Source organism: Protopterus annectens, chromosome 9.part0 (genome assembly GCF_019279795.1).
Source record: "Protopterus annectens isolate FY-2018-M chromosome 9.part0, PAN1.0, whole genome shotgun sequence".
Lineage (NCBI taxonomy): Eukaryota > Metazoa > Chordata > Ceratodontiformes > Protopteridae > Protopterus > Protopterus annectens.
In genome coordinates this window covers 976,411,227-976,555,405 of record NC_056743.1, presented here as the reverse complement: position 1 = coordinate 976,555,405, position 144,179 = coordinate 976,411,227, and the positions used below count along the sequence as shown (strand labels likewise).

The following is a 144,179-nucleotide window of genomic DNA, read 5'->3' as shown; positions in this document are numbered from 1 at the left end:
AATGTATTTTTTTTCGTGGAGAAAGGTTAAAAAAAAATATTTAAGAAACTGAAATGGTCCCAGAATAAATTATCCAGTCGTGACATATGCACTAGTGCCTAAGACTGGAAAAAGGCAATACAGAATTCTCTGAATATGTAAATATTCCTGCCACAGAGCTAGGCCATACTGAAGTATCCTCCCTGTGGTGGAAGAGAGATGTAGTTAAAAAAAAAGACAGGATATTCAAAAGGCATATAGGCAATATACTGGTGAAGATGAGAAAGTGGTTATGCAACAAACACAGAATTTGTGCCCAAAGTAAACACCTTGACCATTAGACCAACCCCCAGCCCCACAGATGATATGTAGGAAGAGGAAGAAACAAATATTTGTACAAAAAACTGTTAAAGATCTTAAATTATCTGTAGTTTTTAATGCAACAGATCAGAGAATTTCATTACCTAGATGAAGAAACACTAGAACACCCGATAGAGGAAGTGACAGAGGAATAAAAATTATAAAAGGATCTATAAAATTTAGATAATCAGAAATGTTGAAGTCATTGATCTGATGTTGTTGATCTTCATTCATTCCTTACTGATGGGTGTCAGTTCTGTCCCCGGAACTGAGTCAACAGTTATAATAAGCTCGTGCCAGCCAAACACCTCTCGAGCTAAGTCTTACCCATAGTGCCCCTCTCTATATTACCTCAGGCGTTGTTTGCCTCGTACGAATCAAGCTATCTCTCAGCTAAGTCCTTGAAAGATTTTTTGAAAATTGTCACTTGTTAAACCTTCCTTTTGTTTATTTTTATATACGTTGTTAGCCTATTGTTAATCACATATTTTCGCTTATTTGTGTGTGTGTGTCCCTTTTCTTTCTTCCTTTTACCAAGTTTGGTACTCTTTGTACCATTGCTGGTACAGACCCTCCCTTACATCTAAGATATTTCCCATTACCATTGTATTCCCAAAAAAAAAAAAAACTCCTTTCTTCTACCTTGTTGAGAGTGAGTTTTCTTTCTGCTTTTGATCGTTTTAGCTTTTGTGGTTGAAATGTATACTTTTTTGTGCCAATATATCTGAGAAAAAGAGTACAAATGGTTTTAAGTGCTGTGATCAGTGTGACAGGAAGATGCCTTATATGGCCCGCCATACATCTCATGTCTACTTTCTCGGGGTGCCACACCTATCTGTAAAACCCCCTTGTGAGATTTTTTCAAGCTTTTAGCTCCCGCACGCTGACGGAACATAAAAATAAATTTGTTAAGTCTCCTTAAATCTTCTTTCATGGAGGCAATCTTTGAGGCGGTGGGTTCATCCCCTCCAAAGAAAGAGCATAAAAAAGAAAAGTGAGTCCTTACTCTCCTCTCCTCACATGAGTGAATCCAAATCGTTGGAGCCAAAAGCAAAAATCTGTAAATTGGCACCATCATCCTCAGCACCGGGGCCTCAAACCCCTCCATGGTGTCATCTTCAGTTCCAGCACCTCAGCAGATGACTATGGTGCCGCCCTTGGCACCTATTCCTCAGACTTCAACACTGATTCAGACAGCAATACCGACTTCCCTTTCGGCACCTGAAATCATCCCAACACCGGTCACTACCCCTCTACCTGTACGTCATGCTGGTCCTTCAGCCTTGGTGCCGAAAGGTGAAATAACCCCTCAGACCTATACTCCCCTTCGGTGGATTCGTTTCTTGGTAAACAATGTAGCCCCTTCTTAGAGCGTCCTGATTCCCCATCGGGGATATCCACCCACTCTTCCCGGAGCCTTTTGCAACTGGACATAGTGAGGCTTGTGGATCAGTTCCTGGCAGCCAGAGGTTTTCCAACACCCTCCAAATCTTCCCTCCCACCTGGAGTCAAGGATTTTTCTCCACGGGCTCCTACATACTTTCCTCCTCTGATCTCTCTGTAGGTATCGGAGCCTTCGACACCAACGCCAACCCTGGTTCCAGCTTCTTCAGCACCATTGGTAGACCTTATCATGGCTCCAGATTCTACCTTTTGGCCTTCAACTCACTGTGATCATTAGTGTGGCACCTATTTTTTCCTTGGTGCGGTCTACTACAGTTCCGGTTGTGGAATCTGGTCCTCCTGTGGCTTTTTCCCCTGGGAGTGGATTCATCGAAGCAGCATGTGACCCCAGTCCCAAGGTTGTCTTTCTCTGTTTCGGGCAGACCTGCTTTCCAGGTGATGGAGAGGGCGCTTGCCTCGGCAGGCTCCCAACTGGTACCTTAGGTGCCAGAGACCCATATTATACCTTTCCTCTGAGCCACAGTTGACAGCCCACTACTCAAGGACACCAGGCATAGGAACCTCAAGACATCCTTCCATAAGGTACCCACTCTGCAGAGTCCTCCTCAAATGCCCCCTGTCGAGGAGGTGCCTCGCAAAAGATCATGCAGGCGGAAGCAGGTGGATTCCCCTGAAGAATCCCTCACTGAAGATGCAGACTACGATGAAGGGGAAGGGTCCCCACAGTTGTCCCCTGAGGGATGTCTCTTTTGGAGACATACTGGAGATCCTAAAGCAGCAGGGGGACTGGACGTCCACCACCCATTCCTCTGAGGAGTCTGTATTCTTGCAGGCTTTCCGAGCCCGGCCCTCTACTTCCTGGGTTGACCCCGCCTGCAGATGACCTGGTTCAGCTCATAGTGCAGCGCGTCTGGAAGAATCCGGATACCATTTAACCTATTCCCCGGAGACCAGACAAAATTCTTTGTCCCCCAGAGGACAGTCCACTCTGGTACAAAGGCCTGCCATTAGATGCTATGTTTGTGGTGGTGGCCACTAAGAAAGAGCTAGTCGAGGAGAGTTCTACTTGTCCATCCCCCTAGCAGGGAGTCTCTGACAATAGACTTGGGAAGCGGGTGTAGTCTTCAGTGACCTTCACCATCTGGCACACTTCACCTGGCTTTAGAGAGATCTAATCTCAGAACTCTCAGAAACCCTTGCAGGAGCAGTTGCTGAAGGGGTACATGACAAAGTTGCCTCACAGCTTGCCACCCTGGAATCTATTTCTAACTCCTCCATGAGGGCGATTTCTCATTCTACCGAAGGTGCAGCTAGAGCAGCAGGTGCAGGCGTCGTCATGAGACATCACACCTGGATGCGCTTATGTGATTTTGAGGATCCCTTTAAATTTTCCTTCTTGAATGCCCCATTAAAGGCCTCTTCTGTTTTTGGCCCTAAGGTAAAATACACTTAAACCAGGTGTGAAAAGGATGGTAAGACTGTGTCTACAGTAAGCGTATGTTTTTCCACCCTTCCCAATGATCCTATTCTAGGAATCAGAGGAGTGGAAAATGTGGTATAAGAAATCCCAGGGTCCTTTCCGTGACACACGTGGTGAGTCGTCCCCCCCCCCCAGAGCAGAGGGGGCAACTCAATTGGAAGATGCCCCTTCAGAGGCAGGGGGGGTCCGTGTAATCAGGGATCCAGAGATTCCTTCTTTGGACAACCCTATCAGCACTCCTGAAGAGCGGCTGTATTGCTTACCTCTAGAAGCAGTCATCAGATGATTTTCTCTGCACCACCTTGCCTGGCAAACAATAACCACAGATATTTGGGTGCAGACAATAATTGCCAGAAGTTACCACATCGCTTTCGACTTTTACCCAAGTCAGCCAATGCATATTCCTGATGTTACATCCAGTCAAAGGGAAGTAGCAGCTCAAGAAATCCGAAAGCTGCTTCAGAAAAGGGCCATCCAAAGAGTTCCACAAGACCAGATAGGATCCAGATTCTACTAGAGGTTCTTTTTAGTGCCAAAAAAGCCAGGGGGACTGTAGGCCAATTCTGGACCTCAACATCGTAAACAAATTTATCAAACAAATGAAATTCCAGATGGTCACGGTTCAGTCTATACTTCCTTTTCTGGAGAAAGATGATTGGATGTGATCAATAGATCTACAGGACATGTAATACTACATAAAAATGGACAAATGCTCCAGAATATTCCTCCGCTTCCAGTTGGGAGCCAATCACTACCAATTCTGAGCGCTACCCCTTGGTCTCTCTACTGCCCCCAGAGTGTGCACCAAATGCATGACAGCGGTAACAGCTCACTTGAGGCTGCAAGGATTCCGGGTGTTTCCATATTTAGATGATTGGCTCCTCACTGCCCCAACCAAGCATCTACTGGTTTCAGCCACTCACTACACTCTACAACTAGTGGAACACTTAGGGATAGCAGTAAACAAGGACAAGTGCAACTTGATTTCTTCTCGAAGATTGGAGTTCATAGGAGCAAATTTTGACATTCAGTCTTGCCTAGTCTCCCTCCCACTCTTGAGACTGGAAAGACTCAGATCTCAACTCCGGGTGATAATCTGTCAGGACAAATCTCTGGCGAGGGCAGTCCTCCCAACTATTAGGGTTAATGGCAGCATCAATAACAATAGTTCCACTATCAAGACTACACATGAGACTACTACAGTGACTTTTACTAACGCAGTACTCCACTTAGACTCACCCTATGTCCTTTCAAATCAGGATAACAAATCAGTGTAAACAAAATTTAATTTGGTGGATGAAGCCAGAGGACCACCTATGGAGTCAGTTTCTCTCCCTCCTCAGTCCAGAGCCATAGTGACCATGGATGCCTCCCTGATGGGGTGGGTGGGTGCATTTCCAGAGAAGGACAGTCCAAGGCACCTGCTCACCCCTGGAGGCCAATCTTCAAATCAGTATCCTGGAACTGAGAGCAGTGCTTCTAGCATTGCAAGCATTTCAACCTGTTCTCCCTTCAAGAATGATTGATATCCAATCCGACAACATTTGAGTAGTCTGGTACATCAACAAACAAAGGGGAGCCAAGCCCTACCCATTGTGTCAAGAGGCCATGAGATTTGGCAATGGGTGATGGCTAACACCTGCTTTCTAATAGCAACGCACATTCCTGGGGATTCCAACGTAATTGCAGACAAATTGAGCATGTGCATACTCCTGGCGCACGAGTGGTCCCCTCAATCCTGTCATAGCGGCGGAAATCTTCAGTCGCTGGGGCTAGCCTTGCTGCAGTCTATTTGCGTCCCCCGCAACTCACAAATGCAGCAGCTACTTTGCCCTAATTACCCCACAGGGGAAGTCCCTGAGGAATGCTCTGCTGCACGATTGGCCCACGGGACTTCTTTATGCATACCCTCCCCTTCCTCTGATCCCACAATTTTTGAAGAAGGCTCTTTGGTTAAAAAGCAGAGTAATTCTCAGTGCACCCTACTGGCCCCAACAAATTTGGTTTCTCTTTCTTTGGCCTCACCTAGTACATCAACCATGGATTCTGGATCCAACTCCAGAATTGCTGTTGCACCCACATGGGTTGATGCATTCAAAAATATTGAGCTTCAAGCTGACAGCGTGGCTCCTCCACTTCTAGTAATTGCCAGGCAAAACAACCTGCCCTTGCCTGTCTGCCACATTCTTCTGGCTTCCCATAAACCATCCACCAAGAAACTTTAAGCAAATGGAAAAGATTCATAATTTTGTCTCGTAAAAATGGAGTAAATCCCTTTTCGGCCCCGCTTTCTACGGTGCTAGATTACCTAGCTAACCTTTTTCATTCAGGAGCTGCAGCTTCAACTAATCGAGTTCACTTGGCGGCAATCTCCAATTTTCATAATGATTTCAAGGACGCTTCCTTGATTTCACACCACCTCTGTAAAACATTTTTGAAAGGAGTTACATACAGGCCTCCCTTCAAACAACCGATTGAGCCCTGGTATTTAACTTTAGTTTTAGAAACCTTGGCTTGCCCTCCCTTTGAATCTGCTGCCAATTGCGATCTGCAATTCTTATCCCAGAAGACTTTATTCTTGGTGGCCATTACCTCAGCAAGGCAGATTTCTGAGCTGCAAGCTTTATGCATAAAACATCCTTGCATACTGTTCTGTAAGGACAGAGTATGACTCTGGACTAACCCCTCTTTTTTTACCCAAAGTTATTTTAGACTTGACTGTTAATCAAACGATTGATCTACCAGTCTTCTTTCCAAATTTTTCTAAAATAGAGGAGTGTTCACTACATTTGCTTGATGTGCATAGACAATTGCGTTTTTATCTTGACAAGAAAAAATCGTTATGAAAACCTGACCAATTATTTGTATCATTCTCAGGACCAAAACTGGGAAGATCTGTTTCCAAAGTTACTTTATCTAAATGGTTGAGAGATTGCATTTGCTTTATTTATCAATAGAACAAAGCTTCTCTACCATCTAAGGTCAAAGCACATTCACCCAGATATGTTGCCTTCCATGCAGTAGTTTCCATGGATGACATTTGTGCTGCAGCAACATGGGCCACTCCTCCTACCTTTGATATGGTCTCCATGGGGAGAGCTTCCTTTGGTTCAAAGGTAGTCAAGAATATTCTTCCATAGGGTCTCCCAGGAAACAAAGTAGCTAGGGACTCTGCCCCATTAGTAAGAAATGAATGAAAATAACATCAGATAAAGAAGTTCTAACCGTAGTGATCCATTCCATCTGTGTTGTTGATCTTTATTCATTCATTACAACCCACCCACCATCCCCCTCCGAAAGACTCCTGGAGGATCAGAAATGGCCATAGCCTATGATAGGAAAGCTGCTTAGATAAAGCCTCCACTTTCTTCCTTGCGGGCAAACTCGATCTGAGGTAATATATAGAGGGGCACTATGGGTAAGACTTAGCTCGAGAGTTTTTTTGTCTGGTGCGAGCTTGTTAGAACGGCCAACTCTGTTCTGAGGACTGAACCAACACCCATCAGTAATGAATGAATGAAGATCAACAACACAGATAGAACGTTCTGGTAAGAAAACGTCTTTTTGTGTTACATCAGACCCAAACTACAGTGTGGAATATTAATATGGAAACCTTATAAGAGATTAGCATGGGTAAATTGGAAAGAAGTATATCATGGGCATCCATGGATGTGAACATTTAAGTTATAGTGAAAAATTAAATGTCTGAACTTGTACAGTGTTTCATGTAGATATTTAAGGGGAGACCTTATTCTGGTATATAGGGCATTTAAAGACTGTTACCTTTGGGAATGTTTGGGGTTATTAAACAGTAGTAGAGAATTGTCAATCTGAATAGGAGATTATATAGGAATGAGAGATGTACTAATTGCCTCTTTGAAGAGAGTAGGTGATTCATGGACTAGACTATCAAATTATATTAAAGCAAGCACAAGTTTAAACATTTTTAAGAATGCCTTGGATACTTTATTATGGGAATGATAGTATATTGGCAGGCTAGAAGAGCATTATTATACATGCCTGAAATGTTTGCTTGCATCAGTGTAACCATTTCTGCCCTTTGGAAGGGTCCAAGTCTTGAATTTTACTCTTGTTACAGATGCAACAGATGGTCGACATTCAGATCCTCCTGTGCATTTTTGGCTTTTATGGCTGCTACAGTTTATATGGTGCTATTTGTATGCTTAATGATGAGGATATTGCAATGAACTTTGAGATGACAGTATTACATGTCTGCTATACCTTACTTTAAAAGGAATAAAGGAGCTAAAAAAGGATGGTAGTTGAATGTTTTTTTTCCTCAAATCAATTGAAGTGAAAACTTTCAAAGGGCAACCTATCCAGGTGGCTAATGGTCTATATTCCCTTTTGTTTTACAAAATACAAGAATTTACCCAGTAAATTTAAAGTGCATTTTGTCAGAGTTGTTGCTATTTCACAAAACATTTTAAAGAACTGTTCAGCTGATGATCACACTATGGCTGTGACAAGGGCTTTACTGCATACATTTGCAAAACACTATAAGCTAGGTGTGATCTTATCTGGGTCTCCCTTTGACTCTTCCCCAGTGGCATTCTGTCTGATACCACCAGGATGATGATGTAGCTAGGGGCTTTATTCTGAGGTTGAAATGGACATCATGCATATGATATTAAGTTTATGTACCTTCCATAATGTTAGACCTTCATTATCTGTATGCATACATTTCAACAACCCCACCCACCATACCCATTCTGGTGCTTCTTCCTTATGCACAGAGACCTGGAGGAATGGACCTGAGGCCTTTATTTACTTAAAGGGTCCTTTGCATATTTAAGGCAATCTTTGTCTTGATAAAATGGGAAGTGTATATGTATCATGGGAGCTAGTGGAAGTGTTTTACAGCCTGGGAGAGTCTTACATATTCCACGAGAATGTTGCTTGTAGTTATCCATTCCTAAGACTGAAGTGGACAGATATGGATAGTGAAGGTGTAACATGATGGCAAATACATAACTTTAATATAATTTTGTCTATGCCTCTGTGAGGATAGTAGATAGAGCAGTTTCTGTTGGGAAACTTGTCTGGCTAACAGTTGTCTGACCCAGATGATGGTAAGGTTGACCTTTTGGATGCCCATTTTCTCTATCATTTTGCAAACCATCTGATGATACTTTACCTTGAATGGAATGAAGTAAAAGATCAGATGGAAAATGACTCTCACTATGTATTCTACTAACTTTAGCTGTAGTAAAAAATTCATTTTACAGAATCATACCATAAGCCAGCAGTTATATAAAATGAAGAATATTATTGCTTTTGCTTAATGAAAGACCCAAGAGCACTAGAAGGGATCTCAGTGACACTTGCTCAGCCAACCCCTTTTCCTCTTTACTATTTAGGTGGCAAATTTTAACATCACACTATTTTGTGGCAGGGTATTACTACAGTGAGGTGAGGTCTTCATTTGGTTTAAAAGACTAAAAAATGTTCAGTAGATTGTAAAGCTGTTTTATCCACAAGTTTCTCAAATTATGGCTCATTGGTTGACTATAGTTATACATCTCTCAACTTCTTAAAAGTGCAATACATTAGGTAGCATCTGATCAAAAGTACAACCGTTTGTATTCCTTTGTTTTGTGGCTCCAAAAGGACAAGTTACTGAGATTGGTTTATAGATCTGTCACTTCATATTAAGAAAGTAGTGACTGAAAATGGTATTGCTACCAGCACCCCTGTTCCCTTCTGAATGGCAGTATGCAGGATGGTACCATATTGCCAACGGTCTTGTGGTTTCCTAATTACAGTGGATGCATGCCTGAAGTGGCTAGAAGTAATCTGTATGCAGCCATCAGTGGCTGAAAAGATCGTATCAGTGCCTTAAAGAAATGGCTTGCCTGAACAGATTATTAGTGATAACACTCTAATGCTCATGGTAGAAGAATTGTGAATCAGAATGCTATACAGTATTTTGTCTGTATCTAACCACCCAGTCACAAGTAGATTGAAAGATTTGGGAGAACATTCAAGAAAAAATTGGAGAAAAGCCCTGGTGACGTGATTATTTTATTTTATTTTTTCATTTTGCTTATCAGGGTACCATAAACATACAGTGTAATTCTTGCCAGCAGAGTCTTTCTTAAGACAGAAAAAAAAACTGTGCTCCAGGGCAAAAAAAAAAACAAAAACAAACAGATGACCATGTGAACTCCAACCCCAGCATATAAAAGACAGATCATTAAGATATTTCACCATTGGCCAGCAGATATTAACCAGAAGTTACATAAGTAGCTAGTGGCATCTGGACCACACTGTTTCATGGGCTGGACAGTTTCTGTATACTATAAGTGAATGACTTGACAAATGACCCTGTGAGAAGATATCTAAATCATTAAGTGTTAAACAGTCCTATGGTAAATCACTTGATCAGCAGAAGTATATAATGGAAGATTTAGCCCATGTTTTAGTGGTAGACTATTGGTGCCTAACCCCAAGATGTGGATGTGTATGACCAGGCCATTAAATAAAGACTGATGTCCAAGATCTTTTCCAGGGGGAAGATGACAACTGTTTCACATTGTAAGAGGTGTGGCAAGTAGAGGTACTATCCACAGAGGAGGTATGAGAATAGACCCATCGACTCATTCACTCTTCCCTCGATAACGGCTCCCTTCTCAGAGCCATTTTCTAAGGGTCAGAACCCTTTTGGCACATCTCTCTTCAGATTCTATAGCTGTGGAGACTTCAGCTTTGACTTCCCTTAATTCTGTCAGCTACAATGCTGTAGGGTCGAGAGGAGTCCTGGAGCTGAAGTGTGGGGGTTGGTTGGAGCACTGAAGTTCTCGTAGTCATTCCTCCCCCTCAGTGCTTCAGCACTGATCTCCATTGGGGCTGGGAGACTACCCTTGTCGGCTGACTGAGGAAGTATTTCCTTGGTTCCAATGGCAAAGTTTGTTTTTGTCATCATGGAAAGGGCCTTGGCTATTCCAAGATGGCAGGTGCATGCACATAGTTCAGATTTTTCCTAACTCCCAAAGCATCCTGTCTCATTCTTATTGAGTCGACGGGAGCAGACGGAACCTGTAGGCTTCAAGGCTGCTTGACATTTGAGCTCTGTGTCTGATTCCAGCATGTCTCCATCAGAGCCTTAGAGACATCTTCCATGAACATAGACGTGAAAACAGAAGTACACAAACTCCTTGCCTGAGTCTGTCACTGAAGACACTGATTTTGATAAAGGAGGAGAATCCCCCAAGCTCACCCATGGACAGTGTTACTTTTGGGGGCATCCTAGAATTGATGAAGCAGGGAAGATGGTCCACTGAAACTTCTGCTTTGGATGAGTTCCTGTTTCTTGAAGCATTTGGGCCTGGCCCATCTTGTGTCCTGGGTGGTTCCCCCTCCTAATGCATTGATAGACCTTATAGCACTGAGAGCCTGGAAGGACCCTGACATTACAGAGCCTATTCCCAAGCAGCTAGACAGAATCCTCATAACTCTGAAAGGCAGGAAACTCGGGTCTTAGGGCCCTTCAGTAGATGCTGTAGTGGTATCTGTGGCCACAAAGAACGATTTGAGTAAAATTCATCTGTCCATCTTATTAACAGACTGTCCAGGGTGTTGGGACAAAGGAAATGGACTTGCGCTTCAGCGACCTTTGCACAAAGAGTGCTGAATTACCGTGCTGTTTAACTTGTTTCCAAAGGGACTTGATCAAGGAGGTATCCAATTCTTTTTCTGGTAGCTTACAATTTGACAGCCAAAAAAACTGAACGCCCAAATGTCTACCCTGAGATCTAGTTCCACTGCTACCATTTGACTTAAAAGCAGCAGAAGGCACATCCAAGTGCAACTGGTACAGAAGGCACATCCAAGTGCAACTGGTACAGTCATTACCATGCATCTCCATGCCTGGATGCAGCTGTGTAATTTTCTGGGAAGCTTCAAGGCGCCCTTTATTAATGCCCTTTTGATGGCATCATGCTCTTTGGACCAAAGGTAAAAAAAAAATGCTTAACAGGAGCGAACAAGGTGGTAAGACCCTGTTTGTTATTGGAATCTGTTTCTCCACTCCACAAAGATCCTATTCCAGGGATCAAAGGGAGGTAAGAAAATCGTTATGAAAACCTGACCAATTATTTGTATCATTCTCAGGACCAAAACTGGGAAGATCTGTTTCCAAAGTTACTTTATCTAAATGGTTGAGAGATTGCATTTGCTTTATTTATCAATAGAACAAAGCTTCTCTACCATCAAAAGGTCAAAGCACATTCACCCAGATATGTTGCCTTCCATGCAGTAGTTTCCATGGATGACATTTGTGCTGCAGCAACATGGGCCACTCCTCCTACCTTTGATATGGTCTCCATGGGGAGAGCTTCCTTTGGTTCAAAGGTAGTCAAGAATATTCTTCCATAGGGTCTCCCAGGAAACAAAGTAGCTAGGGACTCTGCCCCATTAGTAAGGAATGAATGAAAATAACATCAGATAAAGAAGTTCTAACCGTAGTGATCCATTCCATCTGTGTTGTTGATCTTTATTCATTCATTACAACCCACCCACCATCCCCCTCCGAAAGACTCCTGGAGGATCAGAAATGGCCATAGCCTATGATAGGAAAGCTGCTTAGATAAAGCCTCCACTTTCTTCCTTGCGGGCAAACTCGATCTGAGGTAATATATAGAGGGGCACTATGGGTAAGACTTAGCTCGAGAGTTTTTTTGTCTGGTGCGAGCTTGTTAGAACGGCCAACTCTGTTCTGAGGACTGAACCAACACCCATCAGTAATGAATGAATGAAGATCAACAACACAGATAGAACGTTCTGGTAAGAAAACGTCTTTTGTGTTACATCAGACCCAAACTACAGTGTGGAATATTAATATGGAAATCTTATAAGAGATTAGCATGGGTAAATTGGAAAGAAGTATATCATGGGCATCCATGGATGTGAACATTTAAGTTATAGTGAAAAATTAAATGTCTGAACTTGTACAGTGTTTCATGTAGATATTTAAGGGGAGACCTTATTCTGGTATATAGGGCATTTAAAGACTGTTACCTTTGGGAATGTTTGGGGTTATTAAACAGTAGTAGAGAATTGTCAATCTGAATAGGAGATTATATAGGAATGAGAGATGTACTAATTGCCTCTTTGAAGAGAGTAGGTGATTCATGGACTAGACTATCAAATTATATTAAAGCAAGCACAAGTTTAAACATTTTTAAGAATGCCTTGGATACTTTATTATGGGAATGATAGTATATTGGCAGGCTAGAAGAGCATTATTATACATGCCTGAAATGTTTGCTTGCATCAGTGTAACCATTTCTGCCCTTTGGAAGGGTCCAAGTCTTGAATTTTACTCTTGTTACAGATGCAACAGATGGTCGACATTCAGATCCTCCTGTGCATTTTTGGCTTTTATGGCTGCTACAGTTTATATGGTGCTATTTGTATGCTTAATGATGAGGATATTGCAATGAACTTTGAGATGACAGTATTACATGTCTGCTATACCTTACTTTAAAAGGAATAAAGGAGCTAAAAAAGGATGGTAGTTGAATGTTTTTTTTCCTCAAATCAATTGAAGTGAAAACTTTCAAAGGGCAACCTATCCAGGTGGCTAATGGTCTATATTCCCTTTTGTTTTACAAAATACAAGAATTTACCCAGTAAATTTAAAGTGCATTTTGTCAGAGTTGTTGCTATTTCACAAAACATTTTAAAGAACTGTTCAGCTGATGATCACACTATGGCTGTGACAAGGGCTTTACTGCATACATTTGCAGAACACTATAAGCTAGGTGTGATCTTATCTGGGTCTCCTTTGACTCTTCCCCAGTGGCATTCTGTCTGATACCACCAGGATGATGATGTAGCTAGGGCTTTATTCTGAGGTTGAAATGGACATCATGCATATGATATTAAGTTTATGTACCTTCCATAATGTTAGACCTTCATTATCTGTATGCATACATTTCAACAACCCCACCCACCATACCCATTCTGGTGCTTCTTCCTTATGCACAGAGACCTGGAGGAATGGACCTGAGGCCTTTATTTACTTAAAGGGTCCTTTGCATATTTAAGGCAATCTTTGTCTTGATAAAATGGGAAGTGTATATGTATCATGGGAGCTAGTGGAAGTGTTTTACAGCCTGGGAGAGTCTTACATATTCCACGAGAATGTTGCTTGTAGTTATCCATTCCTAAGACTGAAGTGGACAGATATGGATAGTGAAGGTGTAACATGATGGCAAATACATAACTTTAATATAATTTTGTCTATGCCTCTGTGAGGATAGTAGATAGAGCAGTTTCTGTTGGGAAACTTGTCTGGCTAACAGTTGTCTGACCCAGATGATGGTAAGGTTGACCTTTTGGATGCCCATTTTCTCTATCATTTTTGCAAACCATCTGATGATACTTTACCTTGAATGGAATGAAGTAAAAAGATCAGATGGAAAATGACTCTCACTATGTATTCTACTAACTTTAGCTGTAGTAAAAAATTCATTTTACAGAATCATACCATAAGCCAGCAGTTATATAAAATGAAGAATATTATTGCTTTTGCTTAATGAAAGACCCAAGAGCACTAGAAGGGATCTCAGTGACACTTGCTCAGCCAACCCCTTTTCCTCTTTACTATTTAGGTGGCAAATTTTAACATCACACTATTTTGTGGCAGGGTATTACTACAGTGAGGTGAGGTCTTCATTTGGTTTAAAAAGACTAAAAAAAATGTTCAGTAGATTGTAGAAGCTGTTTTATCCACAAGTTTCTCAAATTATGGCTCATTGGTTGACTATAGTTATACATCTCTCAACTTCTTAAAAGTGCAATACATTAGGTAGCATCTGATCAAAAGTACAACCGTTTGTATTCCTTTGTTTTGTGGCTCCAAAAGGACAAGTTACTGAGATTGGTTTATAGATCTGTCACTTCATATTAAGAAAGTAGTGACTGAAAATGGTATTGCTACCAGCACCCCTGTTCCCTTCTGAATGGCAGTATGCAGGATGGTACCATATTGCCAACGGTCTTGTGGTTTCCTAATTACAGTGGATGCATGCCTGAAGTGGCTAGAAGTAATCTGTATGCAGCCATCAGTGGCTGAAAAGATCGTATCAGTGCCTTAAAGAAATGGCTTGCCTGAACAGATTATTAGTGATAACACTCTAATGCTCATGGTAGAAGAATTGTGAATCAGAATGCTATACAGTATTTTGTCTGTATCTAACCACCCAGTCACAAGTAGATTGAAAGATTTGGGAGAACATTCAAGAAAAAATTGGAGAAAAGCCCTGGTGACGTGATTATTTTATTTTATTTTTTCATTTTTGCTTATCAGGGTACCATAAACATACAGTGTAATTCTTGCCAGCAGAGTCTTTCTTAAGACAGAAAAAAAAACTGTGCTCCAGGGCAAAAAAAAAAACAAAAACAAACAGATGACCATGTGAACTCCAACCCCAGCATATAAAAGACAGATCATTAAGATATTTCACCATTGGCCAGCAGATATTAACCAGAAGTTACATAAGTAGCTAGTGGCATCTGGACCACACTGTTTCATGGGCTGGACAGTTTCTGTATACTATAAGTGAATGACTTGACAAATGACCCTGTGAGAAGATATCTAAATCATTAAGTGTTAAACAGTCCTATGGTAAATCACTTGATCAGCAGAAGTATATAATGGAAGATTTAGCCCATGTTTTAGTGGTAGACTATTGGTGCCTAACCCCAAGATGTGGATGTGTATGACCAGGCCATTAAATAAAGACTGATGTCCAAGATCTTTTCCAGGGGGAAGATGACAACTGTTTCACATTGTAAGAGGTGTGGCAAGTAGAGGTACTATCCCACAGAGGAGGTATGAGAATAGACCCATCGACTCATTCACTCTTCCCTTCGATAACGGCTCCCTTCTCAGAGCCATTTTCTAAGGGTCAGAACCCTTTTGGCACATCTCTCTTCAGATTCTATAGCTGTGGAGACTTCAGCTTTGACTTCCCTTAATTCTGTCAGCTACAATGCTGTAGGGTCGAGAGGAGTCCTGGAGCTGAAGTGTGGGGGTTGGTTGGAGCACTGAAGTTCTCGTAGTCATTCCTCCCCCTCAGTGCTTCAGCACTGATCTCCATTGGGGCTGGGAGACTACCCTTGTCGGCTGACTGAGGAAGTATTTCCTTGGTTCCAATGGCAAAGTTTGTTTTTGTCATCATGGAAAGGGCCTTGGCTATTCCAAGATGGCAGGTGCATGCACATAGTTCAGATTTTTCCTAACTCCCAAAGCATCCTGTCTCATTCTTATTGAGTCGACGGGAGCAGACGGAACCTGTAGGCTTCAAGGCTGCTTGACATTTGAGCTCTGTGTCTGATTCCAGCATGTCTCCATCAGAGCCTTAGAGACATCTTCCATGAACATAGACGTGAAAACAGAAGTACACAAACTCCTTGCCTGAGTCTGTCACTGAAGACACTGATTTTGATAAAGGAGGAGAATCCCCCAAGCTCACCCATGGAGAGTGTTACTTTTGGGGGCATCCTAGAATTGATGAAGCAGGGAAGATGGTCCACTGAAACTTCTGCTTTGGATGAGTTCCTGTTTCTTGAAGCATTTGGGCCTGGCCCATCTTGTGTCCTGGGTGGTTCCCCCTCCTAATGCATTGATAGACCTTATAGCACTGAGAGCCTGGAAGGACCCTGACATTACAGAGCCTATTCCCAAGCAGCTAGACAGAATCCTCATAACTCTGAAAGGCAGGAAACTCTGGTCTTAGGGCCCTTCAGTAGATGCTGTAGTGGTATCTGTGGCCACAAAGAACGATTTGAGTAAAATTCATCTGTCCATCTTATTAACAGACTGTCCAGGGTGTTGGGACAAAGGAAATGGACTTGCGCTTCAGCGACCTTTGCACAAAGAGTGCTGAATTACCGTGCTGTTTAACTTGTTTCCAAAGGGACTTGATCAAGGAGGTATCCAATTCTTTTTCTGGTAGCTTACAATTTGACAGCCAAAAAAACTGAGCATGAAATGTCTACCCTGAGATCTAGTTCCACTGCTACCATTTGACTTAAAAGCAGCAGAAGGCACATCCAAGTGCAACTGGTACAGAAGGCACATCCAAGTGCAACTGGTACAGTCATTACCATGCATCTCCATGCCTGGATGCAGCTGTGTAATTTTCTGGGAAGCTTCAAGGCGCCCTTTATTAATGCCCTTTTGAGGGCATCATGCTCTTTGGACCAAAGGTAAAAAAAAAATGCTTAACAGGAGCGAACAAGGTGGTAAGACCCTGTTTGTTATTGGAATCTGTTTCTCCACTCCACAAAGATCCTATTCCAGGGATCAAAGGGGAGGTAAGAAAACATGGTTCAAAAAATCACAAGGTTTTCATCATGACACTCCTGGAGATAGACCTCCATTAGGCAGAGGTGGAGGCAATTCAAATGGACATCGCTCAAGAGACAGAAACTGACTGTAGAACCAGGGTTTCCAGGACCCTTTTAATGAGAAGCTCTAGCAGCATCCTGTAACAGTTGCCCGGCTGCTGCACTCTGGAAGAAGTTTGGGGGCACTTTAACCTTATGGTTTGCCAGGCCAGAGAGTATAACTTCTGATTCATGGGTATCGAGGATGATCACCAGAGACTGTACCATACCCTTTTTATTTTCCCCAGTGAAAAAGATTGAAGATTTCCAATACTGCAACTGATCATTTGGAATCTGCAGCAACAAAAAAGTTGCTAAACAAGAGTCATCCAGCTGGTTCCCCAGACCAGTTAGAATCTGGAGTATATTCCAGGTTCTCTTTAGTTCCAAAGAGGACAGGGGACCTCAGACCCAATACTGGATCTTCGTTACCTCAGTCAGTTTGTCAAGCAGACAAAATTCCAGATGGTCACAGTACAGTCCATGTTGCCTCTAATGAGGAGGGATGATAGGATGTGCTCTGTAAATCTCCTGGATGCCTACTACCAAATCAAGATTTGAAGGCAATCAAGAAGAGTTCTCCATTTCTGGCTGGGAGCCAATCCCTTGCAATTCAATGCATTGCCATTTGGTTTCATCAGAGCCCTCCCCCCAGGTGTTAACCAAAATTATGGCAGTGGTGGCAGCTCATTCCCATACCTAGACGATTGGCTCCTAATTGCTACCTCCAAGGATCTACTATTACAACACTGAGCATTTCTTCTCAGTCTTTCAGACCAATTAGGGATTGCAATCAATCCTATGAAGAGCAGATTGCCACTCTCACAACACACAGCATTCATTGGATGTCAGATAGTTTGACAAATTTCCATTCACAAGTAATTCAGCATCCGCACCCAGAGGTAAGACCGATTCTCTGTTAGGCTTGATTGCTTGTGCCATTACGTTAGTACCATTAGCAAGATACCACATGAGTGCTGCAGTGGACACTATCCGTCCAATGGTCCCAGAGTGTTCAACCTCTACATGCAAAGATCCGTTTCACTCAAATATACAGGAACCATATAAGATGGTGGATAACTTCTCCATTTGTATTAGAAGGCAGACCTTCCAGTCCACAGTAACCATGGCGAGTCCCTTCTAGGGTGGGGGTGAGGGACCATTTCAAAGGGAAAACTGTTCAAGGGACTTGGTGACCTGGGAAGGCCAATCTTCCTGTCAGCGCCTTGGAGATGAGGGCAGTTCTGCTAGCATTGCAGACATTTCAGGACTCTGTACCCAAGGGTGTGTTTTTATTCACACAGACAATATGTCAGTGGTATGGTACAACAGCAAACAGGGTGGAACATGTTCATATTCTGATTACCAGGAAGCCATATGAGTCTGGCAGTGGGTAATTTCTTCACATTGTTTTCTAGTAGCAAAACACGTTCCTGGGACATTGAATATACTGTTGGACAGACTGAGCAGGGGTATCTTATTACCTCATGAGTAGTCTCTCTAAAACAGATAGTGGCAGCAGACATAGTCAGCTGCTGGTACCAATATTGCTGCAAATGTTTTGCCTCCTACCTAAGCAACACATTCAGTAGGTCTCCTATATGCCTTTCCACCAACTTTGCCCTCATCCCTTCACAGGAACAGTCACACAGAAATGCTCTTGTCTACTTTTGCCCCCCCATATCATATATGCCTTTCCATCAATTTCTGTTCGGACAAAATGCATACAGAAAGCCATGAGTTGCAAGACTAAGGTGAGCTTCATCTTTTAGCCCCAGCAGGCATTGTTCCTCTACCTTGGGTGCTGGATCCTATTCCAGGTTTACTGAGTCACCTGTGCAGACTGCCTCTACTAGATCTTCAGACCCTGAAATTAACTGCATGGTTTCTCCAGAGATGGCGGACTGTCTTCTCCTGTAGTTCATATAATATCTCCTTAGAAAGGATCGACAGTAAAGACTTGCAAAAGCAAGTGGAAAAGATTTACTTTTGGACATCTTCAAAAAGATTAGATCCTTTTTCAACCCCCTTTCTGTCAATACTGGAATTTATTTTAGAACTTTTTCAACAGGGTTCCAGTTACTCTACTATAAAGATTCAGATGGCTGCCATTTCTAATTTTCACACAGGGTTTAATATTTCATCTATTGCATCTCTTAGGATATGTAAAGCCTTCCTTAAAGAAACCTTTTTGCTGACTAGTCATCTTTTGTTTTTTTGTTGTTTGTCCTTGTTGGAATTCTTACCTAGTTTTAAGATCATTTTTCTGCTTGCCATTACCTCAGCTGAGTGGGTTTCAGAGATGCAAGCACACTTACGTAAGACGCACTCATTTTCCAGAACACTAGGCTGTCAGTGAACAAACCCTTCTTTTCTCACATAGGTGTCATCTGAAACAAATCTGAATCAATAGATTGCCTTATCTGTGTTTTTTTTTCCAAATTACCCAACCAAAGGTAAGCACGTGCTTAATATTTTATATGTCCACCGACAGCTCCAATTTTACCTTTGTCGTACTAAAGATATCAGAAAGTCAGATCAGCTATTTGTCTCTTTTTCCAAGACAAAAATAAAACATCATCTATTGAGAGTTATACTTACTAAGTGGCTTGCAGACTGCGTTTCCTTTATTTATAAAACTTGAGGATTGCCTTTGCACTCAAAAACTAAAACTCACTGCATTAGAGCAATGGCTACATCTGAAGTATTTGTCTTCATTTGATCTTCAACTTGTGGATTTCAGATCCGTATCGGCCGCATATCCAGCATCTGATCCAAGCTCAAAGCTCCACCCTTCACCCATAACTCCCGTGTCTCTTTCCTCCCTTCAGATCTCATTTGCTGTAAAGTCCGTATAGTGGTCTGAGCTTTCTGCTTCGTTTTTTTGAGTAAATGAGTGGTTTTTTGGATTTATCTGTCTCGCTGTATTTTCTCTCCCTACTTTCTATCCTCTCCCCTCAGTTCAAAAAAAAAAAAAAACTTTTTCCACTTTCCTATCCTTTCTGTTTCTGTAGTGTGTGTGTGAGTGTGCTGGGCCTGACCTGGGATCATTTCCAAAACCCCCAAGCCAGGCTTCAGAAAGTACACAGAGTCTGGCCATAAGCTCTCCCCAGTTCATGGCCGCACTCTGTGCGTGTTGTGTCTGGGGGTGGCCCACCTTCAGACCTCCTGCTGCATCTGTGCTGGGTTCAATCCCAGGCCATTGAAGGACAGGAGGGATAAACTAATTCTAAAGGGCCTCCGTCCTTCTTCGGGGGCTGTAGTCCTGGCACCCCCAGCTTTAGCTTCAGCTGCTTCTTCCACCTCCCTGGCCTCTGGGACTCAAATTCTCACTAAGAGGTCTGGGGAAGGGGAAAAATCTAAAAACAACAAGCTAAGAAAGTGGTCCCCTGACCACACAACTCTGTCTGGCCCTCCACCTAAGACTAGACCAGTTACCAGACCAGACTCATCCGGTCTCCAGTGCAGGCTTCCCCTCACCGTCTCTACAGGCCGGTGTTGGTTGCCTCGTCCTCCTGCCCCAACACTGGCCTTTGGCCATCCCTCCTTTACTGGACATTGATGATGATGCCTTCTCTGAATCTAGCCTGGCCCCTGACTCTTTACCTTCTGCTCCCAGAAAACCTGTTAGGTATTACAGGGTTCCTGACTCTCACAAGTTCCTCTTTAAAAATCCTACTGCGGATCCTGAGACTATTTCATAGGGACCCAAGGGCATTAAGGCTACTACTGCCAAAAATCCTATCCCCTCTGATAGAGATTCCAGGGTGCTGGATAGATGGGGTACGAAGGTATACACTTCTGCAACCTTGGCCATTAGGGCCTTAAACTGCCAGTTTCATATGTTAAAGTATCAGCAGCATATTATTGGATTGCTTAAACAGAAAATGATGTTAATTCCTGACTGTGCTGAAAATAAAGATTTACAGGATTTAATGCATTCTGGTGAACAAGTTGGAAAGCATACTTTGCAAAGTGGTTTTGATTCATTAGAGGCATCTTGCAGAGCTGCTGTCACTTGGTCTGTACTTAGAAGGCATGCTTGGCTTAAGGAGCAATCTTTTCCAGATCATGTTAAAGCTATATTGCTGGATGCTCCCTTAAACCAAGATTGCATGTTTGGCAACAAAGCAGTAGTAGTACTTGTAAAGATGGAGGAAAAAGCTAAATCTATGCAAACTGTTAAAGATTTCCTGCAAGTACAGCCTCCCAGATTTAGTAGGCACTGGCCCTCTAAGAATTGGTACTATCCTGCCTCTTCCAAGCCTTCTCAGTTCAAACCCAGAACCAGCAGAAGACCCATGCTTCAGTTCCAAGGTACTCATAGGACTAAGCAGTGGGGAGCACCCACTTCCAAAGCAGGGGGGAGTAGTAAGACTCACCCCTATGGTAAACTGTCTCAATGACTTAACTTTAAACCTTCCAAGCCCTGCACAAATTGCTATTAGGGGGAAAGATTGCCCTGCAAGCAAAATATGGGGAATTCATTACCCAGGACAAATGGGTTTTAAATATAGTTTCCCAAGGATACAGGTTCCACTTCCACTCCTTACCAACCCCAAACGGTTGGCCAGATCTACCCCCAAATCAGTTGGCAGAGGCTCAAAAGTAAGTTCTCCCTCTTTCAAGCATCAGAGCTATTTAACCTGTCCCAGAAGAAGAATGGGGAACAAGGTTTCTACTCAAGACTTTTTCTGGTACCCAGAAAAGACAGTTCCTGGCGTCCTATCCTGGACCTCTTCATCCTAAAATGTTTGGTGATCCCAAAATTCAAGATGCTAACTCTTCATCAGCTGCTTCCTATGCTAGACAAAGATACCTGGTTGGCAACACTGGATTTAAAGAAAGCCTACCTGCACATCCCAATAAGAGAATATTGCAGAAGATACCTATGCTTCAAAGCAGGCTACATGCATCATCAGTTCTCTACTGCCCTTGTGGCCTATCTACTGCATCCAGGGTATTCACAAAGTGCCTAGCTCCAGTCATTGCATTTTGCAGGCAAAGAAATATTCAAATATACGCATACCTGGACGATTGTCTAATTCAGGCAGGAAGCCAGGGCATACTATTAAATCATCTGGCATTTGTAAGGAAATTGCTAACTTCTCTGGGGTACACCGTAAACAAAAAGAAATCACATCTTGTACCCTGCCAACAAATTGTATTTTTGTGAGCAAGCTTGAATACAACTTCCCAGATGGCCTACCTTGCGCCAAAGAAACAAGTTCATTTGACAGCCTACTTCAAACAACTGGCCACAAAGACCCAGCTATCTGCAAGGAAAATACTGCAAGCCCTGGGGTTCATGGCCTCCTGCATTCTACTAATTCCATATGCAAGACTGCATATGAGGAAACTACAATGGTATCTAAAAAGCCTATGGTGTCAACATTTTCAGGATCTAGAATCTGTGATTCCTGTCATACCTTGTCTACAGATAAGAGTTACTTTGGTGGGCAAAGGCCTGCCACCAAAACAAGGGACTGCCATTCAGTCTTCCCACTGCCGCCCAAACCCTAACAACAGATGCATCAGGCTATGCAGGGGGGCTCACTTGGCAGGGAAGTGCATTCAGGTCAAATGGAACCCAAGTCAAATGCACCTGCATATCAAACAAAAATAAATGTTAACTTGTACAGAATGCTGTGACAGCCTTCAAGGACCACATTCCTCCAGGACAATTATTGGTAAAGACGGACAACACCACTGTTATGTAGTCCATAAACAAGCAGGGAGGAACCCACTCATATCCTCTCTGCAGACTAGCCATGGCTCTGTGGAACACAGCCTTGAGCTACCAAGTGCACCTACAGGCACAATTCCTGCCAGGAAAGATAAATACACTGGTGACCGACCTAAGCAGAAATCTCATGGACCCACGAGTGGAAAGTGGAACCAAAGATGTTCTTCACGTTTCACTGTTGCAGTCATTACATTTGGGTAATCTGCTGGCAGGTTGCCCTCAGTCGGCCTGAATAACAAAGTCTTGGGTCCTGCGTCGGTTGCTGTCCCTTCTTCCATGATGTCAGGTCGTCAGGGGTATAAAACATACAGCAGACGCCATTTTCATCAGTCTTTCTTGCCGCGCGGTGCCCGAAGCAGAAGCAGTTCGCAAGTGCCGGTCGGCCAACTCCTGAAATTTTCGATGTTAAGTTGTCAATCTCGCCTTCATTCCTGCTGGATGGGTTCAGCTCCGACTCGACCACTCTAAAAGCTCGAGAGCTAGTTTCACCGGCTTGAGGCTCCCCTATATCCCACAATGCTAGGTGGTAACTTCCTCAGATCTCGTTTGCCGCTACGCGATCGAGGTGCTTTTTTCAACCGGCACAGGTTAGTTTAAATTTTGACAAGTTTAGTCAGTCAGAAACCCCCTTTTAAGTAGCTCCCTTTTATAACTTTACATAGTTAGATACTTTTATCCCTTTAGTTAATTTTTTCATTAGCCTTCCTATCTTAGATTATTTAACCTTTCCCTTGGGCTTTAGGCCCTCTTCTCCCTCCCTTGGTAGTTGGAGTGTCTGTGTTTTTGTAGGGAAATTTTTTAGTTTAAACTTTCTAGCTATTTTAAAGTTTATTATTTTCAAGTGTAATCGGTGTGTGTGTGTGTGTTTGTGATTACACTTTCTTCTCTTTGGACATGTCCAAAGAATCAAAGGTCTCAGGCTTCAAGAAGTGTGACTCGTGCTGTCAGAAGATGTCTCTGACAGACGGTCACACTTCTTGTGTTTACTGCCTGGGACCTTTGCACCTGCAGGACTCATGTGCTATTTGCCATGGCTTCAGCCCTAGAGTCCTGCAGGAGCGAAAAAATAAATTAATTCTTAGAGGCTTATTAAAGCCTGAGGGTCCCTCCACTCAGTCTTCGGGGAGACCCTCTAAGTCCTCCAGACCTTCGGCTCCAGCATCTGAGCCGACTTCTGGAGGCTCTAGGTCCATTCGAACATTGGCTCCGGTCGGAGCCGATGAATCTCGAATGCAGGTACCTACGCTGTCCTCGGCTCCGGCCGGAGCCGGGGAAGACATAGCTGTGTCGGCTCCGATAAAGTTGTCGGAGCCGACAACTAAGAAGAGGTCCTGTTCACCATCTATTGGCTCCGTTCATTCGGCTCCAGCATCACCTTTGCTGTCTGAACGGAGCCATAGATCCCACTCTTCTAGGTCTTCCAGGTTATCGGACCATGACCTTCAAAGAGTAGTGAGTCGACTTCTTAAGTCCGAGGCATTAGCCCAAATGCTTCAAAGTCCGACTCAACAGTCGAAGACTATCCCCACCACTCAAAATATTCCTCCTCTGACTCTTTTGAGTTCGGAGCCGGGGCAGTTCGGACCCGAGACTGTGGTGGCGTCGGAACCGATACCCTTGTCTTCGGTTCCGTCGTCGGCTCCGATTTCTTCCTTGGAAGAATCTCGGCGCCGGACTTCCCTCGTCGGCTCTGAGGGGGCGAGTGGCATCGGACCCTTGTCCGACCCCGCTCTCCCTCTCGGTGCTTCGGTGCTGGTGAGTTCGGCTCCGTCATCGGCCTCGGAGCCATCACTGTCGGTGCCGGGGGAGGTTTTCTGATTTTCGTAACGGAGACCTCCGGCTCTACCTGACAGGGGTGCCTTTGAGGTCATGAGGAGCGTGTTGGAACCTGGTTCTAATCCACAGTCGGCTCTGTCTGCCCTTCCCTCCATGGTGCCTCAGGTGATTTCTACTTACTCTCTTGTCCCCGACCGTAGAGAGCCAGCTCCTCAAGTTTCCCCTGTGGGGATCTCCTCCTCTTCCGAGGCCTCTCCTGATCCTGTAGGAGAGCCCCCTAGGAAGAGGCAGTGTAAGAGGAAGCACATTGACTCACCTGAGTCTGTCACCTCTGACACTGATTTAGAGGATTCTGAAGGTTCCCCTCATTCCCCCTCTGAAGATGTCTCCTTTGCAGACATTCTTGAAATCTTAAAACAGAGGGGGAATTGGCCAGCCCTCAACCCTTCAGAGGATGAATCAGTGTATCTTGAGGTGTTTGGCTCTCGCCCTTCCACCTCCTGGGTGTCCCCTCCCTTTGACCCCCTTATGCAAGTGGTGGCAAAGAAGGCTTGGGCGGCTCCTGACTCAGTGGAACCCACCCCCAGGAGACCCTCTAAGTTCATCACGGCCCCCAAAGACAAAGAATTTCTGACCAAGGGCGTCTCTGTTGATGCTATGGTGGTGGCTGCAGCTACCAAGAAGGAGCTAGCTGATCCTTCGGTACCTATTCATCCTCCTAACAAGGAGTCTAGGTCGATGGACAGGTACGGGAAGCAGATGTTCTCGTCAGCGACCTTTACAATGAAATCGCTGAATTACCTGTGCCATTTTACTCGACTTCAGAGGGATTTACTCAAGGAAGCGAGTGAAATGCTGAAGGACCCAACAGCTGCGGGTTTTCAGGATAGGATGAACTCTCAGCTGGCTACCCTTAATTCTATCACCAACTCCTCCATGCGCCTCCTGTCATATGCGGCTGATGGAGCAAGTAGAGCAGCAGGTACAGGTGTAGCCTTGCGTAGGCACGCCTGGATGCGGCTTTGTAATTTTGCGGACCCCTTTAAGGCGTCCTTCACTAATTCCCCCTTTGATGGATCATCCCTCTTTGGTCCTCAAGTGAAGGAAACCTTGGCTAGGTGCGAGACTGATGGCAAAACTCTTTCTGCAGTTGGAGTCCGTTTTTCTACTCCTTCTAGACCTTACCCCAAAGGTCAGAAAGGGGGAAAGATGTGGTTCCGGAAACAATCTCAAGGAGACTTGCCTGACGCACAGAGTCGATTCCCCTCTAGAGGCAGAGGGGGGAACAACAATGGTAGACGCCGCCCCAGAGGCTGAGGGGGCCCGCAGAATCAGGGCAGTCGAGAATCCTTTTCTGACAAGCCCTTTCAGCATCCCTGAGATGTTGCCCGACTGTCCACCTTCGGAGGCAGTCGGGGGAAGGTTGTCACTGTACCCAAAAGCCTGGCTATCCCTAACTCAAGACAAGTGGGTACAGTCTATCATTTCCGAAGGCTACAGAATTCCTTTTCTTTTCGTTCCGAAGCTGTCCAACAAATCCCTTCCAGACGTTCCACCCAGTCAAAGGGAACAGGCAGCATTAGAAATTTCAAAGCTGCTCGCAAAAAGAGCCATTCAACCAGTGCCAGCAGACCAGGTAGGATCCGGAACCTACTCCAAATTCTTTTTGGTTCCAAAGAAAACAGGGGACTGGAGACCCATTTTGGATCTCAGCAACTTGAACAAGTTTGTCAAGAAAACAAAGTTCCGGATGGTCACCCTGCAGTCCATTCTTCCCCTTTTAGAACAGGACAGCTGGATGTGCTCTATAGATCTCCAGGATGCGTACTATCACATCAAAATGAATCGACGCTCCAGGAGATTTCTCCGCTTCAGTCTGGGAACCAGTCATTTTCAATTCAGAGCCCTGCCCTTTGGTCTCACTACAGCCCCTTGAGTGTTCACCAAATGCATGGCAGTGGTAGCTTCTCATCTGAGATGTCAAGGATTCCAGGTGTTTCCTTATTTAGACGACTGGCTCCTTACAGCCCCCACCAGGCATCTCCTACTCTTCGCCAGAGACTACACCTTCCGCACATGTCAGACACTAGGCATCTCAGTAAACTACGAAAAGTCTGTCTGGTCGCCTTGTTGTGTTATTACTTTCATAGGCACAAATCTAGACACTGTCAAGATGTCAGCCAGACTCAGAGCAGAGGATAGCAGACATTCACAAACAGGTCGTTCTTCTTTTACAGAACAACAAAGTCAAGGCCAGACAGATCCTGAAAGTCTTAGGAATTATGGCTCCGACCATCCCTCTCCTACCATTAGCCCGCTTCCACATGAGGATTTTACAATGGATGCTCTTCACACAATGGTCTTATCAAAGCCTTCCAATGTCCCATCCTATTCGGATAACTCAATCGTGCAAGAGTAATCTCTCTTGGTGGATCTCATCCCCTCAGCTCCTCCTAGGGAGACCCTTTGTAACTCCCCCTCCGGTTGCTACATTGACAACGGACGCCTCCCTGATCGGGTGGGGGGGTCATTTCCAGGGCAGGACAGTCCAGGGCATGTGGCAACCATTCGAGTGCCACTTGCATATAAATGTTCTAGAGATGAGAGCAGTGCTCCTAGCGTTGCAAGCCCTACAAGACTCTCTTCCCATAGGAACTATTGCAATACAAACAGACAACATGTCTGTAGTGTGGTACATCAACAAACAAGGCGGAACCAGGTCTTATCCCCTATGTCGAGAGGCACTCAGACTATGGCAATGGGCGATCTCTTCTCAGCGATTTCTGTTAGCAACGCACATTCCCGGGAAGTCCAATGTGATTGCGGACAAATTGAGCAGAGCTATTCTCATGCCTCACGAGTGGTCTCTGAACAACTCAGTGTTGGAGAAAGTTTTTCGAAAGTGGGGCAGGTCTTGCTACGACCTTTTTGCTACTCCCCAAAACAGCAAGTGCGACGATTTTTTCACCCTCTTTCCCCAATCAGGCCATCCCAGCAGAGACGCTCTAGTACACGTTTGGCCCCGGTGACTTCTCTATGCCTTTCCCCCCTTCCCACTGATATCCCAACTGATACAGAAAGCCATCGCTCTGGAAGCTTCTATGATCCTCATTGCCCCTTACTGGCCTCGTCAAATTTGGTTCCCCTTTCTTCACCGTTATCTGTTGGAACAACCTTGGCATCTGGACCCAGTTCCAGACCTTTTGACCCATCAGTCGGGTCAGTTGCACCACTCCCTTCCCTCTCTGAACCTCACAGCTTGGTTCCTCCAATTCCGACCTTAGCCAGGCTTCCTTTGATATCTCACTCAGTGAGAGATATCTTGATTGCCTCTCATAAATCTTCCACTCGGAAGATTTATCATAGCAAGTGGAAACGCTTTTCCTTTTGGGTGCAGTCAAAGAACATAGATCCTTTCACTGCTTCTATTCAAACGGTTCTAGACTTTCTAGCCGAACTTTTCCATGCAGGTTCGTCCCCTTCTACCATTAGAGTTCAATTGGCTGCAATTTCGAACTTTCATGTTGGAGTCTCAGAGTCCTCTATCATGTCTCACAAACTCTGCAAGGCCTTCTTAAAGGAGTCTTTCTTCTCAAACCACCCATCAAAGATCCTCCTCCTCATTGGGATCTCAACTTGGTTCTGGCTTCCTTAATTCTTCCCCCCCGGCTTCATGTTCTATAAAATTACTTTCCTGGAAGACACTCTTTTTAGTAGCTATCACCTCAGCTAGAAGAGTCTCTGAACTCCATGCTCTGTGTAGTCGACCCCCTTATCTAGTTTTTCACAAAGACAGGGTTTCCTTGCGTACTAACCCGTCTTTTTTGCCCAAAGTAGCTTCATTGGCAAATTTGAATCAAACCATTGAGCTTCCTGTGTTCTTTCCAAATTATTCTAATAGGTCAGAACAAAAGTTACACAGTTTAGATATTCATCACCAGCTTAGGTACTATCTAGACAGGACCAAACAATTCAGGAAATCTGACCAACTGTTTGTTTCTTATGCAGAAGGTAGAATGGGCCTTCCAGTCTCCAAAGTCTCTCTCTCTAGATGGCTTACTTCATTGATTACCCTAGTGTATGAGATAAGACATCAACGGTTGCCATCCAAACCCAGGGCTCATTCAACTAGAGCTTTAGCCACCTCGGTAGCTTTCCAAGATAGGCTGCCTATTGATTCGATTTGTTCTGCAGCTACTTGGGCTTCTCCCCATACCTTCATTTCTCATTATAAGTTGGATCTGGCCTCTAGAGACCGGGCCAACTTTGGTTCCACTGTACTCAAGAGTCTGTTCCGATAGGCCACCCGGGACAAGGTGCTAGGGACGCGGTCCCATCCAGCAAGAATGAAGGCGAGATTGACAACTTAACATTTAGAAGTTATGTACCTACCATAACGTTCCATGTTAGTTGTCTTCTTCTCGCCTTCTTTCTTGCGTCCCACCCTCCTTCCCCCTAGCCAGGACAGACCTAGAAGAGTTTATTTGTTCCTTATGGAAATTTATTGCTGGTATTAGCTTTCAAACGAGATCTGAGGAAGTTACCGCCTAGCATTGTGGGATATAGGGGAGCCTCGAGCCGGTGAAACTAGCTCTCGAGCTTTTAGAGTGGCCGAGTCGGAGCCGAGGTTCGGCCCCGAACCCATCCAGCAAGAAAGAAGGCGAGAAGAAGACAACTAACATGGAACGTTATGGTAGGTACATAACTTCTAATTTTCGACCTAAAGCTAAGTACCCCCATTGGGGAAACTTTTTCTTGCTCCTTACCGATGTCAGTAAAAGTTAATAATTGTATTACTTGTTGGAAGCAAATACCTCATTAGGATTTTCATTTGTACTGTATTCCTTGCTTACGCCCAGACCACAACGTGCCTTGCTGTCGGTTTTGTGCTAAATTTAATCAATGCACTATTAAGCATCGGTATATTTTTGCATCTAAATATTTTGGCTCAAGATTTAACTATCCAGAAATGTCTGTTAGCAATCCGACTACCGGAATACACAAAAAACGCAAAGAAAAAGAGAGAGACAGCCCGAGGTCCAAAACAGACGACGAAGCTTCTCCTAAGCCAGTCGCCGGTACTCAGTGAGGCACTTTTGCAGCCCCTGATGCCCGCTATGTTTGATTCTCAGGCCTCTTCCGAGACCCATTCGGAGTCCGGTATGCCGCAAGACACTTTAAGTATTGAACCTGCGGATGTCTCTACCTTAGATGGGTCCAGAGCCACTGAGCAGGCACCGGCTTCTGAGGGTGTTTTCAGGCCTAAAGATTTGTATATTAAACCAACGCCATCTTCAAAACCTAGGCCAAAATCAACTTCTATGTCTAAAAAACCGACGCTTGGACCATGTGCACAGGCCCCTATCCCTAAAAAAACAAATGATCAAAATGGCTGAGGATTTAATTACCTTGATCAGGGGTTCCCATCCCCCTCCTGCTAAGAGGCCTAGGCAAGACACTGACTATGAATCTTCAGATCAGGTTTCTATTTCTTCTGATCAGGAATTGTCTATTCCACCTTATGAGGACTCTGATGCAGAAGAATCCATCCCTTCTGCTTCTCCTCCTGAGGATTTTTCTTTTGGAGAAACTTTGCATACCTTAAGGGAACATTTCACTGGGAGAGTCAGGATTTCTCAGAATCTAAAAAGAGGCTTAGGGATTTCCTCCTTCTTCCTCAGCATAGGCCTTTGGCTATACCTCCTGTTCTAGATATTGTTGATGATGATTTCTCAGAATCCAGCATGGCTCCTGATTCCCTGCCTTCGGCTCCTAGTAAGCCAGACAGATATTACAGGGTTCCTGACTCCCCCAAATTCCTTTTTAAAAACCCTACTGCTGACCCTGAAACCATTTCTCAGGGTCCCAAGGGCGTTAAGGCTTCTACTGCTAAAAATCCTACCCTTTCTGATAGAGACTCCAGGGCGCTGGCTAGATGGGGTAAAAAGGTTTACACGTCTGCAACCTTGGCAATCAGGGCTTTAAACTGTCAATTTCGTATGCTTATATATCAGCAGCATGTCATGGGCTTACTTAAACAGAAAATGATGTTGATTTCTGACTGTGTGGAAAATAGTTACAGGATTTATTGCATTCAGCTGAACAAGTTGGAAAGCATACTTTGCAATGTGGTTTTGATTCCTTGGAGGCCTCTTGCAGGGCAGCTGTAACTGGATCTGTGATAAGAAGGCATGCTTGGCCCAAGGACCAAAATCTGCCTGATCATGTTAAAGCAAAATTGTTAGATGCTCCTTTACAACAGGGCAGTCTATTTGGTAATAAGGCAGAAGAAGTTTTGAAAAAGATGGAAGATAAAGCTAAATTTGTGGAAACTGTAAAAGGTTTCTTACAAGTGCAGCCGCCCAGGTTCAGTAGGCACTGGCCTACTAAGAATTGGTCCTTTCCAGTACCCACCAGAGCCACTCAGACACTCCAAAGGCTCCAGGTTTCAGTCACAAGGAACTTACAGAACAAAACAATGGGGTGCCTCCACCTCCAAATCTGGAAGTAACAAGGCACCTCCCTACGGTAAACAGTCTCAATGACTTTCTTCTGCCATCACCAAGCACTTATCTTTTGGCAGCCCCTTGGGGGGGGGGGGGCTGGCACTTCATGCACAAAATTGGCATCTAATTACCCAGGACAAGTGGGTTTAAGTATAGTATCCCAGGGATACAGATTTCATTTCCACACGTTGCCAATCCCAAACGGATGGCCAGATATGCCTCAAATCAGTGGGCAGAGGCCCAGAAACAAGTTATGTCCCTCATGAATATGGGGGCTATTCAACCAGTACCAGAAAAGGAAATAGGACAAGGTTTTTATTCAAGACTTTTCCTGGTACCCAGAAAAGACAAATCATGGCATCCAATTCAGGATTTATCCATTCTAAATACATTCCTAGACATTTCAAAATTCAAGATGCTGACTCTACAACAGTTTACTGCCTATGCTAGGCAAGGATGCCTGGTTGGTAACTCTAAACTTAAAAGAGGCTTACCTGCATATCCCAATCAGGGAATCTTGCAGAAGATACCTCCACTTCAAAGCAGGCTATTTGCATTACCAGTTCTCTGCACTGCCCTTTGGCTTATCTACTGCGCCCAGGGTCTTCACAAAGTGCCTGGCACCAGTAATTGCATTTTGCAGACAAAGAAACATTCACATTTATCTTTATCTGGATGATTGTCTAATTCAGGCAGAAAATGACGACACTCTTCTACAGCATCTGGCGTTTGTAAAAAGGCTTCTAACTTGTCTAGGGTACACCATAAATGAAAAGAAATCACAACTGGTACCCTCTCAAATAATTACATTCCTGGGTGCAAGCTTGAATACAACTGCCCAGATGACTTGCCTCAAGGCAGAAAAACAAATTCAATTGATGACTTACTTCAAACAAGTGGCCACAAAAGCCCAGCTATCTGCAAGACAAATTATGCAGGCCTTGGGGTTCATGGCTTCCTGCATTCTACTAATTCCATATGCAAGACTGCATATGAGGAAACTTCAATGGTACCTAAAAAGCTTATGGAGTCAACATTGTCACAGCCTGGAAACAATGATTCCTATCATTCCTTGCCTGCAGCAGGAGTTCTTATGGTGGGCAGAGGCCTGTCACCAAAACAAGGGACTGTCATTCATTCCACCCTCTGCCACCCAAACCCTGACTACAGATGCATCAGATTATGCTTGTGGGGCCCATCTGGCAGGAAGATGCATTCAGGGCGAATGGAGCCCAAATCAAATGCACCTACATATCAACCAGAAAGAAATGCTAGCTGTACAGAATGCTCTGACAGCCTTCAAGGACTTTCTTCATCCAGGACAACTACTGATAAAGACTGACAACACCACAGTTATGTGGTACATAAATAAGCAGGGGGGGTACCTATTCCTACCCCCTTTGCAGACTAGCCATGGCTTTGTGGAACACAGCCTTGACTTACCAAATACATCTACAAGCTCAATTCGTGCCAGGAAAACAAAATACTCTGGCAGACGAACTAAGCAGAAATCTTGTGGACCCACACGAATGGAAACTGGATCCGCAAATCTTCAGCATGTTGACACGAAAATGGGGGAGCCCAGACATGGATATTTTTGCCTCTCCCCAAAACTATCTGTTGGACAAATTCTGCACAAGAATCCATCACAAGCTTGGAAAGTGGATGCTCTATCCTTCAGCTGGAAAAAACTTTCAGTCTATGCCTTTCCCCCTCTGCCTCTGCTCTCCAAGGTTTTACTAAAAGTCGGACAGGAAAAAACAAAAATTATTCTGATTGCTCCAGACTGGCCTCGCCAACACTGGTACCCACTCCTACGCAAAATGTCACACCTTCCTCCGTGGTACCTGCCTCAGACACCTTATCTACTGTCTCAGCAGAATTATCAAACTCTGCAAACTCTGCTCCAAACTCTGAATCTTGCAGCATGACTAATCAACTAATTTCACCAGTTACATCTCTCAGTAAACCTGTGATGGATGTCATTTTGGAGGCTAGAAGGCCTAGTACTAGAAAATCATATGCTGATAAATGGAAAAGATTTTGTGCCTGGAACCAAGCACAAGGAATAAACACAGCAATGCCCAGTATTCCTCAGATTCTGCAATATTTAACTGAAATGCTTCACAAGGGCTTTTTTCTTCTATAAAAATCCATGCATTTGCCATTTTGGCTCATTACAACACAGAGCCTCCTCTCTTTTCTCATCCTCTGCTAAAGCAGTACCTTGGAGGGGCAAAAAATTTGAGACCTCCCAGTTGAGCACCAACTCCTGCATGGGACCTCAATTTTGTGCTGGAAAAACTATCCCTACCTTCTTTTGAACCAGCTGCTACTGCAGACATAAAATTTCTCTCTTGGAAGACAGCTTTTCGTTTAACAGTCACTTCAGCTAGAAGGATTCAGAACTACATGCTCTCATGGCAGTGGAACCTTTCATTATCTTTTACCCGGACAGGGTGGCTCTCAGGACCAATCCATCCTTTATGCCTAAATTGGTATCTAGTGTGGCTCTTAATCAGACCATTCATCTGCCAACTTTTTTCCCAAATCCACAGAACAAGGGGGAGCGGATTCTGCATTCATTGGATGTACACAGACAACTAAGTTTCTACTTAAACAGGACAAAATCTCTAAGAAAATCTGAGCAATTACTGGTGACATTTACTACAGGGGCAGAGGGAAAGGCTATCTCAAAGCAGACTTTTTCAAAATGGATAAGCCATTGTATTTGTTTCTAATACATACACCATGCTAAACCTGTCCCCAAGGGAATCGGATCCCATTCCACCAGGGCTGCATCTACTTCTGCAGCCTTTCTCAGAGGGGTTCCTACCAGAGACATTCTAGAAGCTGCTACTTGGAGCTCAGTTCATACGTTCACCAAACATTACCATTTACCTCTCTTCTCAAAATCCAAAGTAGGCTTTGCCACTGCTGTCCTGCAGGGCCTTATACCTGCTCCTAATGCTGTATAATTCCATCCTCCCAACCATAGCTTTGGGATTCTACCCAAATGTAATGACCAACAGTGAAACACGAAGAACATAGTACAGTTGTGTACACTTACCATAAATGTAGATGTTAGTGTACTCACTGTTGCAGTCCTGGTTACCCACCTGCCAGCCCCTTATTTCTCTCTTATTATACCTCTTCTTTCTTTTACTATGCTCAAAAGCCTTTGTGGTGTATTTGCTTTTATTTGGAGGTCTGTATTTTTTGCGTTCTAAATTACATGCATATATTGCTCCCCATTTGGGGGGGCACCTGACATCTGGGGCAAGAAAAATTCATTAAAATGGTGTCGGCTGCATGTTTATACCTCTGACGACTTGACGTCATGGAAGAAGGGACAGCAACCGACGCAGGACCCAAGACTTTGTTATTCAGGCCGACTGAGGGTAACCTGCCAGCAGATTACCCAAATGTAATGACTGCAACAGTGAATACACTCGAACATCAACATTTATGGTAAGTGTACACAACTGTACTATATTCAACATGTTGAGAAACAAATTGGGGAGCCCAGAGATGGACCTGTTTGCCTCTCCCCAAAACTACCAATTGGACAAATTCTGCACAAGGACTCCCCACAGACAAGCTTGGAAAGTGGATGCCCTGTCCTTCACCTATCAGTTTATGCCTTTCCCCCTCTGCCTGTCCTCTCCAAGGTGCTACTAAAGATCAAACAGGACAAACCAAGGACAATACTGATTGCAACAGACTGGCCACGCCAACACTGGTACCCCCTCTTGTACAGTGTCACTGCTGGCACCATGGCACCTGCCTCAGATGCCTACCCTGCTGTCCCAGCAGGAGGACCAGATTCTGCACCCACAGCTTCAAACCCAGAACCTGACAACCTGGCTAATTATCTGATCTCTCCATTATCATCCCTCAGTAAGCAAGTGATGGATGTCATTCTGGAGGCAAGGAGGCCTAGTACTAGAAAATCCTATGCTGTAAAATGGAAGATTCTGTTCCTGGAGCCAAACTCAGGGGATAGGCACAGCAGCGCCCAGTTTACCTCAGATTCTTCAATACTTAACTGAGTTGCTTCACAACGGCCTTTCCTTTTCCTCCATCAAAATTCATGCCTCCGCCATTTCAGCTCATTACAATACAGAACCACCCCTCTTCTCTCATCCACTGCTGAAGCAGTTCCTCAGAGGGGCCAAAAACTTAAGGCCACCCAGGAGAGCCCCTATTCCAACCTGGGACCTTAACTTTGTACTGGAAAAGATCACTTTACCTCCCTTTGAGCCAGCTGAAAATGCAGAGTTGAAATTCCTTTTTTGGAGAACAGCCTTCCTTCTAGCCATCACTACAACAAGAAGGGTGTCCGAATTACAGGCTGTCATGGCAGTGGAGCCTTTCATCAACTTTCATGCAGACAAGGGTGTCCCTCAGGACCAATCCCTCCTTCATGCCCAAGGTGGTATCCAGTGTGGCCCTTAATCAGTCCATTCATTTGCCAACCTTCTTTTCTAATCCACAGAACAAAGGGTAACGAATACTGCACTCCTTGGATGTGCACAGACAACTTAGATTTTACTTGGACAGGACTAAACCTCTCAGGAAATCTGAACAGCTGCTGGTTGCATTTGCTGCAGGGGCAGAGGGGAAGGCCATTTCAAAGCAAACCATTTCTAAATGGATATGCCACTGCATTCATTTCTGCTATAAGCACCATGGAAAACCTACCCCACAGGGGATAAGACCACATTCAACCAGGGCTGCATCTACCTCTGCAGCCTTTCTCAGAGGTGTCCCTACCAGGGACATCCTAGAAGCAGCAACCTGGAGTTCTATACATACCTTCACCAAGCATTACCACTTGCCAATTTTTTCCAAATCCAGAGTTGGCTTTGTCACTGCAGTCTTGCAGGGCCTTATAGCTGGTCCTAATGCTATCTAATTACCTCCTCCCATCCTTAGCTTTGGGAATCTACCCAAATGTGATGACTGCAACAGTGAAACACGAAGAGCATAGTACAGTTGTGTACACTTACCATAAATGTAGATATTTGAGTATATTCACTGTTGCAGTCCTGGTTACCCTCCCTCCAGCCCCCTGACTTCTATTGACTGTACCTCTATTCTTGTTTGCTATGCTTAAAGCTTTTTGGTGTATTTGCTTTTTTGTTGGAGGTGTAACCTTGTATAGAATTGCTTCCCATTATGGGGGCACCTGACATCTGGGGCAAGAAAAACTGATGTAATGGCATCGGCTGCATGCTTTATACCCCTGATTACCTGATGTATTGGAAGATGAGACAGCATCCGACGCAAGACCCAAGACTTTGATAATCAGGCCGACTGAGGGCTATTGCAAGCAGATAACCCAAATGTGATGACTGCAACGGTGAATACACTTGAACATCTACATTTATGGTAAGTGTACACAACTGTACTTTTCTCCTCCTGACCAAGAGTCAAGGACACTGGACCAATTCTGGAAGCGGGTGTACGCTTCAGCGACTTTTTCAGTAGGAGCGCTGAATTACATGGCGCATGTGATTCGGCTGCAGCAAGACCTAATGAAGGAGATTGCTGAGTCGACCCCTGAGTCCATGTCAGTGGAGGACAAGAAGTTGTTTTCCACTTGTGTGACCACTCTGAAGTTAGTCGTGAACACCTCTATGCATCTCCTTTCTCATGCTACCCAGGGAGCCGCTAGAGCAGCTGGTACAGGCATTTGCATCAGGCAACACACCTAGCATTGGGTCTGTCAGTTCTTGGAACCTTTTAAGAAGTCATTCACCAACGCATGACGACTCCTCCCTGTTTGGGAAGTCGGCACATGAAACCATGGTCCAGAGTGAGAAGGACAGGGAGACTGTCTGTAGTCTGGATCTGCTTCAACGCCCCTCAAAGATCCTTTTGTAGGACTCTGTGAGGGACTAAGGTGGTGTGGTTCTGAAAGTTTCAGGCATTTTCCCAAGACACTCTGGACTCATCTTCCCCAGGGGCAGAGGGGGATATGATAGAAGTCACCCTAGATGCAGAGGGGGGTCCAAGAAATTACGGGTCTCGAGAAACCTTCTTGGACAGACCTGTGCAACAGCCCTGAAGGGTTGCCCGACTGTCCGTCTCTGGAGGCAGTCGGGCGCCAGTTATTGCTACACCTAATGGAGTGGGAATCCATCACAACAGATCATTGGGAGTTGCAGATCATATCCAGAGGTTATTCATTCCCATTCCTCCAGCCACTTCTCCCTCCAAAACACCTCCCAGACATTCCAACCACGCACAGGAAATAGTCCAACACATCCCCCCCCCAAGACCAGTCCTTAGGCATTTATTCCAGGTTCTTTTTAGTGCCAAAGAAGACTGGGGACCTAAGACCAATTTTGGATCTTTCCACCTTGAACCTGTCCGTGGCGAAGACAAAATGTCGGATGGTCACCCTTCAGTCTAGCCTGCCCTTCCTGCAGGAGAATGATTGGATGAGCTCAGTCGACCTCCAAGATGCGTACTATCATATCAAGGTGGACAGGCTTGATCAGAGGTTTCTCCACTTCCAGCAGGGAGCCAATCTCTAGCAATTCAGAGCACTCCCCTTTGGTGTCACCACAGCCCCCAGGGTGTTCACCAAAATGATGGCAGTAGTAGCGGCTCACCTGAGACTTCAGGTCATTCAGGTTTTCCCCTACCTGGACGATTGGCTCCCCGCTGCCCCTTCCAAGCATCGCCTCTGTCACGTGAGGGATTCCTTCCTTTTACTAGCCCAGAGATTAGGCATCACTATCAATCTCAGCAAGTTGTCTTTGGCTCCAGTTCAGACATTAGACTTCATTGGGGTTCAGTTGGACACTGTCCAGACAAAAGTCTTCCTTACTCCAGACAGGATACACAGTCTGAAGCTGCATGTTCTGTGCATTCTTCAAACTCAGTCTCCGACAGCAGCAGTAGTACTGTGAGCGTTGGGGTCTATGATAGCCGCGATCAAACTTCTACCCTTGACACATCTTCACATGTGGATCCTCCAGTGGACTCTTTCCGTACAATGGACCCTGCTAGAGCTGCTGTTGTCTCATCCTATTTGAATCTCCCGAGTGTGCAGGACCTCTCTTCGGTGTTGGATTCACTCTTCAGGCCTGGTCCGGGGACGTCCTTTTCTCCCTTCTTTTTCCAATGCCATGGTGACCACAGACGCTTCTCAGCTGGGTTTGGGGGGGGGGGCATTGCTCCGGAAGGTAGTCCAAGGCATGTGGTCCCCTTCCAAGACCAGTTTGCATATCAACATCCTGGAGATGAAGGGGGTGGTGCTTCTCATGTTGCAAGCTCTCCATGCCCATCTTCCCTTAGGGGTGCTTGCAATCCAGACGGACATATTGGTCTGGTACATCAACAGATGGGGGTAACCAGAGCCTATCACCTTTGTTGCGAAGCTGTGAGGGTGGTGGAATGGGCGATCTCCACCGGCCAGTTTCTGGTGGGATCGCACATTCAGGGATGGTCCAACATTCTTGCGGGGACAGGCTCAGCAGATCTAGCCTGATTTCTTACGAGTGGTTTCTGAAAACTTCAGTAGCGGAACAGATCTTTCACAAGTGGGGTCAGCCTTGCTGCGATCTTTTTGCATCTCCTTCCAACATGAAATGCCGCAAGTCCTTCTCTCTGAATCCCCCTCAGGGAGAAGTGGCCAGAGACAACCTGAGTCATGCTTGGCCTCCCGGTCTTCTGTATGCTTATCCTCCTCTACCCTTGATACCAAAGTTTCTTCAGAAAGCTCACAGGCTGGGGAGTTTGGTGATCCTCATTGCCCCATTCTGGCCTTGCCAAGTCTGGTTTCATTCTCTGCAGTCCCATCTGGTGGCTCCATCATGGATGCTTGATCCAGTTGTGGATCTCATTTCTCACCCGTCAGGGATTCCCCATCTAGACCTCAACAGTCTAAAGCTCACTGTTTCCTTGCTCCAGTTCCCATGATTATCAGGACTCCTGATTTATCTTCTCTCGTTAAAGGAATTCTGGTGGCAGCTCATAAGTCTTCCACCAGGAAATTGTACTATAGCAAGTGGAAACATTTTTCTACATGGGCTTCACAGCGTGTGTTGGATCCTTTTACTGCTCCTGTTTATGCAGTGTTAGAATTCTTGTTGGGGATTTTTCAACAAGGCGGCAAATCCTCTATAGTCAAAGTTCAGCTGGCTGCAATTTCCAATTTTCCTGTGGGGGAAAATAGGGCTTCCTTAGCATCCTCTAAGCTTTACAAGACCTTCCTTAAAGGTATCTTTCTTCTGAGACCACCGGTGAAGGATCTTGCACCTCCGTGGGATCTTACAGTAGTGCTTCAGGCTTTAGTTTTATCCCTCTTCGAACCTGCAGCTTCAGTAGATTTGCAATTTATGTCCTGGAAGACTGCATTTTTAGTTGCCATCAGTTCTGCCAGGAGAGTGTCGGAAATTCAAGCACTATCGATCAGGGCCCCTTATATGATTTTTCATAAGGACAGAGTGTCTTTGTGTACTAACCCATCCTTTCTTCCCAATGTAGCTTCAGAGGCCAACATTAACCAGATGATCAATCTCCCTGTCTTCTTTCCAAATTTTCAAAACAAGGGAGAATATAAATTGCATTTGTGGATGTACATAGACAGTTATGTTTCTATTTGCAGAGGACCAAACGTTTCATAAATCTGACCAACTTTTGGTTTCTTATTCCAAACCTTTTTTAGGGAAACCAGTATCCAAAGTTACTGTTGCCTATTGGATTTCCCAATGTATTATCTAGGCAAATTCTATCAAGGGAATCTCCCCGCCAGGTCAGGTAAAAGCACATTCTACCAGATCTATGGCCACTAAAATATTTGTTCTGCAGCTACTTGGGCCTCCTCTCATACATTCATCTCGCATTATAAATTGGACATCGTATCCAGGAACAGGGCATCCTTTGGCTCCGCCGTGCTTCAGAATATCCTTCCATGTGGGCCTCCCAGGTATTTAAGAGCTGGGGACTCTGTCCCACAGGTTAAAGATCAAATGAAGACAACTGCTTCAGATAAAGAAGTTATGTACTCACCATAACATTCCATCTGAGTAGTTGTTCTTCATTTGTCTTCAACCATCCCCCCCCTCCTTCCCCCGGCCTTGTCTAAACCATATAAGGCTAGAAGGTGGACACCTTTGAAGTGTCCTCCATCCTTGATTTGTTTATAAAGTTTTGTTCTCTGGCAGTGACAAGGTCCTTTTGGGTCGGCTGTAAGTAATTGTTTGGGCAGTAAACTGGATCTGAAGAGAGGAAGGAGACAGGGGCATTATTGGTGAGGGGAGGAGCTTTGAGCTTGGATCAGATGCTGGATATGCAGCCGAGTCAGATCCTCCGAAACCCACAGGTTGAAGACAAATTAAGAACTACTAAGATGGAATGTTATGGTGAGTACATAACTTCTTTTTCTACAGCATTTGCAAAAAGGTTTCCTGTTGCTAGCATCTGTTCAACAGCGACCTGGTTATCAGCTCACACCTTTTGTATCTTAAGTTGGATGTGCAATCTAGAGGTTGCGCATCCTTTGGCTGTGCCATGCTGTTCGACAGCTTGGAAATCTGTCCCAAATGATGAGTTGGATGAAAATAGACATCTGATACGATAGTTGTGTACATACCATAATGTTAGATCCATGTTGTATCATTTTCATCAAGTTCAGCATGCCTCCCTCCTCCTCTCAAATTGCCATTTGCATTTTATGGGCTTTGGCAGACTTTGACTAAGACCCTGTCCATTTGTTCCACATCACCTTCACTATGTGTGGAAAGTTTTTAGATTTCTGTATTCCATAAAATGTTAGTTTGTATAATTAGAATAGTCAGCAAACTTGATCTGAGGTAAATCAGACAAAAGGAGGGAAATGTGGGTAAGGGAGGAGTCAGAGCTCTCAAATCCAGTAGAAGTTGCATACTGGATCTGACAACGCAAATGTTGAACCAGACAAAAAGGAGATGACATGGATCTAAATGTTATGGTGAGTACTTAGCAATCAGTGTTGTGTAGTCCAATCTCACCTTCATTTTTACATATGGGTTCGGAGCCGATCCTCTGCGCTGACTCGGCCGATTTACAAGTTCGAAGACTTCTGGTTGGCTCGTGGCTAAGCAGGTATCCCATAGTGCACCAGTACAAACCCCAGATCTCGTTTGCTGCATCGACAAGTTCGGTCGTGCTTCTCCTGGCTCTGGCTAAGTGTCAAATTCTTTTCTATTTAAAAATAGTATTGGAGTTAATATTGTGTTAGGGTTGCTATTACCCCTAGGCATTTGCATTGTTTTCCCTTTTGGTACAATCGTAGTTTAAACTTCTTGTTAGTCTGGTATCCTGTGTGCCAATTTAGAGTTCCTTGCAGGCGACGTTGCGCCTTATTTTTTCTATATACAGGTAGAGTGTTAGTTTTTGGCGGTTTTCCGCTGGTAGTTAACAGGGGGCTCCTGTTATTTCTGACCGTTATTGGGTCTCCATTTGGCAGTCAGCTTAGTTTCTTCAGAGATTGTATTTTTGGCGGGGATCCTCTTGTTAATTACTTAGGGTTAGAGTTTGCTTCCCTAGTATGCTAGCTATTATTCTTAAATGTTTACTAAATAGAGTGATTACAGCTTCTGTGTGCATGAGTTTTTCCTTTTTCTAGTCTGTTTAAATTAGAAGACCTAGCTTTCTGTTCCACCAGGCTAGGCCCATTTAAGTTAGAGGACCTAGTCCTCATGGTACTTCCTCCTGTAGGGCTAGGCCCATTTTAGTTAGAGGACCTAGTCCTCTCCCCATCTTCTTCTTTTTCCTTTCCTGGGTGTTGCTTGTGTGTGTAATGTCTAAAGAGAGTAAGGAGCACAAGCATTCGGGTTTTAAAAAGTGCATGAAATGCTCCCAAAAGATGTCTTTAACGGATGGCCACAGTAGCTGTGTCTACTACTTAGTGGCCATCCACTTGCAGGAATCGTGCTTGTTCTGCCATGCTTTCTCTCCTAGGGTGTTACAGGAGAGAAAGAACAAGCTTATACTCAAGGGTCTACTAAAACCATCCTTTGAGGAAGTTCTATCCAGATGTCCTTCAAGGATGCATCTGCAGTCATAACATATGGGTTGTCCTGCCTCAGGCAGCCCTTCGGTCGGCCGGATTCCAAAGTCTGGGTCTGGCCTCGGCTGATGTCGCACTTCACCCGACGTCATAGCTCCTGGGGTATAAAGGCATCAGCCGACGCCATTTTCCTGAGTCTTTCTTGCCGCGCGGTGCCCGAAGCAGAAGCTGTTCGCAAGTGCCGGTCGGTCAGATCCAGAGATTTCAACTACCGAAGACTTCTAAAAAAGCTAAGTACCCCGTTGGGGACTCTTTCTTGCCTCAGCCGATGTCAGACAAAGTAAATAATTGTTTAACTTGTGGGAAACAAATACCTCATAAGGATTTCCACTCTTACTGCCTTCCTTGCTTAGGCCCAGACCACGACGTATCAGCTTGTTTAGCCTGTGCTTCCTTCAACCGACGGACACTTAGACGTCGGTCGGAGTTTGCAGAAGAGTTTTTTTGGCTCCACTTTTGCATATAAAATGCCGTCGAAAACTCCGACTACTCATTTAGCTAAAAAACACAAGGAAAAGGACCGACACTCGCGGCCCACGGTTTCGGCTGAAACCACGGTTAGGCCTACCGCGAGTGTCTCGGTTTCGGCTGAAACCGAGTCCTCGGTTCTCCCTTCGGCCGAAAGCATGCCTCCGATAACCGAGGCCACACAGGCCATGGCTGAGTCGGTTACAGAAATTCCTGCTGAAGAAGCAGGCACACAAGATTTGTCTGACACTATTCCGTTGGACATCTCTATTCCTGCACGTGGGGCAGCTAGACCCCCTGCTTCTATGTCTATCAAGGCTTTTTCCAGGGCTAAAGCAGCCAAACTTTCCAAGGCCTTACCTACAAAAGCTCCCTCTCACAGGCCTACCTCTAGTTCCCAGATTCTCAGCCTTGCTGAGGACCTTATTTCTCTGATCAGGGGATCCCAACCTCACCCAGACAGGGCCTCACAACCCCCTCCTGAAAAGAGGCCTAGGACTGAACCTTTCTCCTCTGACTATTCCTCTGATGGTTCAGATTTATCTGACCATCAGGAAGGCCCATACTCACCTTATGAGGATTCTGATGCAAAAGACTCCATTCCTTCTGCCTCACCTCCAGAAGAATTTTCATTTGGGGAAACCCTACACTCAATGAGGGAACACTTCCAATGGCAGGGTCAGGATTTTTCTGATTCTAGGAAAAGGCTAAGGACTTTTTTACACTTACCACAGCATAGGCCTTTAGCCATACCACCTGTACTATCAGTTGTTGATGATGCATACAATGATGCCAGTACTGCCCCTGATTCTCTTCCCCCGGCCCCTGCCAAACCTGACAGATACTACAGGGTCCCGGATTCTCACTTCCACTTGTATAAGGCTCATGCTGCAGACCCAGAAACCATTTCTCAGGGCCCTAAAGGTGTTGCAGCTGCCTCTACCAAAAACCCACTACCCTCTGAAAGAGAATCTAGAGCATTAGAGAGATTGGGGTAAAAAGGTTTATACATCTGCTACTCTTTCTGCCAGGGCTTTAAACTGTCAATTTCACATGATACAGTACCAGGAATTTTTGTTAGATCAGCTGAATAAAAAGCTGGCCTCTCCTGAACCTTTAGACCATAAGTCCCTTCAGGATTTGGTACACAACTCTCAGCAGGTCAATAATCATTTCTTAAAATGTGGCTATGATGCACTGGAGGCTTCATTTAGATCAGCTATGACTGGAGCAGTGATTCGAAGGCATGCCTGGTTAAAAGAACAATCCTTACCAGACCATGTTAAGTCTAAACTCCTAGATGCCCCTATGGAGAAACAAAGTTTGTTTGGCTCCCCTGCACAGGAGGTTCTAAAGAAAGTGGAAGAAAAAGCAAAATCTGTCCAAACAGTCAAGGATTTTTTGCAGGTCCAACCTCCGAAGTTTAGCAGAAAATGGCCTTCAAAGAATTGGTCCTTTCCAGACTCCTCCAGAGCACAGAGAGGCAGAAATAGACGCCCAAGAGGCAGAGGTCAATCAAGGGGTGCCTACAGGGGTCGTCAGTGGCAACCTACCAACCAGAGAAGTGCCGCCACAGCTGCGACTGCAACCACTTCCACAGGACAGACGCAATGACTTGGCTCTGATTCCGCCTACCAGGGAACAACTGGAAGCACCCTTGGGCGGAAAGCTAGCTTTATTTTCAAAAAACTGGCATTGCATTATAGGAGACAAATGGACTTTACAAACAATAGACAAGGGCTACAGGTTTCACTTCCACACTCTACCAAAAAAAGAGAGGAATGCCAAACCTTCCACCAAGCCAGAAATCAGAGGTTCTAAAACAAATCATCAGCTTACTAAGGATGAGAGCAATAGAAAAGGTACCATCTATGGAACAAGGCCAAGGATTTTACTCCAGACTATTCCTTGTACCAAGAAAAGAAAATCAATGGAGGCCTATTCTCGACTTGTCCGCACTGAACACATATCTCATTGTTCCAAAATTCAAAATGCTGACCCTACAGCAACTTCTTCCCATGTTGGGCAAGGAGTCTTGGCTGGTGACTCTAGATCTCAAGGAGGCATACCTGCACGTCCCTATATGACCAGATTGCAGAAGACACCTCAGATTTCTTGCAGGATCAGAGCATTATCAATTCTCAGCATTGCCCTTTGGCTTATCTACTGCGCCCAGAGTATTCACGAAATGCCTGGCATCAGTAATTGCTCATTGCAGGCTTCAGGAATTCAAATCTACCCATACCTGGACGACTGCCTAATACAAGCGGACAACAAGACAAAATTAATAAAGGATTTGGCCAATGTCATACAACTGCTGCAAGCCTTGGGATACACAGTCAACATACAAAAGTCAAGACTAGTGCCATCCCAAAGGATAACATTTTTGGGTGCAGAACTGGACACAATAACTCAGATGGCTTTTCTCACAGGGGAAAAACAAAAGCAACTACCAGTCTATTTCATGGCATTAACAAGACAAACTCAGCTTACTGCAAGGAAAGTCCTGCAGGCCCTGGGTTACATGGCATCCTGCATAATCTTGATCCCACATGCCAGGCTGCATATGAGAAAGTTACAATGGTACCTAAGGAATGTATGGTCTCAACACAAACACAGTCTAGAAGCCCTGATACCAATCATTCCATGTCTGAAAAAAGAATTCCTTTGGTGGGCTCAGGCATGTCAGATAAACAGAGGATTGCCTTTCCACAAACCACATCCAAGGCAGACCATCACCACGGACGCCTCAGACCTAAGCTGGGGGGCACACATGGAAGACAAGTGTATCCAAGGCCTATGGTCCCAAGACCAGCTGAATCTGCACATAAATCTAAAGGAGATGCTGGCAGTGAAGCATGCAATCGAGGCATTCAGACCATTCCTCCAGCAAGGACACCTGCTGATAAGGACAGACAATACCACAGTCATGTGGTACATCAACAAACAGAGAGGCACACATTCATACTCTCTATGCCGGATGGCAATGGACCTGTGGAACTTGGGCCTGAATCTCAACATCCAACTGCAGGCCAGATTTGTACCAGGGAAAGAGAATTCACTAGCAGACAGCTTAAGCAGAACTACCACGGATGCTCACGAATGGATGCTGCATCCAGATATCTTCAAAGCCATTACAAAGAAATGGGGAATGCCAGAGATAGACCTGTTCGCCTCCCCACTCAACCACCAACTGAAGAAATTCTGCTCAAGAGTATACCACCCACTTGCCTGGAGGGTGGACTCCCTTTGATGTACAAAGTTCTACTGAAGATCAGAGAGGAACAGCCAAAGGTAATTCTGATAGCTCCAGACTGGCCAAGGCAACATTGGTACCCGCTACTGAGAAGCATGTCTCGGATGCACTCATGGCCTCTACCTCTATGTCCTTTACTTCTAACGCAGAACAACTACAAGACCCTGCATCCAAACTTAAAAACGCTGCAGCTAACTGCTTGGAAAATTGCTTAAAACAAAACCAACCTGATTTATCTCAGAGGGTTAAGGACATTATCCTGGAGGCTCGCAGACCCTCCACAAGGAAAACATATTCAGCAAAATGGAAAAGATTCCTCATTTGGAGTGCAGAAAAGGGAGAAAATGTCACACTGGCAAACCTAGCACACATCCTGGAATACTTAGCAGAACTGTTCCACAATGGCCTGTCCTATTCTTCCATTAAGATTCATGCATCAGCAATTTCAGCAGAGTACAACATGGATCCTCCTGTCTTCTCTCATCCTCTCCTCAGACAATTTTTGAGAGGGATCAAAAATGTAAAGCCTCCAAGGAAACCACCTCTGCCTGCATGGGATCTCAATTTTGTGCTAGAAAAATTAACACTCCCCCTTTTGAACCAGCAGCAACAGCAGACTTGCAGTTCTTATCTTGGAAAACTGCCTTCCTGCTAGCAATCACTTCAGCAAGAAGGGTATCTGAGTTACAGGCATTAATGGCAGTGCAGCCTTTCCTTATCTTCCACCAGGATAGAGTGTCTCTGAGAACCAATCCTACTTTTATGCCAAAGGTGGTATCCAGGGTATCCTTGAACCAAGCTATTCATTTACCTACATTCTTCCCCAACCCACAGAACAGGGGGGAAAAACTACTACACACCTTGGATGTACACAGACAACTGCACTACTATCTGGACAGAACTAAGGCCAGCAGAAAAACTGACCAGCTTCTGGTAGCATATGCAACAGGAGTGCAAGGAAAAGCAATTTCAAAACAGACAATCTCAAAATGGATAGGAAATTGCATTTGATTCTGCTACTCATTTCATGGAAAGACAACTCCTGAAAATATCAGGCCTCACTCCACAAGAGCTACAACCACCACTACAGCTTTCCTACGGGGAGTGGCTACCAAAGACATTTTAGAAGCTGCTACTTGGAGCTCCGTGTATACATTTGCCAAGCATTATAATCTTCCTTTATACTCCAGATCCCGAGCAGGTTTTGCAACTGCTATTTTACAAGGGATCTTAACTACACCATCATTATCTTAGTGCCTCCTCCCCCAGTTTGGCTATGGTATTCTACCCATATGTTATGACTGCAGATGCATCCTTGAAGGACATAGTACAGTTTTGTACCTACCATAAATGTAGATGTCCGATAGGTATGCATCTGCAGTCAGGATTACCCACCCTCCTTCCCCTCTGTGGTATTCCTAGGGTACTTGCCCCTCTTTTAGCTAGCTGGGGGAATCTATTATGGTGTATTTGTTTGAATGTATATATGTATATATATTTTGCTTTCTACTGTTTGGAATTTTCTACATTTATCCAAATTTAGCCTTCCTAGAGGGCACCTGGCATCTGGGGCAAGAAACACTGAGGAAAATGGCGTCGGCTGATGCCTTTATACCCCAGGAGCTATGACGTCGGGTGAAGTGCGACATCAGCCGAGGCCAGACCCAGACTTTGGAATCCGGCTGACCGAAGGGCTGCCTGAGGCAGGACAACCCATATGTTATGACTGCAGATGCATACCTATCGGACATCTACATTTATGGTAGGTACAAAACTGTACTTTCTTCGGCTTCCTCCAAGTCTGGCAAATCTAAGTCTTCAAAAAGGCCTTCTCTGGCACCGGCTAGTGTCTCGGAGCCACCATCTAAACAGTCAAAATCTGCCTCCTCGACTCCACAGCCTGCGGAGCTGAAGGAGAGCACCATTATGGTGTCAGTCGGTTCCAAATGTTTCAGAGCCGACCACTGAACCGATTGAATCAGCAGTTGAATCTGCTACTCTGAGCTGGTCTGTCGATTCCCTACCGGTTTCCATGTTACTGAAGTCTCCAGTGCCCCCTAGTTCAACATCCCCTACTATGTCTTCCAGGAGCCATTCGGAAGAAGATGTGGAGAGGGTAGTGTTGAGACTCTTGAAGTCGTCTGCTTTACCAAAATTATTGTTGGCTCTGACCCAGTCGGCTCCGGAGCCACTCTATCCAACTTTGCCCTTGTCTGCTATTCCTCCTCTGAGCCATGTCGGCCCTTCGGAGCTGGAATGCTTGGTGCCACCAGAGGAACTATCGGTTCCAGCTCCCTTTGTCACTGCTTTGGAGCCAGTGCTCTGACAAGCTCGGTGCCATCCATCATGTCCAGGGGCTGAAGCTCTCCTGTCGGCGCCGATGGGGAGGGTTGGAATCGATCTTCGGTTCCGAGCCTTCCTCTTGGTGCTTCGGCCAGGGTGAGCTCGGACCCTGCATCCACCTCGGAGCCGACAGCTCTGGCTCCGACATCAGCCTTTGTCTCTTCGGAATGGGGGAGGTCTTCGGAACCGGAGAGGTCGGCATTTGAGATGATGAGAAGCATGCTGTCTCATTCTCCAGCTCCTACCAGTGGTACCAGCACTCTCCCCTCAAGAGCACCCACTTCAGTCTCAGCCCCTACTCTCCCTGGGGACAGCAGAGACCCTCAGGAGTCATCGGCTGGTGGCCCCACTCTTCCGAGGCCTCCCCGGAATGTCCTTTCACGGAGCCTAACCAGAAGAGGTTATGTAAGAGGAAGCATATTGACTCCCAGGATGAGTCATTGACATTGGACACTGACCTCAAGGAGTTGGAAGGGTCCCCCAAGTCGTCGTCTGATGTCTCCTTCGTGGACATCCTGGAGATCCTTAAGCAGAGGTGCGACTGGCCCACTGTCAACCCTTCTGATGTGGAGTCGGTGTACCTGAAGGCTTTCGGATCTTATCCTTCTGCCCCTTGGGGGTGTCCACCTTTTGATGAACTGATGGATCTAGTTAGTCGAAAGGTGTGGGATACTCTTGATGTCGTGGAGCCAGTCCCCAGGAGACCTAATAAGTTTCTGTCTGCCCCTCCTGGTAAAGAGTTTTTGTCTAAGGGAGTTCCCATAGATGCCATGGTGGTGGCGGCAGCCACAAAGAAGGAGCTGGTGGGGAGACTTCTTCGTCTGTTCATCCGCCAAACAAGAATTCCCGACAGATGGACAGATTTGGGAAGCGTATCTTTAGTTCAACGGCATTTACCCTTCGATCGTTGAACTATCTCACTCACTTCACGAGATTGCAGAGGGATTTCCTCAAGGAGTTAGGAGATTCTATACAAGGTGCATGTACTGAGGGAGTCCCTGACAAGATTTCTGCTCAGATGTTCTTCGTGTTTCACTGTTGCAGTCATTACAATTGGGTTATTCTGCTGGCAGGCTACCCTCAGTCGGCCTGAATTCCAAAGCCTAGGTCTGGCGTCAGTTGCTGTCACTGACGTCAGTGCGCCAGGGGTATAAAATATGCAGCTGACGCCATTTTCTTCTGTCTTTCTTGCCGCGCGGTGCCCGAAGCAAAAGCAGTTTGCAAGTGCCGGTCGGCCGACTCCTGAGATTTTCGTGTTCGAATTTCAGATCCGAAGTCTTCACTAAAAGCTAAGTACCCCGTTGGGGAAACTTTTATCTTGCTCCAGACCGATGTCAGAAAAAGTTAATAATTGTATTTCTTGTGGGAAGCAAATACCTCATAAGGACTTTCATTCTTACTATATTCCTTGCTTAGGCCCTGACCACGACATTGCTAGTTGTCGGTTTCATGCTAGATTTAACCAACGCACTATTAAGTGTCGGTACAATTTTGCATTTCACTATTTTGGCAGAGGATTTAACTGTACAATGTCGTCGATTAGCCATCCGACTACCGGAATTCACAAGAAACGCAAGGAAAAGGACAGGCATCCGAGGTCCAAAACAGACGACGAGGCTTCTTCTAAGCTGGTCACCGGTTCTCAGTGAGGTGCTTTCACATCCCCTGACAACCGCTACTTTAGACTCGCAGGCCTCTACAGACACCCACGTGGAGTCGACCAGGCCACTGGAAGCTCAAGTTATTGGACCTTCGGAAACTATTTCCTCAGATGGGTCCAGAGCCGCTGAGCAGGCATCAGCTTCTGAGGGTGTCTTCAGACCTACTCAATTATATGTTAAAACGACTTCAGCTTCAAAGGCAAAGACTAAAGCACCTTTAAAGACAAAGAAATAAGTACAACAGCCTCATGGACAGGCCTCCACGCCTAAAAAACAGATGCTCAAAATGGCCGAAGACCTAATTACTTTGATCAGGGGTTCCCATCCCCCTCCTGATAAGAGGCCTAGGCAAGAGACAGAATATGAATCTTCAGGTCAGGTTTCCATTTCATCTGATTCCTCTTCTGATCAGGAATACTCTCTTCCTCCCTATGAGGATTCTGATGCTGAAGAATCAATCCCTTCAGCCTCTCCTCCTGAGGATTATTCTTTTGGGGAAACTTTACATACCATGAGGGAGCATTTCCACTAGGAGAGCCAAGATTATTCAGAATCTAAGAAAAGGCTCAGATACTTCCTTTTTCTACCACAACACAGGCCCCTAGCTATTCCACCTGTGTTAGACATTGTAGATGTATTTTCAGAGTCCAGTCTGACCCCTGACTCCTTACCTCCAGCTCCTGTTAAGCCGGACAGGTACTACAGGGTTCCTGACTCTCATAAATTCCTTTTCAAAAACCCTGCTGTTGACCCAGAAACTATCTCTCAGGGTCCCAAAGGGGTCAAGGCTTCCACTGCAAAAAACCCTACTCCCTCTGACAGGGATTCTAGGGCACTGGACAGATGGGGAAAAAAAGATTTACACTTCTGCTACCCTGGCTATAAGGGCTTTAAATTGTCAGTTTCATATGCTCAAATATCAGCAATATATTATGTCACTGCTTAAACGAAAAAATGTTGATAAATTCTGAATGTGCAGAAAACAAAGAAATGCAGGAATTATTGCATGTAGCTGAACAAGTTGGAAAGCATACTTTGCAATGTGGTTTTGATTCTCTGGAGGCCTCCTGCAGGGGCGCAGTTACGGGTTCTGTCATTAGGAGGCATACTTGGTTAAAGGAACAAAATCTACCTGATCATGTTAAAGCAAAATTATTAGATGCTCCATTACAGCATGATGTTTTGTTTGGTGCTAAAGCAGAAGAGGTGTTAAAGAAAATGGATGACAAAGCTAAATCTATTCAAACAGTCAAGGATTTCTTACAGGTACAGCCACCAAGATTTAGCAGACACTGGCCTACAAAGAATTGGTCCTTTCCAGTGTCAGACAGGCCACAAAGGGGCAGATACAGAAGCCCTAGAGGCAGATCCCAGCCCCAAGGTTCATACAGGTCTAAACAATGGGGTGCTTCTACCTCCAAAACTGGAGAAGACAAATTATAGCCATACAGGAAACAGTCCCAATGACTTCCCCCTGCCTGCGCCAAGCACTTATCTTCTGGCAGCACCTTTAGGGGGAAAACTAGCACTTTTTTCTCAAAATTGGCACATAATAACCCAGGACAAATGGGTCTTAAACATAGTGTCACAAGGCTACAAGTTTCACTTCCATACACTGCCAAGGGCAAACGGTTGGCCAGACCTGCCAAAACATCAATGGGCAGAAGCACAAAAACAAGTCTCATCCCTCATGGACATGAGGGCCATTCAACAAGTACCAGAGCAAGAGCAGGGACAAGGATTTTATTCAAGACTGTTCTTGGTACCCAGAAAGGACAAAGCCTGGAGACCAATACTGGACCTATCTATTCTAAACACATATCTGGATATTCCAAAATTCAAAATGTTGACTCTACAGCAGCTTCTGCCCATGTTGGGTAAGAAGGCTTGGCTTGTGACTTTAGATATAAAAGAGGCATACCTGCATGTCCCAATCAGACAAGCATGCAGAAGATACCTCAGATTCAAAGCTGGCTCAATGCACTACCAATTATCTGCACTGCCCTTTGGCTTATCTACTGCGCCCAGGGTCTTCACAAACTGCCTGGCACCAGTAATTGCATTCTGCAGACAAAGAGGAATACAAATATATCCTTACTTGGACGACTGCCTCATTCAAGCAGAGAACGAGGACATTCTACTACAGCATCTGGCATTTGCAAAGAGATTACTACTATGCCTAGGGTACACAGTCAACGAACAGAAATCAAAACTAGTACCCTCTCAAGAGATAATATTCCTGGGTGCAAGCTTAAATACAACTGCCCAGATGGCTTATCTCACGCCAGACAAAGGCAACTGGCTACCTGTTTCAAACTGTTGGCAACAAGGGCCCAGTTATCTGCAAGAAAAATTCTGCAGGCTTTGAGCTTCATGGCATCCTGCATTCTACTAATTCCATATGCAAGACTGCATATGAGGAAACTATGGTACCTAAAAAGTGTTTGGACTCAACATTGCCACAGCCTGGAAACAATTGTTACTCTCATTCCCTGCCTGCAACAGGAGTTTCGATGGTGGGTGAAGGCCTGTCACCAGAACAAGGGACAGTCATTCACTCTACCCCCAGCCACACAGACATTAACAACGGATGCATCGGATTATGCCTGTGGAGCCCACATGGCAGGAAAATGTATTCAAGGCACATGGTCCGCAAACCAAATGCATTTGCATATCAATCAAAAAGAGATGCTAGCTGTTCAAAATGCCCTGACAGCCTTCAAGGACCTACTTCATCCGGGACAACAACTGATAAACACAGACAACACCAAAGTCATGTGGTATATAAACAAGCAGGGAGGCACTCATTCTTTCCCCCTTTGCAGACTAGCCATGACTTTCTGGGACACAGCATTGGCTTACCAAGTACATCTGCAGGCACAATTCCTGCCAGGAAAGACAAATACTCTGGCAGACGAACTAAGTAGAAAACCTCATGGATCCCCACGAGTGGAAATTGGATCCACAACTCTTCAGCATGATAACAAGGAAATGGGGATGCCCGGACATAGATCTATTTGCCTCACCTCACAACAGCCAACTAAAGAGATTCTGCAGAAGGACTTATCACAGACAAGCATGGAAAGTGGATGCCCTATCTTTCAGCTGGAAAAACTTAACAGTATATATGCCTTCCCTCCTCTGCCTCTCCTCCCCAAGGTACTCCTAAAGGTCAAGCAGGAGAAGCCAAAAATGATACTGATTGCCCCAGACTGGCCATGCCGGTACTGGTATCCAATCCTAAGGAACTTGTCTCAATGCCCAGCCTGGACCTTACCTCAAGTGCCTCATCTGCTGTCCCAGCAGAACAATCAAATTCTGCACCGCCAACTCAAGACCTTAAATCTGGAAGCATGGCAGATAATGTAGTCATACAAAAACACACCTCTCACTAAAGCGGTGATGGATGTTTTGGAGGCCAGGAGGCCTAGTACTAGAAAATCCTATGCTGGCAAATGGAAGAGATTCTGTGCTTGGAACCAGGCACAAGGAATTGACACAGCTGTACCAAATATTCCTCAGATTTTACAATACTTGACTGAGATGCTGGACAAAGGCCTATCCTTTTCATCTATAAAAATTCATGCCTCTGCCATTTCAGCTCATTACAATACAGAGCCACCAATCTTTTCTCATCCTTTATTAAGGCAGTACCTCAGAGGGGCCAAAAATGTAAGGCCTCCAAGGAGATCAGCAATACCTGCTTAGGACCCCAATTATGTCTTGGAAAAACTCACCCTGCCTCCTTTTGAGCCAGCCGCTACAACTGATATAAAGTTTTTATCTTGGAAAACAGCTCTGCTCCTAGCAATAATTTCTGCAAGATGAGTCTCAGACCTACAGGCACTCGTGGCTGTGGAACCTTTTATCATTTTTTATCCAGACAGGGTTTCTCTGAGGACAAACCCAACATTTATGCCTAAGGTAGTGTCCAGTGTGGCCCTTAACCAAACTATTCATCTGTCTACCTTTTATCCAAACCCACAGAATAAGGGGAAGAGAATTATGCATTCTTTGGACATACACAAACAGCTACACTTCTATTTGAACAGAACCAAAGCTTTCAGAAAGACAGAGGAATTACTAGTGGAATATGCTGCAGGATCACAAGGAAAGGCTATCTCAAAGCAGACTATTTCAAAGTGGATAGGCCACTGCATTCGTTTCTGCTGTTCACAACATGGCAAGCCAGTACCTAAGGGCATTAGGCCACATTCAACTAGAGCAGCAGCCACTTTAGCAGCCTTCCTCAGGGGAGTACCAACCAGACATTTTAGAGGCGGCTACTTGGAGTTCAGTGCACACCTTCACAAAGCACTATCACTTACCACTCTACTCTAAATCCAGGGCAGGCTTTGCCACTGCAGTTCTGCAGGGCCTAATAGCTGCTCCTAATGCTATTTAGCTCCAGCCTCCCAACCTTAGCTTTGGGATTCAACCCAATTGTAATGACTGCAACAGTGAAACACGAAGAACATAGTACATTTGTGTACACTTACCATAAATGTAGATGTTCAAGTGTATTCACTGTTGCAGTCCAGGTTAGCCACCCACCATCCCCCATTTCTTTTCTGGAACTTATCTGTACTTCTCTATTCTATACAACCTATGCGGTGTATTTGCTTGTAGATGAAGGCAAAATATATACTTTGGTGCATGCATGTTTTATTGACATATTTTTAGCCTACCCTTTTGGGGGCACCTGACATCTGGGGCAAGAAAAACTGAAGAAAATGGTGTTGGCTGCATCTTTTATACCCCTGGCGCACTGACATCAGGGAAGAGGCGACAGCAACCGACGCCAGACCTAGACTTTGGAATTCAGGCCGACTGAGGGTAGCCTGCCAGAAGGATAACCCAATTGTAATGACTGCAACAGTGAATACACTCGAACATCTACATTTATGGTAAGTGTACACAACTGTACTTTGTCCACCTTAAATTCTATAGTTAACTCCTCCATGTGGCTTATCTCCTATGCCACTGATGGAGTGAGTAGAGCAGCGGGTTCAGGAGTTGCCCTGAGGCGTCACTCCTGGATGCGCTTGTGTAATTTTATGGAACCGTTCAAGTCTACTTTCACCAACGCCCCATTTGATGGTTCCTCATTGTTTGGTTCTAAGGTGAAGGATACACTCACTCAGTGTGAGCAAGATGGAAAGACACTTTCTGCCGTGGGAGTACGTTTTACTGTTCCCTCTCGACCATACACCAAAGGTCAAAGGGGCGGTAAAATGTGGTTCAAAAAGTCCCAGAGGGTCTTTCCGGACACACAGGGTGAACCCTCCTTCAGAGGAGGAGGAGGAAATGGGAGACGTCACCCTAGACGCAGGGACGGTCTGCTATACCAGCAAGGCTGTGATTCCTTTCAGGGACGGCCTTATCAGTGCTCCTGATGTGGGGCCTGACTAAGTTTCTCTGGGGCCAGTCGGGGGTCGCATTTCTTTGTATCCAGAAGCTTGGCTAAATATCACTCAAGACAAGTGGGTACAAAGAGTTGTTACCAGAGGCTCTATCATACCATTTTCCCTTCCACCGTTTGTTCCCAAGAAGATCCCAGATGTACCACCCAATCACAGGGATCAGGCAACTGTGGAGATCAACAAGTTGCTCTTAAATAGAGTCATCCAGTCCATCCCAGCAGACAAGATAGGATCCGGAACTTACTCCAGGTTCTTTTTAGTACCAAAACGAACCAGAGATTGGAGGCCAATATTGGACCTCAGCAGATTAAATGAATCTGTGAAGGACAAGTTTTGGATGGTAACACTGCAGTCGATACTCCCGTTGTTAGGGAAAGACTATTGGATGTGCTCTCTAGATCTCCAAGACGCCTACTACCATATAAAAATGGACAAGGCGTCCAGGAGCCATCCACGCTTCCGGCTGGGAGACAGTCACTGTCAGTTTCGTGCTCTGCCCTTTGGTCTCACCACAGCCCCCAGGGTATTCACCAAATGCATGACAGTAGTGACAGCTCACCTGAGACGTTGGGGATTCCAGGTATTTCCGTATTTGGATGACTGGCTCCTGACCACCCCCACCAGGCATCTACTCCTCCAAAACAGGGATGCCACTATTCAACTTTGTGCTCAGTTAGGGATCTCCATAAATTGGGAAAAATCTGCATTATTGCCCTCTCAATCTGTGATTTTTATAGGTGCAGAGGTAGACACAGTGAACATGACAGCTCGTCTCCCCGCCAAAAGGGCACAAAACTTAATCTCTCAAATTCAACGTTTTCTCTCGTTGCGGAAGGTCAAAGCGAAGTGGGTTCTACAGCTCCTCGGGACTATGGCTTCCACCATTCTATTAGTACCATTAGCCAGGTTTCACATGAGAATTCTCCAGTGGCTTTTGTCTTCCCAATGGTCCTTCCAATATCTCCCGCGGAGTCATCCTATCCTGCTGACGGAATCATGCAAGAAGGACCTTCTTTGGTGGATAGCTCCCAACCAGTTGATCACGGGTGCCCCTTTTGTTCCTGCCCAACCCATTGCCACTGTGACCATGGATGCCTCCCAGATCAGATGGGGGGGGGCATTATCTCATCAGGACTGTCCAAGGCACATGGCAAGAACATGAGGCTCACCTACATATCAGTATTCTGGAAATGAGGGCGGTGCTCCTGGCGTTGCAAGCTCTTCAAGACCTTCTTCCTCTAGGGACTGTTGTGATACAATCAGACAGCATGTCGGTAGTTTGGTATATCAACAAACAGGGTGGTACCAGATCTTATCCACTCTGTCGAGAGGCCATGCGAGTTTGGGAATGGGTGATTTCTTCCCAGTGCTTTTTGGTTGCATCGTACATTCCAGGGACGACCAAAGTGATAGCCGACAAGCTTAGCCGGGCGATTGTACTGCCTCACGAGTGGTCTCTGAAATGGGAAACAGCGGAACAGATTTTCCAAAAATGGGGACAGCCTTGCTGCGACCTTTTTGCCAGTCCAGTCAGTGCCAAATACAGCAGCTATTTTTCCCTCATTCCCCCTCCGGGGAAGACATCCAGAGATGCTCTGGCTCACGATTGGCCCATGGGACTTCTGTATGCCTTTCCTCCATTTCCTCTCATTTCCAAAGTGATTCAGAAAGCCATTCGGGTGAGAAGCAAGTTGATCCTCATTGCTCCTTACTGGCCTGGTCAGGTCTGGTTCCCCTTCCTCGAGCCTCTTCTTCTGGATGATCCTTGGATCCTGGACCCAGCTCCAGATCTGCTCACTCACATGTCAGGTTCACTACATCCCTTAATCCACACCCTCAAATTGACAGCGTGGCTGTTCCATTTCCATCCGTAGTCAGGCTTCATGATATATCATCCTCAGTATCACATATTCTTATGTCCTCCCATAAACCTTCAACTAGGAGGCTGTATGGCAGTAAATGGAAAAGATTTTCTATTTGGGCACAGAAAATGAATGTAGATCCCTACACTGCTTCTATCCCTGTGATTTTGGAATTTCCTGAGCTTTTTCAGCAAGAATCTGCTGCTGCCACTATCAGAGTCCAATTGGCGGCAATTTCTCATTTTCACTTAGGGTTTCCGGATACCAGTTTAATGTCTCATGAGCTATGCAAGACCTTTTTGGAAGGAGCCACTCTATTGAGTCCACTGCTGCAAGAACCTGTGGCGGCTTGGGATTTAAATTTTGTGTTGTCCAAACTGACTTCTTCCCCATTTGAATCTTCCCACTCATCTTCATTTAAATTTTTGTCTTGGAAAACTTTGTTTTTGGTAGCTATCACGTTAGCTAGATGGGTATCGGAGTTTGTTTTTGGTAGCTATCACGTTAGCTAGATGGGTATCGGAGTTATAAGCCTTATTTGTTAAGCCACCTTATTTGATCTTTCACAAAGACTGCATACTAATTCCTCCTTTGTCCCCAAAATTTGTTCCTCTGATACCTTAAATCAATCCATAGAACTCCCAGTTTTCTTCCCTAATCACTGTAATGCAGCTGAATACCATTTTCATCTGCTGGACGTTCATAGACAACTACGTTTTTATTTACAGCGGACCAAGGATTTTAGGAAATCAGATCAACTATTCATTTCCTTTTCTGACTCCAGATTGGGCTTACCAGTTTCTAAAGTGACAGTATCTAACTGGATTTCCAGTTGCATAGCCTTTATTTACAGTTTGGGGGGCAGACCTTTACCCTGCAGGATCAAGGCTCATTCTACCAGGTCGCTGTCTACCTCTGCAGCCTTTCAAGCCAGGGTCCCACGTGATAATATTTGTGCAGCAGCTACGTGGGCTACCCCTCACAATTTTATTACACATTACAAATTGGATTTAGCTTCCTTTGGCTCCATGGTGCTTAAGAGTATTTTCCAGTGAGCCACCCAAGAATAAGGCGCTAGGGACGCTGTCCCATATGTAAAAAATGAAGGTGAGATTGGACTACCTGACATAAAGAAGTTATGTACTCACCATAATGTTCTATGTTGGTAGTCCATCTCACCCTTCATTTTTACCAAACCGCCCTCCTGTCCCCATCCTGGAAGATCTGGAGATGATAATAATTTAGTTATCTTTGGTTGGAAACCCTTTAGTATTGGTTTGTCTGTTATGGTTATTTCTTCTAGTGAGCAGCAAATAAGATCCAGGGTTTGTACTGGTGTACTATGGGATACCTGCTTAGTCATGAGCCAACCAGAAGTCTTTGAGCTTGTAAATCGGCCGAGTCGGAGCAGAGGATCAGCTCCAAACCCGTATGTAAAAATGAAGGGTGAGATGGACTACGAACATGGAATGTTATGGTGAGTACATAACTTCTTTTTTTCATCTGCAGAAGGCATTACCTTCAACAAGATGATAAATTTAAATTTTGTAACTAGGAAGACAAAAAGATCTCGTCTCTTTTAAGGAGCCTGTTGAATATATAAAGAGTAACTATCCTCAACCATGAGTTAATCTTAATTTTTCTAAATTGGACCTGATTGCGTAATGCAGGAGACTGGGCATTAACCAAATGCTTCTGTTTTTTTGCAACAGATGTCCACACAAGTTGTACAATATCCCACAGAATTATTCAGATTATATAGTGCATATAAGATACACCCCAAGCTTGTGGGGCTCATCGCATATCCCTCAAAATAAGTCTTGCAAGTGGTTACTGTGCTGTTAGCATGGAATTTAGAATCTCTTAAGATTTGCACATCTATTGTGTACATGAAAGAATTAAATTGTAAGACATATTAACTCATTATAGGGTGCAGGCTTTTGTTAAAATGCAGAAAATTACAGATAAGTCCCAGAATAGGATACCAAGGGTGAGCTGCCAAATCATAAATAAGACTGCTGTGAGAGAATTTGGCAAAATACACCGATTCCATAGACATCTTTCAGATCAACAACTTCTGGGTGGTCTTGAAATTCCTTGCCAGGCTAAATATCTTAAGGCAACCTACTAGAAGCATCTGTAAATCTTAATACCTTGCTTGAGATAACACGGAAGATGTGACAGACTTGAAGAAGGAATATAAAATTAAATTTGACAAGTTTTTTCAAATGGCCATGAAACATTTAAGAAATGTATGCCTTTGATGCTTCTCATCACCTATGCAGAGGAGGAGCATTTCAGATACTCCTAAGATACATCATAACTGCTGAAAAAGATTATCTGGTACCTCCGCTTTCCCCTTAATGGCTGAGAGAAGAAAAGGAACCACTTTTGTGATCAGTATTTTCTTCTGATTTTTTGTTAAGTTTTACTGCTTTGCCGCCTACTTTTTGGCATTTTCCAGCTTGCTAAAGTTTATATCTGTAACAGTAACAGTACTTGGAACACATCTAGAGCCTGTTTACTGCATTTCCTGTGTTGCACTTAATTTAAAATAGTTTTTTTCTCTAAAAACTGCATTTTACCTGATTTTGGCCTAGCACTCGTGTGGGGTCATTTATTGCACTGTTGTGATTATTGTTGCTGTTTGTGTATCTCTGTTACCTTTAAACTACAACAAAAAGAAAAAAAACAAAAAAAATCTTGCTTTTTCCCCACTTTCTGCAAGTTAAGAAAGTTCAGTTACAGATTTGCTGTTCTGAACTGTTTGGAAGTTTCTAGAAGGCCAGTGCTTGCTTGGGCTAAAGGGAAGTCTCTGTGTTCACCCGTGGGAGTGGTTAACACTGAACAGCCTGCCTGTCCCTGGAGGAGTGGTTACTGCCTAGAAGCTGTAGTTTTATTGGCCATTTTGGGTCAATTTTAAACTACTTGATCTCTCTCTTAAAACCCTACAACTCTCTTTTTGCGTGGTTTTGTGCACTGAGCAGCGCCTCCTAAACAGGTTTAAACTATTCCAGGCTCCACAAAGTCTGCTCTTCACTTTTTCCCTTAGAACTGTTCAAACTCTCAAAGTAATCGCTCTATTCTCTTTCTAAAGCCCTGCACTAGCTCAGCTCTTATAAGGAAACACTAACTAACTAAAGCACTATACTCTCCTTGACTTCTCATAAGTATTAGGCTCCCGATTGTTCCTTCCTGATCAAGTGAAAAATCAGTTCCCTCCCCTAATCTGATCAGTAAAAAACAGTTCCCTATACTAATCTGGTATGTCCAAGGGTCAGTTTCAAGGTTACTCTCCAGTCCAGCTGGTGAATCTGGGAATTTTGAGGCAATGTTACAATTGCCTTATGTACCTGAACAACCCTCTCCTCCTTCCAACAAACTCTAATACATGTGAGAGATGCAGTTACACAGCCAAACTGGAGGCAGAGCTCTCTCAACCCAACCCAACCCAAGACTGGCACAGTCAGTCAGGAGGAAAAGGTAACCACCCACACCACAAATACAGTCTCACACAGACCTATTGCATCTGCATACCCAACACATAAACACAGAAAAATATACTCGGAGGCTCTAAATAAAAATCTGCCTAAACAGCAAAGACCTCCTAAGCAGACATCCAAGCAACAGCCACCCCTCAACAATACCCACAAATCACATATCTCACTAAATCAGTGTGCCTAACAGTCGCAGCCCTTAAGGCCAAACAACACACCAAATACACTTGTTATAGGGGACTCTATTGTTCGGCACACTGACGTCCTGCTCACCAGACTGAACAAGGGGAAGGTCACTGTAAGCTGCCTGTCGGGTGCCAGGATCCGCCACATAACGCAAGCTCTCAGGTCACTCCAAAGCAAGTACAAGTATAACTCCGTCATTGTCCATGCTGGTGTGAATGACCTGAGATGTACCTCCCTGGACTACATGAAAAGAGACCTAGAGGAGCTCTCTGACCATGTAGCCCAGGCTGGTATGACCCTGACCTTGAGTAGCATCTTGCCCTCACCAAGAATGATGCCACATGCTCCACCTCAAAAAATCCAAGTCCCTTAGAACTACACGCTCCAGGGACTTAAACCTCAGCACAAAAATAAATAGGACATGCTGGAGGGACAGATTCATTTCCCAGAGGCTCCCCTCACTCTGGAATAGAATCCCAATTCATGTTAGACACAGCCCCTCGTTGACCCTCTTCAAGCGAAATCTGGATGCGTGGATGGGTTCATAGGTTCATACTAGGCTATCTGCCCTAGGGCATTTATAAGCCTAGCCAGAATGTGTTTGGCTTTCACCACCCATTTTAAATTTATTTTGCTATGCCCTTTTTCGAGGTTAGTATACTGTGCCTCTGTCTAACAGTGACACAGAAGTGATACCCGGGGTAAACCTACGATCTCCCATCCACTCATCAAGATTCCTCTTGAAGAGAGTCAATGAGGGACTCTGCCTAACCTGGACTGGGATTTTATTCCAGAGTGAAGGGAGCCTCTGGGTTATGAATCTGTCCCTCCAGCATGTCCTATTTATTTCAGTGCTGAGGTTCAAGTCTCTCGAGCACATAGCTCGATGGGATTTGGATTTTCTGAGGTGCAGCATGTCCATTAATTCCGAGTTGGACATGGCTTTATACGTCAGGCACAGATCGCCTCTGAACAGGTGGTATGCCACTGAGTAGAGCTGGAGTTTCTTTAACCGGGCAGCATATGGCATCTGTTTGAGCCCTTTGATCCTCTTGGTGAGGTACTTTTGGGGTCTTTCCAGTTGCTGCAGGTGTCTGGCAAGGTACATCCCAAAAGGGGCATTGTATTCAATTATGGGCCTAATGAGGGATGAGTAAAGAGGCACGATGACCTCCCCTGATCTAGATGTGAATCCCTTCATGATTAGGTGGGCTATATAAAATGTTTTTCTAACCACTTTGGCCACGTGGTTGTCAAATGAGAGATTGCTATCAACTTGGGTCCCCAGGTCCCTAATTACTTCTTCTGTACTTAATGGATTACCACCTATGTGGTAATTTGTGGGCACTTTGTTTTTGCCAAAGGGGATGACTATACACTTTTTGGCATTTAGCTTGAGGCCATGGCTCTGGCACCAGTTGTCTGTTTCTATGAGGCCCTTTTGGAGGATGCTTGTGTCGGCTGGAATGTCGATTATGGCGCCCAGTTTGCAGTCATCTGTGAACTTGGTCAGCCACAGTCCTTCCGTGTTGGCCTGTACCTCCGAGAAATATATACCGAACAAGAGACATCCCAGGACTGAGCCTTGTGGGACACCACTTGTAACTGGTTTGGAGTATGACATGGCTCCAGCAATTCTAACCATGTGGGTTCTGTCCTTGAGCCAGTTTGCAATCCATCTAGTGCCATAGGGGTTTATATTTAAGCTGGTGAGGTTATCTATAATGCCCGAGTGGGGTATTGTATCGATGGCTTTTGCGAGGTCCAGGTAGGCTGTGTGGACCACCTTCCCCTCGTCAATGGCCTTGGTGACTGTTTCAAAGAAATCAACCAGGTTTAATAGGCAGGATCTGCCCTTAACAAAGCCAAACTGGGTAGGATCCAGTGTTTGTAGGTCCCCAATATCTTTATTTATGAGGTCCATGATGATCCTTTCCATAGCTTTGCACACCAAGCTAGTCAGGCTTATGGGGCGATAGTTTCCAGGATCCGTTGTGGCACCACCTTTATGGAGAGGGACCACTGTTGCTGTACGCCACTCTTTGGGCACATATCCTGTAGTAAGGCTGAGATTGAACAGTAGTTTTATGTTTGGGTTTAGCTCTTCTTGGAGTTCATGTAGGACGCAGCCCGGGACACCATCTGGTCCCATTGATGCTGTTTTTTTTGCTTTGGAGAGGGGGGCTCTTACCTGAGCATCTGAGATGTCAGGGGGGCAGCACTCTGCTGGGATAGATATTTGCCCTTTTGGTGGGGGGGAGTTTGCGCTGAACCTGTCAGCTAGGATGTTGGCAATGTCTGTGGGTTTGGTGTATTTTTTGTCATTTTGGACTAATTCTGAGCATATCTGGGAATTACCACCCAGGTTCCTAACATAACTAAAGAAAACCTTGTGATTATCCTTGGTGTCCTGTGCAATTTTTCTCTCGAAGCTGGCCTTAGACAATTTTGTGTGTGCCCGTAGTTTTTTGCTAATACTGATCAGTGATGCCTTCCCTTTTTGGGATTTTGCTCTAAATTGCAAATTCACCCCTGGGATCTCTTCTGTGTCCCTGCTAGACAGAGGCACAGTAAACTAATCTTAAAAGGGTACCTTCTGTGACCTACTTTACAGAGGCACAGTAGGCTAATCAAATAGGGAGGCGGAAGCCAAATACACTCTGGCTAGGCTTATAAATGCCCTAGGGCAGATAGCCTAGTATGAACCTATAAATATATCATTATAGCCACAATTATATAGCATTTATCCTTCACCCAAGTGCAAGTAATGAATCTGAAATGTGAGTTATTTTTCAGGGAAATGCACTCCAAATTCAAATTAGATGTCTCTGTTTTGCACTTCAGAATCATAAATGTTTTCTATTGCTTGGCCCATTCTGCTTTCTGATGTGTACTTTTTTGAACTAATTTTAATACTTGAATGCAAATATTTATTTCTTTTTGCCTAATTTAGTCTCATAAGGCATGGTCTATTTTGCAAGGAGAACACCATGCTGACTGGAGGGATTTTACAAGAACATAGGGGAAACGTAATCTTTTCCTTTGTTAAGGAAAAAATATAAAGAAATATGGGAAAATGGAGTATACTGAAGAAACTGTAAGCTTAGTGTGATAGTAGCCTTCATTCATTCTTTCCCCATTACCTATTCAGTCCATTTCATAGTCACAGAGGAAGGGAGCAGGAGCTTATTTTGACACACTGTAGACACAAGGCATAGTAATATATTCCAAACAAGTGGACAGCTCATGCCAGGATGCATACATCCTTGTTACACACAGCTATGGGCAATTTGGTGGATCACCATTTCTCCCATACAGCATCTGGGAAATGTGGGAGGAAACCTCACCAAATAAAGATCCATGTGGACACAGGGACAATGTGCATACTCCACACACAAGGCACTCCAGCTAAGAAAGCACAGGAATATTTAAGTAGAAGTTTGGAGATTTAGTGATGAATAAAATTAAAAAGGTCTATTGGAAATCATCAGATAAGTTTTTGTTAAGGGTATAATGAATTATAAGGTATATGAAGAAAGAATTGGAATTAAAAAAATATATAGAAACGGAGGAAGCTTAGCAAGGTTTCTTTTTACAATGGGAACAGTGTTGCTTGATGTGGAAGATGCAGTGGCAGTTAGATGACAAAGTAGAATGAATGAGAACTTGTTACTGATTATATGAAGGTGAGGAAGGGATTTTAAAAAAAATATGCTGAAAATGTTATGTTAAGGTTAAGTGGGAAAAGATGTAGTATGTTTTATGTTTAAAAAAACGGAATCTGTATAAACCTGTCACAGACTTGAAAGGTAGCACCATCTGTTATAAATTTTATGTACTGAGAAGGAATAGAAAGTGAATTATACTTTAACAAAGGATATAGAAAAGAATGTGTAAGTATGTATTCATTTACATTATGAGCAAATTTGACATTTCTTTCTTCAGCAGCAGCTGCAAGTAGTTGCAGAAAATGATTAAGCATATGTAATTGACAAAAGCTCTACTCCTTTTGGTAAGTGTCATGGTATCTTTTATGTCTTCTTGCTGTCATCAACTCATGCAACTAGGATTTTGTTCTTCTGATACCAGTCCCATTGCCCACACCCATCACCAGGTGTACTATTATTGATTTTCATCTGAGTTCAACCTGACACCTAAATGTGTCTGGGAGTTATGTTGCCCATTTTTCAACTGGGGGTTATATCTTATTACCTTTACCCATGTACTCACTGTTTGCCAACCTCTGTCTGGTATTGCAATGGGCAGACTGTTACATGGAGCTGATGTCAGCATGTTATGCCACCTCTTGGCTGAAGCACAATGTGTTTGGCTTCCTGGCCTCTACCAGGTAGCCCCTGTTGCTTTCTGTGCCCATGCACACGGCTGCTCCCACACACCTCAGGATGGTGCATGGCAATCCTCCCTGTCGCTCTGTCAGTCATCCAAGCTGGTAATCAAGCCTGGGTTGACTGGGCTGTATATCCCTTATGCCACCAGAGTGTCAGCTTTGACTTTGTTTTAGTATCCCATGGAAAGGACAGCACCTCTGGAGTATAGTCCCCCAGTGTTACTATTGGAACATAAATCTAGATACCTACAACAGGGAGATAACTCGTACCCTTCTGATCTTCCCAGCTTCAAAAGGTGAATGCTATCTGCTGAGCCACTTACAGTACCATTTGTCATGTCCTTGTTTTCCTGTACAAATGAGCAGCAAAGGCAATACTTATAGTACCTATGTGTTCTTAGATTCTTATTTTAACAGAGCAAGTGGCCTGCCCAATGTATATCATGTTATGTAAACATTTAATATAGTGCACAGTTAGTGTCAGCAACCTGATATGCTTGTTTTATTCATCACTGCACCTACCACACTCATTTTCATAAATAAAGCATTTCCCTGAAGACTACAAAAAAAAATACTTGATTTCCTCTGCAAAAAAAATGCCCCAATGCTATGCACGTGAAGCTGTTAAAGCAGCCATGTTTTCATTATCTTTCATTTATCAGCACTATTACAAAGAAGTTATTCATTGCATTACCTAGCTCCTTTATATTTCCATCCAGTTTCATTTTGACCTACATGTGTATGTCAATGTAACAGTAAACATTCATCATATTGATCACTGCTGCAGTGTACTAGGTTATATGCATTATATCCTGCCAAGAATATAACAGGCAGCCAGCTTCCAAAGATTTATTACCTTCCACACACGCAAACTGTCAAGCAGCTTAAGCAGAGCTTGACTATAAGACAAGTTTGGGCAAGAAACCATTCAGAGCTTTGCTTACGCAAAAGAGTACACTTCTCTGAGGCTTTTGGGTATAAATGGTTGGCTTGCGCTTTCCTTTGCTGGAAAGATAAGTTCCCTTTGGGTGAAAAAAATTCCATTTTCTTAACTTTGTTGATGTTTTATTTTTATGTATTACTTTCCTCTTCAAGAAAGTTATCTTTAAGTTATGAGTGTTTGTTTTAATTGACTATTTTAAGATAGTAACATACTTTTAAACTGAGCACTCTTTTTTTCCTGTCTGTTTAAAAGTAGATAGTGTAAGGTAATGGAAAACATTTTTTTTCCTGTGGAGGAATTGTTTATTTTTCTTCTGTGGGGCTGGTGGTGTGTTTTAGTGCTTTTTACTGTTTTTCTGCCAAAAAAGTAACTTTTGTGGACTGGCAATTACTGATGGTCTTCCCTAGGAAAGAGGCACCATTTTCGTATTGACTATGGAACAGACTACCAGTTCCACAGTCAGTCTGCCTCCTAGCCACAAGAAAGAAAAAATAAGCAAACAGCCTTTACCTACACAGCAGGCTATCAGTTTCAGTCAGCTATACGTGGGTGACTCTGGGCTGGCCATTTGTTGTACCTCAGACAACTTATCTTTTACCCTGGTTACCTCTGATTTAGCACCTACAGCCACTCTGGACTGGGGGTTAGCCATGTCCTATGCAGCTGTTGGGGTCCCCTCAGTGGTCAGAGGGGAGCCACTCTTGTCTGTCCCTGTTGAGTCAAAATGCTGTGTCTATCCCTAGGGAAGTTGCTGCCATTATTAATATGGTTGGCTCCATTTTTCCTGTCAAAAAGAAACAGAAAAACCAAGCATATATCTACTTCTCCTCAAATTTCTTTGGATAGGAGTAGTTTACTGGGTCTGGCTCGGGTTTAATTTAGGCTATTGATCCTTCTTGTAAGTATTTTAATGTAAAATAGAGGGATTCCCCTATTCCTGAATATTCAAGATTCAAAATCTGAACAGGAAGATGCTGGGATGGATACAGGATTTTTCCTCTGGTTTCTGATTCAGACTCAGAAGAGAGCTCAGTTTCTGATTCTCCCTATGGGGGTTTCTCTTTATCTGAGACTATTGCTAGAATGTGCAGTATTTTCAGTTGGAGAGCACTGAGGTTTCTCAGTCCCTCAGAAAATACTTCCAAGTTGTTACAGAAGCATTTTCCATAATCTACACCCATTCCTCCTGCTCCCTGCTTTAGAGGGTGTGTTTGTGTTACTGCCTGCAATTTTCTTGATAGTAACACAGCTGCAATGAAAAGGAGAAAGGATGTATAAAGTTCCTCAGTCTTTTAAAATTTTATACACTATTCCTAAACCTGACCCAGTAGGTATAGCTTTAGTTTATCCCACTGCTGCTAAGCACGTAGTTGATTCCTCCTACTCTTTCTGATAAGGATCGGGAAATTATTGATAGGTATGGGTTAAAAAGTGTATACTTCTGCAAATTTGATTTTCATAATTTTGAATTGGTAAGCTTATATGTTAGTTTGTTCTGACAAATTGTAAAAGTATGAGAAATGTTTCATCTGCCATTTCTTCTTTGAAGGAAAAAGCTGCATTAAATAACTTTCTTCTGTTGCACAGGTCACTACTCCTTGTTTGCAGTGTGTGTATAACTGTGTTGATAATTCTTCAGGGCTATGGTCACTAGTACTGTTTTGAGGAGGTTTGCATTGTTGTATTCTCAGAACCTCGCAGATGATGATAAAAATGAGATTTTAAATTTCTCTTGGATAGAGATTGAGTTTGGCCTTTCTGCTACAGAGGTGATCAAAATGTGTGAAGAAAGGAGCAACTTGATCCAGAAGATTTTTCATCCCTCCTTTTCCAAATTGTCTAGGGATTTTTTTATCCCTATCCAGTTTTGGCAAAAATCGAATAAACAGTCTCAACAAAATTCAGGTAAACAGACATTTAAGAAGAAATGGCAAGGGGTTCTAAAAAGAAGTCTTGAACCTCCCAGAATCAAGAACAGTCCAACAACTTTGAATGACTATTCAATAGACCTTATGAACCCCTCCTACCTTGATCCCTTTTTTCCTTCCAGAAAGTCAGAATCTCCATTTTTCTGTTTGGGAACAGATTGTTTCAGACAAATGGGTTCTACTAATCATTCATCAGGGTTACAGATGGTAGTGGGAGGAAATCTGTCCTTTCCAGGGATCATTCCTCACCCTCCAGATCAGAATCTCATTTCTGTTTTAATGGCATGCTGTTCCAAGGAGTAATAGAACCAGTTCCTCCTTCCCTGGTGTGCAAGGGTTTTTATTCAAGGATATTCCTAGTGCCAAAGAAAGAAAATGCTTTAAGACCAGTTCTGGATCTTTCTTTTTTAAACTTGTTTCTGATAGTGCCTAAATTCAAAATGATGTCACTTCACAACCTGTTTACCTCTTCCTCTTGCAGGTTTCCTGGTGACACTAGACTTAAGGTGCTTATCACATCCCTATTCATTTTGACTTCAGACTTTCTTAAGGTTTTGTGTGTCTGGGTCACATTATTGGTTCTCAGTCATATCCTTTGGGCTATCAAGTGTGTTTATAAAGTGTCTAGCTCCAGCTATAGCTCATTGCAGGCTACATTTTCCATATTTAGATGACTTGCTTATCTTTGCAGAGTCTTTTTCAAAGTAACAGGAATTTCTCTGTTGGGTGTAAGATCTCTTAGACAAGTTGGGATTCCAAGAGATTATTGACTCCCCTCACACAAGATTGTGTTCTGGGGTGTCAGATAGACACCTCAGTTCAAAGAGCTTTTCTTCCTCAGGAAAAAAAACATCTTTATTTAGATCTGTTTCTAAGGTTTTCCACTTAGACTTTGGTCACTGTGAAGGAATACCCCAGGAATTTAGATTGCATGGTGTCTGTGATTCTCATGATACCTCACATGAGGACACAATGGAACCTGAAATCTCTTTGGTCCCAGCATCAACATCCTTCATCTTTTCAAATCCCAGTGCTGGTATTTGTTAGAAGAGAAATATTTTGTTCCATACAGATATCCTTAAATCCAGGTCTTCCCTTCTCCCTTCCTGCTCCAAAGCAGTCAGTCACTACAGATGCTTCATACTTTGCTAGGGGAGCAGTTTCAGGAAGCATAAAAGTGCAGGGGGTGTGGGAAATCCAGGTCAGATGCATGCAGATAAATATGATGGACTTGCTTGCCATGAACAAGGCACTCCATTCTCTGAACTTTCTTTGGTCCCTGGGAGCTCTTCAAGTGGTTATAGATAATAGTCATGTGGTACATCAGCAAGCAAGGAGGAACAAGGTCATACCCCCTTTGCTGACTAGCAGTGTTAGCTTGGATATAGCTTTAAAGCACAGTCTCACTCTACAGGCATCCTGCGTTCCATCAGAGTGAAACTGTGGCAGACAAGTTGAAGTGGACCACAGCAGACCATAATGAATGCAAACTACATTAGCGGTCTTTCAACATTTGATCCATCTATGGGTAGTTCTTCAAGTAGATCTCTTTGCCTGCTCTCTAAACAATCAACTGGCAAGACTATGTTCCAGGACTCTATGCAAGAAGGTCTGGAAGACAGATGCCTTTTTTTCCCTTGGACAGGCATGTTCCTGTATGCTTTTTCACAATTTCCAGGGTACTTAAGATTCAGAAAGAATCTCCCTGAAGACATTGTGGTGACTCCCTTCTGGCCCAGGCAGCTGTGTTCTCCCTTCTTTTGGAAATGGACAGGGACAGCTACCAAAAGCTTCCTCACAGACTGGATCTACTCACACAAGAACAGGAGTGTTTGATACTCCCCGACCTCAGTCATCTACAATTGACTGCCTAGATGATAGGGTCTTAATTCCTTTCAGGCACCAGTTTACAGAGGATGTGACGCAGGTTCTAATGGAAGCAAGAAAACCCGCTACTATAAAATCATACATTAGCAAATGGAAAAGGTTTCTAGTTTGTGCCAGCAACATAACCAGCACCCATTCAAGGCTAGTTGCTGTCTGGTTTTACAGTGTTTATCATACATTAGCAAATGGAAAAGGTTTGTAGCTGGTACTAGCAACATAACCAGCACCCAGGAACTAGTTGTTTTCTGGTTTTACAGAATCTATGTGAGTTACTATCCTATGGCCTTTCTTATTCCTCTATCAAGGTTCATTCAGTGGGCCATTTCAGCATGTCTGCCCATTAATCCCCTGCTTTCAATGTAGTTTCATGTCAAAATGTTCTTGAAAGGGGATTTGCATAAGAGGCCTCCAAGAAAACTGGTGCCCCTTCCTTGATATCTTAATTTTGTGTTACAGAAGCTAACACAGCTAATCTGTCTGACTTGAGGCTCTTAACATTGAAAATAGTTTTACTGATTGCTCTGACCTCTGCAAGAAGGGTGTCTGAATTGCAAGTTCTTATGGTGAGTCGACACTGTCTCACTTTCCATAGGGTCAGGGTTTCTTTGAAAACTAATCCCCCTGTTATGCCTAAGGTGGTATCCGGGTTTATTTTAAGCCAAACTATCCATCTCCACATTTTCTTTCCTGAACCTAAAAGTGAGGGGAAAAGGATACTGCATACCTTGGATGTCCTCAGACAACTCTGGTACTATCTTAACAGAACTAAATCTTTCATATCTTCAGATCAATTGTTCATTTCGTAAGAAGGGACAACCTTTGTCAGAAGAGACTATTTCCAAATGGTTGTCTAAGGCTATTTACCTTTTGTTATACTCAACCATAACAAAACACTTCCAGGCAGGATCAAGGCCCTCTGTACCAGGGCCTTGGCTTCATCTATGGCTTTTTGGAAAGGGTTGGATTCTAGAAGTGTTCTAGAAGCTGCTACTTGTCCCTGTACATATCAAGGTTTGCTATGACCATTCTCCAGGGGCTGCAGGACTCTTCTCCTTCCACCTCACAAATGTAGTTAGCTAAGGCTATAATGAACATACACTACTGTACTAAGTTGAACTTAACATAGCAGTAAATGTTCGAATGATCACTGCTGCAGTAGCCACTCCCTTCCTCCATCTCCCTTGTTTATTTTACTGTTTTTTTATGCCAGGGTCTGGACATTGTTATTAGCATCGCCTTTTCAGGGCTCAGCCTCCCAATTTCTGCTGGCAGGAAAGCTCTGATGGACATTGTGCCCAAACTTAACTTTTAGTCAGCTCAATCTGCTTGACTGTTTGGGCACATGGAAGGTGCCCTGAAGCTTTGGAAGCTGGCCCGGCTGTTCTATCCATGTCAGGATATAAGCTTTGTAGCTAAGGCTAATACAGCAGTGATCATTACTTAATCTACTGCTATAAGAAGGTCATAACAATACTTTGTGGTTAATTTGCATTGTATATTTTTATAATTTTGATAATTTCTGTAAAGCCCAATATTGCTCACCTTATCAGGTATTGTTTGCATATTATCACAGATGGTTTTTGGATGACTAAATTCTAGATGATGGCACAAAACAACAATTCATTAAGATTTAAGTTCTAATTCCAAAGGACTTGCTCTCAGTGTAAGCCTGTCCTGATTCTGAAAATTTTGTTCTTTGTGTAAGTGACTTACTTCAGTGTTATGCCCATCTATAAACAGGCTTACACCAGTGACCAGATATTTGCTGTCAAAGTAAGCAAAACAACTGTTTTGGAATCTGGCCCTTGGACTGGCTGTTAGCATGATGAGAACCTGTAATTGCTGTAACTAATGCACCTCAAGAAAATGTAGAAATTGATAACTGAAACTTGGGAGTGAAGTCCGTCTAAGGGAGGATATAGTGTTAGGTTTATGTTTTTTTATCTATCTGAGTGCATCCTGAATAACTGAAAGGGAAGAATGATGCTTATACAACAGTTTGACTTATGTTAAAATAAATGAAATTCAAAATGAGTTTGGCACCTTTTTTGTAACAGGATTGTCTGCAGTTCTTTCCTAATTTTTTCTGTCCCTTGTTACAGTTTTATACAGCACCACGTGACCCAAGAAAGCCAAAATGCTCAAATGCACAAGACAGTGCTGAGCCAAGTTATGATGCAACAATCTGTCAACTTTATTTAAAAATCCCAGATGCCTCAGCTGGAAACCTTCTAAGGGAAGGGAAGAGAAGTTAAAGGACTGTGACTCTAACTACTTGTGTCTGAATGTCTTTTGCCCAGACAGACCAGCCACTTTTTTACCTCTCTTGTCCATCCAGTGTAGTCAATTAGCTCAAAAGAACAGAAGAGCTCCCCCAGCAACACATTTAACTTGCTTAAATTACACAGAAGCATCAGGAAACATGCACATTTCTTTTTTAGCATTTCTTTGTTTCCTTCCACTTTAATTGAGAAAATGTTTTCTAATGGACAGACAGCTGGAAAGAATAGTGAGTGGGTATCCATGGTAGCTTCTATTGTCATTGAGCATAGTTTTTCTGCAGGTTCATTAGACTAGAAGGGGGTTGTCAGTCTGTATGTTGTGCATCTCTCAGAACTGCAGTAGTGTATGTTAGAAGACTGATGATACTGCCATGAACATACTGAGAAGAAATCTATGTTCTTAATTATAAGACTCCACCATGAAAAACAAGATTATTTTCATCCTTCTTAATAAATTCTTTTCATGTAATCCTGTGCATGTCTTAACAAAGGAGCCTTTAAAAATGAGACTTCAGAGAAAAGCTAATTTCTTTTATTGGAGGAGTCTTGTGTTAACCACATGTTTTGTGGTGGTATTGCGCCATAGTTAACAAGGGTTCAGTACAATGAGAGTTAATCCATATCATTCTGCATCTTTAATTTCTTACTAGAAAAATACTGAAAACAGAGGTCAGATTGTTATGTTCTCCCATTTTAGTGATTTTATCAGGCAGCTCAGATTATTATGACTTTGCTGTTCTGTGGGGGTGAGAGATGCAAGGTTAAATGTCAAAGCCTGTAATGTAACTCTGTTTCTTCCTCAAGTACCAGAGGTTCACACATCTGCAATGCATCATGACCTTCCTGCTGTCATTATTTGCATCTTTACCACTGTAAAGACTCACTCTGTCCTTGCCTTTAATAACCAACAGCACGGTATAATACGGTGAATCCAATCTGCATGTTTTGGGAACATAGGCAGGGCGTGTGTGTGTGTTTCCAGGGATGAAAGTATTCCACAAAGCTTGCATTCTTTTACTATGACTACTGTTGTCAGACCAGGAGCATGTCCTGGCTATTGTTCGTTGTGCCCATATTGGTGCCTCAGTGTTTCCAGCATGGCAATCCTGGTTGCCAAAATCATACAGTTAAGTGAATGATTTGCCTAGTTATTCCACAGTAGGCAGAAGAGTACAAAGATAATGTGGCTATATTGAGCATAGTGGGATCACATCACTGACTTTTGAAGAAGACCATATGTGGACCTTAGGATTGCAGATATAGGAGGGCTGTGGTCAAGCTGATGAGTTTGTTGCTTTGTAAATCAAGGCTTCACAATGTGTGTGACACTGCATTGTAGAATGCCAAATTTGTGGTACCACAGTTTTACAAGTATTTCGATAGCTGAGGAGTTGACTTTGTGAATAAAACAGTAAAGTGTTAACGCAAGTAGCTCTGTTTTTCCTTTACAGTATATCGCTGTCAAATTTAGTTTTAAGCACAAACAACATCCAAACTTTTGACTTGCTTTTCTCCCCCATAACAAAAGCAGTACGCTGTAAATCAACCCTCAATTCTCTGTTTCTAAACCTATTTTCCTGCTGTTTTTGACCAGGAAATACCTTCACATAGCTTAATTGTCATGTTTTGGCAATGTCTTCTTTGCAGATGTTTACTTAACAGCATTTCAAAAATTGAGCAGTTTTCCTGACTAGCATTTAATGCATCTGCTCCTGTTCTATGCTTATAGTAACAAGTCTGAATTACAGAAGATATTTTTTCAAGGTTGGCTACTGCAACAGAAATCTTATCATTTGAGTTTGTCCACCTTATTGCTTTTTTCCCCTGGTCAGAGTTTCCATCATTTGTATCATAGGTATGTAGATATAAGCATATACTAGGCTAAAGACCATTGGCCTTTGTAAGCCTAGCCAAATATCACAAATGTATCCTTCAAGTTTATGTGCCTTAGAGGTTATTTTAAGGGGAGTATGCATGCTAGAGCAAGATTTACAGGCTGCCTATGTCCATTAAAAACAGGTGCTATATGGTTTACAGTCAAAATGTCGACATTCAGTTGCACGACAGCCTCCTCCTCGAACATGGTAGGAGCGACAGTCGGAATGTCGATGTTCATGTGTACGTCCATCAGAAGGACATACACAAGGCAGGGACACAAAACATGGTTGGCAATGGCAGCTGCTAACATTAATATCGACAGAACCTTGTCGTTCTTGTTGCATCGACCTTATGACCTACTTAATATGTATGAGTCGAGGATATGCATCGTGGAAATCCCCGTTCGCGGTTGTGATTTTCATGCATTTGATAGTAAACCGGAGCTATATAGAGTATATTTCCAATTTCCCATTTACTGTTCCAGGTTTCTCTTGAATGGGGTTAGGGAAGAGCTCTGCTTCACATAAGTGGGAAGCCTGTTCCCAAGACGGGGAATTCACTGAGTCCCATACCTGTCCCTTTGAAAGTGTCCTAGTTATGTCACAAGCAATATTTAAATCCCTAGATCTGTTTCAGGCCTACAGATTTCTAAAAACAGAAAATCAAAGCATTAAATAAAATGCAAAAACAAAACGGATACTGCAGAAGGCAGATCTATATGTCTAAAAAAGTAAGTGCAGACACACACAAAAAAATAAAATTACTTCCCTTGCTATTTTTCTGTTTTAAAAACTCCAACAGATAGGCCAAGCCTTGTTGAAAGACCAGGCTTGACTACACTGTTTTATAATAAATATCATTCAAAGAAGCATAATAACCAATGAAAAACAAGTGAAATCTGAAGCCCAGGTGTTAAATGTACCCTGGATCAGGAGTATATCAAGGGGCAAATAGTCATAGGCTGCCCCAAAACAAAGCTTTACAGATTTCTCAAAACAGAAAATCAAAGCCAACATTTCGATAAGGAGGCAAAAACTACACGTGTTCTGTCTTATTTCATCACAGATATGAACATTTCCTTTCTGGTACAGTAAAACCAAGACCACAACTCTAGCTGAAGGTGGCTCTCACCAAAACTTAAAAGAAGTATAATGTAAAAACAATAGTAAGAGACACCAACACGATATATAAGCTTCTCTGTTATAAAAATCCAAACTCGAAGCAGCTTACAAATCGAAATTCACTTTAATGAGAAAAGAATAAGCGCTTTCGCGTAGTGCAAAGCTACGCTTCTTCAGATCTGAAGAAGTGTAGCTTTGCACTACGCGAAAGAGCTTATTCTTTTCTCATTAAAGTGAATTTCGATTTGTAAGCTGCTTCGAGTTTGGATTTTTATAACAGAGAAGCTTATATATCGTGTTGGTGTCTCTTACTATTGTTTTTACATTATACTTTCTGGTACAGTGTGAGATTTGACTAGGAAATAAAGATAATGGGTCCTTTGAAAAATTGAATTTAAAGATTTTTTTGAGGAATGCATGGTGTGTAATAGCTGTGTACTGTTAAGTTTTGTTTTTCTGTCACTTCATATTTTTCCTGTTGGTTTTTAAGTTTAAACATGCAGCCTCCCATATTTTTGCTGTTGATTAATTGAATTTGTCATTTTTTTCTTTTTAAATATTTAGATTTGTTTTACATCAAAGTTGGGTTCCATCAGTCAGATCTCATTGCTTTTATTTTTGTCACATAGACACAGTCACAAAAAGGAAATGATCAAACATCCAGATGTCATTGCTGCTTATCACCCATTATGGAAGCACCGTGATAGTGCTGTAATGAGCACCATGTTAAGTTGTCAATCTCGCCTTCATTCTTGCTTGATGGGTTCGGAGCCGATCCCTCGGCTCCTTTAGCTCGAGAACTCCTTTTACCAGCTCGAGGCAGCCCCATATCCCATGATGCAAGGCAGGAAGTACCCAGATCTCGTTTGCCGCTTCGCTTGGGAGGTCTTCTCTTTACCAGCTCCTGGTAAGTAATTCACATTTGTGACTTTTAAGCCCCTTTTACTTAAAACTTTTGTTTTGATAGTTTAACTTTAAATTTAACTTTTCTGACAGAAATCCCTGTCTCTTTTAATTTTTAGTCAGTTAATTTCCCTGTCCCATCCCCCTGTTAGGGTGTGTGTGTTGGTATTTTTGCTAAATACCTTTTTGGTATTAGTTTAATTTAATTGGACTGGTGTGTGTGTTTTTGTTAGACACCATGTCTAAAGAGAGGGTTTCAGGTTTTAAGAAGTGTGACTCGTGCTGTCAGAAGATGTCTCTGACTACTGTTTAGGCCCTCTTCACCTGCAGGACTCCTGTGCTATTTGTCACTCCTTCAGCCAGAGAGTCCTGCAGGAGAGAATAAGTTGATTCTCAGGGGTCTTCTGGAGGACAAAATCAACTAAATCTGCCAAGACCCAGGCTTCTGTTTCGTATAGAGTCGAGATCGGCCGGCTGGAGCCGATTCTGATCCACTAAGCTTTCGGCTCCGATGGCTATCGGTGCGAATCTGCTGACCACTGTGGGTCGGTTCCAACCGGCTCCGACACCCACGGGCATCGGTGTCGGCTCCGATCGGCTCCGACACCCATGTGGCACAGGCATCGGTGTCGGCTCCGATCGGCTCCGACACCGTTACTTTGGTGGCTGTATCGAGATGTTCTGTCGGCTCTGCCGACAGGATCTATATCGGCTCCGATGGCCCTTTCCAGGAAGAGGTCGAGGTCTCCTTCCTTCCTCGCCTCTTCTATCGGAGCGGAGCCATCGGCCGATCTTCAAGGTCGTCCAGGTTGTCAGATCATGACCTCGAGAGAGTGGTCAGTAGATTGCTCAAGTCACAGGTACTGGCCCAAATGCTACACAGTCCGTCTCAGCAGGCGACTGTTGGTCCACACCCGTTACAGTTCCTCCTTCAACTCTACCCCAGAGCTTGGAGTTGGAGTCTTCGGGTTTGATTACTGCTACGGCTGGAGGACGGATACCCCTTCTGTTCCTTCAGCCCGTACTCTTATCTCCTCTTCCTTAGAGGGATTCGGTGGTCGGGCTTCCATGGTCTCCTCCGAGGGTGAGTGGCATCGGACCCTTGTCCGAGCCGCTCTTCCGGAGCCTGTGAGCTCGGCTCCGACATCTGCCTCGGAGACTTCCCTTCGGTGGCCCTGGAGTTCCTAGCTCTTGGGCGGGCCTCTCGGATCTGCCTGGGAGGGGAGCATTCGAGGTGATGAAGAGTGTACTGGCCACTAGTATCAGTCAGCAGTCTCTTCCGTAGCTCCTCCCTCTATTGTACCTGTTGACATCTCTGCCACTACTCTTGCTACAGGACCCAGAGATCCTCCGCCTCAGGTTTCCCCATTGGGAATTTCCCCTCTTCCGAGGATTCTCCTGATGTTTGGAGATCCTCCTAGGAAGAGGACTTGTAAGAGGAAGCATGTAGACTCCCGAGTCTGTCACTTGGATACTGACTTTGATGAGTCAGAGGGATCCCCTAGATCCCCTCTGAGGATGTCTCCTTCTCAGACATCCTAGAACTTCTGAAACAGAGGGAAACTGGCCCACCAACAATCCCTCTGAGGATGAGTCAGTATACCTAGAGGCGTTTGGATCTCGGCCCTCCACCTCCTGGGTGTCTCCGCCTTCGACCCCTGATGCAGGTTATTGCTCGAAGGCGTGGACAGCTCCTGACTCTGTAGGGCCAGCACCTAGGAGGCCTTCTAAATTTATACCTACACCTAATGACACACGATTCCTTACCAAGGGTGTCCCGCTGATGCCATGGTGGTGGCTGCGGCCACCAAAAGGAACTTGCAGATCCTTCTGTGCCCGTCCATCCTCCTAATAAGGACTCTAGGACCATGGATGGATGTTTTCCTCAGCGACCTTTGCGCTGAATTATCTTTGTCACTTCACCAGACTCCAGAGATATCCTGAAGGAGCTGGGAGAGGTAGTTCAGGATCCTACAGCTGCAGGGGCCCAAGAAAAGATTGCTTCGCAGCTAGGAACCCTCAATTCCATTGCTAACTCCTCCATGCTAATATCTTATGCTGCTGATGGGCACAGGTGTGGCTCTTAGGCGCCAAGCCTGGATGCGGCTATGTGATTTGGATCCCTTTAAGGCGTCCTTCACAAATTCTCCCTTTGATGGGTCAGCTTTGTTTGGCCCTCAGGTGAAGGAAACCTTGACCAGGTGTGAGCAGGACGGCAAGACTCTTTCTGCTGTTGGAGTCCGTTTTCCACCCCTTCTAGGCCTTATCCCAAAGGACAGAAGGGTGGGAAGATGTGGTTCCGTAAATCCCAAGGAGTCACGGTCAGTTTACCCCTAGAGGCAGAGGGTAACAACACTAGAGGCAGAGGGGTCCAAGAACCAGGGCAACAGGGAGTCTCTTCCTGAGCAGCCTTTCAGCATCCCTGAGGTGTTGCCCGGCTGTCCCTCCTTGGAGGCAGTCGGGAAGACTATCACTGTACCCAGAAGCCTGGCATTCCCTCACTCAAGACAGATGGGTACAGTCGATCATATCCAAGGGTTACATAATTCCTTTCGAGGAAAGTCCCTTTCCCTCAAGTTCCCTTCAGATGTACCACCGGTCTAAGGGACATTGCAGAGTTAAACTACTGCAAAAGAGCCATTCAGCCAGTTACACTAGACCATTCAGAGCCAGGAATCTACTCAAGGTTCTTTTGGTCCCCAAAACGGGAGACTGGAGACCAATATTGGATCTCAGCAGACTCAACAAGTCTGTCAGGAAGACAAGATTCGAATGGTCACTCTTCAGTCAATTCTGCCCTTCTTACAGAAGGACAACTGGATGTGCTCAATAGATCTTCAGGATTATCACATCAAAATTCACAAGGAGATTTCTCAGTCATTTCCAGTTCAGAGCCCTGCCCTTTGGTCTCACTACAGCCCCAGAGTGTTCACCAAATGCATGGCAGTGGTCACGGCTCACCTGGGCGTCTAGGATTCAGGTGTGACTGGCTCCTGTCAGCCACCACCAGGCATCAGCTTATACAAGCCAGGGATTACACAATAGACCTTTGTTCTCATTTGGGCATCTCAATCAACGAAAAGTCATCCTTATCGCCCTGCCAGTCTATTACCTTCATAGGCGCAAACTTAAACACTGTTCGGATGTCAGCTACCCTTACAGAACAAAGAGTTTCAGACATTCAGACTCATGTCAGGATCATTCTGGCCAGCAAGAAAGTACAGGCCAGAATGGTTCTAAAGGTCTCATGGCTGCGGCCATTACTCTTCTTCCCTGGCTCGATTCTACATGCCTCCTTCAGTGGATGCTGTTCACACAGTGGCCATACCAGCAACTCCTATCGTCACCAGATTCTGGTGACACAGACATCAAAGAACATCTTGCTTGGTGGATCACATCGTCTCAGGTTCACCAAGGCAGGTGTTTTGTACCCCGTCCCGATAGCCACTGTCACCACGGATGCCTCCCTGATCGGGGGGGGTCATTATCAGGGCAGGATGGTTCATGGGGCGTGGCAACCGTTCGAGTACCATCTGCACATAAATGTTCTGGAGATGAGAGCAGTGCTTTTGGCGTTGCAAGCCCTCAGCGACTTTCTTCCCGTAGGGACAATTGCAGTCCACACAGACAACATGTCTGTAGTGTGGTATATCAACAAGCTCAGACTATGGCAATGGGCGATCTCCTCTCATCGGTTTCTGGTAGCTATCCCTGGGAAAACCAACATTCTAGCGGACAGATTGAGCAGAGCTATTCTCATGCCTCACGAGTGGTCTCTCAAACAATCCGTGGCGGAAGAGATTTTTCTGGAATGGGGTCGCCCATGTTGCGATCTTTGCTACTCCCCAAAACAGCAAATGTCCAGACTTCTTCAGCCTCTTCCCTCTATCAGGCCATCCCCAGAGGCGCTCTGACCCAGGATTGGCCCCAGGGACTTCTTTATGCCTTCCTCCATTTCCTCTGATCCTCAGGTGATCCAGAAAGCTACCGTTTGAGAGCCAAATTGATTCTCATTGCCCCTTACTGGCCTCGACAAGTTTGGTTCCCGTTCCTCCATCATCACCTTTTGGTGCAGCCGTGGCATCTGGACCCAGTGCCAGATCTACTGATTCACCAATCCGGTCAGCTGCACCGGTCAATCCCTTCTCTCAACCTCACAGCATGGTTGCTCCACTTCCTTCCTTAGCCAGGCTTCCTTTGATCTCTAACCCAGTTAGAGACATCATAGTAGCTTCACTAAAATCCTCTACCAGGAGGATTTACACAAGCAAATGGAAGCGTTTCTCTTATTGGGCTAAGGCCCAAAATATTGATCCTTTTACTGCCCTGTTCAGGCAGTTCTGGACTTCTTAGCAGAGATTTTTCATGCAGGCTCCTCTTCTTCCACAGTCAGAGTTCAGTTGGCTGCTATTTCTAATTTTCATGTCGGGATAGCAGATCATAATATTATGTCCCATAGGCTCTGCAGGGCCTTCTTGAAAGGAATTTTCCTACTAAAGCCTCCAATCAGGAATCCTCCTCCTCAGTCGGATCTAAATTTAGTGCTGACATCCTTGATTCTTCCCCCTTGAGCCAGCTGTTTCTTGCTCCCTGAAATCTCTCTGTTGAAAAACATTATTCCTAGTGTCTATTACATCTGCCAGGAGGGTGTCTGAACTTCATGCTCTTCCCTATTTGGTTTTCACAAAGACAGAGTATCTTTGAGAACTAATCCATCGTTTTACCTAAAGTTGCTTCAAAAACAATCTGAATCAATCCATTGATCTCCTGTATTTTTCCTAACTATTCAGATAGAGCTGAACAAAAGCTACATTATCTTGGCGTCCACCGTCAGCTTAGATATTATTTGGACAGAACAAAAAATTAGGAAATCTGATCAACTTTTGTTTCCTATGCGGATAATAAAAAGGCCTTCCTGTTTCTAAAGTGACTTTGTCCAGATGGCTTTCTTGGTCATCACTGAAATTTATCGATCAGGGGAAAACAGCTGTGCTCAAAACCTAAAGCACATTCAACTAGGAGTTTAGCTACTTCTGCAGCTTTTCAAGCTAGACTGCCTTTGGACACTATTTTCCTCACACTTTTGTTTCCCATTACAAATTGGACTTGGCCTCCAGGGACAGAGCCAGTTTTGGCTCTACCGTCCTCAAGAGTTTGTTCCATTGAGCCACCCAGGATAGAGGTGCTAGGGGCGGTCCCATCAAGGAGATTGACAACTTAACATTAAGAAGTTATGTTCCATGTTAGTTGTCTTCTCGCCTTCTTTCTTCCCTCCTTCCCCTGGCCTGGACAGACCTTGTACAAGAAACTATTATGCTAAAGACCATTCTAACCTGGTCCTTTTCCATCTGTAAGTTTCTTCTTCCTTTGGGAAGTATTTTTATGCTTGGTGTTATTGCCCTTTTGTCAACAAACGAGATCTGGGTACTTCCTGCCTTGCATCATGGGATATGGGGCTAAAAGGAGTTCTCGAGCTAAAGCAGAACCCATCAAGCAAGAAAGAAGGCGAGAGAAGACAACTAACATGGAACGTTATGGTAGGAACATAACTTCTTATTCACCTGCTAAGAGATTACTTTTTGACAAACCATGCACAACATGACAAAGCTAGAGAAAAGAGAATAGTTGAATATGTTATCAGCAAAATGAATAACACATAATGTAATGCTACCCCCTCCAACTCCACAGTAATGAACAATCATCTTCACCAGCCACAGTTCAAACATCCATACAAATCATTGTGCAGGCTGTACATGGAGCATGTGTGTTCTTTCTTGTTCTACCATTCTGATGACCTTTTATGGTCTGTGAAGTGTGCCATGTAATGGAGATTGCTGTCATTCCAGGTAAGTGGGTATTTTACAACATTATGACTGACATTTGTATAAACCACTTTTCTTAAATATGCTGTATTTCATGCCTGATATTGTGAAGCTAGACAGTTTGTTGAGTTGCATTTGGAAGGAGACCCCTGTTCCAGAATTTAGTAAACTGATTTTATACACTGTCCATTTCTGTAAGGACTTCCTTTTAAAGTCTTATATTTTGTCATTTTGCTGATTGAACATAAACTGTTAACTACTAAACTATATTTATCAGAATCGGACATATCTCTGAATCACAGGTTACTACCATTATGTGCAGGACACTGCTGATTTGCACATTGCGGTAGTAAACTGCTCATGTAGGCTTTGCTATTCCCCTCACGGTCATTCTCCCCACACACAAGTACACATTCAAACACAAACACACATACCACAGTCCCCATACCTCTCCCCCTGACTTGTCTTTCTTCTTGTGGTTTCTCCTACCACCTGATCACTGTAATAGTTTTAAGTACTGATCTAATGTTGTCAATTTTCATTTAATCCTTGGCATATGGGTTCGGTTCCGAGCATCAGAACCATCTCTGCTGTTATTGCAGCTTCCGAGGACCAAAAAACGCTTGACCCTAAGTCCTATGAAGAATCCTCCTCTCCAGAATACCCCAGATTTTGTTTGCCACTTCCTGTGACAGACGCATTGCCAGTATCTCTTGAGCTAAGTGAACTTTTTATGTATTTATACCTTTTGCTACTTGCTAGTGTTGATAATTTCTCGTTGTAAAGTTTTTACTGTCACCTTGTAGCTATCCTTTCTTATTATTCCTTCCTGTTTCTTTCCTAAACTCTTTGGTGTTTCTCTCACCTACCATCATTGGTAGTCTTTCTTTCTGTACCTGTTGGTACTGTCTGCTACCATTTATAACTTTCCCTTTCTCTTGTCAAAAAAAAAAAAAAAAACTTGTGTATTCTTACCTTTTACAGTTCATTTCAGCTGTAGTGTGTGTACGGCTGTTTACCTGGTTTTTTTTTTTTGGTATCATGGCTGACAAAAGCAGAGGCACATCTGGTTTCAGGAAATGCCTCGTGTGATTGAAAGCTTCCAAATTCTGATTGGCATTCTCTCTGTTTTTATTGCCAGGATCTGGTGCACTTGCAGGAAGATTGCTCTGTCATGCCTTCAGTCACCGGGCCCTGGTAGAAAGGAAAAACAAATTGATATTAAAAGGGTTGTTGAAATCTTCCTTTGAAGAGGCCATTTCTGGTCAGGAGAAGAAGTGCAAAACTGGTGTATCATTCCATTCTTGTTGTTCTTCGTCATCAAAGATTGAAAAATACAAGAAAAGAAGTCAGTTGGTGCCAGCTCCCCCCCCACTGGTTCGGCTGCTAAGAAACTTAAAACATTGGTTCCCTTGGTTACTGCAGAACCTGGACAGACTTTAAAGGATGCTTCAACACCATCTTCGGTGCCAACAATTACCCATTCACTGGTGCCAAAGTTGTCAGCACAGACTAAAAGCCAATTCTCTGACCCGATACTGCTTGTGACTCAGGTACCAACGTCTACGGCACCTTTGGAAACTGCTAAATTCTCATTCTTAGACTAACCAAGGACCACTTACTCTCCATCCATTCACCCCTTTGCAGGTCAATTGCCTAGTCCATTTTTGGAATGTACTAGATCCCCTTTAACCCGGTCTGTTCATTCCACCAGCAGTCTGACAGAAACAGATGTTGAGATCGGTTGATCAGCTCCTTGCAGCAAGGAGAATTTCAGGTATGTCCTCAGTTCCAGCCCTTCCAGAACTCCTCCTTCTTCACCCCCCCCCAAGTCTTCCTCCTCTCAGGCTTTAGAGATTACTGCTCCAACCTTACCGGTGCTGGCTGCTTTGGATCCAGTGAGATCTCTATCTAAAGTACTGATTCCCACCCTGAGTTCTTTGGCCTTTTTGGATCTGGAGATCTCTCGGGGTTGAAGCTGTGCTGTCAGTTCTGAAGTGCATGTCTCCACTGCAGGGTTTTTTTTTTTTTTGAGCCATCTCTACACCTTGGGGCTTCGGCACTCATGGCTTGGTCCCGGCTTTGGCTTCGGAGGCTGTCTCTTTAGAGCTGGTGGAAACCACGGTTCCAAAGTAGTCTTTCTCAGTTCAGGGCTCTCTTTCCTCTTTGGGGGATCAGCTTTCCAGGCCATGGAGAGGGTCCTATCTTCCGTATGCACTCAGTCGACCCTGCAGTTGTCAGAGCTGATCCCTGGTCCTTCCCCTCATCCAGAATCCCTACCACATCCAACACTGGGAACAGTGAGCACCAAAGCTGCAGGAGTCACCTGTTCAGGTGCTAGTCTCTTCTGACACCTATTCAGATCCTCCTAGTTAAGAGGTTCCTCAGCAGAGAAAGTGTAAGAGAAAGATTCCCCAGAGGAATCCATCACAGAGGACACTGACTACAACGAAGGGGATGGTTCCCCATGGTTACCCCCAGAAGATGTTTCCTTCGGGGATATCCTTGAAATCCTTAAGCGGAGGGGTGGCTGGATGTCCCAACAACCCTCCTCATAGAAATCAGTGTACCTGCAAGTTTTTGGTGCCCATCCATCTACCTCTTGGGTAACTCCACCTGCTGATCAGCTTAAGTTGATCGTGCAGTGGGTGTTGAAGCCTCCTGCCACTATAGAACCCATCCTTAAGAGGCCAGACAGAATTCTAACTGCTCCTGAGGATCATCAGTTTTGGTCAAAGGGACTGGCAGTAGATGCCATGGTGGTAGTGGCACCTACAAAGAAGGAACTGGTGGACAATAGTTCCACTATCCATCTTCCTAATAGCATGTCTCGGAAGAGGGATATGTTTGGCAAACAGGTTTACGCTTCATCGAGACCTTTGCTTTGTGGTCTTTGAACTTTATGGCACATTTCACCAGATTCCAAAGGGATCTGCTTAAGGAGTTTTTAGATACCCTGGCAGGAGCCATATCTGATGAAGTCCAAGGTAAGGTCACTTCTCAGTTGGCCACCCTAGAGTCCATTTCAAATTCGCCCATGAAGCTCATTGCACATGCAGCCGAAGGGACAACTGGAGCAGCGGGATCGAGTTTAGCCACAGGGAGACATGTCTGGGTGTGCTTGTGTGAATTTGCAGAGCCATTCATGTTTTCATTCATCAATGCATCCTTTTGATGGATTGTCCCTTTTTGGCCCTAAAGTTTGAGCCACCTTGTCCAGGTGTGAAGAGGATGGAAAGACTCTGCAGTGGGCATATGTTTTCCTACCCCTCAATGGTCCTTTTTCAGGAACCAGAGGAGTGGGAAAATGTGGTTCAAAAAGTCCCAAGGGCTTTTCCAGGACACGTGTCTCTGGCTCCCCTTGGGGCAGAGGAGGGAGCATTAATGGAAGATGCCATCCATGTGGCAGAGGTGGTCACAAAATTAGGGTTCTAGGGATACCTTCTCTGGAAAATCTTACCAGTGCCCCTGAAAGGAGGTCTGGTTGCTTTCCTCTGGAAGCAGTCAGGGGGAGATTATCCTTGCACTAACACCTGGCCACAGATAACCGTGGATGTATGGGTGCAAAGGATTATAACCAGAGGATACAACATACCTTTTCTTTCTCTTCCACACACCTCTAAAAAAAATTATTGATGTTCCACCCAGTGAGAGGGAACCAGCAGTTCTAGAAATTCAAAAACTGCTAGAGAAAACAGTCATCCAAGAGGTCCCACCAGACCAGATAGAATCCAGAATTTACTCAAGATTCTTTTAGTTCCAAAAAAAGACGGGATTGGAGACCAATTTTAGATCTAAGTGTTTTGAACAAGTCTGTTCGACAGGCGAAATTCTGGATGGTCACTGTTCAGTCTATTCTACCGTTTCTAGGGAAAGATGATTGGATGTGCTCAATAGATCTCCAGGGTGCATATTACCATATAAAAATGGACAAGTGCTCCAGGACATTTTTCCTCTTCCAGCTGGGAGCCAGTCATTATCAGTGCAGAGCTGTGCCCTTCGGTCTCACCACAGCCCTCAGGGTGTTCACTAAATGCATGGCAGTAGTAGCAGCTCACTTGAGACTGCAAAGATTCCAGGTGTTTCCATACTTAGATGATTGACTCATTACCGCTCCCACTGGGCATCTATTAGAACAAGCAAGAGACTATGTTCTCCAGACCTCTGACAACATGAGAATTACCGTAAATTATGAAAAGTCTTAACTGACTCCAACACAAACTTTAGAATTCATAGGAGTGGTACTAAACACCAGTACCTGTATAGCCTCCCTTCCGTTTCTAAGATTGTAAAAGATCAAGGCCCAAGTGAAAAAGATTGTCAAAAGTGAGTGTAGCCACATGACTAGTCTTTCAGGCCTTAGGTTTGATAGTGGCTGCCATTACGTTAGTCTTTCTAGCAAGATTTCATGAGACTTCTACAGAGGCTTCTAGCATCTCAGTGATCCATACTGCTTCAGCCAATGTCAGATCAGATTTTGATTACCAATCATTGCAAGAAAGACACAGCTTGGTAGATTCAGTCGATGAAATTCTCCTGGGCCGTCCCTTTCTTCCATCTCAACCCCAAGTCATAGTGACCACAGATGCCCTCCCAGATGGGATGAGGGACATTATCTGGGCAAGATGTTCCAAGGCACTTGGTCCCCCATGGAGGCCAACTTGCATATCAACATCCTGGAGATGAGGGCAGTGCTGTTAGCATTGCAGGCATTTCAAAGTGCTCTCCCACTGGGAACAATTGTGATTCAAACAGACACTATGCCAGTACTTTGATACATCAACAAACACGGAGGAACCAAGTCTTACACCTTTTGTCAAGAAGCCTTCTGTGTATGGTAGTGGGTGATTTCTTCCAGCCACTATCTGATAGCAACACATTCTAGGGAGTTCTGAGGTGATAGCATACAAACTGAGCAGATGCATTCTCCTGCATCACGAGTGGTGTCAGCATCCCAGGGTGGTGGAAAAGATTTTTTGTCACTGGAGCCAGCCTTGCTGTGACCTATTTCCATTGCCCCTGAACAAGTGCAGCAGCTACTTTGCCCTGGTCACTCCTCTGGGGGAGTCCCCGAGAGACGCTGTCCTACACAGTTGGCCCTCCAGACTTCTTTACGTCTTTCCCCATTTCTATTAATTCCTCAATTTCTAAAGAAAGCAGTCAGGTTAAAGAGCGAGATAATCCTCATTGCTCCTTTCTGGTTCAGCAAATTTGATTCCCCTTCCTTTGGCCTTATCTGATTCAGTGACTGTGGACTCTGAACCCAGATCCAGATCTCCTCTCCCATCCAGAGGGATTAATTCACCCAAACCTTCAAAACCTCAAGCTCATGTGTTGGCTTCTTCAGTTCCATTGATTGCCAGGTGTTATAATCTTTCTTCTCCAGTTCATAAGATTCTGTTGGCCTCCCATAAACCTTCCACCAGAAAACTTTGCAATAGTAAATGGAAAAGATTCTCCTACTGGGCTTGTGATAATGACATTTATCCCTTCCCCACCCCTATCAACAAAGTTTTAGAATTCTTAGCTTTGCTTTTTGAAGAAGGAGCCTCTTTCTCTACTATCAGGGTTCAGCTAGCAGCTATTTCAAATTTTTATAATGGGTTTAAAGAATACTCATTAATTTCTCATAAACTTTGCAAAATGTTCTTAAAAGCACCTTAATGTTAAGACCTCTGTATAAGGATCCATTTGCACCTTGGGATCTAAATTTAGCATTACAGAATATAATCCATTTCTCCTTTGAGCCTGCTGCCAACTGCAACCTGAAATTGTTATCTTGAAAAACTATCTTCCTGGTCACGATTACTTCTCCCAGAAGAATTTCGAAAATGCAAGCCTTATTTTGCAAACCACCATATTTTATATTTCACAAAGACAGGGTATCATTGGGAATGAACCCTTCCTTTTTATCAAAAGTGGTGTCAGAAACAAATATCAATCAGACAGTCAATTTGCCAATATTCTTTCCCAATTTTTCAAACAAAGGTGAATACTGCTTGCATTGGATATGCATAGACAATTATGTTTCTATCTTCATAGAACAAAAGCTATAAGAAAATCAGATAAACTGTTTGTTTTCTTTTCATGTACAAAAATGGGTAAGCCAGTATCCAAGGTTACCTTATCTAGATGGCTGAAAGATTGCGTATTCTTCATATACAACAAGAGAAAGTTGAATTATTTGGGTCTGTTAGGGCACACTTTCCTAGAGCCATAGCTACATCAGCAGTTTTTCATTCTAAAGCAAGATCCATGGATGAAATCTGTGCAGCAGCAACATGGGCTACTCAGCATACCTCTATTACTCTTTAAAAATTGGATTTGGTCTCTAGGGGAAGAGCATCATTTAGTTCCATGCTGCGTAGGAATATTCTTCCGTGATTCCACCCTAGATCTAAGGTAGCTGGGGTCTCTCTCCCATATGTCAAGAATTAGGTGAAGTTATGTACTCCCCATAACATTCCATTTGATATTGTTAGTCCTCGTTCATTCCTTATGCATGGGTATGAGCCAGCCATTTTACAAGCTCGTGTCAGCTACAAACTCTCAAGCTAAACTCTTACCCATAATCCCCCTCTCCCTGTTACCTCAGATTTTGTTTGCCGCATTGCCATTCAGTCGTATCAAGCTGCTTCTCTTGAGCTAAGTATAGATATTTGTTGTCAGACTAGTCATATATATAACTTTTTCTGTCAGAAAAGTTTCTATTTTGTTGTCTCTTACCCTATCGCATTTCACGACAATATTTTCTTCTCTTTACTCTGCACCTTTTACTGTGAGATATTTCTCCTTTACCATCATTGGTAACCTCTTTCTTTCTTCATACCTTCAGGTATTCTTTTGTACCATTGCTGGTACCCTTTCTATTGTCCCCTTTTGCTGTCATGGCAGATAAGAAAAGTAGTCCGGGATTCAAAAGGTGTTCTGATTGTGGACACAAATTACCTACATCAGATGCACAGTCTTTGTGCTTTTATTGCTTGGGAGTGTCCCACTTATCTGTTGACCCGCCCTGTGCTATTTGTAAACATTTTTCTAATAGAACCTACAACTGATCCCAATCCTTTCAAGGGAGAAATCCACAGCTCACTCTGATCTACAGCTGTTGGATTCCATGGCAGCCTCCATCACCATGTCCCCCTGGCCAGGTTTCATATGAGGCTTCTACAATGCCTACTGCTCACCCAATGGTATTCCTTTCAGCATCCTCTTTCAGCCAAGATTCGAGTAACCCACAGGTGCAAACAGGATTTAAATTGGTGGATGACACACAATCTGTCACAATGGTCTCGCCACTTCTTCCACCAGCAACCCAAGGCCACAGTGACCACGGACGCCTCCCTGATGGGGTGGGGGGGGGGGCTATGTCAGGGACAGACAGTCCAAGGCACTTAGTCCCAATTGGAGGCCCAACTTCATATAAATGTTCTAGAGCTGAGGGCGATGCTTCTGGCGTTGCAAGCATTCCATCCACTGCTGCCATCTGGGATGATTGCGTTTCAATCAGACAACATGGCGGTGGTCTGGTACATCAACAAACAAGGTGGAACCAAATCTTATCCCCTTTGTCGAGAGGCCATGAGGATATGGCAATGGGTGATGGCTACCAACAGTTTTCTTTTAGCAACGCACATTCCCGGGAGTTCCAACGTGATAGTAGACAGACTCAGCAGGTGCATTCTACAACCTCACGAGTGGTCCCTGAATCCCTTAATAGCACCGGAGATCTTCCACCGCTGGGGCCGTCCTTGCTGTGACCTCTTTGCATCCCCAACCAACTACAAATGCAGCAACTACTTTGCCCTGATTCCCCCTCTGGGACAGACACCCAGGGATGCTGTAGTCCACGATTGGCCCTCGGGTCTTCTTTATGCATTCCCACCTTTTCCCCTCATTCCCCAGTTTCTGAAGAAAGCCCATCAGTTGAAGAGCAAGGTGATCCTCATAGCACCATATTGACCTTGTCAGATTTGGTTCCCCTTCCTTTGGCCTCACCTACTAGCTCGACCATGGATTCTCCATCCAACCCCGGAGTTGATCTCACATCCGCAGAACCTGATTCATCCCAACTTGGACAGCCTGAAGCCCACAGCTTGGCTACTCCAATTCCCTTGATTGCCAGGCAGAATGATCTTTCTTTACCAGTATTTGACATTCTCATTGCATCTCATAAGTCTTCCACTAGAATTACTTATCTAAACAAGTGGAAAAGATTTACCTGTTGGCTGAAAGTAAAACAAGTAGACCCCTTCTCAGTACCAGTGTCGATAATACTAGAGTAACTGGCCGACCTTTTCCAATCGGGTCTGTCTGCCTGTACCATTAGAGTTCATTTGGCTGCAATTTCTAATTTCCATGAGGGTGTCCAAGACTCCTTTCTTATGTCACACAAATTGTGCAAGACCTTCATAAAAGGTGTGAATCACCTGGAGCCACCTTTTAGAGAACCTATTCAACCATGAGATCTATCATTAGTCCTACAAGCTCTGACAATGCCACCCTTCGAACCAGCTTCTTTTTGCAACCTCAAATATTTTTCATGGAAAACCTTGTTTTTGGTCGCCATTACTTCTGCCAGACGTATCTCTGAACTTCAAGCTTTATGCATCAAGAGTCCATACTTGATTTTTGAGATAGTGTCTTTGAGAACTAATCCTTCATTTCTGTCAAAAGTGATCTCTGAAATGTCCATTAATCAAACCATTGAATTGCCAGTTTTCTTTCCCAGTCATTCAAACAGAGGAGAGTATTGCCTACATACCCTAGATATCCACAGGCAAATCCATTTTTACTTAAACCGGACTAGGTCCTCTCGTAAATCTGACCAGTTATTTTTGGCCTATTCTGGACCTAGATTAGGATCTGCTGTTGCTAAGGTCACATTAGCTAGATGGTTGAAAGACTGTGCGACCTTCATTTATACACAACGTAATATTCTGTTGCCTACTACCATGAAGGCTCATTCGACAAGGTCAGTGGCAACTTCTGCTGCCTTCCATGCCAGAGCTTCTTTACATGACATCTGTGCAGCTGCAACTTGGGCTACGCCTCATACCTTCATCAATCATTACAAATTGGATTTGGCCTCCAGGGGAAGAGCATATTTTGGTTCTATGGTGTTCAGGAATGTCCTTCCATGAGAGCCTCCCAGGAATAGAGGTAGCTGGGGACTCTGTCCCATGTGTAAGGAATGAACAAGGATTAACAATATCAGATAAAGAAGTTATGTCTTACCATAATGTTCCATCTGTATTGTTGATACTCGTTCAGTCATTATGACCCTCCCTCCTTCCCCATCCTGTGGCTTCTAGTGGATCTCACCATCCGGTTCTCTTAGGTCATTTGACCAGAGGTAGCCTCTACCTTCTTTTGACTTGCAAACTCAATCTGAGGTAACAGGGAGAAGGGGGATTATGGGTAAGAGTTTAGCTCAAGAGTTTGTAGCGGACGCGAGCTTGGAAAATGGCCGGCTCAGTTCCGAGGTCGGAACCGATACCCATGTGTAGTGACTGAACAAGGATCAACAATACAGATGGAACATTATGGTAAGACATAACATCTTTTTCTGTGTTGTCGATCTTCAGTTATCCTAGACTCCCCACCCTCCATCCCCTTTCTGTTCAGGCTCTTTTTTTGGATTGAATTTTGGTCCTTTGAATTTTTTCATTTATGACACTAGAACTGGTCTCTATAAAGGTGTTATGAGGATTATATTGCTGTCCTTTTCTATCTGCAAACTTGATCTGAGGTAATTTGGAGAGAAGCATTCTGGGTAGGACTTGGGCTCAAGAGTTGTTTGGTCCTTGCAAGCTGTAGTAATGTCTGAAATAGTTCCAATGCTTGGAACCGATCCCATATGTCAAGGATAAATGAAGACCAACAACACATATAGAACTTTATGGTGAAAACATATCTTTTTTTTATGATGCACTTATAGTTGCCCTGGTGGCTAGTGTGTGTCCCCAGCCCCTGAGCACCGTAATAGTGTTTGCCATTATGGCACATTTGTAGAATTCCTGGTGTCTAGCGGTTCCCCTAATCCCCATAGTAATGTCTGTAGTATTATGGCACTTAATTGTAGAGTAGTCCCTGGTGTCTAGTGATTCCCCCTTTCTTGATCCCTGAAGTGATGCCGATGCCATTATTGCACTTTAATCTTGAGTTATCCTTGGTGTGTAGTGTTTCCTTCCACTCCCCAGTCCCTACACTGATGCCTGTGATGTACAGGCAGTTAATTGTATCCCTAGTGGCTAGTGCTTTACCCCCATCACCCGATCCCTGTACTGTTCTAGCACTTCATGGATTAGTTATCCCATGTATCTGGCTCCCTCTACCCCCCCATACCCATACAACAGTCATGGTAGATAGTTGAACATGGCCTTTTGACCATGTTCAGTACCACACTGTGATGAGGATGGCTCATACTCTACATAGCTGAGCAATTGCTTGAGCCACTCAGCATGTGGATGCATTCCTGGAGGCAGTTCTGGGGAGAAAGCACATGGCTAATTAGCATATATCTCTCCCCCGACTGCTTCATTAGCACTTAGCATGGCTGCAGATCCAGCCCAGTGCAGTGCTGCTCATCTTCATGCTAGAGCACTTTACAGCATTGTGTTAGAGCAATTACTGAATACCAAAAGGGCACCACAGTATGTTCACAGAGATGTACATGTAGCAGTGCTTTCATGAATTCTCCCATAATTTTGCATCAGTCCACTTTCCTTGACAAAATTAGCCAATAGCTGTTAGCTTTATCAATAATACTGTGCTGTGGAATAACTTACATTTTAGAGGCTTCTGTTTGTCTGATTCTGGTGACTTCAGCATTAATAAACTGATGTACCTCTTTTTAGTAAACCCACATTTGACAGTAATAATAACAAAAATGTGCATAAATTTGGAATTAGAATTCCCACTTGCAAGTCCAATATTGTATGCTGTCTTTGAGGTTAAGAAATCAGTTATCCAATTATTAAATATATTGACTTTATAGTTATGATTATTTTACATGCCTATCCACTTGAAACAAGGAACTAAATGATGCAATAGAACTCTCCAGTGGGTTCATCTTATGGTTTCAACACATTGAGAGCATTACTTTGTTTAGAAATAGGGTATTTCAATGGGAAATGTTTCACAGGACTTATTGGCCACCACAAAAATGGCCTTACTTGAGAACCTGGCTACATGTCTGGTGTACGTGCTCATGAATGCAAAACTACTGGATTCCGGCAAACCTGCTATTCATGAAGATAACAGGACTGCAAATCTATGTTCAAATGGTTGGTGCTTGAATTCTTTTTAAATTAAAGTGCTTCTCATTAATCTGCATTTACAGCTAATTTCATTTCTGGGTATACACCTGATAAAGCTGCAAGAGGTTTGAAAATAAAACAAAGATTCTTATACTTTCTCAGTGTTTTAGTTTCACTATCATCTCGTTTTTTTGCCAGTGGCCATACTAGCAAAATGATGTCAGCCTAGGTTTTAGCAGTAGTTACATACACCAGCAAAAGCATTCTATGTACTTACATACATTATTTTTTCACAAACAAATCATTACAAGTGTTAATTTCATAACTCTCAAATGAATAATGGACAAACTTCACCAGAATTAGAGATAAATCCATAAATTATCAGGGACACTTTTTACAATGTTAGTACTATTAACTTTATATGCTGGCACAATAATAGTATGAATTAATATGCATATTCTGAAGTAAAATAAGTCTGTGCCCCTAAATTGTCATTATTTATTGAATAGAATTCACCACCTTTTCTCCAAAGGTCCCCAGTTGTACAAGGGATTAAGAGGGACAAAACTAAAATCAGCAACATCTCTGAAAATAAGGGACAGCTGAGAAGGTATAGTTAATTTTCAATGTAGGGTATTCCATCTGATGTTCATCGTATTTCACTGTTGCAGTCATGACTGTAGGGTTCTCCCCTGCCGGCAGGCAGCCCTCGGTCGGCCAGAATCCCAAAGTCTGGGTCCTGCGTCGGCTGTTCAACCATGCTCCCTGACGTCAGAGCACCAGGAGTACAAAGCTGACAGCCGACGCCATCTTCTCCAGTCTTACTTGCCGTGCGGTGATAGCAGTTCGCAAGTGCCGGTCGGCTGACTCCTGATTAATTTTTCTGATATACTTCGGTCCGAAGACTTTCTTCTCCACTCAAAGCTAAGTGCCCCATTGGGGAAACTTTTTTTCTTGCTACACTCCGATGTCAGAAAAAGTTAATAATTGTATTTCTTGTGGGAAGCAAATACCTCATAAGGATTTTCATTCTTACTGTATTCCTTGCTTAGGCCCTGACCACGATGTAGCTAGTTGTCAGTTTTGTGCTAGATTTTAATCAACGTACAATTAAGCGAAGGTACGATTTTGCTTTTCATTACTTCGGTAGGCACTTTAGCTACAAAATGTCGTCGGATACGGTCCCGGCTACCGGAGTTCACAAACGTTGCAAGGATAAAGACAGGCCTCCGAGGTCCAAATCTGATGATAGCGCATAAGCGGAGCCAGCTTCAGGTTCGGCCGTCGTCAGTGAGGTGCTTTTGCAGCCCCTGTCGTCGGCCATTTCAGAACCGATGGCCAAAACGGACTCCCATGAGGAGCCAACCAGGCCTTTAAATATTTCTGTTGCAGGACCTTCGGACAATGCTCCTTCGGATGGGTTCGGAGCCGCTGTGCAGGTACCGGCTTCCGAAGGGGTTTTCAGGCCTACTCAGCTACTAGTAAAGGCAAAGACTCCTTCTAAATCAAAGACTTCAACACAGGCCTCTTCTGAACCGGCTCTCAAGTCACAGAAACAGTTACTCAAGATGGCAGAGGATTTACTTACTATGATTAGGGGTTCACATCCCCCTCCAGACAAAAGGCCAAGGCAGGATGTTAATTATGATTCCTCTGATCAGGCTTCTTTTTCCTCAGTTTCTTCTTCTGATCAGGAATATTCTTTCCCTCATTATGAGGATTCTGATGCTGAAGAATCCATTCCTTCAGCTTCTCCCCCTGAGGATTTCTCTTTTGGGGAAACTTTGCATGAAATGAGGGAACATTTCCACTGGGAAGGACAGGAGTATTCAGAATCCAAGAAAAGACTGAGGGATTTTCTTCTTCTTCCCAAACATAGACCCCTGACTATTCCTCCTGTTTTGGATATTGTGGATGATGCCTTTTCGGAGGCTAACTTAACCCCTGATTCTTTTCCTCCTGCTCCTGTTAAGCCTGATAGATATTACAGGGTTCCTGATTCCCATCAGTTTTTATACAAGAACCCTTCTGCTGACCCTGAAACCATTTCTCAGGGTCCTAAGGGAGTTAAGACCACTTCTGCCAAAAATCCCATTCCTACTGAAAAGGATTCTTGATCCTTAGAAAGATGGGGCAAAAAGGTGTACACTTCTGCTACTTTGTCCATTAGGGCTTTAAACTGTCTGTTTCATATGCTTAAATGCCAGCAATTTCTCTTGTCTGTCTTAAAACAAAAGCTTACTTCCATTTCTGCCTGTGCAGATGATAAGGAATTACATGACTTATTGCATGCCACTGAACAGGTTGGGAAGCATGGTATACACTGTGGATTTGATGCCTTGGAGGCTTCTTTTAGGGCTGCGGCCTCTGGAGCAGTCATTAGAAGGCATGCATGGCTAAAGAAACAAAATTTACCTGAACAAGTAAAGGCTAAATTATTGGATGCTCCTGTTCAGCATAATGTTTTGTTTGGATCAAAAGCTGAAGAGGTGATTAAAAAGATGGAGGATAAGGCGAAATCCATGCAAACAGTTAAAGATTTCTTACAAGTACAGCCACCTAGATTTAGCAGGAATTGTCCTTCAAAAAATTGATCCTTTCCCACTTCAGACAGGCCTCAGAGGGGTAGATATAGACGCTCCAGAGGGAGGCCTCAAACACAAGCTGCTTATAGACCAAGACAGTGGACTGCTTCCACCCCTAGGGGAGGAGAGGACAGGTCACAATCTCAAAGGAAACAAACTCAATGACTCCCTCTGTTGGGCTACAGGAACTTCTTGCCTGGAAGCCCCTCTCAGAGGAAAACTCTCTCTCTTTTGTCAAAATTGGACTCAAATAACCCAAGACAAATGGGTTTTGGATGTGGTTTTAAGAGGTTACAAATTCCATTTTCATACTTTGCCAAGGCCAAGCAGATGGCCAGACCTTCCAAAACATCAATGGACGGAGGCCTTAAACCAGGTGGAAGCTCTTTTGGCTATGAATGCCATAGAACTGGTTCCTCTTTCAGAGATGGGAAAAGATTTTTACTCAAGGCTCTTTCTAGTCCCAAGGAAACAAAACTCATGGAGACTCATTCTGGATCTGTCGGTCTTGAACACATTTCTAGAGATTCCAAAATTCAAGATGCTTACTCTACAGCAGCTACTTCCAATGCTGTCCAAAGATGCATGGATGGTAACTTTGGATTTAAAGGAGGCATATTTACACATTCCCATCAGGCAGGATCACAGAAAATACCTCAGGTTCAAGGCCGGATCGAGGCACTTTCAATTATCTGTGCTGCCCTTTGGATTGTCTACTGCACCCAGGGTCTTCACCAAATGCCTGGCTCCAGTAGTAGCTTACTGCAGACTCAAGGGAATTCAAATTTACCCTTATCTGGACGATTGTCTAATTCAGGCAGACAGCAAGGATGTCTTACTCCAGCATCTAGAATTTGTACAGAACCTCCTCAAGTTCCTGGGATTCTCTGTAAACATAAAAAAGTCAAAATTGACACCATCACAACAGATAACTTTTCTGGGTGCACTTCTAAACACCACAACCCAGATGGCATTTCTGACATCTGAAAAACAATTACAGCTGGCTTCAACTTTCAGAACCTTGGCAACTCTAACTCATCTATCTGCAAGGAAATTCCTGCAGGCTTTGGGTTACATGGCCTCCTGCATCCTTCTCGTACCATATGCAAGACTACACATGAGGAAAATACAGTGGTACCTAAAAAGTGTATGGTCTCAGCATTGCCACAGTTTAGACATACTGATCTCCGTCCTTCCTTGCCTTCAAAAGGAATTTCTTTAGTGGTCCAGGGCATGTGCTCTAAACAAAAGGAAACCCTTCCGTCTGCCTCCTGCCACTCAGATTTTAACCATGGACGCCTCGGATTATGCTTGGGGAGCCCATTTTCAGGGCAATTGTTTGCAGGGCCTTTGGACAAAGGATCAGAAGCACCTGCATATCAATTTAAAGGAAATGTTAGCCGTTCAGAAAGCTCTATTGGCCTTCAGGAATCTTTTACAACCAGGACAACTGCTAATACGGACAGACAACACCACAGTTATGTGGTACATAAACAAGCAAGGGGGATCTCATTCCTACCCCCTTTGCAGACTAGCCATGGATCTATGGAACACAGCTCTAGCTTGCAATCTGGATCTTCAAGCTCAGTTTCTACCAGGGAAACAAAACTTCCTGGCAGACAGTCTGAGCAGAAACCTTCGGATCCACACGAGTGGATGCTGGACACCAAAATATTCAGGATGATAACAGCAGTCTGGGGATGTCCTCACATAGACCTCTTTGCATCCCATCTCAATCATCAACTACAGAATTTTTGCACCAGGACTTTCCACAGAGAAGCTTGGAAAATGGACGCCCTGTCATTCAGTTGGAGGAACCTCTCGGGATATGCCTTTCCACCTCTTCCTCTTCTTCCACGGGTTTTATTGAAGATAAAACAGGACAAGCCCAAGATGATAATCTTGCTGGCTCCAAATTGGCCTCGGCAGTTTTGGTATCCAACTCTAAAAAACCTATGCCTGGAGCCCCCTTGGGTTTTACCTCAGTCACCGAACCTTCTGACCCAACATCAGGGTCAGGTTCTACACTCTCACGTCAGAACCCTCAGCCTGGCGGCCTGGTTAATCCAGGGCCTTTGATTTCTTCTTTACTGCCCAAGCAGGTTATGGATGTCATTTTAGACGCCAGACGTCCTAGCACTAGAAAATCTTATGCAGGAAAATGGAAAATATTTTGTTCCTGGATGCAGGCTCAGGAATCTGATCCTCTTCTTCTTAACATTACTTTAATTTTACTTTACTTGACAGATCTCTTACATAAGGGTCTCTCTTTCTCTTCCATTAAGATACATGCCTCTGCTATTTCTGCTCATTATAATACAGACCCTCCCATCTTTTCCCACCAGCTCATGAGACAGTTTCTCAGAGGAGCTAAGAACTTAAGACCTCCTAGATCTCCTCCCATTCCTGCTTGGGATCTCAACTATGTTTTGGAAAAACTAACCTTGCCTCCTTTTGAGCCTGCTGCCTCTTCTGACATCAAGTTTTTATCTTGGAAGACAGCTATCCTGTTATCCCTAACCTCTGCCAGGGGAGTTTCAGAGTTACAAGCTCTTATGGCTGTGGAACCTTATATTATTTTTCATCAAGACAGGGTATCTTTGAGGACTAATCCTACCTTCATGCCTAAGGTGGTTTCCAAAGTGGCTTTAAATCAAACTGTTCACTTGCCAACCTTTTTCCCCACTCCTCAAAATAAAGGGGAAAGGATCTTACATTCCTTGGATGTACACAGACAACTACGTTTTTACCTGAACAGAACCAAGGACATCAGAAAATCAGAACAATTGTTTGTTTCTTATGCTTCAAGTTCCCAAGGTAAAGCCATTTCAAAACAGACCATTTCTAAATGGATTGCTCATGGAATCAGATTTTGTTATTCTCACCATGGAAAGCAAATCCCAGGGAGTATACGGACTCTTTCCACCAGAGCTGCTGCCACTTCTGCGGCCTTCCTCAGGGGAGTTCCTACCAAGGACATTTTGGAAGCTGCAACTTGGAGTTCAGTGCATACTTTTTCTAAGCACTACAATCTACCTCTCTACTCTAAGTCTAGGGCAGGCTTTGCCTCTGCAGTCTTGCAGGGCCTTTTAGCTGCCCTTCCTCTTTATGACCACCTCCCTTTCTTTCAGCTTTGGGATTCTACCCTACAGTCATGACTGCAACAGTGAAACACGATGAACATAGTACAGTTGTGTACACCTACCATAAATGTAGATGTTCGAGTGTCTTCACTGTTGCAGTCTGTTCCTCCCTCCTGTCCCCTCTTATTTTTACTTTTGTGTATTTCCTTTTTCACCATTCTTCTGAGGTGTATTTGCAAAGGTTATGGGACCTTTTTCATTTTGGGACTCCTGACATCTGGGGCAAGAAAAACTGGAGAAGATGGCGTCGGCTGTCAGCTTTGTACTCCTGGTGCTCTGACGTCAGGGAGCATGGTTGAACAGCCGACGCCGGACCCAGACTTTGGGATTCTGGCCGACCGAGGGCTGCCTGCCGGCAGGGGAGAACCCTACAGTCATGACTGCAACAGTGAAGACACTCTAACATCTACATTTATGGTAGGTGTACACAACTGTACTTTTGATGTAGCTAACAACTTGTCTTACTAGGATACAAAACTTTCCTGTTGCTGCATTTAGCAGAAAAAATAACTTATACACTTACGTTGTGAAGAATTATGGGATCAGATTTTCATGATGTCAAATCATGACTTTTCAGTTTCAAGAAAATTTTCAAGTGGCCATCCTTATAAAAAAAATTAACTGTAAAAATTATATTTTTTATCAAACACTGTAGAAACTTATATTGTATATGGTAAGGAGTGTATTTCCACCCTTAGGGGGTTATGTTTGCTAGGGAATATATGACGATGCACTTTTAGTAGTATTGAGAAAATAGTATTTATTTCTTTCAAGCAAAGTAACAAAATAATTTATTAGATAATGGGAAATCAGATTATTTTGCCTGAATGTTCATTCCTGTCTTAGCATTGAACAGTACGTTTATTTTCTGATTATGAAGATATAATTAACATTTTAACAGCAGTAAAGACAGAGGAAGTAGGAAGCTTTTGTTTTTATTCCATGCAAATAATTATGTTCATATACTTTCCCTTTCTTTTTTTAATTGTTTTATATTAAGTCACAATTTTTATAATCTGGCACTATATTACTGACTTGAAAGTTAGAAATTTGAATAGTTAATAGTCTAGTTTGTTGGGCTAATTAATCACCACTGATGTAGGATAACTAACCATTGATATGATGACTTGGAGGTTAGAAATGTTAATATTTAATCTAGTTTACTGAGCTATTTATTACTGACTTATTTCGTTTTCTGTGTCCCAAAGGGATCAGTCCTCGGACTGCTCCTTTTTGGCATGTACTTCTCTGAAGTCAAGGCCAATGTTAGTGGCCTCTGGCTGACCAAATTTGCAGATGATTGTAAATTAGGAGTAGTCATAGAATCCCCCACTGACACAAATGTTTTCCAAGAGGAGCTGACACAGACAAATACACTGTGTGAGAGTGATGAACTAAAACTTAATGCCAAGAAATGCGTAGTAGTATCCTTGGGGAACTCATCCACCCCTGGTAACTATCATATTGACAACACACCTGTAAGAGTTGATGCAGGAGTCAGGGACTTGGGGACACACACAGACAATAAATTAGCCTTTGACAGTCACAAGTCTACAGTAGTAAGGAAATCATTCAATGTTGTGTAACTTATAAACAAAGGTATGACATCTAGGTCCAAGGAGGTCATTGTTCCACTGTATTTGGCATTCATTAGCTCTGTCATTGAGTACAGTGCCCCCTTTGGTATTTACCTAACCAGACACATCCAACAACTGGAACATCCACAGAGGTTACTCACTAAAAGAATACAGGATGTAAGTAACATGTCATATGCAGACTTCCTGTAGGCCCTATCCCTATAATCTGACTCCTACAGGCTGTTGAGGGGAGATCTATGCCTGGCATACAAGGCATTGTCAGACCCCACCCTGATGGACCTGAAGGATACCCACATAACAGTGCCAGAATTACCCATTTTAAAGACTTAAACCTTGCCTGTAATATAAAGAGGTCCTGCTGGAGAGAGAGGTATGTATCCCAGAGGCTATTCCTTCTCTGGAACACGCTCCCCATCTATGTGAAGCAGAGTTCCATGACACCCAATTCAAGTGAAACTTGAACAACTGGAAGGGTAACAGGAATTTCATCCATGGTTTGACACCTATGTCTCTAATGGACACAGGCAGTCTGTAAATGGTTGATCTCCTAGGCCTCTGCTTGTAAATGGTTCATCTCCAAAACCTTATCAAGGGTGCCAGAACTTGTCAAAGACTGGAATGCATGGCTAGGCTTAAAAAGGCCCTTGTGTTCATCCTAGTACACACCTATGAACAACTAAGACTTATCAATGCATTTTAATTAAATGAAAACACTTGCATAGCTGGATTTCTGAGTTTACCCCCATAAAGTCTGTTATTCCTTTGATTTTTCTTTCTTTCTTTCTTTCCATCTTTAAGCTTATTCATAACTTGTGTGGGGAAAATAAGCTCACTCCACTCCAGCTGCATCACAAATGCAGGGGATAGGAAGGAAGGTAGTATAAGCTGAGGATACTAGCAATTTAAGGAAGAAGATAGTGGAAACTTAATGATCGTTATGGATATAAATCAGTGAGTCGGAACCCTTTAATAGTCGAGTTGCAAGTGGACACCTAATAAAGCTTGCAACTTTTGTTGTAAATGTTAATTATAATTTCAATTTTAATTACTATTTAATCTGGAGCAGGAGTGTTAAGGAAACTATTTTCATAATAATACAATGCTATTATTGTGATTCAGTGGTTTGTCTGACCCAATATATACATATAGTCTTAATATACGAAGGAATAAATAGCTCTTTACAAGCCACTCCTTCATGCCATAATGTCATGTCTGTTGAAGCTGACCTAGTTGTGTAAAATAACTTTTCACTTCATGCTTTTCATAAGTAACACATTTTCAGAGTGTTCACTTTGCTTTCAGAAAATTGGTGATATATGTATGATATATTCTAGAAAGAAATAATCTCTGAAGTACAGGCTCAGTGTAGAGGGAGTTTGGTGAGGACAATGATAGTGAGTTTTGGAGAACCTCAAAGAAGTTTTGGTATAAGATATGTTGGCTGTGGAGTAAGAGATGAGACATTTTTCAGCAAAAGTGGATAAACACTGCCCTTAAATGGGATGCTTTAATGAATTCCTGAACCCAATTTGACCATACATGTGTTTAAGAAAGTGGTGCCAAAAACAGATGGTAGAACCAAATCCATTTCAGCAGGTAAGGTCACTGTAGTGATTAATAAGTTCAACTAAGGAAAGGCTGTCAGAGTTGTTGAGGTCCATTTAAGATTGCGGAAGGCACTAGACATTGTTGGGGTGCTGTTAGTAACATCTTTTCAGCATTGAATGGACACCTTGGACAGTGCCTGTAGATTGACACTCAGGCAGTAGTCCTGTTTTTAAAAAGGACAACTGGAGGATGTGTTCTATGTTCAAATGGGGTTCATGCTTCTTAGCCTGTCTGGGGAAACATACCAGTGTTCTGGAAAGGTGACTTCATCCAGCCTTTGATTCAGGAGGAACCTTATAGAAAACGTCTTACTCATGGAACAGAGAATCAACTCTTTTTCCTTGCCAAACAATTGAATAGAGTCTTGAAAGATTGTCAAGTCTACCTAAATGTGATTTGTTGAAGTGGAGAAGACATCTATCTGTGTACCCAGGAATGTCCAGTAGGAAGGGCCTCAATGGTATGTGTACCCAGGTAACTGCTTTGTGCCATTCAGACCTTATGCTTAAGGAGGGAGAGTTTTGTCTGCATTTTTCATGCTAAGATGAGTACATTTCATGTGGCTGTAGGACTCTGTCAAGGGTGTATTGTAACCCCTTCTGTTTGCAGTTGTCATGGGCAGGATTCAAGATACAGCCATGGTCTGGGCAGCATCCATAGCGGGAATTTATTTATGCATCTATCTATTAGTTTATTTACTGGGAAAATGAACTGGTTATCAACCTTTTTCAGTCTCAGCAGGGTATAGGCAGATATGCTGTATAACGCATTTTAGTTTCTCAAAACCACTATTATGACAATTCTCAAAACAGTGCAGTATGAAAAATTTCTTCAAAAGGATAAAGTTGTGCATCCCATCCTCACTTAAACAAGTCAGTATATAAACATTTCAGAGAAAACATACAAACCTTAAAATAAGATCTTAACAGTGTGTTGATTATATAATGCTTTGTACAATGTGTAGCTTTAACCAGTATCCATGAAGCATGTGCATTTGGATTCATTTTGCAGGAATTCTTTCAATTTTTTTTTTAATTTTTCAAGAGTTGAAGTTTTTTTTTTTTTTTTTTTTGTTAGAACAATTATTCCATAGCGCTGGACTCTGCCTGTTGCTATAACTAGTCTGCACTTCAGTCTGGCTGGTAGGAGTGTGTACTCTTGGGTATTTCTGAGACTATAGCTTTCTTCTTTAGGGGAATTTTTTTTTCTTCGAGGGGGGGGGGGCATTTAGCCAGTGTGAAGCATCTTGAATATAAGAGAGCCCAGAAATTGAATAGCTGTATCTGTGATAGGAACAGTTAAAGTCCTTAAGAATGTCACTATACCACCTTTGGGCAGCAAGTACAGTAAGTTTGCATATTTTAGTTTCAACTGTCAAATGTTTTTCAGAATTATTGGCTGACGTGAGGCATAATAAAAGCAAACTATATTTCAGTTTGGAGATGAGAACAATTTTGGCAATGACTGAATGGACTGTAGGTATTGTGAGGTTTGCAGCTGTGTTTACATAGATGTACCAGACAAAGCCCAAAGAGAGGAGACTCATATAAAGGGGATTATATCCCTCAAATAGCTCAATGCAGGCACAATCCTTGGTAGTGTTTCAGTATTCCATTAACCAAGTACAGTCTTATTTCAACCACTTAAGAATCACTTTAAATGGAGAGAAGTCTGTTGTGAAATGCCGAAAAGTGAAGCATTTTCTAGGGGCAGTTGTGGAGACATCCACTCACAGGATGTTTGCCTCAGGATAAATCACTGAAATTATTACTTCCTTCAACTTTTGAAAATGGGCAATGTGGTAGTTACTTTGATCTAACAGGCACTGAGATTTAACATCTTTACTATACTCATACCAACACCATATTAAATATAGCAGTTTAGTGATATTTGAACTCAGCCATAGGAACAAATCCTTCCATTTAGTCCTGCTTTGCGGAGGGAGGGAGGGAAGGAAGGACGGACTTCCTCTGGTAGCACAGTAAAATGTCCTTCAATCTGTGTCTCTTATTTATCTCACCGCAGCCAACTCCAAAATATTGGAAATGGATGCTTTGACTATACCTTTGGAACCCTTTGCCTCAATCTTGACACATAAAGAGCTGTGCTCTGTTGCCCCAAAAAAATCTCATTATTCAGAAGGATGTGTTGATTGTATATTATGCCCTGTGCATTTTCAGACTATCAAACATCCCTCAGCTGTACATATTTTAGCCTCATAGTTTTGGTCTGTTCCTCATAAAATTTATAGTTTTCTGGATTTTTGTGGCAAATCAGCGAGAATTAAATTCACTAAATAATGACAATCGTGAGTTTCAGACTTCATATCCATCAGAAAATGCAAGATAACACAGGACCTTTTATTTTAACAACTTTCTAAGTTTATAAGAGCAATATTTAAAATTTGTCCCTATTTTGGGGACTTTCCCTCCATTATTTTTGGCTATGTGCAGATTTTTTGTGCTAAGAGGTTGAGAGGTATGCTCTCAAATCAGGAATTTTACAGGTGGTGACAGGCCCTACCTTAGTGAAGACAAGGAAACTGCTATTCTTTTCTTCTTTATGGGCAGCAAATACTATGTTTGGAATTTGTCTTGCAAATGGAATGCATAATTAATTAAGTTATTTAGGTGTTTGGTCTATTTAAAGTAAGGGCGGGAACTTAGACATTGACTCTGATGTTTGCGTGGTAGGAAATGAAAGCACTAAGTCCTTTTTGTGTCTGTTGTTACTTGTGAACTATAAATAAACTGTTGGTATTTTGTTCGTAATTCATTATTGAGGAGACGTTTATTGGGCTTGGAAAACAACTGAAGTTTGTGGTGTTACTGTTACTTTTTCTTCAGTCATTCCATTTGGATTATTAGTTGAGTGTATGTTAGTGGAATAGCGTCTTCCAGGAACCGAGTTGCCTCACAAGTGACTAATTTGGAATTACAAACACCAGGTTGCCTTACCAGCAGCGGTGAAGTTGGGTCAAACAGAACACTTTTACGAGACCTAAACAGTCTCGTTAGCCTGTACTCACAGAATGGAGTGCTGGAACAGGAAGGAACTATTCCCTGTGGGCAGGGCCATTGTAGTACTGGTATGGTACTTTCGGGTGAACGAGAGAACAGAATGGGGTCTGAAAGCAAGAGTGGAGCCCCTGGGAATATTATGGCAGAGGAAAGACTAAATAATCAAGAGAGCAGATTATGTGGTGGGGACAGTATTTGGAACTGGAACTTAATCAGTGGCTTAATAGGAAGGACTTTGTGATGTCAGACCCAACACCTAAACAGGACGATACATATTTAGGTATGTGTAAAAATTAAAAGACAAAATGTTAAAATATAGAGGGCTTATGGCCGATAATAGTTTTTTAAGTGAATGTTTAAGACACGAGATTGTACCGAAGGGACTTGGATTAACAGATTTCCCAACAATGTTTGTGTAGGTACAGAATTTTTTAAAGAATTGAAAATGTTTTTAACGAATGTGGTTTAAATGTTGTTAAGTTCATAAAGAACAAAGAAAAATGTTTGCAAGTGCTGGCAAATGATATTCAAATATTGAATGATAAAATACACAAGGATTTGCTCTTTGAGGTGGAAGAGATGAAAAAAAAATATGCATATATATTTAAGGATGTTGAGGTTTACGAATGAAATAACTGGAAAAGGAAGATTGTTAAGTTAGACAGGAACTAAACTGATTATAGGGAAGGGAAAGCATACACCATTAAGGGGACTTGCAATAACATAAATGATAGGAGAGATATGGGGTATGTATATGAAGGAGGGAATGGGAATGATGGTGTTATAGAAGAACAAGATGGGGACATCCCTTTAGAGATGGACCCACTGAAGAGATCGGAGAGAATAAGGAATTTAACAGTTCAACCTACTTCTGCACAGATGACATTGAGGGGTGTAGGGAGACAAGGGAGGGGTCAACAAGGAGCTCATTGGAACAACCAGAAGAATTGTGCACAACCTATGTACCCACCCAGACAGTGTTGTGAGAGGAGATGAATATTGGTAACACAGAGCAGGTCGGTATTATCAAGAAAGGTTGTATATATGAGAAGGACAACTTTAAAATGTACAGCTATGCTGACGTAAAGATGGATGAAAGACATTTTCAGCTTTTTAAAAAAGGGTTTAAGTTTGTCCCAATTAGGAAAGGTAACTTGGCCAATACATTATTGGATACTAAAATGTTTGTAAGAAATTTGAATTTAGCTACTATTTATGAGGATAGTGGGGCAATGAATGACCCATTTAAAAAGAAAAGTACTATCAATCCCCCGTTGGTACCAGATTTACTTAATGTTGAAACTATTATGAACAATGAGATAAAAAATTACTATAGGAATAGAAAGAAATGGTACCTTAATAATATAACTCTGGAAGAAATGGAAGTGATGAAGGAAATTATTAATGATAAAGAAATAAGAATTATGAAACCAGACAAAGTGGGTGGGGTAGTTATTATGCAAAATTGGGAATATATATAGGGAATATGCTTGGAATTCTAAATGTGGAGGGTAGATACAGCCAGGTATCACAAAATGAAATGAATATAGCCTATCGTAAAATAGATTTGATATTGGAGGATAACTTGATGCAAGGGGCTATTGACAAAACACTATATGAATTTTTGAGTGTACCCAAACCATTTATTTCTAGCATATTTGGAATTCCGAAAACTCATAAGAATTCCATGGACCCACCTATTAGGTGGGTCCAAAATTGAACCTTTGGCTATATATGTGGATAAAAAGTTAAAATATCAGAAATTTTACCCACATATACTTGTGGATTCATGGGATTTTCTTACAAAAGTAGGGAAATTAAATTATGATGCAGAATACATGTTCATAACAGTGAATGTTAAATATTTGTTTTCGGTAATTCTGCATGAATTATGACTCAAATGGTTAGAGGAAATGATGATAGATTTTGAGTTTTTGGATGGTAGAGATTTTAATTTAGTACTTGAGAGTGTGGAGTTGGTTATGAAAAATAACTTTATATATTTCCAAGGAGAGTTATACCATCAGATAGATGGGGGAGCTTGTGCTCCTATAGTGGCAAACATAGTATTATTGTATTGGGAGAAACATTTTATACTTGATTCCGGATACAAGCAGTATATAAAAGTGTATTTTAGATTTTTGGATGGATATATGCTTGGTCTGGAAGGAATCAAGACATGAAATAGACAATTTTGTGAGGTATATTGGCCAAACTACAGAATTCCTAGAATTTACACATGAAATATGGGAAGAAAAAGTGAACTTCTTGGATGTTACTATCTTGAAGGATAATAAAAATAAAAAATTGAAGTCCAAATTGTGTAGGAAGGAGTGTTTCTCTAATTCATCACAAACGAGATATTATAAAAGGCCAGATGATTAGGGCGATACGTATGACATCAGAGGAAGAAGATATGAGGATTGAGTTAGACTATATACAGAGTCTCTTTGAAGAAAGGGATTATCCTGTAGAGATAGTGAATATTAAGCAAGATTTTTTGAAAGGGTGAAATGGGAAATATATACCGTTAATAAGTGGGCATAGTAATAGTAATGGTATGCAATTAGTAGCAAGGGAGCTAGACAAAAGGAAAGAGACAGGAGAAGTGTATATAGGTGGAGGGGATAAATAGAAGGGAGAATGAGGGTGAGTTGGGAGAAAGTATAGGAGAGAGTGGAAAGGAGAATAAATGTAGAGTAAAAGGAAGGGGAAAGGGTGTTGAGGGTGTAGGAAAGGGGTTGCTGAGCAGTATTGTAATAGGTGCAGATATTTGTTTCTAGAAGGTGATTTTTTAGTGTGACTTTGAAACTCTTGTGGTCTGTTATTACTCTGATGTTTGCTGGTAGGGCATTCTAAAGTTTTGCTACAGTTATGTGGGAATGACCATTGCAGTCCTCCATTTTCTTGGCACAAAGCCAGTTTTGAGGCTATAGTTAAATAGTGACTCCAGTGGCCCTGTATATAATTGTCTACATAAGTGGCTATTTCCTTTGACAGTGGCGGTCCTATTTCTTATTAACCTGATTAATGTGTTGGATAGATTTTAATTGTTGCAAATTATTATTCTAATTCTGTATTGATATATTTTATTAGAAGGGGCCTGCCTTTAGAATCTGCATGCTTCTTTAGCTCTGTGGTACTGTACATCACAACCTTCATTTTCTGATAGCTGTTAAAAGAACCAAGACTGTTCTGGAATGGCTCTTGCTTTTTAAACTGGCAGAAAAAAAACTGTCTACTAGAATTCCAAAACCCACTCCCTTTGCTAGGCTTGACAAACAGCTTTGCAATGCTATATAATGGGTTAACCCACAAAGCTAACTAATTCCTAGATCGTGTGGATACTATAACAGTGGTTTCAGACTTGCAGATGTACTGTTATATTTAAATATATTTTCAAAGCCTAGTGTTCCACTGTACTTTCTGGAGCTTAAGTAATGTCCCCCTAGTGCTGTTATCTTCACTGCAGCATTTGTAATACACATGGCAAATTAATACAAACTACTTATCTGCATCCTGGAATACTTCCTCAAAAATTTACTACTATATATTCCTCACATTCTATATGCAAATCTTTTTCCAGATATTTTATTTCTGTCTTGTAGTCCACATAAATGCTTCAGACAGCTTCACAGTGTAATAATGTTAAGTGAAAATGAAATATTTTCCTGGCCCATTCAAAACTTGATAGCTGTTAACCTATGAATCCTTTAACTAATACACACTTGCGAGCATTCACTTAATAAAGTGTCAACTGCATGTGTGCTAGCAGGATGGACAGCAACTGTATGAAGTTTGTAGACAGTTGCATTTAAATCTGAGAAAAATATTTTTAAAAAAAGTAAAGCAGATTTTTATATTTATTGTTTAAATATTCTAACATTTAAGCTGCTTAATTGCAACACCCAGTACAGCAAATTCAGTACTATTGCAACCCTCTCTATTTTCCTCTGACCTCCATTATTTCTTCTCATTCTTACATCTTGTACTACTCCATTACCACCTGTCCATAGAAATCCCACTAATCTCCATACCAACTGCCTGTCATCTCTGCAGTAATCTATTACAATCTCCTCCTTTATCTTTTTCATGAACATCCCTCTGCCTAAAATCAAACTTCCTCCCCCTCACTGTCTAGCATCTAAAACCAAGACTAAGTACTTGACTTACAACCCATTTAAATTCAAACTTTACCAACTTCATGTGGCCTTGCTTCTATCAGGAGACATACATCCAAATCCTGGGCCCATCCATCACCCCACCATGCATAAGTCTACCTCTCCCTGCTTAATAAACTCATCCTTTCCAAGCAAACGTATTTCCTTTTACTCTATGAATGCCCGTAGTATTCTAAACAAAGTTAGTGAAATCCATGCCTAGATAGACTTCCACACCCATGATGTCACCACCCTAACAGAGACTTGGCCAAAACCCCAAACCTCTGATAAAGACATTTTCCCCCCTGGTAATAATATACTCTGCATAGATTGCCAAAACAAAAAAGGGAGTGTCATTGCCATCCTCTACTCCAACCACCTCACCATTACAAGTATTATGAAACCTATCCCATCTTTTTCTCCTGCTGAACTTACAGCTAACCTTAAAGTCAATGACCACACCACTATCACAGTAGAAGCCACCTATATTCCTCCAGGAGACAACATTACTCTGCTTGAAAATATTCATGTTAAGTTGTCAATCTCGCCTTCATTCTTGCTGGATGGGTTCGGAGCCGATCCTCGGCTCCGACTCGGCACTAGCTTTAGCTCGAGAACTCCTTTTACCAGCTCGAGGCAACCCTATATCCCATGATGCAAGGCGGAACTACCTCAGATCTCGTTTGCCGCTTAGCGAAAGAGGTCTCCTTTGCCAGCTGAGGTAAGTTTTTCTTGTTAAAGAAGAAAAAAGTTTAGTTAGGGGTTTAATTTCCCTTCAGTGTTAGGTTAGCCTGTATTTAGTACAGCCCACCCTATTCCCTTCCTTTTTAAACTTAAAAATAGTTTTTTTTAAGTTAAAGTTTTAGTCAGGCCTAGTTCCCCAAGTTATTCCCTTCCTGTGTGTCTGTGTAGGGATTAAATTGTGTGTTTGTGGGGACTGTTTGTGTATATCCTTTTAGGATGTCTAGGGAAGGCAAGGTCTCAGGCTTCAAGAAGTGTGACCAGTGCTGTCAGAAAATGTCCCTGACAGACGGTCACACTTCTTGTGTGTATTGCCTGGGGCCTTTGCACCTGCAGGACTCCTGTGCTTTGTGTCATGCCTTTAGCCAGAGAGTCCTGCAGGAAAGGAGGAACAAACTGATCCTCCGAGGTTTGTTAAAACCTGAAGGTTCTCCTCCTAAGCAAGGGGCAGGAAAACCTCTTAAGCCACCGAAGGCTCAGGCTACAGTGTCCAAGCCTCCTCCGGTGGCTCCGGCTCCGTCGGAGCCGATCATACCTCTCAACCTGGAAACATCAAAAATCTGGACAAGGCACATGAAAAATAGGTACAAATCTGTACGCTAATTAACATAAAATTTGCATATATAATTATGCGGCTCCACCCACTTGAATGGAATTGTGGGATACCAACACAAATTGAAGAACAGACAAGCAACATATGGCACCAGAGTCCCCCTGCAGCCATTCCAATGCCCCATTACCTGGCTATTTCATTCCATTTACCATAAACACTAATGTGCATACTGCTTTACTTCTACAATGATTATTTGGATTTTATTTTTACATTTTATATCACAATGTAAAACACTAATAGAAATCTGCTAAACAAAGCAATACTGTGTCACAATGAAATAGACTTATAAAACTTCTCTGCCCTTGAAACTCACATTCATTGAAACAGCATTGAAACCTACCCCACATCCAAAGAAAATGCATTTTGCCAGCGGTGGATAAAGATTACCTTTGGGCTATTTTCACATCATAGGCCCCTTGCACACAAAACAAGAAGCTTACATGTATTCTTTGATACACCTTCCTAACTTTATTAAATTATATTCCTTGTATAATACAGCACACTTGCTAGACTTACAGTTACAGCTCATTATTGTTTGAACATTTTTCCAGTAGGCGATGAAACAAAATGCATAAACCAATAAATGACAAAACTGTTCAATTCATAACATTTCCATCATAAAAGTGTACTTAAACTTCTACAGTCCACCAGTATCCGTAAATATACACAATCTCTGCAGAAGTCATCTAAATAATTCCACATTAAAGACAGATGTAAGATGTGTAACTAATGAAGAGGTTGCTTTCTGCTAGCAAACAACTTAATATTTCATAGTTTCATCTATAAATAAAGTGGCTGTTGCCCTTGAGGAATACATTGTCTTTGTTCCTTAAAAAAAAATAAATAAATAAAAAAAAGCTAGTAATATTGCAATAGGGAATGGATGGCAAACTGATAACAGGTTCATAGTTACTAGGTATCTCCATCAAATAGGATATTCTCAGGACTGCAGAATCAACCCCCTTTAAAAGTACAAGCAGAATCAACAATCCATCTATATACCATGGGAAATCGAACCCACAGCCTTCTGCATCAAATGCAAGTATTTTACCTGTTGTGCTACTAACACAAATGGACTTGGCATAACAAGCACTAAACTTCTCTGCCCCTGAAGAACTATGCAGCACAAGAAACATGGAAAAGCCATACATTTATCGGGGGGAAAAAAGCCCAAAACCAGGGACACATTTTAAACATTGCTTGTATAATCTTAGAAAAGTTACTAGAATAAAATGTCTTATGTTACCATGTACTTCGTGAAAGATAGGAAGACTGAAAACTTAAATGGCTATCATTATTTAGTGTATTCAGTTCAACTTCTCATTGATGTTAGAAAACCACAAATTTTAAGAGGAACTGACCAAAAGTATGAGCCAAACATTCCATAAAACTTTGGACATTGAAAACTATGGTTATCTCCTTAAATCACAACTGGGCATTTATTTACACACACATTTGCTCAGAACCTCACCCATTAAAGTAAAGCACAGTTTTTGAAGTAAAGCACAATTTCTAGAGTAAAATGAAAACACACACTTGCTCAAAACCTCACCCATTAAAACACAGTTTCTGCAGTAAAATGAAAGTGCACACACACTTGCTCAGAACTTCACCCATTAAAGTAAAGCACAATTTCTGCAATAAAATTAAAGTACACTCCTGCTGATGTATCCTGCAGCATTTAAAGTAAAATTAAAGTAATGCACAGTTTCTGCAGTAAAATGAAAGCACACTTGCTCAAAACCTCACCTATTAAAGCAGTTTCTGCAGTAAAATGAAAGTACACTCCTGCCGATGTATCCTGCTTCCTGCAGCATTTAAAATAAAATGAAAGTACACAGTTGCTCAGAGAGCGTCATTTCTGCAGCCGTTCCTTAAAGAATGTACACAGTTTCTACTCAGGCATTAAAATTGAGCCATCTTTAATGTATTCCTGCTGCTAGTACTGGTAAAGTAAAGCAGTTTCACATATATAAAATGGAGGCAGCTTTTAAATAAAATGAAAGTGCAGCTAAAGTAATTGCATTATAAAACGAAAGTTACACAGAGTTAAAGTATATATCCTGCAGTAAAATACCTGCCCCACTGTTAAAGTAAAATGGAAGTGCACAGTTTCTCCTCGCTCAGAGTCTCAGCCATTAAAGTAAAGCGCAGTTTCTGCAGCTGTTTCTTACAGGAAGTACACAGTTTCTCCTCAGGCATTAAAATAAAACCTGTTAACCAGCCGTTAACTTAAATAAGTGAAGTACTGGTTTCACATATATAAAATGCAGGCAGACGTTAAGTAAAATGAAACAAGTGCAGCCGTTAAAGCAAAGTGAAAGCATATCCTTTACAAGACCTGCAGTAAAGCATAGTTTCCCTGCCTTGCCTACTATTACAGTTTTTGCAGCTTTTTTTTTTTTTTTTTTTTTTTAAGTAAAAAGTACACATTTGGCCCTGACACTCAGCCATTAGTTAATGAAAAGTAAAACAAAATGCAGCCATTTCTTAAATGAAGTACAACTACAGCACAGCTTCTCCTGCTGTCGCACACACACACTGCACATAAACAAGCAAAATATTTGCCTTGCCTGCGACCATTACAGATTTTGCAGCTGAGCCGTTAAAGTAAAAAGTGCACAGTTTCTCCTCACTCAGCCATTAAAATAAACTAAAAAAAAAAAGCACTTAAGTTTTCTGCAGTCATTTCTTAAATAAGTAAATTAAATAAAACATTCCCTAAAATAAAAATCTTCTAATTATCCAAAGCATAGTAGTCACATTACCAAGAAGTTCTTCAGCCATAATAGATTAATTCATCCATAGTTCTTTATAACCGTTACCGCAACCGCAACCGTTTGTTGCTGTTCCCGCTCGCATTTGAGCAGCCAGTCATGCCAGAAATGCGTAAGCTCCTTGTGCTCAATTCCGACAGGCTGGTAGGGGGGCTGACATCATCGCGCAGGCTGGGAGCCATGAGGGAGCTGACGTCATCGCGTACGTGATGACGTCAGTTCTAATGCCGCGAAAATTAAAAAACAAAGAAAAAAAAAGGAAAAAAAATCGGAACTGAAGGGGTGCCACTCGGGAATCGTGGCACCCCTTCATTTGAACCCCAAAACTCGGTAAAAACCGAGTAATTCGGCACGGTTGAGAGGTATGGAGCCGATATCGGCTCCGGCTGGAGCCGATGCTTCTTCTGCTAGAGTAGTGGGTTCGGTGCCGGCTGGCTCCGATACCCTGACTACTGTTGCCTTGTCGGCTCCGGCTGGAGCCGACACTTTATCCAGCATCGGAGCCGAGAGATCCTCGGCTCCATCTGGGGTTCAGGGGACTTCGGCTCCGATGGCTCCGGCCCGTAAGAGATCCCGGTCCCCTTCGATACTAAGTATTCACTCGGCTCCGGGGTCTCCTCTTTTGTCGGAGCGGAGCCATCGGAGCCGATCTTCGAGATCTTCCAGGCTGTCTGACCAGGATTTGGAGAGGGTGGTAAGCAGGCTGTTGAAGTCTCAGGCACTGGCCCAAATGCTCCATAGCCTGTCTCAACAGACTTCGGCTACAGCCCCAATTCTTGAGATTCCTCCTCCGACTCCACACCAGAGTTCGGCGCCGGAGCTTCTTGGGACAGCGACTGTTTCGATGCCGGAGCCGATACATCCTTCGGCTCCGTCATCCTCGGCTCCGATCTCCTCCTTGAGACTTTCCTTGGAGGGATCCGGTCGTCGGGTTTCCACTGTCGGCTCCGAGGGGGCTAGTGGCATCGGACCCTTGTCCGACACCGCTCTCCCTCTCGGAGCTTCGGCTTTGGTAAGCTCGGCGCCGACATCGGCCTCGGAGCCTTCTCTCTCCTTGGAGCCGACCATTCCTGTTTCTTCGAAGCGGGTGTGTTCAGGTCTCCCGGGGAGAGGAGCCTTTGAGGTGATGAGGAGTGTCCTGGCCTCTGAGCCTGGTCAACGGTCTATCCCTCTAGCTCCTCCCTCATCAGTGCCTGCAGATGCCTCTTGCCAGCCTCTTGCTCTCAGGCCCAGGGATCCATCGCCCCAGGTTTCCCCACTGGGAATTTCCTCCTCTTACGAGGTTTCTCCTGACCCTGCAGGGGAACCCCTCGGAAGAGGACGTAAGAGGAAACACACAGACTCCCTGAGTCTACTACATCTGATACCGACTTAGATGAGTCAGAGGGTTCCCCACGGTCCCCTCTGAGGATGTCTCATTTTCAGACATCCTTGAGCTCCTCAAACAGAGGGGGAATTGGCCCTCCATTGACCCCTCCGAGGATGAGTCGGTATACCTGGAGGCTTTTGGATCCCGACCCTCCACCTCCTGGGTGTCTCCGCCTTTCGACCCACTCATGCAGGTAGTGGCTCGGAAGGCGTGGGCTCCAGATTCTGTGGAACCTGTCCCCAGGAGACCATCAAAGTTCATCACGGCCCCTTCGGACAAACAGTTCCTGTCCAAAGGTGTCTCTGTAGATGCTATGGTGGTGGCGGCGGCCACTAAGAAGGAACTGGCGGATCCTTCAGTACCTGTCCATCCTCCTAATAAGGATTCTAGGACCATGGACAGGTATGGAAAGCGGATGTTTTCTTCAGCGACCTTTGCAATGCGTTTGCTGAATTACCTTTGTCACTTCACCAGGCTTCAACGAGATATTCTCAAGGAACTGGGAGAAGTAGTCCAGGATCCTTCAGCTGCTGGGGCTCAGGAAAAGATTGCCTCTCAGCTAGCTATCCTGAATTCGATATCTAACTCCTCCATGCGGCTCATATCTTATGCAGCCGATGGAACGAGCAGAGCCGCAGGCACAGGTGTTGCTCTTAGACGCCAAGCCTGGATGCGGCTGTGTAATTTTTGGACCCCTTTAAGGCGTCCTTCACCAACACCCCCTTTGACGGTTCGGCTTTGTTCGGTCCTCAGGTGAAGGATACTTTGACCAGATGTGAACAAGGCGGTAAAACTCTTTCTGCCATTGGAGTCCAGTTTTCCACTCCTTCTAGACCATATCCCAAGTGTCAGAAGGGGAAGATGTGGTCCCGTAAAGCCCAAGGAGCTACACCGGACACACGTGGACAGTTTACCCCTAGAGGCAGTGGGGGTAACAATAATAGACGCCGCCCCAGAGGCAGTGGGGGTCCTCAGAACCAGGGCAACAGGGAGCCTCTTCCTGAGAAGCCCTTTCAGCATCCCTGAGGTGTTGCCCGACTGTCCACCCTTGGAGGCAGTCGGGGAGAATTTCGCTGTACCCAGTAGCCTGGCAATCCCTATCACAAGAGAAGTGGGTACAGTCGATTATATCCGAGGGTTACAAAATCCCCTTGAAAGGTTTCCCGTACCTCTACAATCCCTTCCAGACATCTCACCCGGTCAAAGGGATTTGCCAGAACAGGAAGTTTCAAAACTCCTGGGAAAAGAGCCATCCAAACAGTGCCGGCAGACCAAGTAGGATCCGGCTTCTACTCAAGATTCTTTTGGTCCCCAAAAGGACGGGAGATTGGAGACCAATACTAGACCTAAGCAGACTAAACAAGTCTGTCAAAAGGCAAGATTCGGATGGTCACGCTGCAATCCATTCTGCCCTTTCTGGGCAAGGACAACTGGATGTGCTCGATAGACCTTCAGGATGCGTACTATCATATAAAGATTCACAGACGCTCCAGAAGGTTTCTCCGCTTTCGGCTGGGAGCCAGTCATTACCAATTCAGAGCACTGCCCTTTGGCCTCACTTCAGCCCCAGAGTGTTCACCAAATGCATGGCGGTGGTCACAGCTCACCTGAGACGTCGAGGATTCCAAGTCTTTCCTTATTTGGACGACTGGCTCCTCTCCGCCACCTCCAAGAATCAGCTTCTTCGGTCCAGAGACTACACCTTACAGCTTTGCAAGAGTCTAGGAATTTCGGTGAATTTCGAAAAATCCTCTCTGCTGCCTTGCCAATCTATCACCTTTATAGGCGCAGAGTTAGATACCGTCAAAATGTTAGCCAGACTAACAAATCAAAGGATTCTGGACATCCAGAAATTTGTTCAGCTTCTGTTACAAAGCAACAAGGTCAAAGCCAGGTTTGTCTTGAAGGTTCTAGGCCTAATGGCTGCAGCCATTGTTCTTCTCCCACTAGCTCGCTTCCACATGCGTCTCCTGCAGTGGATGTTGTTCACGCAGTGGTCGTACCACGATCTGCCCATGAGACATGAGATCTTAGTGACACAGTCTTGCAGGGCTCATCTGCGATGATGGGTATCTTCCCCTCTTCTTCATCAGGGCCGACCATTTGTTCCCCCTCCTCCAGTTGCCACAGTCACCACGGATGCCTCTCTGATCGGGTGGGGGGGGCATTATCAGGGCAGGATGGTCCACGGGACGTGGCAACCCATAGAATACCACCTGCACATAAATGTCCTGGAGATGAGAGCAGTGCTTTTAACGTTGCAAGCCCTCGATGACTTTCTTCCCACAGGGACTATTGCAGTACAGACGGACAACATGTCTGTGGTCTGGTACATCAACAAACAGGGCGGAACCAGGTCCTATCCCTTATGTCGAGAAGCTCTCAGACTTTGGCAATGGGCGATCTCTTCTCAGCGGTTTCTGATAGCAACGCACATCCCGGCAGGTCCAACCTATTGGCGGACAGGCTAAGCAGATCTATTCTGATGCCTCACGAGTGGTCTCTCAATCAGTCTGTAGTGGATCAGATTTTTCTGAAGTGGGGCACCCTTGTTGCGATCTTTTCGCTACCCCTCAAAACAGCAAGTGCCCAGATTACTTCACACTATTTCCTCTTCCAGGCCAACCCTTGAGAGACTCTCTAACCAAGGATTGGCCTCGGGACTTCTTTATGCTTTTCCTCCCTTTCCATTGATTCCACAAGTCATTCAGAAAGCCACCGTTTGAGAGCCAAATTGATCCTCATTGCTCCATATTGGCCTCGACAAATTTGGTTTCCGTCTCTACATCATCACCTTCTGGTGCAGCCCTGGCATCTGGACCCAGTTCCGGATCTTTTGATCCACCAGTCGGGTCAGCAGCACCGAGCCATTCATTCTCTCAACCTCACTGCTTGGTTGCTCCACTTCCTTCCCTAGCCAGGCTACCAATGATTTCTGACTCAGTCAGAGACATTTTAGTGTCTTCTTTAAAGTCGTCCACTAGAACTGTTTATGCTAGCAAGTGGCGACGTTTTTCTATTTGGGCAAACGCCAGAAATATTGATCCTTTCTACGCTCCTATACATTCTGTTTTGGATTTCCTGGCGGAGGTTTTTCATTCGGGATCGTCATCATCTACAGTCAAAGTACAAATGGCTGCTATTTCCAAATTTCATGTTGGCTTGCAGGACAATAACATCATGTCTCATAAGTTATGCAAAGCCTTTTTGAGAGGAGTTTTTCTCCTAAAACCGCCTGTGAAACATCCTCCTCCGCAATGGGATCTGAACTTAATGTTGGCATCCCTAATTCTACCTCCTTTCGAACCGTCTGCTACGTGTTCTTTAAAGTTGTTGACATGGAAAACTATATTTTTGCTGGCTGTTACTTCTGCAAGAAGAGTTTCTGAGATTCAGGCCCTCTGTATTCGTTCACCTTATCTGGTGTTTCATAAGGATAGGGTTTCGCTCAGAACTAACCCTTCCTTTCTTCCCAAGGTTGTATCCCAAGCCAATATTAACCAATCTATTGATCTACCAGTTTTCTTTCCTAACTATTCTGACAGAGCTGAACAGAAGCTACATTCTTTGGATGTTCACCGTCAGCTCAGGTACTACTTACATAGGACTAAACAAGTTAGAAAATCAGACCAATTGTTTGTCTCCTATGCAGGAAACAGGTTGGGTCTTCCAGTATCTAAAGTGACCTTATCTAGATGGTTGACTTCCACCATTTCCTATGTGTACTCTCTAAGGGGCAAACAACTATCTTCCAAGCCAAAAGCACATTCGACCAGGAGTCTATCCACTTCTGTAGCCTTTCAGGATAGGCTTCCCATTGACACTATTTGTGCAGCAGCTACTTGGGCCACGCCTCATACCTTTGTGTCTCATTACAAGTTGGATTTGGCCTCCAGAGATAGGGCCAATTTTGGTTCCACTGTTCTCAAGAGTCTGTTCCATTGAGCCACCCGGGATACAGGTGCTAGGGACGCGGTCCCATCCAGCAAGAATGAAGGCGAGATTGACAACTTAACATTTAGAAGTTATGTACCTACCATAACGTTCCATGTTAGTTGTCTTCTCTGCTTCTTTCTTCGTCCCTCCCTCCTTCCCCCTGGCCTGGACAGATCTTGGAGAGTTCCTATTGGATTGCTTCCTCTGGAGCATTGTTATGAGGACTTCTTTTAGGAACCATGGTTCCTAATTATATTAGGATAAGTCTTTAGCAGGGTTAGTTAGCTGCCAAACGAGATCTGAGGTAGTTCCGCCTTGCATCATGGGATATAGGGTTGCCTCGAGCTGGTAAAAGGAGTTCTCGAGCTAAAGCTAGTGCCGAGTCAGAGCCGAGGATCGGCTCCGAACCCATCCAGCAAGAAAGAAGGCGAGAGAAGACAACTAACATGGAACGTTATGGTAGGTACATAACTTCTAATTTTATACTTTTCTCAGCACATCCCCAATGAAACTATCCTCCTTGGGGATGCCAACATTAACTGGTTAACTCTCAGTAAACTCTAATACTCATATTGATTTATATGGCTTTACTCAGCTAATTTCCCAACCTACTCATACAAACAACTCTCACACATCTAGTACTCTTATTGACTGGATACTTGTACCTAATCTTTCCAAATATCATAACCCTGAAACCCTACAACCTGAGCAATCACTCCCCTATAAAAGTGATTAGGTTCACTCCCCACTTCTCAAAACCACCTAGATTTATCACTTGTCGCAAACTCTCTAACTTCCATCCAGAAACCTTTAATGCCCTCCTCTCTAAAGTAAACTGGAAATTTCTCATCCAACTCTAGAAGAAGCAGTCCTAACTTTCAACTCCACCTTCCTTAGCATCTTAGACTCACTTGCTCCCCTTGCAAAGTCCAAATTAAGTTCACCATATCTCCATGGCTTTCAAAAGCCACTCGTACCCTTATAACTAGAGACAAATTTTGGAAAAAAATGGTCACAAACTAAGCTCCCTGCAGAACTGCAAAAAATAAAGAACTCAGAAATCTGATAAAAAACACATAAAGACAAAAAGGGCCTCTATAACAAACCTCCCACAGCCCTAAAATCTAATCCTAAAAACATTCTGGAACTCTATTAACCAAATATTACATCCTGGTAATCTTAACTCCCCCAATCCATCCCCAGACAAGACATCTGAAGAAACTGCCACTATCTTCAATACCTATTTTATCGATTCAATATCTAAGCTACTGAACCCTAACCCAAACTTCTCTGGTACTAACATCTCCAACTTTTCTGAACCTAATCCTAATACTATCTCCTCAAGTACCTTCTCCCTCAAACCTGTACCTACTAGCTACATCAAAACTCTACACTCTAAATTAAAACCATGCTCAGCATCAGCTGACAATATTCCTTCCGCTTTTCTTCTACTAACAGCTGACTCTCTTGCTCTCTCTGTATCTATCCTAATCAGTCACTTTATCTCTGAATCTAAAGTCCCTTCCATCTGGAAACAATGCTACACTCTACCTATACACAAAGGAGATAACTCCTCTGATATCTCCAATTTTAGACCTATCGCTATTCTCTCCCTTCTCTCTAAAGTACTGGAAAAAAGTATTCATAAGCAAGTTACGCAGTATCTAATGCAGGAAAATGTGCTTACACCCACTCAACATGGCTTCAGACCCAAACATAGCACCACTACAGCTCTATTATCCTTCCTCAACACTGTCTCTATAGCCATGGACGACCGTAAACTTATATGTTAAGTTGCCAATCTCACCTTCATTCTTGCTGGATGGGTTCGGAGCCGATCCTCGGCTCCAACTCGGCCAATACTAAAGCTCGAGAGCTATTTTTACCGGCTCGAGGCTCCCCTATATCCCACAATGCTAGGCGGTAACTACTCAGATCTCGTTTGCCGCTTTAGCTGCGAGGTGCTTTTTTCTACCGGCAGGTTAGTTTAATTTACTTGGTAAATTTCTCTAAAAACCCTTAAGTTTTTATTCAAATAGTGTAGTTGTTGTTGTCCCCTATGTTTCTATCCCTTTTAGCTTAATCCGGGTCCCTTTTATCCCGTTTTATTCCCTCTTTTGTCCTGTTAATTTGTTAGGCCTTTGGGCCTAACCTTTATTTTCCCTTAGTCAGTCAGTGTTTTTCTTGTGTCTGTGTGATTGACTTAGTTTTTTGTTAAAGGGGTGTATCTGTGTGTGCGTCTGTGTTTTGCACTTTGATTTAAGATGTCTTAAGACACCAAGGTCTCAGGCTTCAAGAAGTGTGACTCGTGCTGTCAGAAAATGTCTCTGACAGACGGTCGCACTTCTTGTGTATATTGCCTGGGACCTCTGCACCTGCAGGACTCTTGTTCTGTCTGCCATGCATTCAGTCCAAGAGTTCTGCAGGAGACAGGAACAAATTAATACTTCGAGGCTTGTTAAACCCTGAAGGCTCCGTGACCCAGTCTTCATCGGGGAAGCCTTCTAAGCCTTCCAGGCCATCGGCTCCAGCTTCAGAGCCTTCGACCAGTGGCACCAAAACTGCTTCGACATCTGCTCCGGCTGGAGCCGATGTTTCTAAGACTCAATCTGTTACCTTGGCTCCGGCCGGAGCCGAGGGTTCCAAGACTACAATGGCTCTGATAGTAGTATCGGAGCCATCTACTAGAAAGAGGTCAAGGTCCCCGTCCCTTGGCTCCATTCACTTGGCTCTGGGATCCCCACTTCTGTCGGAGTGAAGCCACAGGTCCCATTCCTCTCGGTCCTCCAGGCTGTCCGACCATGACTTAGAGAGGGTGGTTAGTAGACTTTTAAAGTCTCAGGCACTAGCCCAAATGCTGCATAGCCCTACTCAACAGTCAGTGGCTATACCCATCTCATCTTCGGTTCCTCCTCCGACTCCCTTGAGTTCGGAGCCGGAGCTTGCGGGAGCCGTGACTGTTGGCACGTCGGAGCCGATTCCCCACCTTTCGGCTCCGTCGTCGGCTCCAATCTCCTCTTTGGAGGGATCTGGGTGCCGGGCTTCCCTTATCGGCTCCGAGGGGGCGAGTGGCATCGGACCCTTGTCTGACCCCGTTCTCCCTCTCGGAGCTTTGGCGACCCCGTTCTCCCTCTCGGAGCTTCGGCGCTGGTGAGTTCGGCCCCGACATCAGCCTCGGAGCCATCCCTCTCGGTGCCGGGAGGAGTCCTCGTCTCTTCAAAGTGGGGATCTTCGGCCCGGCCTGATCGGAACGCCTTCGAGGTCATGAGGAGCGTGCTAGACCCTGTGTCTGCCCCACGGTCAGCTTCCTCAGCTCCTCCCTCTACAGTGCCTGCAGTAGTCTCTACCCACCCTCTCGTTCCAGACCATAGAGACCCAATGCCTCAGGTTTCCCCATTGGGAATATCCTCCTCTTCCAAGGCCTCCCCTGATCCGGCAGGGGAACCCCCTTGGAAGAAAAAATGCAAGAAGAAGCATATTGACTCCCCTGTGTCTATCACGTCGGGTACCGACTTGGATGAGTCGGAAGGGTCCCCACAGTCCCCCTCTGAAGATGTCGCCTTTTCTGACATCCTTGAAATCCTTAAACAGAGGGGGAACTGGTCCACCCTCAACCCTTCCGAGGATGAGTCGGTTTACCTTGAGGCGTTTGGTTCTCGCCCTTCCACCTCCTGGGTGTCTCCTCCCTTCGACCCCCTCATGGAGGTGGTGGCAAGGAAGGCGTGGATGGCCCCTGATACGGTGGAGCCTACCCCATGGAGGTTATCTAAATTCATCACAGCTCCTATGGAAAAACAATTCTTATCTAAGGGCGTCCCCGTTGATGCCATGGTGGTGGCCGCAGCCACTAAGAAGGAATTAGCTGATCCTTCAGTACCTGTCCATCCTCCTAATAAGGAATCTAGGACTATGGATAGGTATGGTAAGTGGATGTTTTCCTCAGCGACCTTTGCTATGCGGTCGCTGAACTACTTGTGCCACTTCACCCATCTTCAGAAAGATGGGTGATGCTATACAGGATCCAACAGCTGAGGGGTTTGGAGACAAAATGAACTCCCAGTTGGCAACCCTAAATTCGATCGTCAACTCCTCCATGCGGCTTATCTCCTATGCGGCTGATGGGGTGAGTAGGGCCGCAGGTACAGGCGTAGCTTTACGACGTCACACCTGGATGTGGCTTTGCAACTTTGCAGACCCTTTCAAGGCGTCCTTCACCAATTCCCCCTTTGATGGTTCAGCTTTGTTTGGACTTCAGGTGAAGGATACTTTAACCAGGTGCGAGCAGGAAGGCAAGACTCTCTCTGCCGTGGGAGTCCATTTTTCCACCCCTTCCAGACCATATCCCAAGGGTCAGAAGGGGGGAAAGATGTGGTTCCGCAAACCACAGGGAGTCTCGCCTGACGCACGAGGTCAGTTCCCCTCTAGAGGCAGAGGGGGGAACAACAATAGACGCTGCCCTAGAGGCAGAGGGGGTCCACAGAATCAGGGTAGCAGAGAGACTCTTTCTGACAAACCCTTTCAGCATCCCTGAGGAGCTGCCCGACTGTCCGCCTTCGGAGGCAGTCGGGGGAAGATTATCACTGTACCTAGAAGCTTGGCTTTCTCTCACTCAAGACAGATAGGTATGGTCGATTATATCCGAGGGTTACAAAATTCCCTTTGTCCACACCCCATATCAACCAAAAGGGCCCCTTCCAGATGTTCCACCCAGTCTAAGGGAATGGGCAGCGCTAGAAATATCAAAGCTGCTGTCAAAAAGAGCTATCCAGCCAGTCCCGGCAGATCAACAAGGATCCGGAATCTACTCCAAATTCTTTTTGGTACCAAAAAAGACAGGGGACTGGAGACCAATATTGGATCTCAGCAGACTAAACAAGTCCGTAAGAAAAATTAAATTCCGGATGGTCACGTTACAGTCCATTCTACCCTTCTTGGGTCAGGACAATTGGATGTGCTCAATAGACCTTCAGGATGCGTACTATCATATCAAGATGCACAGACGCTCCAGAAGGTTCCTCTGCTTCCGGCTGGGAGCCAGTCACTACCAGTTCAGAGCCCTGCCCTTTGGTCTCACTACAGCCCCCTGAGTGTTCACCAAATGCATGGCAGTGGTCATGGCTCACCTGAGATGACAAGGATTCCAGGTGTTTCCATATCTAGATGACTGGCTCCTTACCGCCACCACCAGACGTCAACTTCTCCTATCCAGAGACTGCACCATTCATACTTGCAAAGCTCTAGGCATTTCCATAAATTTCGAAAAATCTGTCTTGTCAGTCTATTACCTTCATAGGAGCCACATTAGACACAATTCATCTTTCCACAAAGCTAACAGAGCAAAGGGTGTCAGATATCCGCAGACATGTTCACATTCTTCTTTAGTGCAACAAAATCCAAGCCAGGTTTGTCTTGAAGGTATTAGGTCTCATGGCGGCTGCCATTACACTCCTTCCCCTAGCCCGTTTTCACATGCGGATCCTTCAGTGGATGCTGTTTTCTCAATGGTCCTACCAACAGCTCCCAATGTCTCACAGCATTTTGCTGACCCAATCGTGCAAGAATCATCTTTCTTGGTGGATGTTCTCACCTCAAATTCTTCAGGGCAGATCCCTAGTTCCTTCCCCCCCGGTCGCCACGGTGACGACGGACGCCTCCCTGATCGGGTGGGGGGGCATTATCAAGGCAGGACGGTCCAGGGCACGTGGCAACCTTTCGAATGCCACTTGCACATAAATGTCTTGGAGATGAGAGCAGTACTTTTAGCATTGCAGGCCCTTCAGGACTCTCTTCCCACCGGGACTGTTGCAGTTCAGACAGACAATATGTCTGTAGTGTGGTACATCAAAAAACAGGGTGGAACCAAGTCCTATCCATTATGTCGAGAGGCACTCAGACTTTGGCAATGGGCGATCTCTTCTCAGCAGTTTGACAGCAACGCACATCCCCGGGAAGTCCAACGTGATAGCGGACAAGTTAAGCAGGGCCATACTCATGCCACACGAGTGGTCTCTCAAACAATCAGTGCTGGAAGAAATCTTTCAGAGATGGGGTCGACCTTGCTGCGATCTTTTTGCAACTCCCCAGAACAGCAAGTGTCCCGATTTCTTCACCCTCTTCCCTCTACCCGGCCAACCCACCAGAGATGCTCTAGTCCACGATTGGCCCCGGGGCCTTCTGTATGCCTTCCCCCCCCTTTCTACTGATCACTCAATTCAGAAAGCTACCACCTTGAGAGTCACTTTGATCCTCATTGCTCCGTACTGGCCTCGACAGATATGGTTTCCGTTCCTGCATCGTTACCTCTTGGAACAGCCTTGGCATCTGGACCCATTGCCAGATCTTTTGACCCATCAGTCGGGTCAGCTGCACCACTCCCTCCAATCTCTCAACCTCACAGCTTGGTTGCTCCGCTTCCTACCCTAGCCAGGCTTCCTCTAATTTCCCATTCAGTCCGTAACATCCTTATAGCTTCCCACAAGTCTTCTACCAGAAGGATTTACAATAGCAAGTGGAAACGTTTTTCCTTCTGGGCAGCAACTAAAAACATAGACCCTTTCACCATGCCTATCCAGGCTATTCTAGACTTCCTGGCAGAGCTTTTTCACTCAGGCTCTTCTTCGTCTACTATCAGAGTATAATTGGCGGCCATATCTAACTTTCACGTAGGCCTTTTGGACTCCAACATTATGTCCCATAAACTTTGCAAAGCCTTTCTCAAAGGTATCTTTTTGCTCAAGCCCCCAATCAGAGACCCCCCCCACCTCAGTGGGACTTAAATTTAGTCCTGGCTTCCTTGATTCTTTCCCCCTTTGAACCAGCGGCTTCCTGCTCTCTGAAGTTGCTCTCATGGAAAACTCTTTTTCTAGTAGCCATAACATCAGCTAGAAGGGTATCTGAACTTCATGCTCTTTGCATTCGTCCTCCGTATTTAGTTTTCCATAAAGACAGAGTGTCCCTCAGGACTAGCCCGTCCTTTTTACCCAAAGTTGCTTCTGAGGCAAATCTAAACCAGACTATCGATCTTCCAGTTTTCTTCCCTGATTATTCCAACAGGGCAGAACAAAAGTTACACTTTCTGGATGTTCATCGCCAGCTTCGTTTTTATTTAGACAGAACAAAACAGTTTAGGAAATCTAATCAGCTCTTCCTATCTTATGCAGAAGGGAAAATGGGCCTTCCAGTTTCTAAAGTGTCCCTATCTAGATGGCTGGCCTCTATAATTACTTTCATCTATGAACTCAGAAGTCAAAAGCTACCATCAAGACCTAGAGCTCATTCAACCAGGGCGTTAGCTACATCGGTAGCTTTTCAGGCTAGACTGCCAATATATTCCATTTGTGCAGCAGCCACATGGGCTTCTCCTCATACCTTTATCTCACATTACAAATTGGATATGGCCTCCAGAAACCGGGCTAACTTTGGTTCCACCGTCCTCAAGAGTCTGTTCCGATGAGCCACCCAGGGTAAAGGTGCTAGGGATGCGGTCCCATCCAGCAAGAATGAAGGCGAGATTGACAACTTAACATTGAGAAGTTATGTACCTACCATAACGTTCCATGTTAGTTGTCTTCTTCTCGCCTTCTTTCTTGCGTCCCACCCTCTGTCCCCCTAGCCTGGACAGACCGAAAGGATCCTTTGAGATCTTCCTTCCCACTTTTTTCAGCCACCTCTATTGTCCCTTTTTTGGTAACTTTAGACGTAGGTTTATATAGAGGTGGTCTTTCTCTTTCTCCATCCTTTGGGGACCAGAGCTGCTATGGTTTTAGCTATCAAACGAGATCTGAGTAGTTACCGCCTAGCATTGTGGGATATAGGGGAGCCTCGAGCCGGTGAAAATAGCTCTCGAGCTTTAGTATTGGCCGAGTCGGAGCCGAGGATTGGCTCCGAACCCATCCAGCAAGAAAGAAGGCGAGAAGAAGACAACTAACATGGAACGTTATGGTAAGTACATAACTTCTCATTCTTGGCTATTCTTGGACCTCAAAAGCTTCCGACACTGTGTCACACTCTCTTCTGCTGCACAAACTGCATAACCTCAACTTCTCCTCTGATACTGTTGCATGCTTCTTCAGCTACCTCACTGATAGATCTCAATCAGTGAGATGGCACTCTGCACTCTCCACGTCTCCCTGTATAAATGGGTGTACCTCAAGGGTCTCTCCTAGGGCCTTTACTTTTTAATATCTTTACTAATCATCTCTATACCTCCTGTCCTTAGTCATCTTTAGTGCACTACGTAGATGATTCTACAGTCATCACCACAGCCAACTCTCCCTCTAAGCTCTTCTCAGCTACTCAGTCATCTTTTAACTTAGTTGAAACATGGCTCTGTAACAATCAGCTCATCCTTAACCCTAAAAAAACAAAGCTGTTACTCTTCCTGCCTAAAAAGTTCAACGATATTAAACCCTCCTTCTCCATACAGTCCCTTAATAACACTCCCATTCAGGTAGAATCCAGCACTAAGCTCTTGGGTGTAATCATCGACGATCAGCTTAAATTTGACTTGCATGTTAATAACTGTATCAAAAAGACTCATTCAAAACTAGGACTCCTTTACCGTAACAAGAAATTCCTTACCTCTGAAGACAAGATTACTCTCTCTCTCTTACCTACCTTCTACCCAATCTAATGTACAATTCTCAAATTCTCACAAATGCAGCACTCCTGACCAAACTCGAATCTACCTACAACAAGGTTGCTAGATTTGCTGCCCAACAAACCTACAAATCTCATCACTGTCTCTCTCTAAAACACCTAAACTGGCTTGAATTACCCCACCAGCTTCTTTTCGCTCAGCTCCAGATCATCCATTCTGTCCTATACCAACCTTCCTACTGCCCAGCACTATCCCCTCTCATCTCCCATTATTCTCCTTCCAGACCTCTCCGAAGCTCTAACCAAGACCTACTACAAATCTACAAACCCAAGTCTAAAGCTGGACGCAACATGTATAGCTATCACCCCACTATTGCTTGGAATAGGCTCCCACTAGAAATCAGGAGCCTTATATCCTAAACAATTTAAGACAGCCACCAAAGAGTACTTTAAAAGTCATTGGTTGTGCCACTGCACTCTCCCTCCTTAAACATCCCCTATTTCTCATACTTTAATCTACGTTCTGCCCTTAACTCACTCTTCTCACTAGCTCTCTCTAATCTTCCTTGAATAGTCTTTCTACTGTTTTCTAAAATCTATTAAGCAAATTGCCTCAGAGAAACATTCTGTTGTAATTGTCTTGCCTTCATGCAACTACATTATGCTAAAACTGGGTTTCTGTAACCACTTACCCCAAAAACTATATTCATCTTAATGACATATTTATTTTTATACATCTTGAAATAGTTTTGCTATACTCCTGATTATTGACACTGTATAACATTGTATTGCTACTTAATGCCTTGTAATAAGCCTGTAACATTGCTGTTTAATGCTAATTTATAATGAAAATTGTTTAATATGTTGGAGCTTTTCTCCCCGGGCCTCTGCTGAAAAAGGGCTCTTCAGCTCAGTCAGACAATCCCAGTCTACAAATGTAAAATAAATAATAAATAAAATAAATAATCAATCTAAGTGTTAATGGGACAATGCTTGGAGTGTACACTTGAATCAGTGCAGCATACACAACTTACGTTGCAGATATCGAGTGGAACAGTGTGATTGGTACTAACTACTGGTGTGAATAAGTTAATGCAACTTAATAGCATAATGCTGCTCATATTTATATTCTTTACTGTACTAATGCTTCATGGGGCAATCGTTACCTAGACACTTTTCATTCTTGTTGATGTCAGCAGTTGCTACAAAAAATGTGTGAAGTGCTTCACACTGACTTTTTTTGCAAAGAAGAATAGAAACAATGCAAGTGCATGTAGCCAGCCACATCTTTTTGGATAATGATCGGCTTGTTGAAGGCATTTTTCTGAAAGTGCAATCTCTTTAGTGTTTTATACAACACAGTCTGTACTAATATGTTATGCTCAGCAATTGTGAATGTAACAAATCAAGGGGTTAGCAGTATAACAGCAGATGTGCCAATGCTATTAATACTGATTCAATTTTCAGAGATAATTATTTTCTGCCTATGCATTTTTACAGACATTCACATATGTACAGCCTAGACTAACTGCTAATGTGTCATGCTCAAGGATTATGATGTTAGTAGTCTATAGCATTACAACAACAGATGTGGGAACATGCTTTGCACAAAAGGCATTTGTGCATCAGTAAAAAAAGAAAACTCGTAACACAACAGAAGGTTATACCTATTTTGTATTGTCTGCATTAAAAGAAACAAAATATAATAATATTAATTACAAAAGTAAAATACTACTAAGCAGATACAGAATCCTAAAACATTAAGGACAAAAAAAGCACATATTCCCATTGTGGACACTGGTGAATACCAGACGTACTCTGCATGTTTGTCAAATGATTGTTGAAGCAAATTAACACCTCCTGGATTATAGTGAAGCTTTAACACCTCAGAAAGAGTGTGAGGAACGAGCAGAGTCTGTTATTACATGAAGGACTACACATTTATAGCCTTAAAGGAAACTTGCAGTTTAGCTACTTTATTTTGTTGAGGATTTACTATTATGAATAGATTGGAGTAGCTCAAAAGGCAATATAAATCAGAGTAATTCAGGCATGCAGTCAAGTTTCAGAAGCTGTATAAGATGCCAGTGACACACATTACTGTCATTCTGTTTATGGTGGAGTTAAAAATCCTCCCTGATTTGCTTGACAGCATTCTCAAAATCTCCCAGAAGGTGTCAAAAAATGTGGATTTCTTCCTTGGATAGAGATGTATTTTTTGGGACCTTCCACTGCAGAAATCATTAGTGTGATGACAGGGTAAAGCTGATTCAAGGGAGAACTCAGATTTTTCTGCCTTCTTTCTCCAAGTTTAACAAAGGATCTATGCCCCTTATCTAATCTCAATAAAAAGTAAAATAAACTGTCCCAGCAATCTGTTGGCATACAGTTGTCTAAAAGTAAGTGGCAGGTAATTTTCTAAAAGCACTAAGGGCAGTCTGATAGGTTTGAATAACTTTATGAGGGACTTTCCTCCCCCTTTCCACAGTGGCAGTCCTTTAATTCTTCCAGAAAGTATGACCCGCCATTCCTATTTTTAAGAACAGATTGTTTCAGGCAGGTGGGTTCTGAGAGTAATACATCAAGGCTATAGAGGGCAGTTGAAGCCTCCACACAACAACTGTAGAGCGAAAGCGATAGATTGTGTGTGTGTATGTATATATATATATAAAATACATACACACACATACTCACTAACTGTGTGGGTATATGTCTGTATATCGAACTGCAAGTGATCAAACACAACTTTTAGATCACTGGGCAATCAAAAGCAAGTCCTAGTAAATGCACCTCCCATAGCCCCTATCAATTTTATATATACCGGCTCCAAGATCACACTATAGTAAGAAAAGAACAAATTCCCCAATCCCCAGTATGCCACAATTTCACACAGAAAAGAAGCTGGTACACGAGATAAGCTGATTTTTGATCACCTATACGAGCTTTTTTTTCCCCCTGGTCAACAAAACAAGCACATGACTACTTGTCAATAAACTATATATTCATTCTCCAGTAACCAGTTTAATCAATGTCAGGGTCACAGCTCAACTGGATCCAGTCTCTACACTGAATGAGCAAAAGACTGTGAAATTTTGAATTGTAAACTAAGCCATTACAAAAGACACACAAACACACCCCAATGCATCTGGATCATTTCTCCCTGGGCCTCCGCTGAAAATTGTCTCATTCCAAGTCAGACTTTCCCAGTAAACAAATGTTAAATAAATAAATAAATATATTTGAAGGCTAACCGGTTAATCTACTTTACATCTTTGGAATGAGGTAGAACTCTAGAGCTCCCAGAAAACCCAACATAGACATAGGAGAAGCATGTAGACTCTACACAAAAAACAACCTTCTTCTGAGAATGAAACAAGAGAACCAAGCACTGTGAGACAGCAGAACTAGTCAGTAAGCCAGTGGATGGCATACTGGCACAGCAGTTGGTATTGCTGCCTCATAACACTAAGTTCTCCAGTTCACTTTTTAGCTGGAGTGCCTTCTCTGTGAAGTTTGCATGTACCCCCAGTTCACATGGACTTTCATTAGTCACTTTTGTTTCCTCCTATGTCCTATTGACATGCTATAGTTGAATTGGAGATTTTATTCTGCATGATTCCATCTCTGATATGATGTAGTCTTTCAGTATAATAGGGGTGTGCAAAATGGGTATATTGTATAGAGAAGCAAACCCCCTTGTTTCAGCTCTTCTTGTACCATTAGGAAGAGTGCTCCAGAACTTTGTAGCATGTAAGGAAATAAAACAATAAACTTTGACTTCTTTTAAAATTGCATCTTAGCAATCATAGGAAAAAAAATATGGAATTCATAAAGAGGGTAATGCACCTTAAATCTTCTAGGAACCATTCTATAGAATGCACATGGAGCAAGCATTCAACAAGATAAATGTAGACATAAATGCCCTTTAATTTTAGAACTGCAATGTCAAAAGCCTTATAGTTTGAAAAGACCCTAACATTGTGTCTAGACTGAAAGAGAGAACCATAAACTTAAAAAATATATATCTTTTCATACTTAAGACATGAGGGACCTCCAAGGGAGGAAACTGGAGTATCTTTGAGATCAGAGTTGTATCCTCTCCTATTATAAATGAAATAGAACTAAAGACTAGAGCATCACCATCCTGAATTTTCAAAATGTTTATTGAGATCCAACAGATCTGGGTCTTCAATCTTCTTATGAGCAAGAAAGAAATTGGAATGTTGTTGCTGTTGTCTTTTGGCTTTTCCCAGTTATGGGTCGCCACAGCGGAACTCCAGTCTGCTAATGATTGGCAGTAGATTTTCACGAACGCCGAGGTGCCAGCTCAATGTTCAACCTTCAGCTAAGGCATGCTCATTTACGCATGTTTTTTGAACGCCCACCCAACCACGGGGAGGACATGCAGACTCCACACAGAAGGCACTCCCCGCACTCTAGCCGAGAATCGAATGGGAGAACCTCTTGCTGTGAGGCAACAATGCTACAGCTGCACCACCGTGGCTGTAATAAAGAAATTGAAATTAAAAAAAATAAATTGGGATAATAACCATATCCCCTGAAATGAAAGATGGAACTCTCTCTCTCTTATGTTTTAGCAGTTATTCGGATGAAAAAAAAATCAGGCTTGCTAACTGGTACATAATTTTTTGGAACTGAATGTGGGACAAGTTTTGACAAAAACAAAGTATCTTGTACTCGTCAGAAGCATATCCTCCAACTGTAAATCTATTGAAATACTGTTTCAGTTTTTGAACTTTTAGGATTATACCCCAGCTGAGTAAACACATAAAATGGGTGGAGTAGATATCTGTAAATGAGCACAAGATGGAAATATCTGTCATGATGGAGAAATAAAATAGTTGTTTAGGTACCAAATATTTGTTCTGATCTGAAATTAATAATGTATGATATTTCTAATTCCTCCTAAATAAACCTCTATCTTGAAAGTTATTCCTATTCCATCCATAGAATCTGTTCTGACATGACTGTCCTTGCAAGGAAGTATTCTGTTCAAATGTTTTCCTGTTACAGAAGGATGTCTTCACAATAAAATAGCATGGGTAGATTCTAAATGAGTAGCAACATAAAATTTTAGATTGTTATATTTTCTACAAAGCCTAAATAAAACTGTGAACTTCAAGACCAAAAGTTATTTTTGGAGAAAGTGGATAAGACTGTTATTTTAAACAAATATACTTTCTAAGCTATTGTAACTGCAGACCTAAAAGAGAGAGAGAGTGAAATTCAACATAAGTATATCTCTAACTGTCCAGATTTTCACATCATATTTTTGGTCTGTTCCTCATAAAATCTTTGGGTTTCTGGCAAATCACTGAGGACTGAAGTCACAAAATAATGACTTACACTTGATTGGACTTCATATCCTTCAGAAAAATGCATGACAACACAAATCTTGTTATTCTAGCTACTAAGTTTATAAGAGGAATATTTAACAGCAGTCCTTGGGTTTGGACCTTTTCCCCCATTAATTTAGGCTTCATTCAGATTTCATGTACCAAGAGGTTGATATGTATGAACATAAGCAAATTTACTTTTCTTTCCTTATCAGTCTTAACATGTCTAAAGAACAGTTTCAGAAGTATTACTTCAACACAAAATTTAACAAAAAGAAAACCATTTAAAGATACATGAGTTAGGGAACAAGAAATATGAATTGTATTACTCATGAAATTCTTATGTTTTGTATAACAGAAGAAGAAATGTTATAAAAATATTGTTTGCTTGTTTCAGGAAACTATCAACTTGTGTTTGGAGACTGAGCTTAATACTATCATCATCATTCAAAACTGTGTAAGTTTTGTCTAAAATTCTAATGTTCTTCATAAGAATCTATGATTTCTGATATAATTAATTACAAAAGGCTGTCAGTGATGTACAAGGGTGCACCAGAAAAGATTAATTCACCTCAGAGAGGCACAGGGTAAGTTTCATTTCAGTCGCTCTGTCATTAGTATCTTGTATGCCAGAGACAACTCCTTCTCTCGAACACGTTCCCCATCCATGTGAAGCAGAGTTCCTCCCTAACTCAATTCAAGTGTAACTTGGACAATTGAATGGGGAACAGGAAATTCATCCCTGATTTGTCAATTATGTCTATAATGGTCTCAAACAGCCTGTAAATGTTTCATCACCCAAGCTCCTGCATACACTTATCAAAGGTATCAGAACTTGACAGAGATTTGTGATGCATGGTTAGGCTTAAAAAGGCCCTTGTGGTCATTTGTCTAGTACACACCTATGAATCTGTGAGCAGACTGGGTTAAATCAAGGCAGTCCTGTTCCTCCTCTGACAAGTCAAACAAAAACTTTTCATAGTGGTTGGATGCAAATTGCAAGATTACTTTAAAATTAATTTCATGAAGAGGGCATCATCACCATCATATGTCTCCTGAGCAGATAGATCATCAAACATTCATTTTCTAGTTCAGATTCAGAGAAAAATGGGCTGTGTGAAAAAAAAGCTCTTGTCTTTCTATGCAAAGATTTATGAAAGGACTGAATAAATAAAGCATGCTTTTTAATGAAACTATCTGCAAACTTTTTTTTAATTGAAGTCAGAGACTGTCAAGTTCAACTTTCTTTATTTTAATTCTTCTTTGAATTTCTTACTCTTCTTGAAGTTTTTATGCTTCCTTTCCTTCACTGCAGTGGAAGCTGTTTATGACTCGGATTTTCAAACTGTAATATTTTTATTATTTCTAAAATGTTCTTTGAGACTATTTTCTGATTTCTACCAGAAAAAGAAACCTTTCTTTATCGGACTTGGCGGCTTTCTTCACGTCTGACATGCTTTTAAAAATATGCAGATGAAAGCTTCTATAAGAAAACCCAACACAGTCTACATGAAAACTATGTAGAAGATAGTAATGCAAGGCAAGCCTCTTAAAAGAATCTGGCTGATAAGAGATTGCCCTAGAAATGCTGCCAATATTTCACACAATTATATATATATATATATATATATATATATATATATATATATATATATATATATATATATGGATCCCTATTGAATGATCAAAATTTCAAAACTTCGAATCTCATATGGCCTGGACCATATGATCAAAGTTTTAAAACTTTGAACATTCGAAAAAAAAAAGAAAATAAATTACTACATGTTTATGCAGGGGGGGCAAGCCCCCCTGCACCCCCATACTCCCTGCTATTTAAATATACCAACTCTGAGATCACACTACAGTGAGGAAAAGGGAAAATTTCCATTTCGCGCTGTATGGAGAGCTCTGTTTAGGTGTTTGAAGTTTTAAAACTTCGATCATATGGTGTCGGCCATATGAAATTTAAAGTTCTGAAATTTCAGTCACCTAAATGGGACCTATATATACCATATTTCCCTGAAAATAAGACCAGGTCTTATACTTTTTCCCCTGCCGAAATACGCATTAGGGCATATTATCAGGGGATGCCTTATTTACCCCCCCCCCGTACAACAATCTGCATTTATTCATGTACACAAATTGACATTTATTTGGTACTTTTCTGTTATTGGGCAACAGTTCTAGGTAACGCTTTAACAGTTGTGTGAGAATTCTACATAAACAGTGCAACAAACATTTCAACTTCAGAATATCTACACCTTGGCTTTCACAGTGCAATATTTCATGCTTAACAGAAAGTGCAGAAAAATCTCAATACATGTGTGTTGGCGAAGGGGAATAAAACAAGTGAATAACTGCCACTTTTTGAGTGGTGATGCTTTCTATATTCCTTACCCAAACCGTAAGAGAAGAAAGATGGAAAGTCATAAAAATGAAGTCTGGGAACTAGTGGCCTTACTTTGTAATTATCCCTTGATAATGAAGCATTACCTTAATAGAATAAAGTAAAAAAAACTGACGAGCTTGCTGGCAGCTGAAAGCAGAAGCAATCCATTCTGTTGCCCCGATAACAGAAAAGTTATTCAAATACAGTCATGTCATCTGGAACATTGCTATAAGTCTCCAACGCCTGAATTCTGACCTGAATTTCTTGCAACTCCATTTCCTGTAGAACCATTGGCCCCAATCTGTCATGCCTAGCAATAGAGCTTTCCTTAAATGAGCACTGTTTGTCCAAGTAGCCTGCTCATAGTGCATTGACAACACAGCTGCCAGTGATTTTATCCCATGAATTTTTCACCCAAGTCACGACCTCTTGTAAGCTAGGCTTCACAAAGTTTTCATGCTGATTTCTCTCCATTCTATTTTCAGTGTAGTCATTGAGTTCCATGCGCAAATGGTCCTTGAATGGCTTGTTTATTGCAATATCAAGAGTCTGGAGATAGGCAGTCATTCCTGTGGGAATCATTATTTGATCTATTCTTCTCCATGCAAGGAATTTCTTCATGTCTTTAGTGCGGTGAGTGCTGGCTGAATCCCACACTAGCAGACCTCTTTTGCCACCTTGCAAAACAAGTGACAGCATTACATCAACCCACTTACTTATAACTGCTTGTGTGCACCAGGCTTTTTTGGTTTCAAGAATGTAGATGCCTGAAACACATTCATTCTTATCTTTCTTGCCCTTACTAATGATTAGAGGTGGGGTTTTCTTTCCATCTAGATGAATAGCCAAAATACAGGTAACACGTAACCAGTGGAGGGAATGTAGATTGATGAGGCACCCTTCTGATCAATTGTTGTTTGAGATCCTTGGCCCATAGACACTGCAGTTTCATCCATACCAATCATGTTGGAGAGTTGGTATTTAGAAAAGTCGATGCCATCAACAAATGACTTGAATGCAAATGCACATTTAATAACTTCAGTATCTTCCAGCATGAACAGTGTTGTTGATCTTCTTTGAGACAGTTCATATTGCTGAAGGAAGCCATCCAGCCAATGTTGTGATGCTTTGAATTCTTCTGGGGATATTTCTAACTGTGGTGCCATTGAAAGGGGAAATGCTTGAATATCAGCCCTGTGCACAATCAAAGCCTTTGCTCTCCTGTTAGCAATCCATTTACAGATGATGTCTTCCATCTCAGGAAATAATGGTTGCCAACCTGATCCACACTTGCACTTCTTAGCATTTCCCTCGTTGGCCTGTTGACTGAGGTTATTGTACACTGCATGCCATTTTCGGACCATTCAGAGATCCAACTTCTACTCTTTGCAGAAAGCCATCAGATTCTTTCACAGGGAGTCCTCCATGTTTCCTTTCTTGTACTCGACAGAATAGCTCTTTCTTTTTGCACTTATCTTGTCTGGGGGGGGGGGAGTTAATTGAAGACTTATGAGACAGGAGTGGCAACACGAAATGGCAACGGTTAAGAAGACACCACACCGTTTGTTATCAAGTGCACACGTTTTATGTGCGTTGCCTGTACTTTGACCAATCAAAGTACACTTGCCAGTGTTTATGGGCCAAGGATCTCAACCATCAAGTGTGAGTGAGGATTAGAGTTACAGTAAGAATCGTGGAAGACTCCCAGGGAAAGACTCTTACGATTTTCTGCACATAAAAGTTGGGTGTCTGAATGGTCTGAAAATGGTGAGCAGAGTACGATAACCTCAGTCAACAATATTATTTTATAATTCAACATGTCCATCATGTGTTGTTGATGATCTTAACTGGGGCTTATTTTGGGGGTAGGGCTTATATCATGACCACCCTGGAAAACCGTGCTAGGCCTTATTCTCTGGTTAAGTCTTATTTATGGAGAAATACGGTTTTATATATATATATATATATATATATATATATATATAGCAAACAGCTACATAAATGTCAAAAATGACAACAAATAAGGTTTTCTCTGAAATAAATGCACAGAAAAAATACACTGTAACTTCAAAAAGTTAAAAGTAGCTTACAGGCCTGACAAAATATTTTCCAAAGTGATTTTTTGTAAGAAAGGAACTTTAGACTGCAGTGGAGTCATGTAAACAATATATATATATATATATATATATATATATATATATATCATTACAAAAAATATTTCCTTTTAAACAAAAGCTGTACAAAATAAACATAAATGAAATGCTACAGTAGACCAAAACAAACTTTTAAAATTAAATAACTTGTACTTGGCAAATGCCAAAAGAATTTGAATTAAGAGAAATTAACTTTTCAAATATAAAGGAGCAAAAGCTCATTTCCATGGAATGTTCCAAATAGAATAACTTGGCTTAAGGATGTGACTTCCTTAGGTGTCTGTTTTTATATGTCTGAGTCTGATACAATCTAGTGGCCACTCGTTATAAAAGGCAGACAGCATACTGTACTTTGTGAAGTAAAAGTTCAGTACAGGGAATGCAACACAGCTATAACCAGAATATTATGCTTGTTAAAAAGGCAGAGCAATGAAAACTATTGTTACAGTATGGAAACATGTAAATATGCACACATGAATCGAAACATGATTGAATCTATATGCATAATAAATGCAAAATGTGTATATAGCACACACATTTGGAACATGATTTTATATAGTTGTAATACAAATGTGTATTTCACACTGACAATTCGCTTGAATAAATATGTTGGCATTCACCCATATGTGAACAGCAATATTGCATCAAAGCCATTTAAAAGCATTACAGTAAATAAAACGAATGACAAACTAATGTCATCTAATAAAAAAAAAAATTGCACTAAACTGTTGTACACTCAGGGATCCATGGCTTTCTACCAAAGCAAATTTTACTGAAACATATAATGATGAACACAACCTGGTGAGTTTGCAACATCACAAAATTTAAAAGCGACAAAAGTTAGCTAAGTAAACAAACTAGTTAACCTGTAATATAAAACAGTAAAACAGTTTTTTAAACTGGGGAAGGTCCAAATTCTCTGTACACCAGACTGTTCTATTGGTCTATAATAATAAAGTGCTGACAATGACCAAGATGACACATTTGCTTAGTAGTGTGTGGTCATAGGCTTGTAGGTGTTTACTAGGCTAACAACCACAAGGGCCTTTTTTTAAGCCTAGCAATGCATCCCAAATCTCTGACAAGTTCTGATACCCTTCATGGGACTGGGAGATGAACCATTTAAAGGTTACCTGTGTCCATTACAGAAATAGGTGCCAAACCAGGGATGAATTTCAGGTTTTCTATCCAAGTTGCATTTGAATTGGGTTGAGGAGGAACTCTGCTTCACATGGATGGAGAGCCTGTTCCATAGACTGGGTAGTCTCTGGGATACATACCTATCTCTCCAGCAGGTCTTATTTATATCACAGGCAAGGTTTAAGTCTTTAGAACAGGTAATTATGGTGCTGTTTGTTTTGTGGATATGCAGGAGGTCCATCAGAGTGGGGTCTGACAATGCCCTGTATGCCAGGCATAGATCTCCCCTCAAAAGCCTGTAGGAGACGGAATACAGGGATAGGACCTTGAGGTGGTCTGCATAGGGCATATTACTTACGCCCTGTATTCTTTTAGTGAGGAACCTCTGTGGACGTTCCAGTTGTTGGATATGCCTGGTTAGGTTACATACCAAAGGGGGCATTGTACTCAATGATATGTTTGATGAATGCCAAATACAGTGGAACAATGACTTCCTTGGAATTAGATGCCATACCTTTGTTTATAAGTTGCGCAACATAAAATGATTTCCTCACCACTGTAGACATGTGATGATCAGAGGGTAGATTACTATCTATGTGTGTCCCTAAGTCCCTGACTACTGGGTTAGCACTAAGGAGTGTGTTGTCAATATGATAGCTACCAGGGATGGATGATTTCCCAAAGGATACTATTATGCATTTCTTGGCATTTAGTTTTAGTCCATGGCTCTGACAAAAGTTGTTTGTCTGTGTCAGACCCTCCTGGAGAACATTTGTGTCAGTGTGAGATTCAATGACAGCTCGTAATTTGCAATCATTTGCAAATTTAGTCAGTCAGCTATTCCTTTGGTATAGCATGATAAAGTGCTGACTGCGACCAAGATGGCACGTTTCATTAGTAGTTTGTGTTCCACAGGTACAGCATGACAAAGGGCTGACTATGACCAAGATGACACATTTCATTAGTAGTTTGTGTTCCACTGGTATAGCATGACAAAGGGCTGACTACGACCAAAGATGACACATTTCATTAGTAGTTTGTGTTCCATTGGTATAGCATGACAAAGTGCTGACTACGACCAAAGATGACACATTTATTTAGTAGTTTGTGTTCCATTGGTATAGCATGACAAAGTGCTGACTACGACCAAGATGACACATTTCATTAGTAGTTTGTGTTCCATTGGTATAGCATGACAAAGTGCTGACTACGACCAAAGATGACACATTTCATTAGTAGTTTGTGTTCCATTGGTATAGCATGACAAAGTGCTGACTACGACCAAGATGACACATTTCATTAGTAGTTTGTGTTCCACTGGTATAGCATGACAAAGTGCTGACTACGACCAAGATGACACATTTCATTAGCATTTGATTGCCTGATAGAGCTAGCATAGAGAGGATGGGTTTGCCTATCCTGGGAGAAGGGATGAGGTGGATAAAGGTAATCTCTGAGAAGTAGAGGTGGCAGCACAAGGGAGGAGCTATGGGGCAGGTGGTGAGGAATCCAGCCATGTCTGACTAGCCTTCACTGTGGGTGAATAGGAGCATGAATTTGTAAGATGGGAGCCATAGTAGCCCCTGCAGTGATACAGCTCTTACACACACCCCACCCACTGAGTTTTTTATTTATTTATTTTTTATGGTTAGCCTTTGCTCATAATATGATAAGCTGATGTACTACGTGTGTTCTGAAAATGTGTGCCCTCAAGCTGTCATTTACAAAGTATTATTGCCAGGCTGATATCTGAATGAGACCTAGTGGATCCTTCAAATACACACAACTAATTGGCATACAGCAATACTTAACTAACTGGCATACATAAAAATAAGGAGTTAAAGGCACTACTAGAAACAGTATGCTAGTGTACAATGAAAGGAATGCTGTTAATTTATATTCTGGCTTCATGTGACTTTACATAAGTTTGATTTTGGAAAAGAGAAAAGACACAGGGTAGCACTCAGAGAAGAAAGGTTAGGGTTTCAGATTTCATATATATATTTTTTCACAGCAAGTTATAATATGTGGCAATGTTGGTGCTTTTAACTTCAGTGAAGTTCCTGTTTACAGTATGCTGTGATCTGGCCATTTTATTTTGACATTTTTTAATTCATCATTGACGTTCAGGAGGATACTGTGGAGCTGAATTCATTCATGAGGACCAGCATAGTGCTGCAGCGGTAGTGTTGTCACCTCACAGGAAGAGGTTCTCCGGTTTGATTTTCAGCTGGGGTGCCTTCTGTGCGGAGTCTGCATGTCCTCCTTGTGTCCTTGTGGGTTTCCTCTGGGTGCTCCGGTTTCCTTCCACTTTACAATGACATGTGTCTGGAGTGTTTTTCCCAGGCCTCCGCTGAAAATTGGCTTTGTTCCAAGTTGGACTTTCCCAGTAAACAAATGTTAAATATATAAATAAATAAAAAAATGAGGGCTGCATTATACATAGTGCTGTAGCTAAGTGACTACCATATGATTAGAAAGGAACCAGTTTGGTGGTGAGCCTAGTCTTTTGTTCTCCACTAGTAAATCACAGCTGCTGTAGTTCCAACTATCACATGTGAAATTATGCACTTTGTAAGTAATGTAGCCTTCCTGGACATTATTATTGATTCATTATGCAACTGATACAGCTGAAATGTTTTTCTTCACTGTGGTTTCGGCCCTTGCACTGTTTGCCAGAAAAGAACAGGGACTGTTGCTAATGTCTTCAGTGGCAAAAGTCTGTTTCAGCTTAGTGTAAAATTCATTGCTCATCTATTTGTCTTGAAATGTCAGGTTAATCCTACATTGTCTCACCTAACAAAGATGACTCAAGAAAGAAGTAAAAGAAGAAAGTAGCTACAAGTTCATTTTCAGTAACTCATGCTTCTGGGTGTCAAATTACTTGGCATGCTGTTATTAAAGAAAAAGTTATAGATTTGCTGAGCTGGGAAAGTAACCCTTGCCATCAAATACTAGTATTCTGAAAGTGTACCACTAAATTGGTTCTGTCATTGCAGACGTTAAAACATGGAGTGCTACAGGCAATACACTGTACTAGTCCTGAATAAAGCTATGTATACTCCAAGCCACATAGTTTTCTGTCTGGTACAATGGGAGAATGAATTAGCAACAACTATCAACATAACTGATTTACGAAGACAGAAAACCAGAGCAATTTCACCTGCCTGGCTACCTGTCTGTGTTTCCGGATGCTGTGAGTAATGACAAGTAACTCAGTTTGTGCAGATCTTGCTTGACTGGGAATTATGTATACCAGAGGATGACCCACAGGGGACTGAATTCTGTCTAGAGTTAAGGTGCAAATTAAACATTCAAGTTTTGTTCATGTTTGATGTTCTCCAGACATGGAAACAGTAGTGTGAAGAAGATCTGAAAAAAAAAAAAAGTTGCTCTGTAAGCCAAGCATAACTCTCCCCTAAGAAGTCTACAAGATCTGGAGTATAGTGACAGGGACTTTAGTTGCTCCATGTAAGGCACATGTTGGAGACCCTTAATCTTATTTGGTAAAAACCTCTGAGGTCTTTCTAATTGCTGCAGGTACTTAGTACTGTACATACCAAATGGGGTTTTATACTCAATTATGGGCTGAATAAATGTCTAGTATAGGGGGGTTATCACCTCTTTTCTCTCGATGCGATGCCTTTACTAATCAAGTGAGCTACGTGGAAATCTTTCCTTACAGTGGTAGACATGGTGGTTGATGTTAAGGTCGCGGTCAACCTGTGATCCCAGGTCCCTTACCACTTCATGGGTACTTAGGGTATTGTTGTTGATTTGATAGTGTGAAGGGACATTGTGCTGAAGGGAATGATGATGCATTTCTTTGCATACAGTTTGAGACCGTGATTAATACACCAGTCTTTGGTCTGTGTGAGACCATCCTGGAGTATACTGACATCATTTGGGGACATAATTATTGCACCTAGATTGCAGTCATCTGAAGTGAATGGTATTTAGTCAGCCACAACCCTTCAGTTTTGATCTGAACTTCTGAGAAGTACAGTGGATATAAAAAGCGTACACACCCCTTTAAAAAGGCCAGGTTTTTGTAATATAAAATAATGAGACCACAATAAATCATTTCAAAACTTTTCCCACCTTTGATGTGACCTATAACCTGTACAATTCAATTGAAAAACAAACAAGTCTGTTAGGGGAAAAAATATACAAAATAAAAAAGTACAGTAAACTGGTTGCATAAGTGTGCACATCCTTAAACTAATACTTTGTTGAAGCACCTTTTGATTTAATTACAGCATTCAGTCATCATGGGTACACACCTGCCATCAATTAAAGAGACTCTTATTAACCCCAAATAAAGTTCAGCTGTCCTAGTAAGATTTTCCTGATGTTTACTCAGTTGCCTGCTACAGCAAAAGCCATGGTTTGCAGAGAGCTTACAAAGCATCAAAGGGATCTCATTGTTGTAAGGTATCAGTCAGAAAAAGGGTACAAAAAATTTCCACAGCATTGACTATACCATGGAACACAGTGAAGACAGTCATCAAAAAGTGGAGAAAATATGGGACAACAGTGACGTTACAAATAACTGGACGTCCCTTGAAAACTGAATAAAAGACAAGATGAAAACTGGTCAGGGAGGCTGCCAAGCAACCTACAGCAACGTTGAAGGAGCTGCAGGAATTTCTGGCAAGTACTGGTTGTGACAACAATCTCCCGTATTCTCCATATGTGTGGATTATGGGGTACGGTTGCAAGACTGAAGCCTTTTCTTATACAGAAAAACATCCAGACCCGGCTAAAATTTGCAAAACAATACATCAAGTCTCCTAAAAGCATGTGGGAAAATGTGTTATGGTCTGATGAGACCAAGGATGAACTTTTTGGCCACAATTCCAAAAGGTACTTTTGGCGCAAAAACAACACTATGCATCACCAAAAGAGCATCCCCATGGTGAAACATGATGGTGGCAGTATCATGCTTTGGGCTTGCTTTTCTTCAGCTGGAACTAGGGCTTTAGTCAAGGTGGAGGGAATTATGAACAGTTCCAGATACCATTCACTTTTGGCCCAAAACCTTCAGGCATCTGCTAGAAAGCTGAAGATGAAGAGGAAACATTACAATGACCCCAAGCATATACCCAAATCAACAAAAGAATGGCATCACCAGAAGAAAATTAAAGTTTTGGAATGGCCTGGCCAGAGCCCAGACCTAAATCCAATAGAATATCTTTGGGGTGACCTGAAGAGGGCTGTGCACAAGAGATGCCCTCACAATATGACAGGTTTGGAGTGCTTTTGCAAGGAAGAGTGGGGAAATATTGCCAAGACACAATGTGCCATGCTGATAGACTCCTACCCAAGAAGATTGAATGCTGTAATTAAATCGAGAGGTGCTTCAACAAAGTATTAGTTTAAGGGTGTGCACACTTATGCAACCATCTTATTGTACATTTTTTTATTTTTCCCCTATCAGATTTGTTTGTTTTTCAATTGAATTGTACAGGTTATAGATCACATTAAAGGTGGGAAAAGTTTATTGTGGTCTCAGTTTTTATATCACAAAACCTGGCATTTTAACAGGGGTGTGTACACTTTTTATATCCACTGTATATACCAAACAGTAGGGGGCCCAACACTGACACCTGTGGCACCCCGCTGGTAGCAGGTCTGCTGGTTAATGTGGAGTCACCCACTTTGATAGTGTGTGTTTGGTTTGTGAGCCAGTTGGCAATCCATCTTACAATGAAGGGGTTTACATTTAGTTTGCCAAGTTTATCAGTAATGCCTGTATATGGGTTTGTGACAAAAGCCTTTGGCAAGTCGAGGTGTGCTGTGTGCACAATTTTGCCCTCATCAATGGCCTTGGTCACACTTTCAAAGAAATCCACCAGATTTAACAGGCAGGATCTGCCCTTCACAAATCCAAATTGGGTAGGATCCATAGTTTGGAGACCACCTATATATTTATGAGGTCCATGATGATACATTCTATGGCCTTGCAGATGAGGCTGGTCAGGCTTGTGGGTCTGTAATTCCCTGGGTCTATTGCAGGACTATGTTTGTGGAGGGTAATAACTGTAGCTGTTCTCCATTCCACAGGAAAAAAGCCTGTGGTTAGACTATAATTGAAAAGGGTACTTAGTGATTATGCTAGTTCATGTTTTAGCCTGTTCAGAAGACAGCCTGGGATGTCATAGGGTCCCATAGAGGCCGTGGTC

The 144,179-nt window shown here is 43.1% G+C and overlaps 1 protein-coding gene across 1 annotated transcript in view; it reads left to right on the top strand.

Moving 5' to 3' along the window:
- Positions 1–7,500, top strand: part of BLOC1S1 (biogenesis of lysosomal organelles complex 1 subunit 1) — a 458,694-nt gene extending 451,194 nt beyond the window's left edge. Inside the window, exon 4 of the mRNA XM_044083726.1 lies at positions 1–7,500. This exon is cut by the window's left edge and continues 8,567 nt beyond it. The gene's annotated coding sequence lies outside the window, so the exon portion shown is untranslated.
- Positions 7,501–144,179: the final 136,679 nt, after the last annotated feature.